At 42.3% G+C, this 144,179-nt stretch overlaps 3 protein-coding genes and 1 pseudogene across 16 annotated transcripts in view; 3 read left to right on the plus strand and 1 right to left on the minus strand.

Annotated features, from left to right (window-relative positions):
• Window positions 1–11,522, plus strand: part of LOC133568406 (zinc finger protein 521) — a 293,495-nt gene extending 281,973 nt beyond the window's left edge. For all 8 annotated transcript variants that reach the window (XM_061920306.1, XM_061920307.1, XM_061920308.1 and 5 more), the window contains one exon: window positions 10,433–11,522. In XM_061920306.1, the coding sequence (XP_061776290.1) occupies window positions 10,433–10,462 (30 nt within the window). In that variant the 3' untranslated portion in view covers window positions 10,463–11,522. The remainder of the gene's footprint in view (window positions 1–10,432) is intronic.
• Window positions 11,523–42,378: 30,856 nt separating this feature from the next.
• Window positions 42,379–103,430, plus strand: LOC133568410 (uncharacterized). 7 transcript variants are annotated; one of them, XM_061920313.1, is made up of 6 exons: window positions 42,379–42,653; window positions 42,770–42,808; window positions 43,888–43,957; window positions 76,195–76,324; window positions 95,368–95,762; window positions 101,148–103,430. In XM_061920313.1, exons 4-6 carry the CDS (start codon window positions 76,296–76,298, stop codon window positions 101,387–101,389), a joined length of 666 nt encoding a protein of 221 aa, XP_061776297.1. In that variant the 5' UTR covers window positions 42,379–42,653; window positions 42,770–42,808; window positions 43,888–43,957; window positions 76,195–76,295; the 3' UTR covers window positions 101,390–103,430. The 7 variants fall into 7 exon arrangements, 6 of the variants coding, with proteins under 6 accessions (XP_061776297.1, XP_061776295.1, XP_061776294.1 ...); XM_061920311.1 differs by lacking the exon at window positions 43,888–43,957 and adding an exon at window positions 75,276–75,330; XR_009809598.1 differs by lacking the exons at window positions 42,770–42,808; window positions 43,888–43,957 and adding an exon at window positions 75,276–75,330.
• On the minus strand, window positions 62,439–77,276 carry LOC133568409 (histamine H3 receptor). The gene is made up of 3 exons (XM_061920309.1): window positions 76,814–77,276; window positions 76,253–76,419; window positions 62,439–63,895 (listed from the first exon to the last, which is right to left on the minus strand). The coding sequence occupies exons 1-3, from the start codon at window positions 77,055–77,057 to the stop codon at window positions 63,137–63,139; spliced, it is 1,170 nt and encodes a 389-aa protein (XP_061776293.1). The 5' UTR covers window positions 77,058–77,276; the 3' UTR covers window positions 62,439–63,136.
• Window positions 103,431–122,204: 18,774 nt separating the features above from the next.
• LOC133568412 (oxysterol-binding protein-related protein 1-like) overlaps window positions 122,205–144,179 on the plus strand; it is a 47,765-nt pseudogene continuing 25,790 nt past the window's right edge.

Genomic DNA, 144,179 nt, shown 5'->3' on the forward strand with positions numbered 1-144,179 from the left:
GACATTTTTTGTGGGATTTATCACATGAGTTAACACTTTATTTTGACACATCTAACACACAGTATGAATATTATCATGATGGCCTGATCTTTCTTATCCTTTCTTGTACTGGAGAATGTCATATAGTAATAATTGGTTTTAGAACAACTTTTCAGCAGGTTAGTGTGGCCAGCAGGTGCTCGAAAGGATGAAGGAGATTAACGTTTCGAGAAAATTGGAGAAAAAAGGCCAGAGTTTCAGTGGGGAATAGGATGCCATCGAAGGCGGGCTAAAAGGCTTAATGGAGGCCATCTAATCCGAAATTTCCGTAATTATGATGACACCATTAGCGAAATCCTGCTCTGCCTTTTTGGTCATTTTCCTGCGTCTTGTGTCTTATTCCGGCTCTCGTCGAGAAGTGACTTTTTAAGTCTCCTTCTTTTTGCAAAAGCGACTATGCGGCATCCGCGGAGATGAAGGTATCGTTTTCTTTCAATCTTTCAACACCACCTTCGCTCCCCTGGCACCCCCATCTCCCTTTAGTCGGCATGCTTGCCACTGAAGTCGTTTAACATCGTCCTTGAGAAAGCCCTCGGTGTGAAAACTAGTGGTGTGTTTAAGGAAAATGTAAGAAGGCAGTGTGTGGGTTTGTGTGTGTGTGTGTGTGCGTGCGTGCGTGCGTGCGTGCGTGCGTGCGTGCGTGCGTGCGTGCGTGCGTGTTCTTGTATTCCTACCCTTGTTGAGACACCAACAAGGAAAAGTAACTTCCATATGAGGACCGGTGATCTAGTTAGGCTATAAATCATGGTCCCATTATGGAAAACCATTGCATCTTATAGAGAATGTCTCATTTGCACCCCTGGTGGTGAAACCTATTATTATTAGGGTGGTCCCAAAATGGAGGAATTTCTCAAATTGACTGTGTGTTGGTTTTAAAAGTGCTCCCCCTCTGGTCAACATATGAAAAAACAAGTGTGTGTAAAATTTTGAAGTGCTCCCCCTCGGGCCAACATGTGTAAGAACAACAAATTGAAATGCGCCCCCTTTGGCCAAAATTCATCAAATAAATATGTATATGGAGACATACTGTAATAAGTTGAAGTAAATAATGAAGATTAATAACCAATTACAAACAAAAAAAAATCCCCAAAAATTGTAATCAATTAAAAGCAGTCTTTTTCTCACAATGTGTCAACCTTTTTCGACACCTTATAAAATTGGGAATAATTTCTCACATTCTTCCTGCTTCTGTAATACTGCAATATTTTCTCGTAAAATTATAATCTTTTATGTAAAATGATTACTTTTTAATGCAAAATTGTGATATTTGTCATTTAAAGTTCTGACTTTTTTCACAATATTGCCAATTGCTTTTTTTTGTTCTTGTAAAACGGTGACATTGTTTGAGTAATATGTGACTTTTGTCATAATTTTGCCAAGCAAAATTCCGATGATTATTATAATATTGCCAAAATGTTTAAGTTTTCTTATAAAACTGTGACTTTTGTCGAGTAAAATTACGACCCTTTTCATAAAATTGCCAACATGTTAAGCTTTTCTTGTAAAATTGTGACTGTCATTGAGTAAAATTCCAACTTTTATCATAATGCACAAATTTTCATTTTTTTTACTTGTGTTGAGTAAAATATACGACTGCTATTATAATACTGCAAAGGTTTTTCTAGTGGAACTGACCTTTTTCTAGGGATTTTCCAACTCATTTTTCACAACAAGTTTCTTTATATTTGCATTGTATGTATATGTTATTAATCTTGTACAAACCCCCTTTCCATATGAGTTGGGAAATTGTGTTAGATGTAAATATAAACGGAATACAATGATTCGCAAATCCTTTTCAACCCATATTCAATTGAATGCACTACAAAGACAAGATATTTGTTGTTCAAACTCTTAAACTTTTTTTTTTTGCTAATAATAATTAACTTAAAATTTCATGGCTGCAACACGTGCCAAAGTAGTTGGGAAAGGGCATGTTCACCACTGTGTTGTATCACCTTTTCTTTTAACAACACTCAATAAACGTTTGGGAACTGAGGAAACTAATTGTTCAACCTTTTAAAGTGGAATTCTTTCCCATTCTTGTTTTATGTAGAGCTTCAGTCGTTCAACAGTCCGGGGTCTTGTTGTCGTATTTTAGGCTTCATAATGTGTCACGCATTTTCGATGGGAGACAGGTGTGGACTGCAGGCGGGCCAGGAAAGTACCCGCACTCTTTTTTTACAAAGCCACGCTGTTGTAACACGTGCTGAATGTGGCTTGGCATTGTCTTGCTGAAATAAGCAGGGGCGTCCATGATAACGCTGCTTGGATGGCAACATACGTTGCTCCAAAACCTGTATGTACCTTTCAGCATTAATGGTGCCTTCACAGATGTGTAAGTTACCCATGCCTTGACCACTAATACACCCCCATACCATTACAGATGCTGGCTTTTGAACTTTGCGCCTATAGCATTCCGTATGGTTATTTTCCTCTTTGTTCCGGAGGACACCACGTCCACAGTTTCAGATTATAATTTGAAATGTGGACTCGTCAGACCACAGAACACTTTTCCACTTTGCATCAGTTCATCTTAGATGAGCTCGGGCCCAGCGAAGCCGGCGGCGTTCCTGGGTGTTGTTGATAAATGGCTTTCGCTTTGCATTGTAGAGTTTTAACTTGCACTCACAGATGTAGCGACCAACTGTAGTTACTGACAGTGGTTTTATGAAGTGTTCCTGAGCCCATTTGGTGATATCCTTTTCACACTGATGTCGGTTTTGATGCAGTACCGCCTGAGGGATCAAAGGTCCGTAATATCATCGCTTACGTGCAGTGATTTCTCCAGATTATCTGAAGTTTTTGAAGATTTTACAGACCGTAGATGGTAAAATCCCTAAATTCCTTGCAATAGCTCGTTGAGAAATGTTGTTCTAAAACTGTTCGACAATTTGCTTACAAATCGGTGACCCTCGCCCCATCCTTGTTTGTGAATTACACAACTTTTCATGGATGCTGCTTTTATACCCAATCATGGCACCCACCTGTTCCCAATTTACCTGCACACCGGTGGGATGTTCCAAATAAGTGTTTGATGAGCATTCCTCAACTTTATCAGTATTTATTTCCACCTTTCCCAACTTGTTGGTCACGTGTTGCTGGCGTGTTTATCAGTTTTCACATCATATATGTTGTCTTTGTAGTATATTCAACTGAATATGGGTTGAAAATGATTTGCAAATCATTGTATTCCGTTTATATTTACATCTAACACAATTTCCCAACTCATATGGTAACGGGGTTTGTAAATACAAATCTTTATATATCTAGAAAGGGTGGTACTAAAGAGACATTTTTCAGAGGTCTCAAGAAAGTAAGAAATACAAAAGAGAGAGAGAGTGCGTGTGTGTGTGTGTGTGTGTGTGTGTGTGTGTGTGTGTGTGTGTGTGTGTGTGTGTGTGTGTGTGTGTGTGTGTGTGTGTGTGTGTGTGTGTGTGTGTGTGTGTGTGTACACGTGTGTGTACGTGTGTGTGTGAGTTAGCTCCAGTAGAGCTGGGACATGCAGTGATGGTAGGGGTAGGAGCCGCTCCCCAGAGGGGTTATTTTCCCCTCTAATAGCTGTTACGAGCCCTACATTATATCCAAGGAGCTACGTTCCTTTGGGGTCCGCACACATACACACAAATTGTGTTTCTCTTTCTCCGCTGTCTCCACACACACACACACACACACGTTCACACACACGTACACACACACACACATACACACGTTCTTGTATTTGTAACCTTCTTGAGACCTCCGAACAATGTCTTCCTCTTTAGGACCACTCTTTCTAGATATATAAAGTTTCTTTACAACATTAATAATATATACATATGATGCAAAAATAAAAAAGCTTTTTGTGAAAAATTTGTTGGAATTTCATAAAAAAACTTAAAATTTTGGCAGTATAATAATAAAAGTCGTAATTTTACTCAATGCAAGAAATTTCACAAGAAAAACTAAACATTCGTGCAATATTATGATAAAAGTTTAAATTAAACTCAATAACAGTCGCAATTTTACAAGAAAAAGCTTAATATGTGGTCAATTTTATGAAAAGAGTCGTAATTTTACCCGAAAAAAGTCAAAAGCTTTTAAGAAAACTTTTACATTTTGGCAATATTATAATAATGATTGGAATTTCACTCGGCAAAATCATGGCAAAAGTCATAATTTTACTCCAAAAGTTTAACTATTTTGCAAGAACAACAAAAACATTGGCAATATTGTGATAAAAATCAGAACTCTATATGACAAATGTCATCATCATCATTTTATGACAAAATATTACAATATTACAGAAACAGAAAGAATATTAAAAATTGTTCGTAATTTTATAAGAAAGAAGCCGACACATTGTGAGGGAAAGACTGCTTTTAGTTTTTGGAGGTATTTGTTTGTAATTGGTTTTCAATCTTTGGTATTTACTTCAAATCATTACAGTACCCCTCTGCTACACAGTGGCAGAGGGGTTAGTGCGTCTGCCTCACAATACAAAGGTCCTGCAGTCCTGGGTTCAAATCCGGGCTCGGGATCTTTCTGTGTGGAGTTTGCATGTTCTCCCCGTGAATGCGTGGGTTCCCTCCGGGTACTCCGGCTTCCTCCCACTTCCAAAGACATGCACCTGGGGATAGGTTGATTGGCAACACTAAAATTGGCCTTAGTGTGTGAATGTGAGTGTGAATGTTGTCTGTCTATCTGTGTTGGCCCTGCGATGAGGTGGCGACTTGTCCAGGGTGTACCCCGCCTTCCGCCCGATTGTAGCTGAGATAGGCGCCAGCGCCCCCCGTGACCCCGAAAGGGAATAAGCGGTAGAAAATGGATGGCATTACAGTATGTCTCTATATTCATATTTGTCTTTATTTTTTTGTTTTAATATTTTTGGCCAAAGGGGGCACATTTACATTTTTTACACACACTTGTTATTTCATATGTTGACCAGAGGGGGTGCACTTTTAAAACCGACACACAGTCAATTTAAAATACCCCTCCTTTTTGGGACCATCCCTAATGTTAATAGATTTCACCACCAGGGCTGCAAATGAGACATTCTCTATTAGATGCAATGGTTTTCTGAATTATGTCCTAACTTTTTCACCGGCCCTCATATGGAAGGTACTTTTCCTTCTTGATGTCTCAAGAAGGATAGCAATACAAGAACACACACACACACACACACACACACACAGTCCCAGCCGCTTTGCTCTCTCCGTGTCAATATCCTGCCATTTGAAGTCACGTACTGCCAGGGCTTCTGGGAGTCAGGCTGACGGGTAATGGGCCGCATTCATTAATAAGGTTGCCGTGCTCGTGTCCCTCCTCGCCAACGCCAACGATGTCTTCACCGTGGGGGTGGAAGCGGAGGGAGCCTCCCGTGGGGACTCTCCTCCCAGACTCACTTAAAGGAGCTTTATTTCTGAGGGAAGGGGGGAGAGAGAAAAAAATACACCAGGCAGGGTGGGGGTCACTCTCCCGTTCCCCGTCAAACTGCTTATTACCCCACCTGTCGGGGAGTAATCGCCGCGGCTGAAAGGAAAGCTGTCGAGGTGTTTAAACGCTTTATCTGGAGGCAGCTGAAAGGGTAAAGAGGGAGGGAAGAAATGCACCGGGGGTTAATAGTCACCCCCGGTGCTGCACAAACACATTCTGATTGAAGGATAGATTTTAAAAACTAAAGCTAATGATGATGTGTTGGGTTTTTCGCAGTTTTATATAGCTGATCCTCAAACTGCAGTACATGTACCCTAAGTTGTTCGCCAACGACTCACTTGTTGAAAGTCCACCCATCCTGGAGCCTATCTCAGCTACAATCTGGCGGAAGGCAGTGTACACCCTGGACAAGTCGCCACCTCATCGCTTAATATTGCTTAAAGTGCAGTGTTTTATTTTCCTATATTCAAACAGTGTTACTGTACAAACTGTGCGTAATGTTACAGTGGCTGAAAATATTAAATACACGTGTTAAATAAAACTTCGGCTTGGTTTTTAATGAATTCTTAGGCCTACTACATTGTTGTTTTTTGCAAATAATCATAAACTTAGAATTTAATGGCAGCAACACATTGCAAAAAAGTTGGCACAGGGGCATTTTTACCACTGTGTTACATGGCCTTTCCTTTTAACAACACTCTGTAAATGTTTCGGAACTGAGGAGACCAATTTTTGAAGCTTTTCTGGTGGAATTCTTTCCCATTCTTTCTTGGTGTACAGTTTAAGTTGTTCAACAACACCCAGAAATGCCTGTCTCCCTTGTGGTATTTTAGGCTTCATAATGCACAAAACATTTTCAATGGGAGACAGGACTACTGGCAGGCCAGTCTACTACCTGCACTCTTTGACTATGAAGCTAAGCTGTTGTAACACGTGGCTTGGCTTTGTCTTGCTGAAATAAGCAGGGGCGTCCATGATTTGTTTTCCAAAACCTGTATGTACCTTTCAGCATTAATGGTGCCTTCACAGATGTGTAAGTTACCCATGCCTTGACCACTAATACACCCCCATACCATTACAGATGCTGGCTTTTGAACTTTGCGCCTATAGCATTCCGTATGGTTATTTTCCTCTTTGTTCCGGAGGACACCACGTCCACAGTTTCAGATTATAATTTGAAATGTGGACTCGTCAGACCACAGAACACTTTTCCACTTTGCATCAGTTCATCTTAGATGAGCTCGGGCCCAGCGAAGCCGGCGGCGTTCCTGGGTGTTGTTGATAAATGGCTTTCGCTTTGCATTGTAGAGTTTTAACTTGCACTCACAGATGTAGCGACCAACTGTAGTTACTGACAGTGGTTTTATGAAGTGTTCCTGAGCCCATTTGGTGATATCCTTTTCACACTGATGTCGGTTTTGATGCAGTTTTGTTTTCCAAAACCTGTATGTACCTTTCAGCATTAATGGTGCCTTCACAGATGTGTAAGTTACCCATGCCTTGGACACTAATACACACCCATACCATCACAGATGCTGGCTTTTGAAATGTACGTTTAGAACAGTCCTGATGGTTATTTTCCTCTTTGGTCAGGAGGACACGGCGTCCACAGTTTCCAAAAACAATTTAATATGTGGACTCGTCAGACCGCAGAACACTTTTCCACTTTGCATCAGTTCATCTTAGATGAACTCGGGCCCAGCGAAGCCGGCGGCATTTCTGGGTGTTGTTGATAAATGGCTTTCACTTTGCTTAGTAGAGTTTTAACTTGCACTTACAGACTGTAGTTAATTGCAGTGGTTTTCTGAAGTGTTCCTGAGCCTGTGTGGTGATATCATTTACACACTGATGTCGCTTGTTGATGCTGTACCACCTGTGGGATCGAAGGTCACGAGCATGCTGCTTATGTGCAGTGATTTCTCCAGATTCTCTGAACCTTTGGATGATATTACGGACCATAGATGGTGAAATCCCCAAATTGTTTGCAATAGCTCGTTGAGAAATGTTGTTCTTAAACTGCCACGGAGTACATTGGCGGACGCACTCAAATTTTCAATACTTATGCAGATCCCAAATACACATCAGCAGGTACCAAAAGGTAAGAAAAGTTGCAAAAAAAACCACGACAGATAATGTCTGCTAATAGGTGCCATGTTGCGGTCCTTACAAACACACCATGATAATACTCATATGTTTAATGCGCCGACAATCCGTCAAACGGTGTAGCTTTAAAGCTTTACTAAAACATTTTGACAGATATTTGAGCACTGTGTGTAATGTTCTGTGTTCTCAATGGAACATTTAAAGTTTTGGTGTTATTTACCGCCGTCATCTTGCAGTTGACACGTATCTTTAATGTATGACTACCATCTACTGGTCACACTTATAATTTCGCCATGTACGAAATAAAATTGCTTAGAGGTAGGTAAGCACCACCAAAATGATTCCGTACATTAGGCGCACCGGGTTAAAAGGCGCATTGTCAAGTTTTGAGAAAAATGAAAGGATTTTAAGTGCGCCTTATAGTCCAAAAAATACTGTATGGCATATTGTGCAAGTGTACCTATTGAAGTGTCCTATGTGTGTGTTCCCGTGACTGTGTGACAGGTGTGTCTAGTCCGTGCCAGTCGACAAAGTCCAAGGCCGTGTTTTAAAGCGAGCGCACCAAGTGGGGCATGTAGTTTGCATTAAAGGGATTAGCAGTCACTTCAAAAGATGACCTGGATTCTGCCCACCAGGGACACCAGTTACACACCCCCCGGTCCACACTCCCTTTAAAGAACCTGGCACAGCTGCCCCGCTGCAACCACTCCACAATCATCTGTGTGCGTGCGTGCGCATGTTTGTGTGCATAAATTAGGGGGAAACAACATAACCGAGCCAGGTTGTCACTTTCTCAGGGTACTGTACCATCTCAGGAAGATATTATGGATTTGTTTTCATGGTCTTTATATTAATATTTCTAAACATAGGGGAGCGGTATTGGGCGGAGCGATGTTATCTGTCAGAGGTGCTGCACTTTTTTCTGTCAGAACTGGACTTTACCGAGCTTAATCCCTCAGACAGGGAGTATCGATCAGCACGTCTGAGTGGAGTGCAACTTAATTGGATTGAGGATAATGACAGCCTGATGGTGAAATGTCAACATGATCGCAACAGACATTTGCCAGGGAGCTGTCTTTCTACCGCATTGATGCAAACATATGCTGATTTATCTCACTTTTTAAGTCATTACCTGTCAGAAAAGTGTAAAAAGAAATTAACCATGGTATAAATGTGATGACAAAGCATTGTACCTTGATAGTATTGCTTTGGATGTGAGTCTTTTTCTCCAAGCAGACCTTGTTGAGACTGCTCTTTCTTCTTAGAATAAGTGTTGCTAGTATATCCTATATATCTATATATATATATATATATATATATATATATATATATATATATATATGTATATATCTTTATATATATATGTATATATATGTATATATATATATATCTTTATATATATATATATATATATATGTATATATATATATTTTTTTTTTTTTTTTTTTTTTTCGATTCGATTCTCGATTCAAAAACGATATTTTTCTGATTAAAAACGATTCTGTATTCATTCAATACATAGGATTTCAGCAGGATCTACCCTAGTCTGCTGACATGCTAGCAGAGTAGTAGATTTAAAAAAAAAAAAAAAGCTTTTATAATTGTAAAGGACAATATTTTATCAACTGATTGCAATAATGTAAATTTGTTTGAACTATTAAACGAACCAAAAATATGACTTGTTTTATCTTTGTGAAAACATTGGACACAGTGTGTTGTCAAGCTTATGAGATGTGATGCAAGTGTAAGCCACTGTGACACTACTGTTCTTTTTTTAAATTTTTATAAATGTCTATTGATGATGTCAATGAGGGATTTTCAATCATTGCTATGCTGAAATTATAACCGATATTGATACTGTGGTTGATAATATTCATTTTTGTTTCACTACTTTTGGTTTGTTCTGTGTCGTGTTTGTGTCTCCTCTCAATTGCTCTGTTTATTGCACTTCTGAGTGTTGCTGGGTCAGGTTTGGTTTTGGAATTGGATTGCATTGTAACATAAACGATTCGATTTGTATTCGAATCGATTTTTTACCACATCCCTAATATATATATATATATATATATATATATATATATATATATATATATATATATATATTTATATATATATATATATATATATATATATATATATATATATATATATATATATATATATATATATATATATATATATATATATATATATATATATATATATATATATTATGTGTATGTGTATATATATATATATATATATATATATATATATATATATATATATATATGGCTTCATAAAAAAAGAGTACGGGAACTTTTCTGGCCCGCCTGCAGTCCAGACCTGTATCCCATCGAAAATGTGTGGCGCATTATGAAGCGTAAAATACGACAGCGGAGACCCTGGACTGTTGAACGACTGAAGCTGTACATCAAGCAAGAATGGTAAAGAATTCCAATTTCAAAGCTTCAACAATTAGTTTCCTCAGTTTCCAAAAGTTTATTGAGTGTTGTTAGAAGAAAAGGTGATGTAACACAGTGGTGAACATGCCCTTTCCCAACTACTTTGGCACGTGTTGCAGCCATGAAATTCTAAGTTAATTAATATTTGCAAAAAAAAAATTTAGTTAATGAGTTTGAACATCAAATATCTTGTCTTTGTAGTGCATTCAATTGAATATGGGTTGAAAAGGATTTGCAAATCATTGTATTCCGTTTATATTGACCCTAATGAGCGAGGACAAGCTCAAAAGAAATCAGATGGCATTTGCATCTAATGTTATTGACAGATGCACAGTCGCAGAGGATAAAAAAAATGGCCCGGTTTCAAGAATGAGGGACAAAAGACAAAAAACACGAAGCGACCATTAACCACGTTTCCTTTTGTGTCCTTGCAGAACCACACGTTGACTCAGCACAGCAGCTAACGTGGCGCGGACCAGCGACACAAAGCGGGGCGTGATGCGGGAAATGCAGCCCGACCGCCAATTACAGATGGCCCCACTCGTGGTCCCGCTTCAAGGATTCAGCTGCAGAAAACATAAAGAAAGCGATGTGAGCATAAAAAAATTTAAAAAAAGAGCGGCAAAAGAGAAACATTGCCCTTGATTTGCTTTAAAAAAACAAATTGTAAATAGACTTCTTCATGCGTTGCTTTACTTCCTGCAGTTATATTGCTTATACGCTATTTGCCAATGTACAGTTGAACATGTCTGACTTTAAAAGAACCGATCATGGGATTTGTGTAAAGATGCGAATGAAACCGGAGGAGTGTTTGCATCAGCAGCGTGTCGCTCCACAGCCTGCGCTTGGTCAATCATGAGGGCGCACCCTGAACGATCCAGTCTCCCGGATCTGGCCCGGGAGCGTAAAGAGGCAAAGCGGGACAGGATGCTGAAATATGCAAACGCAGTGACACTCGCCATCTGACTCCACCTCCACATTTTTACTCTTGATGTTTACTGCTCCTCACAGCCTGGAGATGACTGGAATTGTTTTTCAAAGGTTTTGTTATACATTTGTTCTGAGTGAAATTACATTTCAATCTGAAGGGGGGTTATAATATAAATATATATATATATATTCACAAATACAGCCTGTGTGAGGCGTGTATTTTACTTACTTTCCCGGCTCTCCTGGAGAGTGGCCGAGTGCTGCCCACTTTCTCTCCTCTCTCGCTCTCTCTGCTCAAGCTGGAAGACACTGTGGCATTAAATGTTACAACAACAACAACAACAACAAAAAAGTTTCGCATTCATTAAACCCGAGATGCACTTTTGTATGAACCTTTCATGTTTTGACATTTTGACTTGAGAATCGTTCGTACACAGTTTACGGGAAAATCGCCATCTCCTCCAGCAAGAGAGATGTTATCTCCAGTGTTGACTCCCATGTATTGTACAAATATGGAGCTCTGTATTTGGGCAGACCTCGTTTTTTTTGTGTTGCACATGTGATGGAAATATTAAAAAAGTATGAGGAAAACGCTTCAGTGTTTATGTATCAATTGATTTGTGACTATGTTTTATGATCTGGTTCCAAGTCATTTATTATCAAACATTCTTATAATAATTAAGACACCAGCACAGTATTTAAATTGTTTTAAATATTGTCTTTATTTAACCCTTAACAGAAAAAGGTGAAATAACTGAAAACATGTTATATATTCACACACTAGATGTGAGTGTGAATGTTGTCTGTCTATCTGTGTTGGCCCTGCGATGAGGTGGCGACTTGTCCGGGGTGTACCCCGCCTTCCGCCCGATTGTAGCTGAGATAGGCGCAGCGCCCCCCGCGACCCCAAAAGGGAATAAGCGGTAGAAAATGGATGGATGGATGTTATATATTCTAGTTTCTTCAAAATAGCCGCCCTTTGCTCTGATTACTGCTTTGCACACTCTTGGCATTCTCTCAATGAGCTTCAAGCACACCCATGACCCTTTCAGGTGACTACCTCTTGAAGCTCATCAAGAGAATGCCAAGAGTGTGCAAAGCAGTAATCCGCTCTTTTGAAGAAACTAGAATATAAAACATGTTTTAAGTTGTTTCACCTCCTTTTGTTAAGTACATAACTCCACATGTGTTCATTCGTAGTTTTGATGCCTTCAGTGACAATTTACAATGTAAATAGTCATGAAAATAAAGAAAACGTATTGAATGAGAAGGTGTGTCCAAACATTTGGCCTGTACTGTATATGTGTGTGTGTGTGTGTGTGTGTGTGTGTGTGTGTGTGTGTGTGTGTGTGTGTGTGTGTGTGTGTGTGTGTGTGTGTGTGTGTGTGTGTGTGTGTGTGTCTGTGTGTGTGTGTGTGTGTCTGTGTATGTGTGTGTGTGTGTGTGTCTGTGTGTGTGTGTGTGTGTGTATATAAATATATGTTGTAGCAAGATCCTGCTTGTCTTCTGGGAGCCGGGGAAGGAGCAGCACACTCGAATCAGGTTTACACTTTTTAATTACTGTTTGTTCACACAAATGTCAGTTTTGGCTTTTCAGCCCGTACTTGCAATCCACAATGTTCGTTTTAGTTATTTCTTCACTTCGGCTTTTCAGTCGATCGTCCTCCGCTCCGCGTGTGTCCTCCGCTCCGCCTGTGTCCTCTCCCCCTCAAGTTTCCCGCGCCGCTAATAAAGGAACAGGTGATTAGATAACTCGTTCCAGCTGAGCTCATCTACTCACCTGTCAGCTGCTTCATGGCCGATCGCTGCACATACCCCGCCCGCAGGGAACGCGTGGACCACGCCCCTGCCACATGCCTCCACCGCCAGACTCAGGCCGGACACCCGTCTGGCCGCGCCCACTCCCCCCCCTCTCCTGGGCGAGAGAGGAAGTCGGCCACTGCCATCTGCGTGCCCGGCCTGTGGACCACCCGGAAGTTGTAGGGCTGTAATGCCAGATACCACCGGGTGATCCGCGCATTAGCGTCTTTCATGCGGTGGAGCCATTGTAGCGGTTTGTGGTCTGAGCAGAGACTGAAGGCGCGTCCCAGCAGGTAGCAGCGGAGGGCCCCCACCGCCCACCGGATGGCGAGGCACTCCCTCTCCACTGTGCTGTACCTCGCCTCCCGGTCCGAGAGCTTCCGGCTGATGTACAGTACGGGGCGGTCGGCGCCCTCCATCCACTGTGACAGTACCGCCCCTAGTCCCCGGCTCGACGCGTCCGCCTGCAGACAAAAAGGGATGTTAAAATTTGGCATGTGCAGTACCGGCTCCTCACAGAGTGCTGCTTTTACCTTCTCAAATGCCCGCTGGCACTGCTCCGTCCACTGGACCAGTTCTGGAGCACCCTTTCGGGTGAGGTCAGTCAGTGGGCTGGTCCATTCCGCGAACTGGGGAATGAATCGGCGGTAATAGCCTGCCAATCCCAAAAACTGCCTCACCTCTTTTTTTTGTCTTGGGAGGTGGACAGGCCGCGATGGCCGCCGTTTTGTCCACCTGGGGCCGCACCTGTCCCCCCCCCAAGTGGTACCCCAGATACTGTACCTCCCTCCGGCCAACGGCGCACTTCGCCGGGTTGGCGGTGAGCCCCGGCCGCCTCAGGGACTCGAGCACCGCCCCCACCCGCCGCATGTGCTGTTCCCAGCTGCTACTCTGGATGATTACGTCATCCAGGTAAGCAGCCGCGTATGCCGCATGGGGTCGCAGCACTCGATCCATAGAGCGCCCGAACGTGGCCGGCGCACCGAACAAGCCAAACGGAAGTGTCACGAATTGGTACAAATCTTCCGGAGTAGCAAAGGCCGTTTTTTCTCGGGACTCTGGAGACAAGGGAATCTGCCAGTAGCCCTTCGTCAAATCCAGTGTCGTAAAAAAACGAGCAGTGCCCAGCCGATCTAGGAGCTCGTCGACCCGAGGCATTGGGTACGCGTCAAAACGTGAAATGTCATTCACCCTGCGGTAATCCACACAGAACCGCACAGTCCCATCCTTCTTCCCTACTAAGACAATGGGACTGCACCATGCGCTGTGGGATTCTTCTATCACCCCCAATGCAAGCATAGTTTTTAATTCTTCCCGAACCACTTTACGCTTGTGTTCGGGCAGCCGATATGGCCGAGACCGCACCGTAACCCCCGGGCTGGTCTCTATGTGATGTCGGACAAGATCCGTGCGCCCGGGCCGAGAGGAGAACACATCTGAGTAGCGCCGCTGTAATTCAGCCACCTCCGCTCTCTGCGCCAATGTGAGCTGGTCCTCACAGGGAAGCTGAGGGGTTCCAACTCCTCCTCCTTCCCCCCTCTACTGTAACCATGGCGACAGGCTCGGCCTCTCCCTATGCCTTCAGCAGGTTCAAATGGTATATTTGGGTGTCTCCGCGTCGGTCCGAGCGCCGGACCTCATAATCGACATCCCCCACTTGCCGTGTAACCTCAAAGGGTCCTTGCCACTTTGCAAGTAATTTGGAGCTTGACGTTGGAAGCAACACAAGCACTTTTTCTCCTGGTGAAAATTTACGCAGTTGGGCCCGCTTATTATACGTGCGCTGTTGACGCTCTTGGGCAAGGCGCAAATTCTCACGTGACAAGTGCCCCACCTTGTGGAGTTTTGCCCTCATGTCCAAGACATATTGAATCTCATTTTTGCTGGAGCTTGGACCGTCCTCCCAGCTTTCCTTGATGACGTCCAATACTCCGCGGGGCCTTCGGCCGTACAGCAACTCGAACGGTGCAAAACCGAGGGAGGCCTGAGGTACCTCCCGCATTGCAAACATTAGGGGGTCCAACCATTTATCCCAATTTTGTTTGTCCTCGTGCATAAATTTACGGATCATGGTTTTAAGCGTTTTGTTAAACCTCTCCACCAGCCCGTCCGTTTGTGGATGGTATACACTGGTGCGGATGGCCTTAATCCCCGGTAATCCGTAAAGTTCCTTTATCGTGCGTGACATAAAGGACGTGCCCTGGTCCGTCAAAATCTCTTTCGGGATTCCGACGCGGGAAATGACCGTGAAGAGTGCTTGCGCCACACTCTTGGCGGAGATGGAGCGCAGCGGCACTGCTTCGGGATACCGCGTTGCGTAATCCACCAGAACTAACACAAAGCGGTATCCCCGAGTGCTCAGGTTAAATGGTCCGATGAGGTCCATCTCAATTCTTTCGAACGGGACCTCCATGAGTGGTAATGGGCGTAAAGGCGCCTTTGGGGTGGCTGCGGGGTTCACCCGCTGGCAGTCCGGACAGGCCGCGCACCATCGGCGTATGTCTGCCCGGAGGCGCGGCCAATAGAATCGGACCATGACCCGATTAAGTGTTTTATCATATCCTAAATGGCCAGCCATGGGATTGAAATGTGCCGCCTGGAAAACCATTTCCCGGCGGAATTTTGGCACCAACAATTGAGTGTATTCTTCCCCGGTTTGCGTGTCACGGCCCACTCGATACAGTCTATCCCTAATAATGGAAAAATGGGGGCATACCCAAGCTTTCCCCGGGCGCACCAGCTGACCGTCCACAAAATCGACCTGATCCCAGGCCTCGCGCAAAGTTTCATCACGGGCCTGCTCGAGGGGAAAATCCTCCGTAGGTTGCCATCGAGTGACCGGGGGGGGGCCTCCCGCGAAGCCCCCACCGGTTCCCGCCCGGCATTCCCGGATGAAACCGCGTCGCCGCTGAGAACCGCGCGGATACTCCCCTTGCCTACTGTCCGTGAACGCGCCCCCACACAATGTGTCACCAATTGATTGAATCCCGGCCAATTCGTTCCCAAAATTTTAGGGTGCGTAAGTTACGCGCTTACGGAAACCTTAACTTTCTGCTTTTGGTTTTTATACCGAATTTCCATTGGCACAATCGGATATTCGTGTATATCCCCATGCACGTACCTAATTTTTATACGTGTACAAACCGAACCAGGTTTGGGTGGATCATGGACTGCCTGCAGCCCGAATCCACCATCGCCCGGTATGTACTCCCTTGTATCCTTACCGGTACGCCATACGTCTCTCCTATATCGAGGGCGGATGCTGGACGCCCGGCAACCCGCAACATCTGCCCCGCCTCCATCCCCGAGCACTCCCGGCGCATGTGCCCAGGTTGTCCGCACCCCCAGCACACCGGCCCTGGTATTTGAGGTGCACTCCGTGAGGGAAGCCCCCTCTCAGCAGCGCCGGGACCCTGAAACACACAGGAAGACACCCCATCATTCCCTTGTGGGCCCCCCAGTGATGTGTGTGTCTGTGTGCGTGCGAGTGTGTTCGTGTGGGAACCCTGTCTCTCGGCTGTGATTTTTCCCGGCTCGCCGAATGTCTGGTTCCCCCCTCCCCATATCGGGGCGAGTCGTCGTCGTGGCGGTTTTCTCGGTTCTTGCCGTCGTCGTCTCCCGGTGCACCGCCAGGTGTTCCTCCGCCATTCTCACCGCTGCTTCCACGTCCGGCGGACTGTGGTACCGCACCCACTTGGAGGTTTTCACCGGGATGCCCTCCAGGAATTGCTCCAGCACCATCGCCTCCAACATCTCGGTGTCCCGCCCGTTGGGCGGGAGCCACCGGGTCGCCTCATCCCTTAGCCGGTGCGCGAATACGAAGGGCCGGTCCTCCGACGCCAGCTTCATGGCCCGGAACCTTCGGCAGTGATCTTCTGGGTTGCTGCCGGCCCGGTCGAGGATGGCGTGCCGTTGGTTGGCATAGTGCGTGCGGGCCGACGCTGGGAGACTCAACGCCGCCCACTGCGCCTCCCCCATCAGGAGCGGCAGGAGCCTCGCGCCCCATTCTTCCTCCGGCCATTTGCAAGACCTCGCCGTGGCCTCGAACACGTCCAGGAAGGTCTGTGCGTCCTCCCCCTCCACCCTGTGCTCCATGGAGGCCGAGCCTCCCGCTGTTTATGTGCGGCTCATCCAGGCCAGCAGCACCTGGGTCTGCAGCCGGCTTGCCGCCGACACCTCGGCCAAGGCTTGGCCCAGCGTTTGCAGGGTTGGTGATGACATCTTTCCGTGATTATTTTCGTTGGGCGCCACTGTAGCAAGATCCTGCTTGTCTTCTGGGAGCACAGGGAAGGAGCAGCACACTCGAAGCAGGTTTACACTTTTTAATTACTGTTTGTTCACACAAATTTCAGTTTTGGCTTTTCAGCCCGTACTTGCAATCCACAATGTTCGTTTTAGTTATTTCTTCACTTCGGCTTTTCAGTCGATCGTCCTCCGCTCCGCGTGTGTCCTCCGCTCCGCCTGTGTCCTCTCCCCCTCAAGGTTTCCCGCGCCGCTAATAAAGGAACAGGTGATTAGATAACTCGTTCCAGCTGAGCTCATCTACTCACCTGTCAGCTGCTTCATGGCCGATCGCTGCACACACCCCGCCCGCAGGGAACGCGTGGACCACGCCCCTGCCACATATGTATATATATATATATAAATGTTTATATATTTAAAGATATACACATCACATTTTTTCTCAGTATGAATCATGAATTATTGACCTATTCAAGGCTTCAACCTTAAATATTCCACTCTGTAATTTACATTTATATATATTGCATAGTTTACATTTTCCCGTTTTAAAAACAGTTGTTATATTTGACAAATAAGCTAAAAAACAAAACCTAATATCTATAAACAGATTTAAAGCTGCTAAAAGATTGTTGAAAATAGAAAAATATATACATTTATTGCGGATTTGTGACACTTTAGTGAGCGGGTCCCTTTTGGATCCTAAGAGTAAGGATGTATAATCAACCTTAAAGGGGAACATTATCACCAGACCTATGTAAGCGTCAATATATACCTTGATGTTGCAGAAAAAAGACAACATGTTTTTTTAACCGATTTCCGAACTCTAAAAGGGTGAATTTGGCGATTTTAAAACCTTTCAATTGTTCGCTATCGGAGCGATGACCTTTCAACCGTGACGTTACAACGGGAAGCAATCTGTCATTTTCTCAAACACAGAACACACACAAGTCGAATCAGCCCTGTTATTTTCTGTTTTTTCGACTCTTTTCCGTACCTTGGAGACATCATGCCTCGTCGGTGTGTTGTCGGACGGTGTAACAACACAATCGGGGACAGATTCAAGTTGACTTACATGGAGTGTGCATCGATTAGCACGGCATGCTAATTGATGCTAACATGCTATTTAGACTAGCTGTATGTACATATTGCGTAGTTATGCCTCATTTGTAGCCATATTTGCATCCAGCCTTTCCCTCCACCCACATTTAATGCCAAACAAACACATACCAATCGACGGATTCAAGTTTCACCAGTGTCAAAAGATGCGAAAGTCCCTCGTTTGTTTTGCACATTTTACCGTCGATAGCGATGCTACGACAGAGATATCCTGCGACACTCAAAGCAGATGTATTCCCAACGATAAAGTCAACAAAATCACAAAGGTGAGTTTTGTTGATGTTATTGACTTATGTGCTAATCAGACATATTTGGTCGCGGCATGACTGCCAGCAAATCGATGCTAACATGCTATTTAGGATAGCTGTATGTACATTTGTAGCTATATTTGCATCCAGCCTTTCCTTCCACCCACATTTAATGCCGAACAAACACTTACCAATTGACGGATTTAAGTTGCTCCAGTGGTCAAAAGATGCAATCGTTGGTTAGAAGGTGATCGCCGAATTCGTCCGCGTTGCCTTTGTCTGTCGTGATATGGCTCAATAGCTTCAGTTTCTTCTTCAATTTCGTTTTCGCTATCTGCCTCCATACTCCAACCATCCGTTTCAATACATGCGTAATCTGTTGAATCGCTTAAGCCGCTAAAATCAGAGTCTGAATCCGAGCTAATGTCGCTATATCTTTCAGTGCTACAGTATCTGCAATGTTTGTTTGTATTGGCATCACTGAATGACGTCACAGGAAAATGGACGGGTGGATTTACAGATAGCGAAAATCGGGCACGGGCTTCACGGTGGCAGAGGGGTTAGTGCGTCTGCCTCACAATACGAAGTTCCTGCAGTCCTGGGTTCAAATCCAGGCTTGGGATCTTTCTGTGTGGATTTTGCATGTTCTCCCCGTGAATGCGTGGGTTCCCTCCGGGTACTCCGGCTTCCTCCCACTTCCAAAGACATGCACCTGGGGATAGGTTGATTGGCAACACTAAATTGGCCCTAGTGTGTGAATGTGAGTGTGAATGTTGTCTGTCTATCTGTGTTGGCCCTGCGATGAGGTGGCGACTTGTCCAGGGTGTACCCTGCCTTCCGCCCGATTGTAGCTGAGATAGGCGCCAGCGCCCCCCGCGACCCCGAAAGGGAATAAGCGGTAGAAAATGGATGGATGGATGGAAAATCGGGCACTTTTAAGCCTTTTTTCGGGATATTCCATGATGGGTAAAATTTAGAAAAAAACTTCGAAAAATAAAATAAGCCACTGGGAACTGATTTTATTGGTTTTAACCCTTTTGAAATTGTGATAATGTTCCCCTTTAAAATTGCACAGGTGTTCATTTTAAAAGGTTGATTTTCTAAAGGTCTACATTTAAACTGTACATGTTAAAAAAAAAAAAATTGTGTGTTATTTAAAAAAAAAAAATAGCTCTACTGTCCAATTGTCAGCAAGCATTATGCATTATAGTTTCCCATAGGTTGGCCGAGGGGATACAATACAGTCCTGAGAGAGGGATGGCTGCTTGGTTGTCATGGTTACAGTAATAACAGAACAGCCATCTCTGTTTGCCAGGTCTCATCAGTGCAGCCCACACAAAATGTTTTTGCGTTTGAACTTAGCTTATTGATTATCCTCATTCAAGAACTGTTTTCAATAGTTTTGGGTTCTTCAAGGTTAGTTCCTCTACACCAGTGGTTCTCAATCTTTTTTCAGTGATGTACCCCCTGTGAACATTTTTTTAATTCAAGTACCCCCTAATCAGAGCAAAGCATTTTTGAAAAAAAGAGATAAAGAAGTAAAATACAGCCCTATGTCATCAGTTTCTGATTTATTAATTTGTATAACAGTGCAAAATATTGCTCATTTGTAGTGGTCTTTCTTGAACTATTTGGAAAAAAAAGATATAAAAATAACTAAAAACTTGTTGAAAAATAAACAAGTGATTCAATTATGAATAACGATTTCTACACATAGAAGTAATAATAAACTTAAAGTGCCCTCTTTGGGGATTGTAATAGAGATCCATCTGGATGTATCAACTTAATTCTAAACATTTCTTCACAAAAAAATACATCTTTAACATCAATATTTATGAAACATGTCCACAAAAAATCTAGCTGTCAATACTGAATATTGCATTGTTGCATTTCTTTTCACAGTTTATGAACTTACATTCATATTTTGTTGAAGTAATATTCAATAAATATATTTATAAAGGATTTTTGAATTGTTGCTATTTTTAGAATATTTTTTTTTTAAATCTCACTAAATCCCTTGGTATACCTTCAAGTACCCCCAGGTGTACGCGTACCCCCATTCGAGAACCATTGCTCTACACCATATATGTTTGTATGCATGTATATATGTGTGTTTGTGTGTGTGTGTGTGTGTGTGTGTGTGTGTGTGTGTGTGTGTGTGTGTGTGTGTGTGTGTGTGTGTGTGTGTGCGTGTGTGTGTGTGTGTGTGTGTGTGTGTGTGTATAAGCTCATCAGACAGGATAAACAGCTCTTTTTTAATCATTTTATCATTGTGAAGTGCTTTCTGTTTCTCCCCTGGCTCCCTCGCCGTTCTCGCTAACTAACATCTGAGCTTCTTGAGGGAGGTCTGTGTTATTAATGACTCCATTACCCATCACCCCGTGCGGTCCCATTCCACACACACACTTGCTCGAGGTCTATTTGGGGAGCAACCGGAGCTGCAGGAGACTGAGAAAAAGGATTCTTTGCGTCTTTGTAGGAGGAAAATCGGTGCGACGTAACATCTATCTGGCCTGGTGATTCACTGGTGATGAAGACGCTCGAGTCGTTTTTGAGAGGGCCGGCAATCCATCGCTCTGTGTTGAATATAAAATGAAAAAAGATGACCCTCTGGACACAAAATTGAATGCCAAATACTGTTTACGGTTTTGGACTATTTTCATGATTTGTTGCTGTGGTGTGGAAGTGTGCTGCATCATGCCAAGGTGCTGTTATTACTATTGCTCAGTGACATTTGTGGCGTCTCTTATGGGTTGAGAAGACATGCTGGCATGCAGTACGCCTACAGGAGGATCCTGGAGAGCAGGAACTCCAATGTCTGGGCTTCAGCTTCATACCAAATACCTGTTTTATTTTTTTTAATCCAATCCGGACACCTCTACTAATTGTAAGATACTCTATTTTATATGCTATTTTATTTAATTTTTCATGTACATACGATTATTCCTGTGCTAAAGTAGTCTTTAGGCCATAACTGGCACTGCTATGACGATAAAGTTTATTGAACCCTGGAATACATCCTTCCATCCCATTCCTCCATTTTCTACTGCATGTTTCTTTCGGGGTCATGGGGGATTCTGGAGCCTATCCCAGCTGCATTCGAGCGGAAGGCGGTGTACACCCTGGACAAGTCTCCACCTCATTGCAGGGCCAACACAGATAGACAGACAACATTCACACTCACATTCACACACTAGGGCCAATTTAGTGTTGCCAATCAACCTATCCCCAGGTGCATGTCTTTGGAGGTGGGAGGAAGCCGGAGTAACCGGAGGGAACCCATGCAGTCACGGGGAGAACATGCAAACTCCACCCGGGAATCAAACCCAGGACCTACTTGCTGTGAGGTACTAAAACAATACAATACAAATATAACTTTTTTTAATAATCAGTTCTTAAATGCTCAATGACTTGTGGACAATTAGTTACGTTTTGATTGATAACGACCATTTTTTTCAACTAATACTTATACTAATACTAATACCAACTCGGTGGCCTAGTGGTTAGAGTGTCCGCCCTGAGATCGGTAGGTTCTGAGTTTAAACCCCGGCCGAGTTATAGACTATAAAAATGGGACCCATTACCTCCCTGCTTGGCACTCAGTATCAAGGGTTGGAATTGGGGGTTAAATCACCAAAAATTATTCCCGGTCGTGGCCACCGCTGCTGCTCACTGCTCCCCTCACCTCCCAGGGGGTGATCAGGGTGATGGGTCAAAGGCAGAGAATAATTTCGCCACACTTAGTGTGTGTGTGTGTCACACCCCGCCTCGGGTGAAGGCAGAGGTGGGTAGAGGCGCCAGAAATTGTACTCAAGTAAGAGTACTGTTACTTTCGAGATTTATTACTCAAGTAAAAGTAAGGAGTAGTCACCCAAATATTTACTTGAGTAAAAGTAAAAAGTATGTTGTGAAAAAACTACTCAAGTACTGAGTAACTGATGAGTAACCTGATTACGGCAAAAAATAATGCACAAAAACATAATAATAGCAATGAGCAAATTCAGAGCCAGGAATATCTCTTAAGCAACTAAAACAATAATATATATTAAATAATAGTACATTAATATAAAATTTAAAAAAATGGCACATTGAGCCACAATAACTTAACAGCACCATAGCCTCAGTAGGCATTCATTGATTTGATTGATTGATTGATTAAAACTTGTATTAGTAGATCGCACAGTACAGTACATATTCCCTACAATTGACCACTAAATGGTAACACCCCATTAAGTTTTTCAACGTTTATCAATTACTTAGTAAATGACCAAGTCGAGGTGATCTACCTCATATATACATATACATACACACACACATATCATTTATACACACACATATCATATATACACACACAAATCATATATATATATATATATATATATAAAAAAAAAAAAATATATATATATATATATATATATATATATACATTTATATATACAGTATATCATATTTATTTATTTTGCTGTTTTTGTTCACATGTTGAAGGTGTTTGAATGAATATACATGCATGTTTAACATATAGATTCCTATCTTTCATGAAGACAAGAATATTAGTTGGTGTATTACCTGATTCTGATGACTCGCAATGATTGGACTCAGACGTCCACGTTTTCAAATGGAGGAGAAAAAAGTTCCTCTTTTGTGTCTAATACCACATCAAAGTCGTTGGTTTTTGGCATCTTATCTGTCCAGCTTCCATATTTGTTTTTAAACACTTTACAAGAAATACATTGGCGGCAAACTCCTAGCTTGCTAGCTTGTTTGCGCTGGCTTTCGGAGACTCTTATTTTGTTAGCGCAGGCGCGATGGAGCAGCGGTTTTATTGTGAAGACAGGAACTGTGCGATCAGTCTTTAGGCTTAGGACGGGAAGTACGGTTGAAATAAAAAGTGCCTTTTTTCCTTTACACTTTTTATTGATTGATTGAAACTTTTATTATTAGATTGCACAGTACAGTACATATTCCGTACAATTGACCACTAAATGGTAACACCCTAATACGTTTTTCAACTTGTATAAATCGGGTCATGTGACCGCCTGGCTCTGTTTGATTGGTCCAACGTCACCAGTGACTGCATGTGATTGGTGAAACGCAGGCATGCGTAGATTCTACTTTGAAGCTGTCATTAACCAAAACAAACATTAATAGATCGATAAAAAAAAAGTAGCGAGTAGCGAGCTGAATGTAGATAAATGGAACGGAGTAAAAGTAGCGTTTCTTCTCTATAAATATACTCAAGTAAAAGTAAAAGTATGTTACATGAAAACTACTCGTAAAAGTACAATTTATCCCAAAAGTTACTCAAGTAAATGTAACGGAGTAAATGTAGCGCGTTACTGCCCACCTCTGGGTGAAGGTAATGTAACCTTTGCAAACCAGACTTCAAATCAAGGATGGCAAGTCACACAGTTGGCAACAGTTTACAAACATTTATTTCAAATCCCAAAAAGTGTCAAAAGGTGAGCAAAACGGGAAAAGCACCAACAATTTCAGAAGCTGTTTGATGTATGACGACCGAAACTCTTGGTCAGGACAGAGAACCTCCTCTGGCAGTGACAGGCAGCAGACTGCAGAAAAATGGCATTTTCCCCACTTAAATAACCCATAGCCCCGCCCATTAGCTGGGACCAATTTTACAGGGGAAATTAAGAAAACGCTTATTTTGTAAATTTAACCATAAATAACCATCAGATGTCTAAAAAGTATTCACATAGTACTTTTGCATTTTTAAAGCAGTCACTTTTGTCCACAGTGTATTCAGGTTTAGACAACACAACTTTCAAATGTCCAGTGTCCCTCAGCAACACCCAGCTCCTGACAATCATGGTTTGGCCCAAATTAGGTCTAATTAGTCAAAGCAGGTGTGCTCACCTACATAAAGCCAACAGCCCCACCCTGACTCTTTTAGCCAGACATGCAGAGCTATGGTGAGTGACAGCTTACAATTTGTTTGTTGAGCATGCTTTCCACTGACTAAAAAAAATGTGCATGGTTTGAAAGGAAGCCAAAGTTCAAACAGTGACAGTGTGGGGTCAAACTGTCACAGTGTGTGTGACAATCATTGGCACTTTAACTTGAATATATCTCAAATTTGAGACACTTGTTAGTCCTTTTGCTTGGATTTTACTGACGTCACATCAACCCATCAAATATGCGTGGTGGTCAATCTAGCTCTGTTCTCAGTGGGCTCTAGTTGCCATTTGGCCTTTCTCAAAGAAACATTGCTCTATGCTCGTGTTGTTTTCACCTGAACAAATCATTCAATTCGCTAAAAATGGTTCTTCAGAGTTCCTTGAGAGGTAATCAGGAATGGCGGAAGGCAGCAAGATTTCACAAAACGACGACGAGAGTCGAAGAATGCACAGGTTTGCGGAGATCACTTCTTTAAAGGTTTTTTTTAAAATACTTTTAACGTTTATTATTTACATTTTATTATTGTCAGAATTGTTACTGACAGTTTGGTTATTTTGGGGTTTTCCTGTGTGTTTGTGTTTATTTCCTGTCAGCGCTCTAATTTTAGTTCCACTTCCTGCTCGTTTCCCTCACCTGTCCCCGATTGGCAGCCCGGCACACCTGGTTGCAGTTACCAATCAGGCTGCTGTTTATGCCTGCCTCGCCCTCCAGTCAGGGCTCGATGATTGTTTCCTGTTGCCTGTTTTCCCTGCATGTGCACTTACCAGGTGCACTATTTCTTTTTTGACATGAAAGTCATGTTTTCCTGCGCTACGCCGGCCATTTCTGCATCTCGGGATTCAAGACCAACAGCAGTTCCCGACAATTATCTTGACATTATTTGTATTTCTTAAGACACAAGTGTTTTCGAAAAGCACCAATTCGGCAAGTCTAAATTAAAGAAAGTGAATGTGAGCAAAACCTAAAAGAGTTAAGCTTTTACCAAAAGCAACAAGCATAAATGAATATTTCAGCACATACACAATGTTGAGATTTTTAGTTATATTTTGATAAAGACGGGGGGGGGGGGGGACACGCTTCTCGTAAACGGCACATGCAACAGCAACAAACATAGCGGGATATAGCAACAATGGCGGGTCACGGCAAGAAATAATTATACATGTGGACTGACCGATAAGTAGAGCTACTTTTAAGCATCATTTTGGGGTTGAAAGTTAACAAAACTCAACAAAGTGTTGACTGGGAAACTTACCAGTCCAAGTATGGTGACATTCTTACCCTATTTTGGAGCGGTACGGATTTGGAGGGACATCTGAGGAATTTCTTCACCGGAAAGAGGACATCACAAAAACAACAATGGACACTAAACTGAAAGCGATTCGTGGAAAGTACAGACAAGCAGTGGACGCAGGTGGAAGAAGTGGTTACGGTAGAGTTGTTTTGTTCTACTTCCAACTATGCCAGCAGATCTGGGGCGGTTCTCCATCAACCACATCCATTCAATTTGGAATAGAAACATCAGATATTGACACAAGTTCTCACAGGAGTTGGGATTGTCCATTCACCCTTGACAGCCTGGTCAGACAAAGATATGCTGAAATATGTACAAGAGCAGCAAGTCTCCTATAGGAGCGATCCACAATCTTCTGTGATGAAAGACAGAAGAGCTCTACTTCAGGTAAGTGGGCGCTAACTTCATGGCTAGTAAGTAATATTGTTAAAAGGCAGATAGATGTTGTATATCTGGGGCATCAAAACATTTTATATGAATTGCACTGCAATTACAAATTACAGATGACCACTTTCAACAATGTGGAATCATATTTTGCCCATTTGTTTTAATATTATCATTGTTTGACAACAGTGTGACAAAAATACTTGCTTTGGAATCAGAAGTCAAGATGGCCAGCATATACAGTGGGCAAAAAAGTATTTAGTCAGCCACCGATTGTGCAAGTTCTCCCACTTAAAATGAGGACAGAGGTCTGTAATTTTCATCATAGGTACACTTCAACTGTGAGAGACAGAATGTGAAAAAAAAAACAGGAATTCACATTGTAGGAATTTTAAATAACTTATTTGTAAATTATGGTGCAAAATAAGTATTTGGTCAACCATTCAAAGCTCTCACTGATGGAAGGAGGTTGTGGCTCAAAATCTCACGATGCATGGCCCCATTCATTCTTTTCTTAACACGGATCAATCGTCCTGTCCCCTTAGCAGAAAAACAGCCCCAAAGCATGATGTTTCCACCCCCATGCTTCACAGTAGGTATGGTGTTCTTGGGATGCAACTCAGTATTCTTCTTCCTCGGAACACGACGAGTTGAGTTTATACCAAAAAGTTCTATTTTGGTTTCATCTGACCACATGACATTCTCCCAATCCTCTGCTGTATCATCCATGTATCCATTTTGGTATAAACTCAACTCGTCGTGTTTGGAGGAAGAAGAATAATGAGTTGCATCCCAAGAACACCATAACTACTGAGAAGCATCGGGGTGGAAGCATCATGCTTTGGGGCTGTTTTTCTGCTAAGGGTACAGGACGATTGATCCGTGTTAAGAAAAGAATGAATGGGGCCATGTATCGTGAGATTTTGAGCCAAAACCTCCTTCGATCAGTGAGAGCTTAGAATGGTTGACCAAATACTTATTTTCCACCATAATTTACAAATACATTCTTTAAAATTCCTACAATGTGAATTCCTGGATTTTTTTTTCACATTCTGTCTCCCACAGTTGAAGTGTACCTATGATGAAAATTACAGACCTCTGTCATCATTTTAAGTGGGAGAACTTGCACAATCGGTGGCTGACTAAATACCTTTTTGCCCCACTGTATTTAAGTTCAGCTGTTTCAGATGTATTTAAACAGGTTTGTATAAAAAATGCTTTGAGTAGTTTCTGATTGATTGATTGAACCTTTTAATATTAGACTGCACAGTACAGTACATATTCCGTACAATTGACCACTAAATGGTAACACCCTAATACGTTTTTCAACTTGTATAAATCGGGTCATGTGACCGCCTGGCTCTGTTTGATTGGTCCAACGTCACCAGTGACTGCATGTGATTGGTGAAACGCAGGCATGCGTAGATTCTACTTTGAAGCTGTCATTAACCAAAACAAACATTAATAGATCGATAAAAAAAAAGTAGCGAGCTGAATGTAGATAAATGGAACGGAGTAAAAGTAGCGTTTCTTCTCTATAAATATACTCAAGTAAAAGTAAAAGTATGTTACATGAAAACTACTCGTAAAAGTACAATTTATCCCAAAAGTTACTCAAGTAAATGTAACGGAGTAAATGTAGCGCGTTACTGCCCACCTCTGGGTGAAGGTAATGTAACCTTTGCAAACCAGACTTCAAATCAAGGATGGCAAGTCACACAGTTGGCAACAGTTTACAAACATTTATTTCAAATCCCAAAAAGTGTCAAAAGGTGAGCAAAACGGGAAGACAAAGCACCAACAATTTCAGAAGCTGTTTGATATATGACGACCGAAACTCTTGGTCAGGACAGAGAACCTCCTCTGGCAGTGACAGGCAGCAGACTGCAGAAAAATGGCATTTTCCCCACTTAAATAACCCATAGCCCCGCCCATTAGAGAAGCGATCGTCTGACAATTTAGAAAAACTAACATCAAATTACTAAGTCAAAATATTAACTTATTACGTCATAATAATGACATACTTAGTATCTCAGGTAACAAGGACTGTTTTCTGTTTTGTTTATACGTTACGGAAAAAATATCGAGATATCGCCATTCTGCAAATGTAGCGGAAAACAACCAAAAATGGTAGGCTTCTTTATTCCTCTAATATTTTTATTTATTATAATATAATGTTATTTGGTATTTTTTTTAATAAACAATGTGTTCAATGTAATCAGAGTCTGTAGTCTATTGCCCTCCAGGCTGTGGTGGCAGCGATGCGGTGGAGACGTGATGGTGACAGACCGAGTTACACAGTCCTGGGGGATGCCCCCTTCCCAATGGAGAGACACCATCTTAAAGGGGAACATTATCACAATTTCAGAAGGGTTAAAACCTATAAAAATCAGTTCCCAGTGGCTTATTTTATTTTTCAAAGTTTTTTTCAAAATTTTACCCATCATGGAATATCCCGAAAAAAGGCTTTAAAGTGCCTGATTTTCGCTATCTGTAAATCCATCCATCCATTTTCCTGTGACGTCACCTAGTGACGCCAATACAAACAAACATGGCGGATAGCACAGCAAGATATAGCGACATTAGCTTGGATTCAGACCCGGATTTCAGCGGGTTAAGCGATTCAACAGATTACGCATGTATTGAAACGGATGGTTGGAGTGTGGAGGCAGATAGCAAAAACGAAATTGAAGAAGAAACTGAAGCTATTGAGCGAATAGCTATTGAAGCTATTCGGCGATCGCCTACTAACCAAGGATTGCATCTTTTGACCACTGGAGCAACTTAAATCCGTCGATTGGTAAGTGTTTGTTTGGCCTTAAATATGGGTGAAGGGAAAGGCGCGATGCAAATATAGCTACAAATGTACATACAGCTATCCTAAATAGCATGTTAGCATCGATTTGCTGGCAGTCATGCCGTGACCAAATATGTCTGATTAGCACATAAGTCAATAACATCAACAAAACTCACCTTTGTGATTTCGTTGACTTTATCATTAGAAATGCATCTGCTTTGAGTGTCGCAGGATATCCACACATCTCTGTCGTAGCATCGCTATCGTCGGTAAAATGTGCAGAACAAACGAGGGACTTTCGCATCTTTTGACACTGGTGCAACTTGAATCCGTCGATTGGTATGTGTTTGTTTGGCATTAAATGTGGGTGGAGGGAAAGGCTGGATGCAAATATAGCTACAAATGAGGCATAAATCCACGTAAGTCAACTTGAATCCGTCCCTGATCGTGTTGTTACACCCTCCGACAACACACTGACGAGGCATAATGTCTCCAAAGTACGGAAAACAGTCAAAAAAACGGAAAATAACAGGGCTGATTTGACGTGTGTGTGTACTGTGTTTGAGAAAATGGCGGATTGTTTCCAATTTTGACGTCACGGGTGAAAGGTCATCGCACCGATAGCGAACAATTGAAAGGCGTTTAAATCGCCAATTTCACCCTTTTAGAGTTCGGAAATCGGTTAAAAAAATATATGGTCTTTTTTCTGCAACATTAAGGTAAATTGACACTTACATAGGTCTGGTGATAAGGTTCCCCTTTAACTAACAAATTTTCTGGGGGAAACACTGTAGTTATTAGAGAGTTACGGTCGGACGTTTTTTCACGGTACACATTTCCGGATAAGGAGATGCTGCTCCGTTATTGATTGAAGTAAAGTCTGAATGTCATTAAAACAGTTAGATCCATCTTTTGACACTTCTTCCACTCCCGTCCTTGCACGCTACACCGCTACAACAAAGATGACGGGGAGAAGACGCTATCGAAGGTGAGCCACGTAAATAAGACCGCCGACAAAACAGCGCATCCTGAAGCGACTGACAAAAAGCGGCTTGAAGATGTTCTGTAAAACATAATCAATGCAACATTTTGACCAAAGAACCACCATTACATGTTATGTAGACCACAAGGAAGTGTTTTACATTTAGAAAAAGTTATAATAATATGACTCCTTTAATGTGCCCTATTACGCCTTGAATATAAAAAAAGATCCAAAATAGACCATTCATCGGCAGTGCGCCCTATGGTCTGTAAAATACGGTACAAAAAAAAAGGTACCAATAAATCCGAAAAGTTGGTTTTGCGTAATAGGTCCCCTTTGAGTTACAGTGGGCACGTTGAGCTCGGTGAGAAATCTCAAGACAAAAGCACACCATGTGGCCTATTTGTCATAAAAAAATAATAGCACACCGCCCTTCAATCAAAAGCAAAACTGTTAGAGTCCGGCATGAACTGAAAGCAAGCTGTGCCATCCATTTAACAACTTTGCTCGCATCTCCATGTGCCAAACACTTTTAATAAGCTTCAAGGGCATTCGATGGGGTCCAGAACTTTGCGTTGCCAAAGACGGACTGGCCCATATCATCCATTACATTAAATTGGGTGGCGGCCTCCAGCTCATATTTATGATTTAATTAAATTCACTTGTGAGGCGTATCAGAAGCACTGTGGCCTGCGCCTCTTAATGCCAGCCTAAGCAGGAAGACACACACATACAACAGTCAGGCACGCACTTAATGTTGTGTTTCTGCCCAAGTGTGAGACTTTGGCATGCAGAGTGTTCTCGGGGGCTCGTTTAAAGCAATATAATTACTCAGCCTCCAAGTATTCTTCCATCAGAAAGCGGCAGAATGGATGGCTCGCTCAGAGATAACTCGGAACCTCTGCGGTGTTGTTGCACCGGAACCAGGAAAGAGCCCAGCCAGCCTTTATTGGAACTGGACCCTTTCGAGGAGGCCAGATGTTCCAGAGGAGGGCAAATGTGCAGAAATATTTTTTATTTCACGGTCCTACTGCAGTACGTTGAGACTTTGTTAACAAAAAAAAAAAGTGTTCTGCTTATTGGATTGTCTGGATAATTTTCCATATATTGGTCAGTTTTACATTTTTACTAGACTTTTATGAGAGGGACTTTTTGGGCCCTATGGGTATAAAGCAAGGGTGTCCAAACTTTTTCCAGCAGGGGCTGCATGCATATTAGTGATTAATTTATAATGATCTGTAATGAAACAATGTAATTAATCTCACTTAAAAATATTGAGAAAAGTGCTCCACTTGAGGTTATTTTCAATTAAATTCATTACATTGGAAACGAGTCGGGGCTTCACGGTGGCAGAGGGGTTAGTGCGTCTGCCTCACAATACGAAGGTCCTGCAGTCTTGGGTTCAAATCCAGGCTCGGAATCTTTCTGTGTGGAGTTTGCATGTTCTCCCCGTGAATGCATGGGTTCCCTCCAGGTACTCCGGCTTCCTCCCACCTCCAAAGACATGCACCTGGGGATAGGTTGATTGGCAACACTAAATTGGCCCTAGTGTGTAAATGTGAGTGTGAATGTTGTCTGTCTATCTGTGTTGGCCCTGCGATGAGGTGGCAACTTGTCCACGGTGTACCCCGCCTTCTTCCCGATTGTAGCTGAGATAGGCGCCAGCGCCCCCCGCGACCCCAAAAGGGAATAAGTGGTAGAAAATGGATGGATGGATGGTAACGAGTTGGTTGCATGGTTATGCTGAGGTCGTTCCCCCAGGATGCAGACGGACAACTACGGACGAAGTGTGCAGGTAGGAAATGATTTATTTGTACAACTCATGGAGGGAAAAACAAATGTGTGCCGATAGCAGGGGAGGCAAAGCTAAGGAGGCTAGCGCGGGAGATACCAAAACTATAATTGTCGTTAGCTGTTGCGTGATGCAAACAAAAGCACCCGACCGAGTGACGGGAAAAGTCAGAACTACTGTAAATAGATCTCTGATTAGTGTCAGAGGCAGGTGAAAACTATCGGCACTAAGGACAGCCAAGAAAACACAAAAACAGAACTAAAACCACAAGTGATTCAAAACCCAAAATGAACTATGATCCGGCACCGGATCATGGCAACATTAATATAAAGATATAGAAACAAAATGACTGGCTTTATAAAGTAATTTTTAATTTTTTTAACAGACTTGGTCAGATTATTGTATTTATTCTTTGTAATATTACCATTCTTTACTAATGTTATCTCCTTTTCACTCTGAGCACGAGTGAAGGCGGTCGCACGCCCTTCCCTCTACATATCTGCCCTACTTGTCTCTTTGTCTTGTCCTGTCTTGTTTAACTCTCTTGTTGCCTCTTTTTGAACGTGTTCTCCAAAATCTAATCAATGCAATTGATCAACTGGCCTCTCAACGAAATTGACAAGATCTGTGGTTCGGGAGAACCTGCATGTCCTGACGAAATGGTTGTTGCCGTACACACGATGGACTCTTGGGAGAAGCAGAGTTCCTGCATGCCTGGTGACTCTTTCAGTCAAGGACTATGACGATATCTACCTCTTTGGAATCATGATAACAGGACATCTGCTGATTGGAGTAAACCTTGCTCTGGTGTATCAACAAATTGGAAGATGCTGGAAGCCGTTCAAAGTACCCCAAAGCTGCCACAAATGATTGGAGGATGCGGGCAAAGCATGGACACTCAGACTTTTGTGATTTTGGTCTAAATCGAAAACTGAAAAACACCGTCTGCCCTGCATTATGAATTTGGGGACAAGAAATAGACAATTAAAGTGGTAAGTTTAAATTTGTTTTCGCTTGCTCAAACACAAACATTTGTTTCAGTTTTCCCTGGCTGCAGCCTGACAAAGTCGTTCAAGGCTCTCCAAGAGAATAGTGTGGTAAAGACGCAACAAACCCCTTCCCTGTCAACAATACCTGGGGAGTTGAACTCAGTTCACCGTGCCTGCAGAGCGAATCCATGCCTACACACATAACACACACACAAACCATGGACCATAGATACATATGCACATATCCCCCCACCCTCCACCCCTTATCTTTGCCACCATTTAACTCCCCAGGGGTGACGGACGACTGGAGCAGCATCAGAATGACTGCAACTTTGGCTCCGGAGTCTCCCCGCTCCCCTGTTGCAAGTCTTGTGGTTTCTGTGTCCTAACGTGTATATGTGCTTATTGTGGCTCTCGGGTTTTCACCCTTGCCCCCAGACTGTCCCGCCCTCCTTTTTTTTTTACTTAAAGTACCAGTAGAGTGGGAAAAAAAGTTGACTTTATATGCTTGTGTCATTGTATTCATTAAACCATATCCAATTGTATTAACAATCTGCAAAGTATGTAAAAATACCGTAAAAATTACAAAATGCTATAAATTCAGTGAGCCATTTTGAATATTCCGTATCAACCTGCTGAGGTACTAAGATTGTGTGCTGTGCACACTCTTGGCATTCTCTCGATGAGCTTCAAGCACACTTGTGAAGTGAAAACCATTTCAGGTGACTACCTCTTGAAGCTCATCGAGAGAATGTCAAGAGTGTGCAAAACAGTAATCAGAGTAAAGGGTGGCTATTTTGAAGCAACTGGAATATAAAACATGTTTTCAATTATTTCACCTTCTTTTTTGTTAGGTACATAACTCCACGTGTGTTCATTCATAGTTTTGATGTTTTCAGTGACAATCTACAATGTCAATAGTCATAAAAATAAAGAAAACGCATTAAATGACGTGTGTCCAAACTTTTGGCTTGTACTGTATATATATACTGTATATATATATATATATATATATATATATATATATATATATATATATATATATATATATATCCATCCATCCATCCATCCATTTCTACCGCTTATTCCCTTTTGGGGTTGCGGGGGGCGCTGGCGCCTATCTCAGCTACAATCGGGCGGAAGGCGGGGTATATCCATCCATCCATCTTCTTCCGCTTATCCGAGGTCGGGTCGCGGGGGCAGCAGCCTAAGCAGGGAAGCCCAGACTTCCCTCTGCCCAGCCACTTCGTCCAGCTCTTCCCGGGGTATCCCGAGGCCTTCCAGGGCCATCCCGAGGCATTCCCAGGCCAGCGGGGAGACATAGTCTTCCCAACTTGTCCTGGGTCTTCCCCGTGGCCTCCTACCGTTTGGACGTTGCCTAAACACCTCCCTAGGGAGGCGTTTGGGTGGCATCCTGACCAGATGCCCGAACTACCTCATCTGGCTCCTCTCGATGTGGAGGAGTAGTGGCTTTACTTTGAGTTCCTCCCGGATGACAGAGCTTCTCACCCTATCTCTAAGGGAGAGCCCCGCCACCCGGCGGAGGAAACTAATTTCGGCCGCTTGTACCCGTGATCTTCTCCTTTCGGTCATGACCCAAAGCTCATGACCATAGGTGAGGATGGGAACGTACATCGTCCGGTAAATTGGGAGCTTTGCCTTCCGGCTCAGCTCCTTTTTCACCACAACGGATAGATACAGCGTCCGCATTACTGAAGACGCCGCACCGATCCTCCTGTCGATCTCGCGATCCACTCTTCCCTCACTCGTGAACAAGACTTCAATCAGCTGCCTCGACATTAGAGGTAAGGAACATGGTCCAATCGGACTCAATGTCCAGCACCTCCCTCGTGACATGTTCAAAGTTCTTCCGGAGGTGGGAATTGAAACTCTCTCTGACAGGAGACTCTGCCAGACGTTCCCAGCAGACCCTCACAATGCGTTTGGGCCTGCCAGGTCTGTCCGGCATCCTCCCCCACCATCGCAGGTGGTGATCGTTAGAAAGCCCCCCCCCATTCACCCGAGTGTCCAAAACATGAGGCCGCAAATCCGATGACACAACTACAAAGTCGATCATGGAACTGCGGCCTAGGGTGTCCTGGTGCCAAGTGCACATATGGACACCCTTATGTTTGAACATGGTGTTTGTTATGGACATGGCAGGGTATATATATATATATATATATATATATATATATATATATATATATATATATATAGTCAAGGTTTCTGTGGTTTATCCGTTATACAGTACTCAATACCGGGGTAGAGCGGAATATACGTTAGTTCAGGAAAAAACACAGCGGCTTATTCATCCATACAAGACCGTTTCGGAGGTTCCCCTGCTCTTCAGTGGATTTTTCCTGAAGAAAAGAAATCCCCTGAAGAGCAGGGAAACCTGACTTAACGTATATATATTTCCTGACCTAATGTCTATACATATATATATATATAAGTTACTACTCATAAGCACAGAGAAAAATGTGCTGCAGCATGATGGAACAACGTGTATACATGATGCCCTGTTCACATTTCTGACTGGACCCTCATATAAGTCTGCCGAGAACACCAGCCCTGGTCAAGGCTGCAATAAACATCTGCCAAATATTCCACATTGCACCTTATAGTTGCTAAATATTGCATACTTTGTGTGTCTCCCTTAAAAAAAAATCATATATAAAAAAGGGTATGTTAATAATTCTTTATTTCTTTTCTTAGTTTATTTTGAACATGAATATTTACAACACAATACAATACAAACAATACAATATTACCTCACATTTCATCATGTCCGAAAAGGAGTAGGAAGAAGCAAAGCTTATTTAATCCGACCTCTTTCCCACTTCAGAGCGCCCACAAATACATAAATACATCTACTGACCCTCTTTACAGCAAAATATCAAAATGACATCCGTGAATAAGCAATACAACAGTTCTGTAACATGCAATTAACTAATCCAGTCATTACCAATATACTGAGATGAAGAATATCTTATTTTCAATAAGGTTGAACATGTTTCTCATAATTCTTCTTCTTTGTACTTTGTAAGCACTATTAATTTGAACAGCCTCTTAAACTGGATCATATCAGTACAATGTTTAACTTCTTTACTAATTTAAAACCTTGATATTCATTGTTGGTAAAAAATGGTATAATGCGGTCAAAATGAAAACAAGTATTTAGTATTTACGATTTATGTATGATAGGGACCACTAGTGATCTTATCTCAATCTGTGCAGAATGATACAATGCATGAAATATGAATGATTCTCCCTGCTATGGCGCAATGCTTTGATGCAAAATGTAGTTTGATGCAAAGTCCACATTGTTGGGAAGCACATTCCTCCCACTGAAGGAGACCTCAGAGACCTCTTACGGGATTCAATCCGTGCATCCAAGCGTGAGATCCAGATCCATTTGGCCGGCATATCCACTGGGATCTGGAACCCAATCTCTCCACCGGAGCTGCACCGCCATTGTTTCACCTATGAAATGTGTCAGCAAAATAAACCCCTCGACCAACATGTATGGCAGCACTGTTAAAAAGTATGTTCAAAGTAACTTTTTCTGTGTCTTTATAAATTCCATGATAAAAAAAAAACTTAATGAGGATTTATATTTTATTCTTTCAGGCAGCAGTATAAGTCACAAAAGACTTCTCACACCAATCTTTTGTCACCACAGCGTCATCTGCTGAATCTCAGGGGTCACTTTGGCCCCTATACAAGCAGACGTTACCTTTTGGCACATCTGCACTAAAATTGTATGCCTTTTTTTAACTCAATGACTGACTAATTACAGGATAAATTAAAATGAGTTTGCTTTCATTTGTCATAATATTATTATTATCAGTTTTTCAATACATAGATGCTGGAAAAAATGCACTTTAAAATCTTGAAGTTTGTGTTTTAGTAGTGTTTTTGTAGGATTTTAGGATATATATATATATATATATATATATATATTGTAGCGGCTGCTACAGGGTGTTAGCGAATTGCTTTGGCCGGGGGCCGGGACTTCCGGGAAGATATAGGGAAGTGACATTGTTGATAGGGGGTGTGTGTGTTCGAGTTGCCCGGGAAGTCGGTTGGAAAAAGACACATGAGTGCTGTTGTATGGTTGTTTTGCATCTTGTGCAATAAAGATACGATAAAACGGAGAAGTTGTATGAGCCTGCATTCCTGGGATTATTACACTGGTGTCAGAAGTAAAACGGCGAGTTCGAAGGAGACTTTGTCGCGGTAAGGACGCATTAGCCAGTTAGCTTCAGTCTGTGAGTTAGCTAGGACCGCTAGCCGTTTATCATGTTTAGCTCCGGTGAAATGAAGTATAAAGTGGAGCGGGATGACGCTGTTTTGGAGCGGGTGACTGTCGAACAGCCACGCTACTGCTCGCAGACTAGCGGCTCGTCGACCCGTGAAGATGTAAAGTTGCCGCCGCCGCCGCCGCCGCCGCCAGCAACTTCCCCGCACGGCGCGGCCCCCCCACCGTCTGCTGCATCAGTGAAGACGCCAAAATTTGCCGGTGGATCGGATTGGGAGGCGTTCCACGCTCAATTTGAACTGTTGGCAGACGCTAGAAGGTGGGAAGCAAAGGACAAAGCATTGCAATTGGCTTTGTGTCTAGAGGGAGAGGCTCTTTCGTGCCTCCTGCTGCTGGATCCCGAACAGCAGCGATGCTACGCAGCCCTGGTGGGGGCGCTCAAGAGGAGGTTTGGGAGATGGTCTCAGCCAGCACTTCTAAAAACTGAACTGAGAGGGAGGTGCAGGAAGCCTGGCGAGCCACTCCGGGGGCTTGCTAATGACATTGAGGGCCAGGTGCGCCGTGCATATGGTCACCTGCCTGCTGAGGCACGAAACGAACTCGCAACTGATCTGTTTGTTGGAGCCATTACTCCTCCTGACCTGCGCGTGCAAGTGCAGCTTCAGCACCCGAGGTCCCTGCAGGAGGCACTGGAAGCTGCTGTTGAGAGGGAGATGCTGGGAAGTGCTGCTGCAGCTGGGGAACTGGAAATGAAACCCCATCCAGTGAGGGCGGTGTCGTCACACCCGTCTGGTGACATGGCGCCGGCTTGGGCGACAGAAATTACCGAACTACTGAGGGCGGTGACTCTGCAAAATTAACGTGGCCCGCGCCCCATGCAGGTCTGCTGGGGATGTGGCCAACCTGGACACTTTCGCAGGGAGTGCCCTGCCACTCGTCGTGAGCCGGGAAACGGCGCCGGGCCCGCATAGTCGGGGGTATGCGGGCCCCTACAGCCACCACGAACCCTGACTCGCCAGCACACGCTCGTCAGGCAGGGGAGGGAGCCCGTCAGCACAGCCAGGGGGGAGGGGCTCCATCCCCCCCAGAAGCAGACGACGACTCCCCTTCTTCTACTCCTCGCTTTCTGGCAACCGGAGGAGCCCAGCGGCACAGCCAGGGGGGAGGGGCTCCGTCCCCCCCAGAAGCAGACGACAGCAGTGTGCCACCAATGGCGGTGGGCTGGACTCGAGGGGGCCCCAAGGGAGGGGGCTCCTGCCACATTGCTGTCTCTGTCCAGGGGGTGCCTACCGCGGGCCTGGTGGACACGGGGTCATCAGTAACGCTGGTAAGACCAGATGTTCTGCCCAGCAGTACACCACTTGAGCCTACAGCAGTACAGCTCCGCACAGTCACTGGCCAGCTTGCTCCTATGGTGGGGAAGGGGTTCCTGTGGTTGTGCGTGGGGGGGAAAAAAAGTCCGCCATCTAGTTTGGGTGGCAGACGTGCAAGACTGCTGCATCTTATGGCTGGACTTCCTCCGAGTCACTGGGTGCCTGCTAGACATGGGGAGGGGTACACTTAACTTCCCGGGCGGCCCAACAGTTGCCATGGGTACCCTAGTTCCCGGGCCCCTTCCCGTTTCACCGCATGCCTCTGCATTCTGGTTGCCCCACACCGCACCAAATTACTACTCCTGCCCTCACCCTGTCTCCCTTCAGCCAATGAGGGGGGAGACCGAGCAGTTTACTACCCGGGGATGCCAGCCCCGGGCAGCCCCGGCCACATCCCCTCGCCCACCGCCGGGCCCCTCGGTCGTGGGAGAAGGGGTGTGGAGAGAGGAGTACGGAGACCTGGAAAAACAGCAACAAGAACAGCTGAAACAGCTGCTGATGGAATTTTAGGGCAGCTTTGCAACGAATGAGAATGAAGTGGGAAGAACCCACTTGGCAGAGCATGTAATAGACACTGGCTTGGCGCGGCCCATCAAGTGTCACGCGCGCCGCATCCCCCTCGCTCGGCAGCAGGTATGCGACAAGGCCGTGGATGACCTGCTGCGGGCCGACTTTATTGAGCCGTCTGAGAGCCCCTGGGTGGCACCTGTGGTCATGGTCGCGAAGAAGAAGGCTGATGATTAGCGATTCTGTGTAGATTACAGACGGTTGAACGAAGTGACCACAAAGGACTCTTACCCCCTACCCCGTATTGATGAGTCCCTGGACCTAGTTTCCGGCTCTTCGTGGTTCACCACTCTGGACCTTAAGAGCGGATATTACCAAGTACCCCTTTCTCCCGAATCTCGCCCTAAATCCGCCTTCTGTACTGGCCGGGGCTTGTGGCAATTCAAAGTCCTTAGTTTTGGGCTCTGTAATGCACCCGCCACTTTTGCCCGGCTTATGGACAAAGTACTGGCTGGTATTCCACGCCAAGAGTGCCTGGTATACCTGGACGACATCCTGGTACACGGGCGTTCTTTCGAAGCAGCTTTGGGGTCCTTGAGGAGAGTCCTGGAGAGGATTCGAGCAGCGGGCCTTAAACTGCACCCTGAGAAATGCAGTTTCATGCGACGAGAAGTAACCTTCTTGGGACATGAGCTGGGTGCCAATGGCATTGGCGCCATGGGTGAGAAAGTGCGGGCCGTGAGAGACTGGCCCGCCCCTCGAGACCAAGGACAGCTGAAGAGCTTCATTGGGCTTGCCTCTTACTACCGGAGGCACGTGCGGGGTTTTGCTACAATCGCCGCGCCCCTATACCATTTGCTGGAAAGAGGCAAAGACTTTGTGTGGTCCGAAGGGTGCCAGGAGGCATTCTGGGGGTTGAAACGGGCCCTGTGTGAGGCCCCGGTACTCGCCCCACCTGACCTCGCCCTACCCTTCTTACTGGACACTGATGCCAGCGGGGTGGGGGTGGGGGGTGTACTTGCACAGCCGTGGCAGGAAGGGGAGAGGGTTGTGGCATACTTCAGTCAGAAACTCACAAAGTCGGAGCGTAATTACTGCGTCACCCGCCGAGAACTGCTGGCCGTGGTGCTCTCTATCAGACACTTTAAATACTACCTGTGTGGCCTCCCCTTTGTGATTAGGACTGACCACTCTGCCCTCCAGTGGCTAATGACTTTCCGGGAGCCGGAGGGGCAGGTCGCCAGGTGGTTGGAAGAGCTACAAGGATACGACTTTAAAATAGAACATGGGCCGGGCGCTCGCCACTCCAACGCGGACGCACTCTCTCGCCGGCCGTGTGCAGCAGACGGATGTCGTTACTGCGAGCGCAGGGAAGCTCGGGAACAAGAGCGGCGGGCGGAAGGCGCTGAGGGTGTGGCCGTCAGTCAGGCTGATAACGTTGCCTGCAGGGAACTACAGACTGTGACGAACACTGATTGGAGGCACGCACAGGAGGGTGACACAGACCTCCATCCTGTCTTGCAGTGGGTAGAGGCTGGGCAGCGCCCGCCTTGGGAGGCGGTGGCACCATTCTCCAAGGCTACCAAGGGACTTTGGGCCATGTTTGACTCACTGCGGGTGTCCCAAGGCGTGCTGCAGCGGGCATTTAAGGCCGCGGCCACGGGTGAAGACCAGTGGCAGGTGGTGGTGCCAAAGGGACTGCAAGGGGCGGTGCTTAGGGCACTGCATGGGGAAGGTGGGTCTGGACATTTCGGGGTCGCCAAAACACTTAAGCGGCTGCGACAGGGGTTCTATTGGGGTCGGCAGAAGAGAGATGTGGATGATTTCTGCCGCCGCTGCGACCCCTGCGTTGCCCGCAAAGGCCCCACTGGGCGCTCACAGGCGCCGCTCCAACAGTTCCCAGTGGGGTGCCCCATGGACAGGGTGGGGATTGACATTACGGGGCCCTACCCACGGTCGGACAAGGGGAACCGCTATGTCCTTTCCGCCATTGACTATTTTACAAAATGGCCAGAGGCATACGCCATTCCCAACCAGGAGGCAGAGACCATTGCTGATGCCCTGGTGGGGGGCATGATAAGTCGGTTTGGCGTTATGGCGTCTCTGCACAGTGACCGGGGCACAAACTTTGAGTCCCGGGTGTTTTCCGCCTTGTGCGAGCGCCTGGGTATCCACAAAACCCGCACTACCCCATTGCACCCTCAGAGTGATGGGTTGGTGGAGCGTTTCCACCGCAACCTGGGAGACCAGCTCGCCATTGTCACCTCCCGCCACCAGCGTGACTGGGACGAACACCTACCGCTGGTGCTGATGGCGTGTCGCTCTGCTGTCCAGGAATCCACGGAGTGCACACCGGCGCTTCTCATGCTAGGGAGAGAGATGCGCACACCAGCAGAGCTGGCCTTTGGCCGCCCTCCTGATGCCCCGGCCTTCGCTGCAGGACCAGAGTACGCCAGGAAATTACAGGACCGGCTGGACTCAGCCCACAGTTTTGCTCGGGAGCGGCTGCAGGAAGCTGGTGTGAAACAAAAACGCTACTATGACATGACGACCCGAGGGAGGGACTTCGTGCCAGGCGAGTTGGTCTGGGTTTACAACCCGATTCGGAAGAAGGGCCGCAGTCCCAAGCTGGACAGCAAATGGACAGGGCCCTGTAGGATACTCCAGAAGCTGGGAGAGGTTGTGTATCGTGTCCAGCTGCCCCCCCGGGGAAGGAAAGTGGCCCTCCACAGAGACAGACTAGCCCCCTACCGGGGGGGTCCCCCTTCCCTTGCCTCGGATACACAGGTGACCTCTCCCTTGCCCACCCAGCCCGTTCCCAATACCCCGTTTACCCTCCAGGAAGAATCAATTTCCCCTCCCCTTGTGTCCCCCGCCCCTTCCAGCTCCCTCCCGAGGACTGGCACACCTGACCCAGTTGTCCCATTCCTGGGGACTGGAAGGGAGCAGCCGAGGCGGGAAAAGAGGCCTCCGGACCGCTTGCAAGACTTTGTGGTGTCCTTAGACTAGGGAAAATTGGGTGTGGGTGTTGTAAACCTGTTTTGTGTGATGTAAAGGTTACGTTGTCTACATTGTTTTGTTTGCACTAATGTGTTGCTCTGATTTACATGCTGTTGTGATGTCACCAAATGTTGCCTTACGGGTCAGTCCTCGAGGGCGAGGACTTTTTGTAAGGGGGGGGCGGTGTAGCGGCTGCTACAGGGTGTTAGCGAATGGCTTTGGCCGGGGGGCGGGACTTCCGGGAAGATATAGGGAAGTGACATTGTTGATAGGGGGTGTGTGTGTTCGAGTTGCCCGGGAAGTCGGTTGGAAAAAGACACATGAGTCCTGTTGTATGGTTGTTTTGCATCTTGTGCAATAAAGATACGATAAAACGGAGAAGTTGTATGAGCCTGCATTCCTGGGATTATTACAATATATATATATATATATAAACAGTAAATATAGTACATATAAATATTTAATACCTTTTGGCACATCTACACTAAAATTTATGTATTTTTTAACTGAATGACTGATTAATTACAGGATGAATTGAAATAAGATTGCATTTCATTTGTCATGATATATTATTATTATCAGTTTTTCATTACATTTAATGCTGGGAAAATGTACTTTAAAATATTGACGTTTGTGTTTGTTTTTGTAGGATTGTAAGATTGCCCATGCTAAATGTAAGCTTTGAACGCCTCATGCCTGCCTTAGATTTGCATTGGATCAACAGTTGTCAATCTTCCCCATTGACCAATTAATGACAGATGGCAATTATTTGAGGGCGGGGCTTAAACCTCGGCGGAAATGAGCGTTTTAATGCGTCTACATTTAAAGTTAATGTTTTGATTCCTGTGTTAAGTAAGTTGTATTATACTGCATCTTACTAAGCTGTTTTAATAAGCTGTCTTTTATGTTATTGAAGAAGTAAACGTTTATTCAGCAGTAAGTTATTTTCTAATGAGCACAACTGCAAATTGTTGGTTTAGTTGTTACATAGCTAGCGAACATCGCTGCAGAGAACCTACACTAACAAGTGAGTATGGGTTCTGTTGTCATGGGCATTGACAAATAACATTAAATTATTTAATGTAAGCACACTATTACATTAATATCCCATATGCTGCTGCGCCTGTGTCTTTCCACACCAAGCTGCTAGCTACACAAGGACCTCTGACTCTTTAATAGCCGGTGAGTAATAACAAACACTGCAACTACACACATCGGTATGCTTCCCACTAGGGCTGGGCAATATTGGCTTTTATTAATATCGCGATATTTTCATGCCATATTGCGATATACGATATATATTACGATATTTTGCCTTGCCTCGAATGAACACCCACCTTTCAGGGTCGCGGGGGGCGCTGGCGCCTATCTCAGCTACAATCGGGCGGAAGGCGGGGTACAAGTCGCCACCTCATCGCAGGGCCAACACAGATAGACAGACAACATTCACACTCACATTCACACACTAAGGCCAATTTAGTGTTGCCAATCAACCTAAATTGGCCCTAAATTGGGAGGAAGCCGGAGTACCCGGAGGGAACCCACGCATTCACGGGGAGGACATGCAAACTCCACACAGAAAGATCCCAAGCCTGGATTTGAACCCAGGACTGCAGGACCTTCGTATTGTGAGGCAGATGCACTAACCCCTCTGCCACCGTGAAGCCTTGATGCATATAATCACAGCAGTATGATGATTCTATGTGTCTACATTAAAACATTCTTGTTCATACTGCATTAAAGGCCTACTGAAACCCACTACTACCAACCACACAGTCTGATAGTTTATATATCAATGATGAAATATTAACATTGCAACACATGCCAATACGGCCTTTTTAGTTTACTAAATTTCAATTTTAAATTTACTGGAAGTTTCGTGTTCAAAACATCGCGGAATGATGACGTATACGCGTGACGTCACGGACCGTAAGGAAATATTAGCGCTGTGCACACACACACAGCTAAAAGTCGTCTGCTTTAACCGCATAATTATACAGTATTTTGGACATCTGTGTTGCTGAATCTTTTGCAATTTGTTAATTTAATAATGGAGACTATAAAGAACAATGCTGTTGGTGGAAAGCAGTGGATTGTAGCTGTCTTTAGCACCGAGACCCAGCCAGCGTTTCTTTGTTTGTTGTGAAAGCATAGTGGTCAAGCGAACATGTTTTCTCTACGTCAACAAGCATGTTTTTTTATGGGTAAATTGTGATATATATCTTACCGAAGACATCCGTGGATTATTTGTCGCTCTGCAGCAGCTGTGAGCTTGGCTCCTCGGCTTCTCTCTGAGACACAGTGTGTTCAACGCAGCCATCCGACCTCGAGGTATGTCTTTACAATCTTTACTTTACAATCTTTAAAATCTCACTAAAACACTATTAAAACAATAAGTAGATAAGGGATCTTCCAGAATTATCCTAGTATATGAGTCTAATTACATCTGAAACGCTCACACTGCCGCCGCCCGGAGCTGTCGCTTTTTTTTTTTTTCTAGTCCGTCGCTATCAATATCCTCAAACGCAAATCTTTCATCCTCGCTTCAATTAATGGGGAAATTGTCGCTTTCTCGGTCAGAATCGCTCGGTCAGAATCGCTCGCGCTGCTGGCGTCCATGATTGTCATCTATGGGTGGATGTGAGGAGTCCAACAATCTGTGACGTCACGCGCACTACTTCCGGGAAAGACAGGGCTTTTTTAAGAAAGACCAAAAGTAGCGAACTTTATCGTCGTTTTTCTCTACTAAATCCTTTCAGCAAAAATATGGTAATATCGCGAAATGATCAAGTATGACACATAGAATGGACCTGCTATCCTCGTTTGAATAAGAAAATCTAATTTCAGTAGGCCTTAAATATATGCTACTTTTAAACTTTCATGCAGAGAGGGAAATCACAACTGAGTCAATTGACCAAAAGTGTACTTATTAAATACTCTTCATTCTCTCGCAGGTGACTTTTTAAATGAAAGAACAAATTAGTAGTGCTGCTACCTTTTTGTAGTAACACTTCTGCTGCATACTTTGTATATTGCTGTTGTCTGCTGAATATCCTCCCACTTGAAGCCAAACCACCGGCAGATGATGGACACCCTGTTCTTTATTTTGGGCATTTATTGTTCTTCCTCCATTTGTGATCAGTTTCACACCATCTCTCTCTTGTAATGTCACAAGCTCCGCTCCGCTCGGCCTGCCTCAGCTAACGTTAGCCATGCTGCTACCTCTCTGGTTGGTGTTGTAAGCACAATTTGCAAAATGCGCGACTGCATTTTGCAAATTTAATGTCAAATCAAATCTAATCAAATGTTTATTGGATTCATCACTATACAGTGTACATCCACGACAGAACTACTGACTAAACTACTACCACAACTTGGTTTACTATTTATAAAATATAATAATGTAGGGTTACCTGGAACTTGAAATAGGCCACCCGACCTGAATCCACACTTGGTAGTAGTTTAGTCAGTAGTTTGGTTTGATTTGATTTGATTTGATTTGACATTAAATTTGCAAAATGCGGTTGCGCATTTTGCAAATTGGTATTGTGCTTACAACATCGGCAAGCGCGTATGACGCTACACTCGCGAGAGTATGTGACGTATGTTTTATGTCTCTGTGAGAAGAAGACGAGAAGGAGTGAGAAACGCCAGTAATGTAATGCACGCAGCTAAAACTAACTGTGGGAGAACATATAATCGAATATTACGATATAGTCATTTTCTATATCGCACAGAGACAAACCTGCGATATCACGTTTATATCGATATATCGCCCAGCCCTACTTCCCACTAAGTAATTAAACTCTCCCCATGTTTTATTAGTACCTTGATCCTGTCACTAGATACCTTAAATAGTAAAGACACCAGATTATGTTGTTTTCATGGTTGTGTAGGATTTCAAATATGCATTAAACACCAAGCAATAAAATATGAACCAGGCTAAGATGAAAACCTTATCTGACTTTGCTTTGATGAGTCTGTTAAGAAGAGAGGACATGTGGACTGGTGTATCAACAATGCAGAGTGGACTGCATACCAGGCCTGGGCAATTATTTTGACTAGAAGGCCCAAATTTAGAGAAAAAATGTGTCTATTTTTAGGAACACTAATACAAAAGCTCACAATAATGTCTGATTGAATGCTAAAAATGTTTTGACAGACCGTCTTAAACGGAATGGAATTTTACATTTTTTTACTGAGTGAGACACCCAAAATGTACATGAAAATAAAGAATGTGGGATTTACAATATTAGCTATGAACGATAAAACACTGAATATTGACAACATATGAACGTCACACCCCCTCTCAATCTACATATTTTACAATCAAGCAAAACGGAACAAAAATTCAACAAACACAGCGAAATATGAACGCAAAGGGTAAAAAAACCACCTAGAATCTGATACATCTGATATATCACTAAGCTTTACAACTTTGTTGTAAAAATTTCTTTCCGCGTCAGTCCCTGACACCCACATTTCAGGCTGAAAATCTGTGGAAACGCTGCCCCCTCACACTGCTTGGTGCCTCCTCTGAGCTGCTGTGAAGTAGATAACCATAGTAACTACTTAGATGACCATAGTAACTAGTATATCAAGCAAAAGCACAGATTCCAGCCATTGAAATACTTTGTATAGTTCAAGACTTACGGTAATTTGAAAACATCACTCATATCATGGTGGCACATAGTGTTTCCGTCTTTAAGATCTAAAAAAAATATTTGGGAATGTCCGGCGGGTCAGATTGAAAAGCTTAACAGGCCGCATGCGGCCCCTGGGCCTTAATTTGCCCAGGCCTACCGTATTCAGACTAGGCCACCTCATGATCCGATTATGATTCAGACGCTACGATTCGTCTGATGCAATTTTACATTTATTTTCGTTTCACTAAATAAGTATTTATCACTTGCAACTTAAAAAAAACAACAGTGCATTTGTAACAAGAAACAGTTAATTTAATTCCGACTTGTATTAAATTCATGGAAATGTGTGTAAAACTGGAATGTAAGTGCCCTATAATAAAAGAGCTGATCGGATCTTTCAGTGAGGTGGCTCACTGCAGTCAACCAAATTTTAGGACTGTGTGCATTAATTTTTAAACAATAAATAAATTGATTATCGATTATTGATGTTTACCAATTGATTTGTAATTGTCCATGTCTGAATTGCAATGCATCTAAAAATCGATTATTTCTCCCTCCTGTCTAGTACAAACAGTAGTTAAAATGGTGCCTGCCAGGGAGGAGGCTGTGTTTAGTTCCAGCACATTGTTTCATGATGCTTCCTCTGATATTCCTGTGATATGTGTGTGTGGTCATGCCAAAACAGTATGTATTGCCAGACAACAATTTGATGTACAGTACATGGATAGGAATCAATTAAAGGGTCATATCATGATTGTTTTCTACATTTAAAACACTGCCTTGTGGTCTAGATAACATGTTATGATGGTTCTTTAATTTAAACAAAAGTGTAGATTTTATTTTGCTAACTTTTTTTCAGCCCAATATTTTGCTCCCTCTTAAAACGGTTTATTTTGAGAGTCGGAGTTGTTAAATGCATTCTAACGAAGCTTATGATAGAATGCTGTTCGGAGACTTTAGCTCAGCATTCAACACCATCGTATCTCAACAACGAATAAGGAAAGTCGACCGACTGGGCCTCAAATATGGCTGTATGATTATGGCCAAATTAATAATCACGATTATCCATCCATCCATCCATTTCCTACCGCTTATTCCCTTTGAAGTCGCGGGGGGCGCTGGTGCCTATCTCAGCTACAATCGGGCGTAAGGCGGGGTACACCCTGGACAAGTTATTTGTATCAAAATTGAAATCACGATTATAAATCACAATTATTTACTATGTTATGTCAAACATATTTTATTGCCCTTTCTCTTTTAAACAAACAGTATGTAAACTGGGCTTTCATTTCCAAAATTAAACTTAACAAAACATAATTCATTAGTTAGAAAATTACATTTACAAAGGACAAAGCCACCGTATTTTACGGACTATAACATTGCGCCTTATAACCCGGTGCGCCTAATGTAAGGAATAAGTTTGGTTGACGCACCTGAAGCTATTTTATTTGGTACATGGTGTAATGATAAGTGTGACCAGCAGATGGCAGTCAAACATAAGAGATAAGTGTAGACACCCCAATGATTGCAATCAGGGTTGGGCGATATATTGAATATACTCGATATATCGCGGGTTTGTCTCTGTTCAAATATAGAAAATGACTATATCGGGATATTCGAGTATACGTTTTAAGGCAGTTGCTTTTAGCTGCGGGCATTACATTTCAGGCTCTTCTCACTCTTTCTTGTGTGTCTTTTGCACAGAGAGATAAAACAAGCGCACTTTCTTACATACGTCACATACTGTCACAGGTGCAACGTCATACGCCCTCGCGGAGCAGAGAGGTAGCGGCATGGTAACGTTTGCTGTGATGCTAACGGAGTTGTGAGAGTGGAAATACGAGAGAAAGAAGGTGCGAATCTGGTAAAAAATGAAGGAAGAATTAATTCCCAAAAAACAGCACATGGTCCATTGTCTGCCGGTGGCTTGGCTTCAAGCGGCAAGATGTCAAACAAGTATGCGGCAAAAGCGCATGAAAAGTCACCTGCTAGAGAGTGAAGAGTGGTTGAAACTCTGCATGTTCACATCTCTGTTCGGTGCCACACTCACAAATTGCCCAAGCAACCATTTCCAGATCAACACCGTATGAAAAAAAATAGTCAACAGAAGGAGATAACGTCCGCAGTAACCTATCACACAGCGAAGGACATACACTATTTGATTTCCTATTATGCAGCTTGTTTTTATTTGACTGTTATTTAAATATCTTGTGTAACATCATGCACAAAAGTGCACTTTATTTGTTTTAAACTACTGTAGTGGCGTTCTGTACAAAAAGTGCACTTTAATCTAGTGTTGTTTTGATATGTCATCTTAGTGACATCATGCCCAAAAGTGCACTAATAGCTTGTTTTAATGTCTCTGACAATCTTGCACTTTCTGTTTTGAAATTACATTGTTTGTGCCACTGCTTAATACATGTTTAATAAATACACTTTTGGTAAATTGACTTACTTGTGGTTTCCCTCTCTGCATGAAAGTTTAAAATGAGCATATATTAATGCAGTATGAACAGAACAAGAATGTTCAATGTTGACACATAGAATCATACTGGTGTAATTATATGCATAATGTGTTAAGGCAAAATATCGAGATGTATATTGTGTATCGTGACATGGCCTAAAAATATCGCCATATCGCCCAGCCCTAATTGCAATATGGCTCTAGTAAACAACACCAACATTTTATATGTTCCATTGAAAATATAGAATATTACACACAGTGCTCAAAAATATATCGAAATGTTTTAGTACAACTTTGGTAAGCTATGAAGCAACTTTTCTTACCTTCTGGTCTGATCTGCATTTGGGATCTGTAGAAGTCATGAAAAATTGTGCACGTCCGCGCCAACACCGTAGTCGTTAAGCTTCTTCTTTTTCCTCTTTTCTTCTTGTTATTGGACATTCATCCTCCACTGTTGCAATTTGTAATGTAAAGTTCTTACTTATATCTGTCAGTAAACTCCCCATAAAAGCGCTAAAACATACCAGTCTAGTGAGATTACATTATTCACCCAAGGAACTTTAGTTATTAGAATTTCGGTCGAACGGTTTTCATGGGACACGTTTCCTGTGTTGTTGTTTCCAAATGAGGAGATGCTGCTCCGTTATTAATTTAAAGCTGTCGTGCGCTTGCTTCTGATTACGTCAATTAAGCACAAAGTCGTTGTCCATACATTCTTAGTTATAACATGAGTGGCAGCACTTTGATAAATAAGGCAAAAATCACTATAGAGTTCAAGAAAGAAGTCGTAGCAAAGTACAGAGGTGGCGCTTGTGGGACTCTCTCACCATCATCACGCTTACAAAAGTATTTAAAAGAGATACAAGTTATATTAAATGTTAATTTATCCAATTCATTTGTAATTTTTATGGATTTTACATAATTTTTGCATGTAAAACTATATTTGTTCTCTGTAAAAAGTGTTTTTTGATGTCCACAATCTTTTACGAACAGAAGTGTTTGATCATCAAAACTTCAGATTTATTTAATTAAAATGTTTAAATTATAAAAAAATATTCTGTTACATGATCAAACTGTCACTGTACATACATGTTTCAAGCAGCATGTCACAGCCTTTTGACTTCATCAACAGCCATACAAATAAAGTAACCAGTCAATATTAAAACATACCATACAGTAATAAAACATTGAGTTAAAGTGGTCATATTGTATTTTTTTTTTGTACATTTAAAAAACTTCCTTGTGGTCTACATAAAATGTGATGGTGGTGCTAGGGTTAAACTTTTTAATGGCCGAGCCCGCTTCGACTGCGTCTCGTAGCGTTTTGTGCTTCCATATGGAATCTACTGACAGATTTAAGTTAGAACTATACGCTACTTTGTATTAGAACTTACAACAGCAGAGGGTGCATGTATGATGACTACTGCTCTGTATGTGGATTTTGATAAAAACTGCTGCACTTTGTATACTCCTGTACCTGTAAGTTGACAAATTTGTAACTCACATACCTTCTATGTATTGTACTTGTATTTCAAATTGATTATCATTATGTAATTTCAATATTGTTGTGTATTTTCAATCCTGTGTAGTTTTAATTGTGGATGTTAGATGTGCCATATAAGGACTACAGATGGAAATTAGCATGGTGCTAAATCTGTGATGAGGTGGCGACTTGTCCAGGGTGTAAATGGTAAATGGGTTGTACTTGTATAGCGCTTTTCTACAAACCCCGTTTCCATATGAGTTGGGAAATTGTGTTAGATGTAAATATAAACGAAATACATAATTTTCAAATCATTTTCAACCCATACTCAGTTGAATATGCTACAAAGACAACATATTTGATGTTCAAACTGATAAACTTTTTTTTTTGCAAATAATCTTTAACTTTACAATTTGATGCCAGCAACACGTGACAAAGAAGTTGGGAAAGAGGGCAATAAAAACGGATAAAGTTGAGAAATTCTCATCAAACACTTATTTGGAACATCCCACAGGTGTGCAAGCTAATTGGGAACAGGTGGGTGCCATGATTGGGAATAAAAGCAGATTCCATTAAATGCTAAGTAATTCACAAACAAGGATGGGGCGAGCTGTCGTATTTTAGGCTTCATAATGCGCCACACATTTTCGATGGGAGACAAGTCTGGACTGCAGGCGGGCCAGGAAAGTACCTGCAGTCTTTTACTAAGAAACCATGCTGTTGTAACACGTGGCTTGGTATTGTCTTGCTGAAATAACCAGGGGCGTCCATGATAACGTTGCTTGGATGACAACATATGTTGTTCCAAAACCTGTATGGACCTTTCAGCATTAATGGTGCCTTCACAGATGTGTAAGTTACCTATGCCTTGACCACTAATACACCCCCATACTATCACAGATGCTGGCTTTTAAACTTTGCACCTATATCAATCCGAATGGTTATTTTCCTCTTTGTTCTGGAGGACACCACGTCCTCCTTTGCAAATATAATTTGAAATGTGGACTCGTCAGACCACAGAACACCTTTCCACTTTGCATCAGTCTCTTAGGTGAGCTCGGGCCCAGCGAAGCCGGCGGCATTCCTTGGTGTTATTGATAAATGGTTTTGGCTTTGCATAGTAGAGTTTAACTTGCACTTACAGATGTAGTAACTGACGGTGGTTTTATGAAGTGTTCCTGAGCCCATGTGGTGATATCCTTTACACACTGATGTCTGTATTTGATGCAGTACCGCCTGAGGGATCAAAAGTCCGTAATATCATTGCTTACGTGCAGTAATTTCTCCGGATTCTCTGAACTTTTTGATGATTTTACGGACCATAGATGTTAAAATCCCTAAATTCCTTGCAAAAGCTCGTTGAGAAATGTTGTTCTAAAACTGTTCGACAATTTGCTTACAAAGTGGTGACCCTCGCCCCATCCTTGTTTGTGAATTACTTAGCATTTCATGGAAGCTGCTTTTATACCCAATCATGGCACCCAACTGTTCCCAGTTAGCCTGCACACCTGTGGGATGTTCCATACAAGTGTTTGATGAGCATTCCTCAACTTTATCAGTATTTATTGCCACCTTTCCCAACTGGCATCAAATTCTAAAGTTAATGATTATTTGAAAAAAAAAAAAAAAAAAGTTTATCAGTTTGAACATCAAATATGTTGTCTTTGTAGCATATTCAACTGAATATGGGTTGAAAATTATTTGCAAATCATTGTATTCCGTTTATATTTACATCTAACACAATTTCCCAACTCATATGGAAACGGGGTTTGTAAAAGACAAGTTGTCTTGTATGTTCACTATTTTATTTAAGGACAAACTTGCAATTAGAAACATATGTTTAATGTACCCTAATACTTTTGCTAAAATAAAGCCAATAATGTCATTTTTGTGGTCCCCTTTATTTAGAAAAGTACCAAAAAGTATCTAAATAATTTTTGTACCGGTACCAAAATATTGGTATCGGAACAACACTAGTTGCAATACACCATTATGTTCCGTAGAAGACCCTCCTTCACACCACCTCTCGCTTCTTCTGTTTTAATTTTTAAACCTCTCCTTTTTCAATTCTAAGACCCCCTCCTTGTCTCTCAGCCTTTACCTCCTTTCTCTCCCCAGTTCCCCGTCCCATCCCTTGCATCCCTTGTATTGTAAACAGCTCACAAAAGCATGACAAGGTCTCTGCTCATGTTCCCCCAGCCTCCCTCTGTTCTCCCAGCTATTTGTTATTGTCTCCCCGCTATCTCACGCCTGTGTGTTTTTGCCTCGTCGCGCTTTATTTTCTCTGTTGTTTTTCCCCCTCTCTTCCTCTTCGTAAGAAAAAGCAAAAGTTAATTAAATATGGAACGAGACGGAGCAGGCATCTCTTTAAACCATCATGTCATTAAAATGGTGTCCCAAGGAGATCGGCTTAAAAGGAGACATAGAACAATGTCGTCTCAGTCTGATATTTATGGGCCTGGTTATGTAAACATGCTCCCTTTTATTCTCTATGTATATATCATGTAATTATCACTTTTTGTTGCGCTTTCCCCATGAGAGTTCTGCCAAGGCAAGGAGTTACTACTACGGGAATGTCATTAGATTGGTTCAGTGCTGCTATGAGGCCACATTTCAGGAGGAAAACAAGTCTACGTTCTCATCTTGGTTCAGGATTTTATCTATATTTGACTTCCCCATATAAAATCATCAGTATCTTTACTCTGCTGACTGAAACTCATGAGCAATCTTGGTCCTTTGTAGGTTACAAAAATAAACTCCAAATACATGAAGTATAGCTAATAATGCCCATTGTCTACATTGGTTAAATCAGTACTTTTTAAACGGTGCCGGTGCTTAAACAGTCGCTTAAGATGGTAGAACTGTCGTCTAAAAACTTAAGAGTTCCTGGTACAAATACAGCTTCTGCCATCCGAGTTAGTGCCGTTGTGTCCTTGGGCAATACGCACCCACTTTTCTCCTGTGCCGCCCATAATAGTGTTTTCTTTTTGCCTTGGAAAAGACATTCTTAATCTCAATAAGATTTTTTTGAATAAATAAACGTAAAAAAAAAACTACAATATAAAACTAAATCCGCAGCAAATTATCAATTTTATGGCAGCAATACAGAACAAAGGAAATGTGCAAAAAAAGAACAAGACTCACTTGTGTTCTCATGTTAATTCTTAGAAATCTGGGATTTGCAAATGACTTCAAAGTGCTTTGAGTAACCTGAAGGTTGAAAAGGTTTAAAGGTGAAAGGCTATTCACCATGTTGGTGGTGCAAGGGTCTCCTGCTTTAGATATATTAGAAATATTTTCTTTCTTTTATTGCACAAATGGCTGCTATTTTTCCTTTTCGGGGCAAAGTATATATATTCTTTCAAATGTAATCGAAATATAGTTGAATAATTAATCAACTGAATTGATGTATTACAAATTGATATTAGTGCTGTCTGATAAAAAAAATAAATGAAACTGCCCCGCCTTTCAGGTAACCCTCCCCAGTTAAACTACCCGTATAATGGAAAAACATTTTCACTTTATATTGAAGCAATTATAATATGTCTGATTCATGACACCGAAAGACTTACAATGTTTGCGAGTAAATAGATAGGATCAAAATGATGTAAATCTCACAGAGATTCCCGAGGGATAATTAACATGAGCAGTTACTTGATCCGTGACGTGCATGTGGACAAAACAGTTTTATTCAACAACAACAAACCTACTACTCACAGCGTGAGCGACAACAGATACTACTTTGGGACAAATTATGATCTAGAGCCTTATATTTTTGAGCTTGAATATTTGAAAGATGAGCAACAAATTTTAGAAGCTGTGTGCTAAACAGATATAGCTTTCGTGAAACACAGAAGCAACATCCAGCAGTATTGCTAAGTGCTCAACAAGATATACAAAATTAACATAATAAAACACTTATTATACAATGTCTGCTTTTACTGGGATGCCGACTGATAGAATGTTCATATCATCCTGTTTAGATGAGGAATTACTCATAATAATGTTTTTTTTTCTCGACATCTCCGGGTCTAATTTGGATGTCAAAGATCACCAAATCTTTGGTCTATAGCTCTACTATCCAAGTGAGTAGCATAATTTACAACCTAGAAAAACTTTCACCAGCTCAGAAGCGATTCGGCAGCAGCAGCAGGACACGGCCAGCTCAGTATGTCAAAATAGCAGCATTAACTTGTTAGCGCTCCGTGATCATTGCACCACTGGAAATAGCGCTTTTATTTATAATATCGCTAATTCTTTGTAACTATTCAGGTCCCGAGATGTAAATTAAGTATTGTTGGTGGTTTTTTGGATGGTTATTTTGAGTGCGGAATAGAGGTGCCCCCCATTGAGTCCGTTTTTAGCTGAGTTTTGTTAACGTTTATTCACAATTTAGAATGCACAAAAAAAGAAAAATGTGTTCTATCTCAAATAGAGATTGCGAATGGTAAACATCACATCTCTTTACCATTTTGCGTATTTCCAAAATGATTGATCAACTGACTATGGGCAGAGTGTAAATTTGTGTACAAATAATGGGGTCTTTTCTTAAGGAATTGAGTAATCATGATAAATTCAAATTCCAAAATGTGGTTAAAATGAATAAATAAATTAATCATTTGACATTTCTAATAAAAGTTTTATCCTGTAACGGGGTCATATTATGCAAAACACACTTATTGCCTGTTTGCACCTGTTTTTGTGTATTTCAGATCACCATAAGTGTCGATGATTTGAAACCATAGGGGTGTTACGAAGATATAAAATAAATAAATAAATAAATGGGTTGTACTTGTATAGCGCTTTTCTACCTTCAAGGTACTCAAAGCGCTTTGACACTACTTCCACATTTACCCATTCACACACACATTCACACACTGATGTAGCGAGCTGCCATGCAAGGCGCCAACCAGCACCCATCAGGAGCAAGGGTGAAGTGTCTTGCTCAGGACACAACGGACGTGACGAGGTTGGTACTAGATGGGATTTGAACCAGTGACCCTCGGGTTGCGCACGGTCACTCTCCCACTGCGCCACGCCGTCCCTAATATATATATAAAACAATTTTTTGCTTGTTCCATAAAAGACATTTGAGATTTACCAACAATTGTGACAGGTTAATTTGTTACGGCAGCGGATATCTTCATACATGGTAAATATTTTCCGGTTAACGCAATTGAATTTCTTGTCGTGTGTTTGTGGTCCAACAAAAACATGTCAATTTTGTACACGGTGCGACCCGAAAACCTAAAATGCTCCGTAAGAAGTAAAAAGTGACCGTTTAATTTATGTGATTTGCGACAATGTTCCTATAACTGTGACAAAATGTCTCTGTGCGTCCAAACCACTTTGAAGACAGCTGTTTTACCATCGACTTCTAACAGAAGGATTATCCCAAATACTACATCAACTACTATTTATGGCAATGGAAGAGAGAATTTACCAGGAGATAGACTTTTTGTAATATTACGTTGGAAATGTAGCTCTACATGTCTTACCTAGTCTATTGTTTAAGTACAGAGATAAAAAGGCTACATATGACACTATATTCTTGCGTGGATGTACACAACCACTTCAAATAAGGCTGTTGACATTATACAGTACCAAGTAGTATACTAGGGATGTTGTAATTAGTGTTTTATGCTGCCAATTCTGATACCGCTCATCCATGAGTGATGCCAATACCGATACCGTATTACCTGTAAATTTTGTATTTATTTACAGTGAGTGCTCTTGAGAGTTTACATGATCTAAACTAGTTATTTTTTCTCTCCCTTTGTGAGTAACATGTTAGCCCTGTCCTACAGCTAATAGAGTACTTGCTAATGATACTTAAGATACAAAGAAATGCAGTTAATTTGCCGTAATGGAAGTAATTATTATTTACTTATGGGTGCGGCTTCACACTGTGTATGGAGACACATATTTAGCTGCAAGCTACTTGTCAGCCGGAGAACTAAAAATAAATTCAGTGTCAGCCAGAGGAGATCGGCCTTTGTCATCCGCAATAAATTGCATTAATCGGCATTAGCGATCGCGTACTGTACTTTTTCACAAAAATCTGCATACCGGTATACTGATCGGTGGTCGATCATTGGGCACATCTCTATTTGGCACTGAAAGGCGCTGAGGAGCTCCAGATCAGACACTGGCTCGTACACCTACGGTTCGATGCTAAAATCCTCAGCTGTTGCCATTTATAATAAAAAATATATATTTTTTGATATTCTTCGGTTCCTCGCGAGAAGCGTCCCTTGTAAACTAGCGGAGGCTGGAGGGGGCAAGGCGTGGAAGGGTTCATTTGCATCTAAAAAGACAGCCTCCTAAATGCCTTATTTTCATGAGACAGTCAGAAAGTAGCTAAAAAATGGGTCTATTAAGCAAAATTTGGACAAAATGCACCACCATGGTTACCAGGTAATGCAGACCACAAGGATGCATGTAAATGTAGATTCAAATTATAACATGACCCCTTTAAAGGCCTACTGAAACCCATTACTACCGACCACGCAGTCTGATAGTTTATATATCAATGATGAAATATTAACATTGCAACACATGCCAATACGGCCTTTTTAGTTTACTAAATTGCAATTTTAAATTTCCCGCGAAATGTCCTGTTGAAAACGTCGCAGAATGCTGATGTGTACGCGTGACGACACGGACTGTTAGGAAATATTAGCGCTGCGCACACACAAAGCTAAAAGTCGTCTGCTTTAACCGCATAATTACACAGTATTTTGGACATTTGTGTTGCTGAATCTTTTGCAATTTGTTCAATTAATAATGGAGAAGTCAAAGTAGAAAGATGGAGTTGGGAAGCTTTAGCCTTTAGCCACACAAACACACGGTGATTCCTTGTTTCAAATTCCAGGAAGTGAAACTTTACTATGTCTCAGAGCGGTCAAGTGAACATGTCAACCAGCAGTTTTCGGTGAGAAAATTGTGGTAAAAAGTCAGCTGAGCTTGTGCCGTCCGTACAGCTGCCGTCGACTTCCATCAGACACTGGCGTCAACACACCAGTGGATACACCCTTCCGACTATCAGGTAATATTCAACTCTCTAAAACACTAGCAACACAATAGAAAGATAAGGGATTTCCCAGAATTATCCTAGTAAATGTGTCTAAAAACATCTGAATCCGTCCCAATGCAATCGCGTTTTTTTTTTTTAACTTGATTTTTTTTTTTTTTTTCTAGTCCATCGCTATCAATATCCTCAAACACAAATCTTTCATCCTCGCTCAAATTAATGGGGAAATTGTCTTTTTCTCGGTCCGAATAGCTCTTTTTGTTGGAGGCTCCCATTAAAAACAATGTGAGCAGCCATCAACGGGTGACGTCATTGTCTGCGACTTCCGGTAAAGGCAGGGCTTTTCTGTTGGCGACCAAAAGTTGCAAATTTTATTGTCGATGTTCTCTACTAAATCCTTCCAGCAAAAATATGGCAATATCGTGAAATGATCAAGTATGACACACAGAATGGACCTGCTATCCGCGTTTAAATAAGAAAATCTCATTTCGGTAGGCCTTTAAAAGAGAATGTTCAATTTAGATTTACACGTCACAGAAGTATTTATTTATAATTGGCTAACAGTTTTATCCCGCGTGTATCCAATCCCCAAAAGGTGATCCTCTTAGGAGGCAAAGACTGGTGATTTATAAGTTCTGGGTGCTGCCAGCTAATGAAAGTTTGTTTTTAAGTGAAGCCACTTGCAGTGTTAATGCAGATGCAAGTAGACCTAATAAAAACAATGAGAAATGAATGGGCAGCTACCTGCATTGTCTCCTTTATATTCTTCTATTGTAGGCATAGTGCAAGTTGAAAAGGTCTCCAAGTAATCTAACTACTTAAGCGACAGTAGAAGGTCTGCCATTACCGCTTTACCCACCAGAGGCAGATCCGGCTCCTCAGTACCGCGAAGCTGCCATATTGCTATCCGGCCTGACCCCCGCATACAGGCGGCACAAACCTGAGCCGAGATTCGAGCATCGACGGCCATAACCACTGAAGAATTGCTTTTAATCAACGTCTGAAATGAGGGTGACTTGAAGCGTCGCCCCATGCTGATTAAATGTAATTGTTTAATTGCCAAGTGCTGGGAACCCATCCTAAGAGGATTCCGAAGGAATTATTTAATCTCTAGTCAGGAAGTACACCACAGGAAAAAAAAGCAGAGAGAAAGAGGACAAAAATCAAGCAGAAATTGTCTTGTTTTTATTTTTGGGTATTCATGAAATATGAAAGGCGGTTTGCATTAAGCGAATGCCACACACTACTGTACCTTAAGCGATGCTCCCACCTCAAAAGGAGGTCTTAAGTGCAGCCCTGTGTGAGTGTTTCAGTCTGTTTGTTTTACTGCAACATACCACAACACGTCGGTCATGGCCTTTTTGTGTGCAATGCTCGAAGCATGTTGTGTCATGCTGAACATCACACACGTTTTATGTTAGGCACACTTTGAAGGCCAGTAGTGTTTACGATATTAGACAAGAGATGGTTTCAGCGTTAGATCATTTTAACTAATAGGAAGAGTGAGTTTTCCCAAACTCAAATATATGGGGCTGGTACGAGTGAAATTATATGTTTATTGATCATCAAGCCAGAACAAAATTTCTTGGAAAAAGGCTCTTTGATTCATGTTTATATTACATTCTTATTTAAGTATGTGCAGGTGTATTAAAATGTTATGGTGTATCTAAGGAATATTAAACTGCACTGGTCTAAATAGATCTATTTATTGACCCAGGTCCATATTAGCGCTGCGACTATTTTTATAGTCAAGTAATCATCAACTATCTTAACGATTAGTCGAGTATAATTGATTGTAGTCAACGGCTCTAATTTAGCGATCGGCTTTTAAATTCAGCTTTAGACATTTATAGGAATGTGCAAATGAACAATAAAGACAACAAAGATGACTACTTCGTTTAACTGTAACTGTGCTCCTCATTAGGCGGCTATAGAAGTCATTTGTGTCTTTGATGTGTTTAGCGTGAAATGTTCCCATACATTCCATGTTCTCACTCGGGGTGTTAATTAAAAAGTTAAAGTACCAATGATTGTCACACTCTTGGTGTGGCGAAATTATTCTCTGCATTTGACCCATCACCCTTGATCACCCCCTGGGAATTGAGGGGAGCAGTGGGCAGCAGCGGTGCCGCGCCCGGGAATCATTTTTGGTGATTTAACCCCCATTTCCAACCCTTGATGCTGAGTGCCAAGCAAGAAAGGAATGCTAGTGCCTGCTGCTATTTTGCATTTCCCGTTGTTGTTTTAACGCTGACTTTCACATGTTAGTTTTTGTCCATAAAAAGCTCAGTGTTAACCACAGTGACTTTTATCGACAAAGGAATTGTAGGTGACACATTTTTTTTCATCTTTTATTAATTACAAATAATACTTCTATAGAAGGACGCACTCTGGATCCAGATCCGGCACGTGGTCCGTCAGTTATTAATCCCTGGTGTATTGTATTGTACCGAATATAAGACGACCCTAAATGTATGGCCACCTATCTTTTCTAGGACCAGTTAATACCCAAGAATGTGTGTTTTTTTATCAATCATATTTTAAGTATCACGTGTTCAATCTTGAAAAAAATCATTGTATCCTTAATCCATGCACAATTGATGAACTGTATTTGAAAATTAACCTCACAACACTGCTGTTTGAGCAACCTGAGACATTTTTTTGTGTGTGATAGGAAGAAAAGTATGGCGTCACATTAGTGCCAAAAATCCAAGCGCATAAAAACTGTTATCGGGCGTTGATTCTCCACTTCGTGCGCGCGCGCGACACCCTTTTGCACGCGTGTGGTGCCTTTGTGAGCGCGCGCGGTGCCTTTTTGCGTTTGCGCGGGGCCTATGTGCGCGCGTGCCGTCTTCGTTTTGGCACTTTGGGGGCGGGTATGCTCAGACGGCCCCTCCTTTCTGATAGGTCAGGTGAAAAAAGCTCATGGCCAATCAGAAGTATAGCAGGGCGGGTCATCGCCAATATGTATCAAGATGATACAGCTCCTGTCGACAAACAAATTATAAAAAGTCTAAATTTAGTGGAGTTGTGGAAAATGCCAATTTAATTTTATCTAAAAGTCTTTGAAGAAGGTAATGTCTCATCTGTTGAGAGAACATCACATAGTTAATGAAGTGTCAAGATCAATATCTCTCTTTTCATACACATACAACCAGTCGACAAGATGTCAGTCAATGATGGAAATTATATTTTCAAATATGTTTTCTTTCCTCACTTGTCTGTTTTAAAAAACATTTTTTTTTATTTAATATTTGTATATGTAGATATTGAATGTATGCCACAATGTGGGACTATTTAGATAAAATTCAATTGGCATTTTCCACAACTCCAGTAAATTTGGGCTTGATACATATTGACGATGACCCGCCCTGCTATACTTCTGATTGGCCCTGAGCTTTTTTCGCCTGACCAATCAGAAAAGAGGGGCTGTCTAAGCATACCCGCCCCCAAAGTGCCAAAACAAAGACAGCGCGCGCGCACATAGGCACCACACGCGCGCAAAAGGGTGTCGCGTGCCCACACGAAGTGGAGAATCAGCGCGCGATAACAGTTTTTATGCGCTTGGATTTTTGGCACTAATGTGACGCCATAGAAAAGCTCTGACTCACTTGTGTGAGTGGTTTGGTGCCACGTCTTGGTTTGCATGTATGTATAATCCTCCACACCATAAAAAGATTTTTCAAACTTTTTGCCAATGAAAAACATTGTTTTATATTACATCGCACCTGGGTCAGTACAGTAATTTAATAAAAGTACATATTCCAAGAGGTTCTCTAGACTCTCTTCTAATACAGCTCTATAAACGTGGACACATGTGCTGCCATTAGGGGTCTTACCTGTCAGATACAAACATCCAAATCTCCAAACAAAGTCATCAACACACACACGCTTGCAGACATGCATGATTACCAGATTACCACATTACATCTGTGTTTTCATCCGTGCCCGCACGAAGTGGAGAATCAGTGCGCGATAACAGTTTTTATGCGCTTGGATTTTTGGCACTAATGTGACGCCATAGAAAAGCTCTGACTCACTTGGGTGAGTGGTTTGGCGCCACGTCTTGGTTTGCATGTATGTATAATCCTCCACACCATAAAAAGATTTTTCAAACTTTTTGCCAATGAAAAACATTGTTTTATATTACATCGCACCTGGGTCAGTACAGTAATTTAATAAAAGTACATATACCAAGAGGTTCTCTAGACTCTTCTAATACAGCTCTATAAACGTGGACACATGTGCTCGCCATTAGGGGTCTTACCTGTCAGATACAAACATCCAAATCTCCAAACAAAGTCATCAACACACACACACGCTTGCAGACATGCATGATTACCAGATTACCACATTACATCTGTGTTTTCCTCCACGTTCTGGTATGATCCCTGCAATGGTTCCCAAATGCTGCCTAGTGTTGTGGCGCACACATACCATGCCATGACATTTCAATCTATCATCAAAATCAATAGCAGCTCTCCTGCTGATATTACTGTACACAGTGCAAGGGCCCCTCACCATCACATAGTTGCACACGCACAGGGAATAAACCCCAGTTCTCCATTCTGCTGATAAATACAGGACTGTCACCTCTAGGGAAAAGGGTCTAAAACTCACCCCCGCATAGTCAGAAGTGTGGGTCGGTGCACACCCCCAAGACTGGGAAAGGGGTTGGGGTCCATGCAGCTGTGCCTGTCCTCCACGCACCTGACCACGGGCCCAGATGTCCTCACAGGCAGCAGCGACATTTAGAACAATGGGAGTCCCCCGTGGGACCCTGGCACCTGCATAGCCCCCCTATCTACCAATATGGCGTAATTACCACTCCAATGAGTTGAACAAAACTCCTGGAATTCATCAAACCAAATGATGAATAACCTGCAGTCTGGAGGTAAAAAAAAATCAACAAAAGCATTTACAACTCGCAATGTTGTTTGTTGTGCAGAACTCAGTTCAAGTCATTTATTGTAATTCATGCATAATGGGCTACATTTGTCACAAAAAGAATCATATTTTCGCAATTGTCAAACATTTTTCTTTAAAATTATATTGCTTTTTACAAGCGTGAAAACACTTAAAATTCTCTAACAGTATTTATGAGTTCTACATGTAAAAAAAAAACACGATAGCAAAAGCGCATGTACAATCTTCTCTTTTTTTTTTTTTCCTCAAAAATTATTAGGTTATATATCTCTGCCTGGAGCTAAAATCACTCACAAAGTTGGTGCAGAGACGTCAGTGCTTTGCATTTAAGTGTTAATTCACACACTCTCACTGCAGTCAGAGCAATTTGGGTCAATGAGGAAACTTTGAAGTTGTGGTACTTTGCACACAGCAGAACCCTCGAAGATGAATGGCGACATCTAGTGGCACAGGTCCGAACACACACCCTGATATCACAGTTAAGTGGTACAGTACAGCAGTTGTAAACATGTTTTGATCTTTTTATGCAGTTTACCATTAGAATTTGCACTATATAACAGTTGTGTATTGCATTAATCAGTCGTCTTTTGTATTGTTTTATTCAGTCACTTTGTATTGTGTAATATATAGTCCTTTATAAGATGGCAAAAAAAAAAAAAATTTTAGGATGATGATGATAGTATCATATAACGTTAAATTACGGAATGTATTTTTGATTAACATCACAGTGAAATGACAGTCAACATTGGTCATCTATGCAAATACATATATAACCAAAAAAATCTACATTGTGTTTGGAACAAAACATTTTAAGCAATTATTGTGTGTGAAAGTATCATTATGAAAAGCATTATTTTGAATGGCAATATATGATGACTTTCACACAATAGTATGTGAGCTTTATGTTGGATCACAGTTGATAGTTAATACACCACAGTTTTTTTGGAATATCTGGTGGTCACTGGTCAGCTCGAAGGACAGCTAAAGGGGGAGTAGTTGAACTACGGAATTTTGGGCATAGAATCTTAGCAAAGGCCCTCCGGAAGCTGCTGTGACACAGTGGGTAAAGGAAAGGGTTAATGGCAGAGTTGAGCCACAGGAGCCAGAAGGTGACCTCATACCAGTGATGCGGGATGCATCGCCCTCTGCAGGCAGCACGGATGATCATCAGTAGGGTGTACGGTGCCCAACAGATGCCAAACACACACACAATGATTGCCAGAGACTTTGCAATTTTCTTATCTCTGGACAGACGGTTTGGCTGGGCAGCCCTACTGCTCGATGGATCCAGTTTGCCCAAATTTGGAGAGGAAGTTGGGGAGTGGACGGCGCCCCTTGCGGCCAGTTTCGCCCCCAATCCCCAGGTGTGGGACAAGGGGATACCTTCCCCCTGAGTGGACACGGTTTCAGCCAGTTGAAGGTTGAGCTGAGCCTCTCGACAGCGGAGCCTCCTCCGGCGTATGTTAATATAAATGCTGAGGTTGAAGAAAGCCACCGAGATAAAAGGGGAAAAAAACTCCAGCATCGAGGCGCACAGCAGGAAGTACCAGGAATGATAGAACTCTGCAAAGCACTCGTCCTCTGGCACCCAACTTCGGCCCACCACTACCTCCCACAGGATGATGGCTGGGCTATAGAGGACGAAGGCCAGGACCCACACAGCAGTCATCTTGATGATGGCTGGATGAGACACTCTCTGTCTGGCCCGGTAACTCACCTGCAGGAAATAAGAGCAGAGCTCAGTCTACAACTGCTGCTACATATTGCCATTGTTGTAGATATGAATTACCTCTTTCATTGTTTGAAAGACTTTGAAATGATGCCATTAGTAAGAAACATATATTTTTGGGATGATCAGCACAATGTGGTATGTCTATTGCATCCATTCAAAATCTTCACTGCCTGTGCTGCTTATTTAGCCTGTAACCCTACTCGAGGTGCTGATAATCAGTTGCCTGATTGAACACTCGAGCAAGGCTGCCCCAAACGTGGATCGATGAAGAAGATTGGGAGAATGCTATGCTGATTGATGCACTGATAGAGTAGCACCCTTTGGTGGGGTTGTTTTGAAGCTGCGGGGCAGCATCTCCATCATGGAAGGCAATGTTAATGTTGAGTGTAAAATTAGATTCTGAAGCTGCCGGCAATCCCATAACTCCACAATTTTGGACTGAACTAAATCCAAGATGACAACACTGGCATAGCATGTGGCTCCTCACAGCCATGTTTATCACAGACTGTACCAGCACAAATTGACAATAGAAGGAATGTAGTGGCAGGGTCCTGACTTTACCCTAACTCAGGGGTAGGGAGCCTATGGCTCGCGAGCCAGATGTGGCTCTTATGAGGACCGCATCTGGCTCTCAGATTAATTTTAGCTGACATTGCATAACGCGATTAGTAATGAATAATGCACCTGTTCGAGGTTACGGGTGGCTCAGCCAATCCCAGCTGCCTTTCGGGGTACAGGAAGGTTGCATTACTGGTAAGCTTTAGAATAACAATGTTATTAAAAAGAATAAGAGTGTGACGCTTGGTGGGCATAGCGATGCCGGATTTGTTCTTCCAGGGATGCGTCGGGCAAGAACACAGCGTGAGGTAAGAAATTAAGATTTATTAAACTCGAAAACGGGCTAGGAACAGAAACATTGTTGCTAAGCAGAAAAGGCAAACAAATGGCGCTAGCATGGGAGCTAGGGAAACAAACAGAAACACTATACTTGGCACAAAGGCACAAAAAGGGAAAACAAAAACAACTAGCATGAAAGCTAAGGAAAAATACAACGTAGCGCGAAAGCTAGTGAGTAAAGAATGGAAAGCAGTCGTAATCTGTTGCGTGAAAGCAAATTAGGATCCGAGACAGAAAGAACAAAAGGGCAGTAATCAATAGTAACAGGTGTGCGTAAACTGAGAGTAGCAGGTGGAAACAATATGCAACCATGGTGACAGTGCAAAACAGTAACTAAGGAGGTCAAACGACAAAATGTGATATAGAAGGGAACAAAGCAACAATATGGTATGATCCGGGCATCGGATCATAACAAAGAGACTTAATATACCCTAAAAATGTTGTTCTTACTTAAAAATGCACGCATTTTGTTGTATTTACTGTTAAAAAACTCTTCTCTGAGATGCTACCTTACCGTGGTAGAGGAGTTTGCGTGTCCCAATGATCCTAGGAGCTATGTTGTCTGGGGGCTTTCATACCCCCTGGTAGGGTCTCCCAAGACAAACAGGTCCTAGGTGAGTGATCAGACAAAGGGCAGCTCAAAGACTTCTATGGAATTACAACAAAATGAACTCAGATTTCCCTCGCCCGGACGCGGGTCACTGGGTCCCCGCTCTGGAGCCAGGCCCGGAGTTGGGGCACGATGGCGAGCGCCTGGTGGCCGGGCCTGTCCCCATGGGGCCCGGCCGGGCACAGCCCGAAGAGGCAACGTGGGTCATCCCTCCAATGGGTTCACCACTCATAGGAGGGGCCATAGAGGTCGGGTGCATTGTGAGCTGGGCGGCAGCCGAAGGCAGGGCACTTGGCGGTCCGATCCTCGGCTACAGAAGCTAGCTCTTGGGACGTGGAACGTCACCTCACTAGGGGGGAAGGAGCCTGAGCTAGTCCGCGAGGTAGAAAAGTTCCGTCTGGATATAGTCGGACTCACTTCGACGCACAGCAAGGGCTCTGGAACCAGTTCTCTCGAGAGGGACTGGACCCTCTTCCACTCTGGCGTTGCCGGCAGTGAGAGGCGGCGGGCTGGGGTGGCAATTCTCGTTGCCCCCGGGCTCAAAGCCTGCACGTTTGAGTTCAACCCAGTGGATGAGAGGGTAGCTTCCCTTCACCTTCGGGTGGGGGGACGGGTCCTGACTGTTGTTTGTGCTTACGCACCAAACAGCAGTTCAGAATACCCACCCTTTTTGGGTACACTCGAGGGAGTACTGGAAAGTGCTCCCCCGGGTGATTCCCTTGTCCTACTGGGGGACTTCAACGCTCATGTTGGCAACGACAGTGAAACCTGGAGAGGCGTGATTGGGAAAAATGGTTGCCCGGATCTAAACCCGAGTGGTGTTTTGTTATTGGACTTTTGTGCTCGTCACGGATTGTCCATAACAAACACCATGTTCAAACATAAGGGTGTCCATATGTGCACTTGGCACCAGGACACCCTAGGCCGCAGTTCCATGATCGACTTTGTAGTTGTGTCATCGGATTTGCGGCCTCATGTTCTGGACACTCGGGTGAAGAGAGGGGCGGAGCTTTTTACCGATCACCACTTGGTGGTGAGTTGGCTGCGATGGTGGGGGAGGATGCCGGACAGACCTGGCAGGCCCAAGCGCATTGTGAGGGTCTGCTGGGAACGTCTGGCAGAGTCTCCTGTCAGAGAGAGTTTCAATTCACACCTCCGGGAGAACTTTGAACATGTCACGAGGGAGGTGCGGGACATTGAGTCCGAGTGGACCATGTTCCGAACCTCTTTTGTCGAGGCGGCTGATTGGAGCTGTGGCCGCAAGGTTGTTGGTGCCTGTCGTGGCGGTAATCCCAGAACCCGTTGGTGGACACCAGCAATGAGGGATGCCGTCAAGCTGAAGAAGGAGTCCTATCGGGTCCTTTTGGCTCATAGGACTCCGGAGGCAGTGGACGGGTACCGTCGGGCCAAGCGGTGTGCAGCTTTAGCGGTCGCGGAGGCAAAAACTCGGACATGGGAAGAGTTCGGGGAAGCCATGGAAAACGACCTCCGGACGGCTTCGAAGCGATTCTGGACCACCATACGCCGCCTCAGGAAGGGGAAGCAGTGCACTATCAACACCGTGTATGGTGCGGATGGTGTTCTGCTGACTTCGACTGCGGATGTTGTGGATCGGTGGAGGGAATACTTCGAAGACCTCCTCAATCCCACCAACACGTCTTCCTTTGAGGAAGCATTGCCCGGGGAATCTGTGGCGGACTCTCCTATTTCTGGGGCTGAGGTCGCTGAGGTAGTTAAAAAGCTCCTCGGCGGAAAGGCCCCGGGGGTGGATGAGACCCGCCCGGAGTTCCTTTAGGCTCTGGATGCTGTGGGGCTGTCTTGGTTGACAAGACTCTGCAGCATCGCGTGGACATCGAGGGCGGTACCTCCTGGATTGGCAGACCGGGGTGGTGGTCCCTCTCTTTAAGAAGGGGGACCGGAGGGTGTGTTCCAACTATCGTGGGATCACACTCCTCAGCCTTCCCGGTAAGGTTTATTCAGGTGTACTGGAGAGGAGGCTTCGCCAGATAGTCGAACCTCGGATTCAGGAGGAACAGTGTGGTTTTCGTCCTGGTTGTGGAACTGTGGACCAGCTCTATACTCTCGGCAGGGTTCTTGAGGGTGCATGGGAGTTTGCCCAACCAGTCTACATGTGCTTTGTGGACTTGGAGAAGGAATTCGACCGTGTCCCTCGGGAAGTCCTGTGGGGAGTGCTCAGAGAGTATGGGGTACCGGACTGTCTTATTGTGGCAGTCCGCTCCCTGTATGATCAGTGTCAGAGCTTGGTCCGCATTGCTGGCAGTAAGTCGGACACGTTTCCAGTGAGGGTTGGACTCCGCCAAGGCTTTCCTTTGTCACCGGTTCTGTTCATAACTTTTATGGACAGAATTTCTAGGCGCAGCCAAGGCGTTGAGGGGATCCGGTCTGGTGGCCACGGGATTAGGTCTCTGCTTTTTGCAGATGATGTAGTCCTGATGGCTTCATCTGGCCGGGATCTTCAGCTGTCACTGGATTGATTCGCAGCCGAGTGTGAAGCGACCGGAATGAGAATCAGCACCTCCAAATCCGAGTCCATGGTTCTCGCCCGGAAAAGGGTGGAGTGCCGTCTCCGGGTTGGAGAGGAGACCCTGCCCCAAGTGGAGGAGTTCAAGTACCTAGGAGTCTTGTTCACGAGTGGGGGAAGAGCGGATCGTGAGATCGACAGACGGATCGGTGCAGCGTCTTCAGTAATGCGGACGTTGTATCGATCCGTTGTGGTGAAGAAGGAGCTGAGCCGGAAGGCAAAGCTCTCAATTTACCGGTCGATCTACGTTCCCATCCTCACCTATGGTCATGAGCTTTGGGTCATGACCGAAAGGATAAGATCACGGGTACAAGCGGCCGAAATGAGTTTCCCCCGCCGAGTGGCGGGGCTCTCCCTTAGAGATAGGGTGAGAAGCTCTGCCATTCGGGAGGAGCTCAACGTAAAGCCGCTGCTCCTCCACATCGAGAGGAGCCAAATGAGGTGGTTCGGGAATCTGGTCAGGATGCCACCCGAACGCCTCCTTAGGGAGGTGTTTAGGGCACGTCCAGCTGGTAGGAGGCCACGGGGAAGACCTAGGACATGTTGGGAAGACTATGTCTCCCGGCTGGCCTGGGAACGCCTCGGGATCCCCCGGGAAGAGCTAGACGAAGTGGCTGGAGAGAGGAAAGTCTGGGCTTTCCTGCTTAGGCTGCTGCCCCCGCGACCCGACCTCGGATAAGCGGAAGATGATGGATGGATGAATGGATGGATACTGTTAAAAAATATTATATGGCTCTCACACAAATTTTTAAATATTTGGCTTTCATGGCTCTCTCAGCCAAAAAGTTTCCTGACCCCTGCCCTAACTGATCTCTTTGGGATAATCTTAACTGTGCTTTTTGTGCTCTAGTGACTGTCTGTCCGACAACAACATGTTTGTTGTGATTTGCAACAACTCCTGGTTAAAGGTTCAGTTTGCACCGGGTTCCAAATTACAGTTTTTAAGCCAACAAAATTTAAGAACACCACTAACAACTAGCATGTTACAGATAATGGTTTAAGACAACAACTAATACATAGATATGAACAAATATAATAAAAAAATATATATATATAAATATATATATATATTTTTTTTTTCTTGTGACAATTGGAAATTTAACTTTTTAAGAAATGCCCTTTCACTTCAAATGAAAAGATTGACGTTCATGGCTGCCTTTCACCGACGTGCATGTCCGTCACGCATGCTTATTCACAGGAGAGAACTAAAACATTTTAAAACAAATGCTGTGGTTGCTTTGTTGCTGTTGGATCAATGAGTAAGATCATATGGTTTTGTAACGCGGCCTTGTCCTATGCTCCATGTTTATGGTTTAACCAGAAAGAGGGCGAGATATAATGATTTTGTCTTGTTCAAAAGCAAGTGCCCTGTAGGCAGTCACCTAACCGCTGCAAACAGCAAGCTTAGGGCCATCCCACAGCAATGTTTAACCAGGATGTTATGGCTGTGTATGGTTCATACATTATTTTTCCCTACTTGTTGCTGATGTCGAATCCACAAATCTAGACAAAAAAGTCTGTAGTGACAGCAGAATAAGTAATGAAAAATAGTGTAAATAAATACAGTCGTGGTAAAAAGTTTACATACACTTGTAGAGTTTATAAGGTCATGGCTGTCTTGAGTTTCCAATAATTTCTACAACTCTTATTTTTTTGTGATAGAGTGAATGGACCACATACTTGTTGGTTACTGAAAATGCGACCGAATCTGATGGGTCAAAAGTGTACATACAGCAAAGTTAATATTTGGTTACATGTCCCTTGGCAAGTTTCACTGCAATAAGGCGCTTTTGGTAGCCATTCACAAGCTTCAGGCAAGCTTCTGGTTGAATTTTTGACCACTCCTCTTGACAAAATTAGTGCAGTTCAGCTAAATTTGTTGGTTTTCTAACATGGACTTGTTTCTTCAGCATTGTCCACTTGTTCTCAATGGGTTTTAAGTCAGGACTTCGAGAAGGCCATGCTAAAACCTTAATTGTAGCCTGATTTAGCCATTCCTTTACCACTTTTGACGTGTGTTTCGGGTCATTGTCCTATTGGAATACCCAACTGCGACCAAGATCTAACCTCCGGGCTGATGATTTTAGGTTGTCCTGAAGAATTTGGAGGTAATCCTCCTTTTTCATTGTCCCATGCACTCTCTGTAAAGCACCAGTTCCATTGACAGCAAAACAGGCCCAGCGCATAATACTAATACCACCATGCTTGACGGTGGGGATGGTGTTCCTGGGTTCAAAGGCCTTACCTTTTCTCCTCCAAAAATATTGCTGGGTATTGTGGCCAAACAGCTCAATTTTTGTTTCATCTGACCACTGAACATTCCTCCAGAAGGCCTTATCTTTGTCCATGTGATCAGCAGCAAACTTTAGACAAGCCTTAAGGTGTCGCTTCTGGAGCAAGTGCTTCCTTATTTAATGGTAGCCTCTCAGTTCATGGCGATGCAAAACACACTTGACTGTGGACACTGACACCTGTGTTCCAGCAGCTTCCAATTCTTTGCAGACCTGCTTTTTGGTGGTTCTCGGTTGACTCTTGATCATCCTGACCAATTTTCTATCAGCAGCAGGTGATAGCTTGCGTTTTATTCCTGATCGTGGCAGTGGCAAAACTGTACCATGCACTTTATACTTACGAACAATTGTCTGCACAGTTGCTCTTGGGACCTTAAATTGCTTTGAAATGGATCCAAGTGACTGTCCTGACTTGTTCTAGTCAATTATTATTTTTTTCAGATCTATGCTGAGTTCTTTTGACTTTCCCATTGTCGCTTTTGTAACCTAGTCTAATGACTGCATCACATGAGCCCTATCTAAATGGGCTCAGAGAAGTCAACAGGTGTCGTCAATCATAACCACTCACATGAAGTTAAGAGGCCATGCCATGAAGCTAATTTGATTTGACCGTAACTTTTCTACTTCACCAAAATTGATAATGTATGTTGCTGTATGTATACTTTTGACCCAGGAGATTTGGTCACATTTTCAGTAGACCCATAATAAATTCATAAAAGAACCAAAATTCATGAATGTTTTTTGTGACAAACAAGTATGTGCTCCAATCCCTCTATCACAAAAAAATTTGAGTTGTAGAAATTATTGGAAACTCCAGACAGCCATGAAATTATGTCCTTCACAAGTGTATGCAAACTTTTGACCATGACTGTATACAGCCATATAAAGGTACTACATTTTACAAAGAAAATGTCACATAGAGGTAAGAAAATTATCCATTTCAATAACAGAATGAAAGTCGAAAAAATCTCTGACGGTGGTTATATTTCAAAATTGATAGTTTGCTTATTTTACTGTCACTCAAAAAGGTATTCAACTTCAGACAGGTCATTCAATCATTATGTTGAAGCTCAGCGTCCAGGCCAGCGGAGGCCAAGCCCACTTTCGATGGGCGGTACATGTATCCAATGACTGTCTAGTTTGGCTGCAGTGAAACCCACCCACTTTATGTTCCCTCATTGAAGTCAAAGTCAGCTTCAACACTGTTTAATGCAATGTGGCGCCACTACGATGAATGAGAAGAAAGTTGTGTCAGCTGTCGAGGTAGGTAAATCGGAACAAAAGTTGAGTTGAGTTTTAGTTTATTTTAAACATGCAAGCATACAACATGATACATCACAATTTCCAGTTTCTCTTTTCAACATGTTCGAAAAAGTAGAATGCATTCTACCAAGCATTTTAGTCAATTAACTAACACAGAAGTACATATTTGACCACTTATCTTTTGACATTTTTAGCACTCTTGGAGCAATCGCCCCTGATAAACTGTCAAATATGAATCAAACTCTTCCCTTGTAGCAATGTGCTAACCCATGTCCCCACCCTCTGCATCTAATTTGACTTCCATCTTTTCCTTTCAAAGACTTCTGTTGTGTCACCACTGACAACCATTTGTCCGTCAGTGTTCAGAGGGAAAGGCTTTTAAGAAAAATGCTGTTTGGCCCGCCAGTTCTCTGCTTCTGCCACGATTGATCTCGATGTTGGCAGGCTGATGGCGGCGTCAAGAGGAGGACATCAGTGATCAAAGCTGGCTAATTAAAGAAGAGCCTCTCGCACTGTTTTTCTGGTGTTATTTGTATTCATCGCTCTGATGTAAAGTGTTTGCTTGTGAAAGGAGAACGCAGTCTTTGTCTACCACGCCGACCCCTCATCCCACTTTTAGGTCGGCAACACATGTGCAGGATGAGCGTTTCAATGGAGATATGGAGAGTTTTAGAAAGAACATTTAGCACAGTGTTGTTTTTTCTGTTTTCCAAAGCCAATTTTGTTCTTTGTCACTGGGCAAAGAGCATCAGTAGTAGGTAGCACAGGGCTGAACTGGGTCAGCCATGATTAACCTGTGCAGATGGGCACATGTGGGAGAATGCGGCGGTACTGACATCCTAACTAGTGACCTGACACACACTAGTTAGGAACGAAGCCACAAGTCAACAGTGTGAATCTGCCAGCCCAGAAAGCCATATATTGAATGCAGTCAAACCTAAAGGGTGATCATAACCATTTATGATTTGTTTACTTTAAAACACCCATAAAAAAATTGTATAGACTAAGGAATTGATTTACCTGGATAGACATTGTGTATAAAAAAAAAAAAAATGTGTACCATGAGTGAGCTTGTTGCATGGGATCTACTAACACTGCGTGTGCATTTGAAAAATGGTGCAGGCAGCCTTATTTAAAAGATTTTGCTTGCATACGGGGCTTTTACTACAGGGACAATTTCATTTATAGTAAATTCATGTTATCATGCTATGTGTTTAACCGGCGGCACTTGTATAATCTGTAACATCTTTTCGGAATTGCAATCTAGACAACAAAAACATGCACACTGAAACTTAATTCTGTGCGCGAGGTTATGGATTGCATCGCCAGCGCATTTGTGCGTCTGTAATATCTTCAAGGCAAGAAAATGGACACAATAAAAAGCGTATTTTCATTATGGATATATATTATGGCAATACATTTCCTACATGAAAAAAAAAAAAACATTTAAAAAATGCCAGCAGACACCAAAACACATCAGATAAATTTTGTTTTAATCAGCCCCTAAAGTCATCCACCACCTGTAAAATTATTAAAGGAAATTGTTGAAAAGACAATATGTTGACATGTCAATATGTTGCACGTTTTAAACATTGTCTGTCCGTCGTCTGTCTGTGTGTGAAACTATTTGCATGTCCCTCTGACAGGTGCTAAATAAGACTCCAAATCATGCTCGCAAAACAGTGATGAGTGTTGATAAATCACATTGTGCGTGCTAAATAGTTAGTATTTTCTCCTCCAAATGTGGGAGTTTGATGATTTTTATTAAGGAAGACCGACGCAAAATGGATTGCACGCCATATTGTGCTCATTTAACAGACACAATCTGTTGTAGGTCAAAGTTGTAGTCACTGTGGAGTTCCCCAGGGTTCGGTCCTTGGCCCTGTACTCTTCAGCATCTACATGCTGCCGCTAGGTGACGTCATACGCAAATACGGTATTAGCTTTCACTGTTATGCTGATGACACCCAACTTTACATGCCCCTAAAGCTGACCAACACGCCGGACTGTAGTCAGTTGGAAGCGTGTCTTAATGAAATTAAACAATGGATGTCCGCTAACTTTTTGGAACTTAATGCCCAAAAAACGGAAATGCTGATTATCGGTCCTGCTAGACACCGACCTCTATTTAATAATACAACTTTAACATTTGACAACCAAATAATAAAACAAGGTGACTCTGTAAAAAATCTGGGTATTATCTTCGACCCAACTCTCTCCTTTGAGTCACACATTAAAAGCGTTACTAAAACGGCCTTCTTTCATCTCCGTAATATCGCTAAAATTCGCTCCATTTTGTCCACTAAAGACGCCGAGATCATTATCCATGCGTTTGTTACGTCTCGTCTCGATTACTGTAACGTATTATTTTCGGGTCTCCCCATGTCTAGCATTAAAAGATTACAGTTGGTACAAAATGCGGCTGCTAGACTTTTGACAAGAACAAGAAAGTTTGATCATATTACGCCTGTACTGGCTCACCTGCACTGGCTTCCTGTGCACTTAAGATGTGACTTTAAGGTTTTACTACTTACGTATAAAATACTACACGGTCTAGCTCCAGCCTATCTTGCCGATTGTATTGTACCGTATGTCCCGGCAAGAAATCTGCGTTCAAAAGACTCCGGCTTATTAGTGATTCCTAGAGCTCAAAAAAAGTCTGCGGGCTGTAGAGCGTTTTCCGTTCGGGCTCCAGTACTCTGGAATGCCCTCCCGGTAACAGTTCGAGATGCTACCTCAGTAGAAGCATTTAAGTCTCATCTTAAAACTCATCTGTATACTCTAGCCTTTAAATAGACCTCCTTTTTAGACCAGTTGATCTGCCGCTTCTTTTCTTTCTCCTATGTCCCCCCCTCCCTTGTGGAGGGGGTCCGGTCCGATGACCATGGATGAAGTACTGACTGTCCAGAGTCGAGACCCAGGATGGACCGCTCGTCGGGACCCAGGATGGACCGCTCGCCTGTATCGGTTGGGGACATCTCTACGCTGCTGATCCGCTTGAGATGGTTTCCTGTGGACGGGACTCTCACTGCTGTCTTGGAGCCACTATGGATTGAACTTTCACAGTATCATGTTAGACCCGCTCGACATCCATTGCTTTCGGTCCCCTAGAGGGGGGGGGTTGCCCACATCTGAGGTCCTCTCCAAGGTTTCTCATAGTCAGCATTGTCACTGGCGTCCCACTGAATGTGAATTCTCCCTGCCCACTGGGTGTGAGTTTTCCTTGCCCTTTTGTGGGTTCTTCCGAGGATGTTGTAGTCGTAATGATTTGTGCAGTCCTTTGAGACATTTGTGATTTGGGGCTATATAAATAAACATTGATTGATTGATTGATTGATTATATTCCTTCTCTTACTTACTTTCTTGCTGTGCATATATACGTAATACGTTAGCAGCCAAGAGGTGCTTTTGTAATCTGCTTTGAAAATGTTTTACTCTAATTTTCATATCAAATAATATATTACAAGAATTGGTTTGAATCTTGAATCATGTTGAATCAGGAATCTAATTGTCACCCCAAGAATCGAATTGAATCGTGAGTTATTGTAAGATTACCATCCAAATAACTTAGTAATTATGAACATGGTAGAGCAGTCGTGGGTTTTCAATCCGTCTCGCCGGATTTTGTACATAATTTTTTTTAGACCTTTAACATCAAAACTAGCCGCCATTATGATGTGCAGTGCTGTTTTTGAATGACCGTAAGTCTTGAACTATAGAAAATATTTCAATGGTTGAAATCTGCGCTTTTGTGTGTTATAGGAGTTATTAAGGTAATCACAGCAACTCAGAAGAGGAACAAAGCAGAGTAGACGGGGTATGTTTTCAGAGCAGCCAGCCCAAAATGCATGTGTCAGGAACAGATGCAAAAGCAAATTTGTACAACAAATGTCTGTATTAAAGTGATAATATATCATATTGTAGGTGTTTATTACACTTTGAATTCATATTTTGATGTTTGTTAAAATGTTTTTGTGTTTTGCTTTATTATAAAAGATGTCTATCAAAGAGCTGGTCTGAGAAGTAAAAGAGGAGCGATGTTCAAATGTTGATATTCAGTTTTATTGTTCATAGTTAATATAAGTCCCACTTTCTTTATTTTCATGTACATTTTGGGTGTCCCACTCAGCAAAAAACTGCAAAATTATAACCTGTTTTTTTTTTAGGTGGTCTGTCATAACTTTTGTAGAATTCCATCGGACATTGTGACTTTTGGTATTAGTCTTCCTGAAAAAAGGGACCCCAACACACTTACTGTACAGCAGATTTTTACAGCTAAATGCGTACATATAATTTATACACACATACACAATGGCCCCCCCAGACACATTTTTTCTCTCAATGTGGCCCCCCGAGTCAAAATGTTTGCCCAGATTACAGCGTGTACCTGGGAGGTGAGAATCTTCACTCTTTAGCCATATTGTGCTGAGGAGCCAGGGCGGTGTTTGACAGTTGTCATTACACTTCACTGTTACCGTGATAGCATAAAAAAAAAAAATCTATAAATAAAACATAGATTAATGGAATATTTAGGTTGTTTTTCAAACTGTTTACAGCCATAAGGGAATTTCATTATAGAGGTATTACTGTATCTCTTTTTTTTCATGCAGATGTAAATCCAATGAATTCAGTTTCTTTTTGCCTTTGTGTATGACATATTAATATTCTATGTCTCCCAAAGGTCACCGGCAACTGAAGTACCACTAAAGGGGAAATAAAGGGAGGAGTTCAGCACTCACTGCGCTGGTGACTGACAGGAAGCGGTCATAGCTGATCAGGACGATGCTGAAGACTGACGCGGAGCAAAGCAGGTAGTCCATTACCAGCCACAGCTTACACAGTCCTCTGCCCAGTGTCCACCTTCCAGTCAGAATGTAGGGGATGTATACCGGGATGCAGAATGCTCCTGAATGCAGGAGTGCTTTTTTGTTAGAACAGTCTGTTAACATGCGTGCAAAAGTAACACAATACTTAAGTTCAAATAAAGGTACTTCTAGGTACAGCACCAATGTGATCCTTTACCAACTGTTGCAAAATGTGTGCCTTTTGCATTAAAAAATATTGTATTAAAATGTTTTGAGATTAAATGAATCCTACACAAAACAAAACAGATTAATTGAATAACCTGTTTGTTAATCAAACTTCAAATCAAAACTGTTAGAATGTACATACAATATTTTACTGTTTTAACTATTGTTGTAACGGTTGCAGTGCAACTCTGTCAGGAATTTTTAAAATGGCATTAATTTTGTAATATACTGTACACGCTATTTGTTGACGCCATATAAATGTTTACTTACCGACAAGAAAGTCCGATATTGCCAAATTTAGGAAGTAGTAATTACATTGTCTCCGCAGACTCTTGTCCACTTTAAAGGCAAACATGACCAGCGCGTTCCCCAAAACTGTCACCACCACCAAAGTCACCATCATCACCATTAGAAGGACAAAAACTGGTCCCGAGAACACCACACTGCTTTGTAGTCTTGCCGGGCTGTCGTCAAGGTGATGCCCGCTGAAATTGGCCTCAGTGTGCTCCTCCATGTGGTCCACGCTGGAGTGATGCTCGTTGTTCCGTCCTCACTACTGATGAGACGGGTGAGGCGGCAACAGGTGCTGGATGCTGTATCCACACATCCCTAGAAGAACCTCAAAGTCTGTCCCAACTGAGACACACTCATGTAGCAAAATAGGTTTTACCTTGCTTTTTTTTGTCCGGATGGGCTCATCAAGTGCAGCGAGCGGGAGTTGCAACCTCACCCTATGTGGTCTGCCAGAGAAGAGTTAACCAGGCTCCCAGCTCAAACCATCAGGCGTTTTAGTTAGGGAGCATCAACAAATTACTCTGACAGAAAAAGTATATTGTTCCAAATAACTGAGTTTTCTTTTCAACTTTTACATTTTCCACTTGAAAGATATTGGAGTATTTTTATGTTGTGCATTTTATATTTGATTTTATTTATTCAGATGAAGCAAGTTTCACACATGTCTTTGGACAGACATTATCAGGGACTCCCTACTGCAATTTTCATGTCTTAATGCCACTGTGCATGGTTTATTTGTTTTTATAAGAGTAAAAAATAAAATAAAATAAGAATAGGAATCACTTCTAATATTTTTCGTTCATTATTTGAGCATGCTGATTCATTTGTGAAGTTATTTTGAATTATTTCGCTGGCCCTTGATATATTTAATAACAGGAGTGATTTTACTGCTTGGGGCTGTTTTATTTACAGTAGATAACTTGAAACTTATCCTAATTTATTAAGTACCTATGGTACTCACACTACAATTGTTTTGTGTGTGTGTGTGTGTGTGTGTGTGTGTGTGTGTGTGTGTGTGTGTGTGTGTGTGTGTGTGTGTGTGTGTGTGTGTGCATGTTCTAAAAAATAATCACAATTTACAGTCACTTTTGGTGTTATAACAGGGATAATGTTAGTGTGGGCACAGCCGAATCAAAAAAAAAAACATCTACAACTTACTGTAACATGTTTACTGTAGTTGGGCGTAATACTAGTAGTAGTTTATATAGAGAAAGCCAATAATGTTACATCAAAATCAATTTTTTTTACAATTTACAGTTCAACATGTCCTTAAAGGAGTAGGCAAAAAGCAAATATTATTTAATCACACCCTTTCTTTATAGCTCATCACAGCAATCATTATAATGTTTGTTTACTTCCTATGCTCAAAATGCACTGCACTAACAAAAAAGCTAGAGACCTGAGGACCCCACAGTAACCTCAAAAAGAAGCCAAAATGCACCATGACCTCCGAGGAGGAACCCAACCTGGCACCTCCTAAAACCCAAGTCCTGTTTCCAATGCTCCAGCACCCCCGTGTAGAAAAGAGAAATAAACTGTCAAGGGTGTGATGCATAGGTGGACCAAGGATCTGCCAGTTCAGTCAGAATGGTTAGCCTAACAATCCTTTTCCTCACTCCATCTTGGCATGACAACACCCATCACTGACCATTAGCACTGTGACCTTTTAAGGCTCCGGTCATGGAAGGGAAGCAATCTCTGAAACCAGCGTACAACACAGCGATGAATGTAGGATTTATTGTTGTCAAAACATTGTTCTGTTGTAGGTGGAAAGTTTCAGATATTACCCTCATGCCCATGAAGGAGGGACAAATAATTGTACAGTAGTGTGTTGATTTCTGCCTTAATTTAATAATACATTATTCCTCCTCACACATTGTAAACACTATGTGCTTCTACAGTTTTTTTAACAGCCACATGTTAGTATACTCTGAGCTATTTGCTCAGTCTCTTCCATCATTTGCTTTCACATATTGATGTACTAAAGCAGGGGTCGGCAACCCGTGGCTCTTTGGCAACTCTGATGCGGCTCAGCTGCACAATCGCCGACCCCCCAGATTATTGCGGGGAGATTCCGGAATTCAATGCCTCTCCCGGACATCACCCCTGCCTGCGTGGTTTGGGTGGGCGGGGTATGGTGCTCGCGGGGTGTATAACATAGTCAGGAATTATCATGGATGCAAAGGATTCTGGGTATTTGTTGTGTTGCAAAAACAAATACCCAGTGTTACTGGGGTCGCCCAGTAACACTGGGTATTTCCTCACAGTAACACACCGTGTTACTGTGAGGATTTTCTCCCGAAATGTGTTTGGCATTCTTCTTTTGTGTGGGTTCACAATGTGGCGCATATTAGGAGGAGTGTTAAAGTAGTTTATATCACAACAATCAGTGTACTCTGTCACCCAGTATGCCTTCCAGTCGTGTGCGTGCATCTGCGGAAGCCCCTCACAACATGTTGCTGGACTGGCAAGCAGTTTGTACATGTTGTAGAAGGTGTTTAAGGCAATGGCTTCATAGCATGCCCTTATTCTTGTCATCTGGGTGACCACCAGCAGATATTGGCGGAAATAGTTGCGGCTCCCATTGTCTTCCTCATTTTGTGAAACGGGTCGAAATGGCTCTTTGAGTGGTAAAGTTTGCCGACCCCTGTACTAAAGATATTCAGTGTTACATGTGCAAGTCTTGCATACAAGTGCTTTAAGTTTAGGATTTCCCTAAGTTTAATCTTTTTCTCTCTCAAGGTTTACTATGTTCTCCATAATCAACATTGTGGATTATTCTGACTTTTTTTGTAATACAGTAAGTGAATAAAGCGTATTCTGCAGTTATATCCCCATATTTCTACACAATAATTTATAGAATGTGTGCAGTGATTTCTGGTCCAGAACATAAATTGCTTAATTTAGTATTGAGATATTTATTGCTACTTTACGTTGTATATCTTTAACACGAGGCTTGCAGCTCATTCTTTCTTCTGATACACCGAGAAAACTATTTTCATTTGTCTATCTACACCAGTGGTCCCCAGAAGAATTTTTTATAATTTTATTTTTTTTAATTACATTTATTTATTTATTTTTTTATTTTTTTAGATCAAATCAACATAAAAAACACAAGATACACTTACAATTAGTGCACCAACCCAAAAAACTTCCCTTTTCAATGACAAAAAACTCCCTTTTTCATGACAAAGAAAAAAAAAAAAGAATAAGGTTGTAAAACAGATCCGCAATATGAAAAAATATTTGGAAAAATATAAATAAACTACTAAGGCAAAGTAGAAATACACATTTAAGAGACTTACAGCTTCAAGTAAAATGTACACTAACTGGAAATGTGGCTATCTTTAATGATAGTTTTAATATATATTTTTTTATCAATTCCATTTAAAAACAGCCCACTTACGCTGCCCAGACATTACATATAAGCCGCTGGATGATACGATGTCAATATTTAATATAAAAATATAACTATCTCTGAGGTTTTAAAAATAATTCCATCCATCCATCCATCCATTTCCGACCGCTTATTCCCTTTTGGGGTCGCGGGGTTGCTGGCGCCTATCTCAGCTACAATCGAGCGGAAGGCGGTGTACACCCTGGACAAGTCGCCACCTCATCGCAGGCCCTACACAGATAGACAGACAACATTCACACACTAGGGCCAATTTAGTGTTGCCAATCAACCTAATTGCATCTCTAAAATCTTCAAAAGCTAGAGACACATTTGATTTCACAAACAATTTCCTAAAGATTCAGAAAGATGTGCTTGCAAGTCCTATTGCACATTTAATTAATGTATCTATAAATCAGGGTAAAGTGCCATTGAAATGAAAGTCTGCAATAGTTAACCTAGTTTCTAAGGCTGGAGATAAGACCAAGCCAGAAAACTATCAGCCAATAAGTATTTTACCAATCGTATCAAAAATAGCATAGAAATGTGTTGCCACCCGGATAACCGAACACCTATGCGGTGGACATACCCCTATTCATCCAATGCAATTTGGTTTTCGTAAATATCACTCTCCAGAAATAGCTACCTGTAACTTTCTTGATAATGTAAAAAGCCTGGCAATCCTTTCTGGGGCCATGGTACCAGTGTCCCATTGGCTCCAAAATTCCTGTCTACATTTTAATTTTTAAAAAAAAGTTTTAATGGCAAGTATTTAAAGACCCACAACTGTCTGTTTTAGACAGAAATACTCATCACTATCATTAGAGTAATATTCTTAGCAAGTATAGTATTTTAGATTTGGATAACTATCAGACATTTTTGGATGCATGTTTTGTTTTTAGGGTTTTTATTGAGCTTGCCCCTCCACCACTACAAGTTTTTATTAAGAAAAAAACCTGCAATCGAGTCAACAGAAGAGTACTAACCAGGGGTAAGGACTGAATCGAATCAAATGGTTTTCTCAATTAGAGGAACACACTACCAACTCATATTAGGAACTGTGTCAACTATTCAACTTTAACAAAAAACGTAAAACAGTGATTAAAGACTAATCAGTCTTGTACCCATGTGTAATGTGCATGCTCAACATTTGATGTTGTTTTATTGTCAATATCTATTGTAAGTCATATTTGAATGTATGTTTGATATTGTTTGTAAATGTGTGTCTGTTTTTATGGTACCTGTTAAATACAGGTGAATAAACACGACGTCTATTCCGGTTCACAACTTTTTAATCAACTGCTTAACAGAGGAAAAAACGGAAACACTTTTTCCTTTCTGCCCATCAACCCTCCGCATGCGTTAACCCAGTATCCTGCCCATAAAGACTGCGCATGCGTTAATCCAGTATATGGAGAAACATGTTAACAATCTCCCTATCTTTTATAAAAAAATAATAAATAAATAGCACATGTTTCTCGGGAACAAATACATGTCTTTTTAAACAACAGAAACAATACAATCATCTTAGGTAAGAACCCATTTTCCTTCACTCAATGCTTTCAAAAGCATCAAGGGTGATGCCCCCTTTTGTACCTCCCATCAGGAGGATTTCCTAATGAAGCATCGCTGAATACAGTTAGGTTTAAAGCATTATAGTTTCCCAAATATTGAAATTTTAAAGTCACTTTTTCAGGTTTCAGTTTACGAACTAACTTTTTAGCATTGTGAATTGATTGCACAGTCGCATTCTCTAGACTAGATGCCAGACCACAATAATCAAACTACATTAGGTCTTGTCTGTTTTGCAACCCAGAGTATCTGTCCTATTTTTGATCTGAGTTATTTTTCTGTTTCATTAAGAGGAGCATCTCTATTTAGAGCACGGACTGGCTGTAAGTGAATGGGGTGCAGACTTTCAATGTAGCTGTGCTGATGCAACTGTATAGAATCAGTAACAGTTTCAATATCCATTCCCATATAGCAGAAATTGTCATGTTCCTCACGTCCCTCTTGGAACCCAGACTTCAGTTTAGGGATCACATTTTCTGAAAAGTTTGATGAGCCTACCCACATAAAATCATCTACATGACATGCAAGTACACCCGTCAATGTGTTTTCATCATCTAGCCCATAAAATACTGCTGGGGCTACCTGTGACACTTTACAACCTGTGCTCAGCATGATTTCCTTCACCTTGTTGTACCAATAGAGAGATGCATCAGCAAGCCCATCACACACTTCTTTAATTTCCAAATAAACCCCTTACAGTCAGCTTCTGGAGGAGGGTTGAGGTAAATGTCTCTCGACAACTCCATACCCTGTAAAAAGGCAGACTTTATGTCCACGGAATGTACTTTCCAATTATTTTGACAAATTACACTTAGCAATAGCCTTAGAGATTCAGAAGCACAGGTTAGGTGAATCTTTTTGTAGATGTTTTTAATTAAGTTATTCAAACCCCCATGCTACAAGTCTGGCTTTGGGTTCAATACCACTGTCACTTTCTTTGAGACTACAGACCCACCTAGTTGAGATACATTTTTGTCCTGTATTTTCAGTTTCTTCAAAAAGATTATTGCTTTCCCAGCTTTTTATCTCTGCCTGTTTGGCTGCATCAAATGATATGTCTTTTGTTATGAGTACATCAGCCTCCCTGACAGCTGACTCAGTGTTAAGATGCTGTACACATGACATGTCAACAGCCTCTTTTAGTCCAGTACTGCCATCAGGCTCAATATGCTGCACATTATACCAGTTTTTATAGGTTCCCGTTGCTTTATCTGCTCTACTGAGTACTTTAGCCTTACATGTTACACTTGTATCTCTTTTCATGAAAGTTACAATCTGTCCTGTTTTTAACTTCACATTAGAAGCTGGGACCAGATTATCACAGGCACTGTGATTCATTTGAGGTGCATCTCTTTGAATTGCACCTTCACTTGTGTTTCCCTCTCCATCACTGTCATGTTCACTTTCACCGTCTGTGTTTTTTTCATTAACTGAGCAACATGATGGTCTGTGTAAAGCATCTGTGTCACTATCAACAGTTATGTTCTCGTCATGCTTTTCACATCCTGTTTCAGTGTGAACATTACTTTGTGTAATTTCCCTGGCTTTATTCTGTGTATTCACCTTATTAAGTCGTGAGTGATGAACTCTAACTAGAATACCTCCATGTCTTACAAACACAACAGCTCCATCTTGACCAATCACCACTCCTGGTCCCTTCCACTCCGCACTATCTCCTTGTTTATAGTAAACCTTTTCTCCTGTCTCATATTCTTCATCTGTGTATCTAAGCTGTTTTCTGAATGCCCTTCTTATCCTCTCTGAACATTCAACTTCAGTGAAAGCCTTCCTTTAGGCATGCGAAGCTGATATGTGTTCTCCTACTCTTGTGCTCACTGTAGTGTCCTCTAGTGCAGGTAGCTCATTTACCAATACATTGGGAAGGTTAGGATTTTGACCAAATACCAGTTAATGTGGACTATAACCATGTACACTGTGCATGCAGTTCTTAGCCATTAAGGCCCAGTCCAAGGCAGTGTTCCAGTCACAATCTTTTTCCTGTTTAACTTTCTGGACGATGTTTGTGAGTGTCTGATTATGACGTTCCAACAGCCCGTTGCTCTTTGGGTTGTATCCTGCGGCTGTCTTGATCTCGATATCGAAGTTTTCTGCCATGTCCCCGAACTCTTCATTGTTAAATTCTCCTCCGTTGTCACTGAAGAGCTCTTGGGAGGACCTTTGACACTTATCCATGTGTGGATGAAAGAGTTGACAATTACAGAGGATTTCTTGGTTTTCACAATATTTCCAGCGTTGAAACGTGTGAAATGGTCCATTATATGTAAATACCAAATGCCTGACTCAAGCTCGTGCAGGTCCACCGCCACAGTTTCATTGTATTCCGAAGCAAGAGGCAAACCAACAGCTGGCTTTGGCTTTTTCTTGCTATATCTTTGGCACGTGTCACATGCATCCACTATTTGTTGCAAAATATTTAGACAGTCCCTGTCTTTGTTCCCTGAACTTTGAATTAGCCTATGCAGGCGATCTGCTGATGCATGGCCAAATTGTTTGTGAAGTTTGAGGAGGACCTTGTTCTTCTCGATTGTGGACATATTTTCTGTTACAATCAGGACTTCATCTTCAGCAAATGAATCTTGTATCCGACATTCCATGTCATCTTTGTCTCTTATGTCAACACAGTAGTGTCCTGAGCTGGTAAACTGAAGAGGTATCTGCTGCTTAACATCACTGCCCTGTCGTCTTCTATGTCTAACGTAGTTCCTGCCATTTTAAATGATGTTTTACTCAGCAGGAGTGGAATATCGACTTTGACAACTTCTGTCTCAATGTTACACTTTGTCCATCCTATATTAGCAGGTAGATGCACTTTTCTGGTGGAATGAATCACATTTCCATCTCCAAAATGAAACGGTCTATTGCTAGACCTTTCTGTACTTCTGAGCTTATTTACCTGCTTTTCATTGAGATTATCTACAAAACTTTCAAGCCACTTTTCTCCACACACTGTGCGAGTGCAGGCGGTGTTTTGGCAAACTCTACACAAGGCCAAAGCCTTCACCCACACAGAAGGCCTCATGTCCAAATATGAGTTTGGCTCCCATTTCCCCCAGAGGACACAAATGGAATTACAGACACAAAATCCCAACAGCTGAAAACCATCACTAATCAGGAAGGCTCTCACCTGAAGCAATCAAAACCACTCCTTTTAAGTCTGCAGCACCAGCTCAAACTTGAAGCCAACAAAAACTGCTCGAGGACAAATTACCAAATACAGAAGAGGCCAACAAACACTGCTCCCGGAGAATTTACCAAATACAGAAGTGACAACTGTTTACAGAGACCAGGATGGCTGACGGTGAGATAACTTTATATTATTTTGATGTTTGGATTCGATATGTTGAATTTATTTTAATTGCCTAGTGGTTGGTTGTTAAATGTTTAAATGTCAAATCCAAGCTGTTAAGGGTCACTATATGTACTTTTGGTAAAACTTTTACTTTAAAAATGGTTTATTGTAATTTGTTTATATTGGTCTCTAATTGCTTTTGTATTTGTCAACCTTTTCCAAAGGTTTTTCACCTTACAGTTATTCAATGAAAAAAAGAGACAATCAAGTCCAAAATAAAAGGAGAAACAAAGATTTGTCTCATCATTGGATTGAAACAAGGAGTGAAGTCCCAGTGAAACCCCTGGTCAAAATATCAAAACCCTTTTCAAGTTAGGGGAGAACAAAAACAAACGAACATAACTTGACAGGCGGTGTCTATGATTGCTGAGCCTGCTGCTTCAGTCATAAAAATCTCAGCTTTAGACAAGGGATAATTTGTTAACAGCGTGATATTAACTTCATCCAAATTGTAATTTTCAGTCAATCTTACTTGTTTGTGATTTTTGTACAGGGAGTCCTTTGCCCAGTGGCATGTGCTTTGACACACGGCACATCGTGGTCGTTTACCGTACTTATCCAGTGGGTTTGTATCCGGTAACGGTGTCACCGATCTTTGTTGTCCACAATGAAACAGTGTGTTCCGTCTTCCTCTCCATTGTGGCTGTTCTGTGAGGAAAGCTGCGTCCTGGTTCAGTTGTATCTCTCTTGACGTGCCTGTTGTTTTAACTCCGAATACCAGTTTGAGAGCTGACTTTATTAACGAGTAGCTTAGCTCCGTGTTAGCCGTCAGTGTTAGCTGCCTGTCTTTCTCATTGAGGCAGGCTGTGTCAAGATGTTTGAAGGCTAACACCCCATCAGGGAGTGTCATATTGTACATTTTCATCCAGTTGTAGCGCTGTTCAAAGTCAATAATATAGTCCACCATTGAAACAGAGCTATTTTTGGTGATGCGGTCGAAGTACGTGTACGCTTCATATGCGCGATCCTTTTCCTCTTTCAGTAAAACGTTATCCAGTTTTACAAATAATGGCATCATACCGTTGTCATTGTCCAACTCCTCCGCAGATATCTCCATTACGATTTTTCTGGCTCTCCCTTCAAGTCCCAAAGCCACAGCCAGTGCTTGCTTTTTCTTATTGAGTTCTGTAAGCCGCATCCAAATGTTAACTTTATTTTTCCAGCACTCGTATGGCTTAGACTCGTCACACATCGGCAGTATTTTACAGCTTGCAGCCATCCTCAACCATCCTCTGCTACCAATGTTAAATACAGGTGAATAAACACAACGTCTATTCCGGTTCACAACTTTTTAATCAACTGCTTCACAGAGGAAAAACCGGAAACACTTTTTCCTTCCCGCCCATAAACACTGCGCATGCGTTAACCCAGTATATGGAGAAACATGTTAACAGTACCTGCCTTAGGACAACAGATTAAATTTTGGTTTTTTAGCTAATTCTGGCATATATTACTATGATGCTATTCTCATATATTGATCAACATGCATTGTCCTAATCAAATTAATTAATTCAATGAATTTTTCAATAATGCTAATATACTATGATCAGAAAGCTAGTCCGTCACTGTAACTTGCTTCGCGGTCACTTCCGTCGTGTCCGTTGCGTCCTTTGTGGCGTAAAGTTCCGTCACGGATTTGTATTTGTTGTGGCTTTTGCAATCCTGCTGTAGCTGAAAGATGGAATTCATGGTATTGTCTTGTTGCGTTTTCATTTGTTGTCACTTTTCTCAGCCACCGTAGCTATCTGGCATTCTTGTTTTGCCGAATGATAGCGCTGACGCCACAGACAGGTAGACAGACTTGAATAAAGTCTTTATTATTAAAAGTGTTAAACTTCAAATAAAGTCTGATGTTCTGAAATTCACAGATTTCATTTTTCTAGTATGGATAAAATATACTATAGCCCCGTCAGAAATCTGTTTAAACCCAGTTGATCATACCCAGCGTGTATGATCGCTCACCTATCAAATTCATTGCAGCGTGTCCTTTTTGCCATTAGTTTTGTCTTTGCTGTCTCTCTGCCTTTGCTTGGCGATAGCTCGCTAGTTATTAGCCCAGTTTTCAGCTATTAAGATTTGAAATAAAAACCTTTTACAGTAGTGCCATTTTTTCCCGAAGAAAGGAGAAATTGGGAAGTTAGGAGATATTTTTTTTCAGATAAGGAAGCAACATATCGGCAAGGTACAGTATGTGCTTTTTTTTATCAACTCTGCTGTCTTGTTGTCATAATGATAATGTCTTGCCCTCAAAACACTAGTTGTGTATCTAAGTTGTTAAACATAAACTTGGTGTTTCCAGCTATATGACACTTTATGATAGTGACACTAAAGGGGTCTTCAACACTCCAACATTCCGCCAACATTATTCTGTTAATTTTGCACCAATAAATATTGTTTTCTCCATGTATTCACATTGCTGCAAAACCCATGCGTCTAGTTAAATTCTACTTGAGTCAAATAAAAAAATGTCTGTAGATTGTCAGTCATCATGTCATATAATTCACAAAGGTTAAATAGATGCAATTCTGAAACACATTCAACTAAAAGAGTACAGTTGCTTCCATTCAACCTTCATATATAGTGAAATACTCCTCTCTCCATGTAATAAGTTACTATTTAACAAATGCACAGCAAGACACGTCATGTATTTTTGTTTACGTTGAAATATAATCCCCAAGATTGAGATGAGAGTTCTTTTAAGTGTGTGCCCAATTGGCACAGGGTGTTTGCACTTCACGGTGAAGATAGGCAGACACAGATGGCACTACGGACTCTGCCTCCAATGATAGGAATATGAGAGGTTGGAATCATAGGCTGCGTGAAATGGGAAACTCCTGTAGCTGAGCTGACGAGTGTGTTGTGCGCATACTCTATCCATGGTAAATTCAAAAACCAGGAGGCCGGTGGTTTGTGCCAAACACAGCGAATCGTTGCCTCCACATCCTGGTTAGCTTGCTCTGTCTGGTCGTTGGTCTATGGGTGATACCCAGAGGACAGTCAGGCAGATGTACCCAACGGTTTACAAAATTCCTTCCAGACAGCTGAGAAGAATTGAGGACCCTTGTCAGAAACCACTTCCACCGGAATGCAATGCAGCCGGAATACATGTTGGGCCAGGAGGTCGGTGGTCTCTTAGGCGGAAGGAAGCTTAGACAGAGTGACACAATGTACCATTTTAGAGAAATGGTCTACTAAGGTGAGAACGACATAGTTACCATTAGATGGCGGAAGTTTATTGATAAATTCCAATCCCACATTAGACCACGGTCGGAAAGGAATGGAGAGAGGTCGTAATAGTTACGCTTGAGCCTATTGGGATGACGTGTAGCAGGCACAGACAGAGCAGGCATCGACAAATTGCTTGACATCTGTTCTCATTGAATGGTACAGAATTTGTTAACAGGAAAAATGTTCGGTTGATACCTGGATGGCAGGCCTTTTTGGAGCAATGAGCCTAAGATAAGGCCTTGGATCATAGTTCGTAGCCCACAAATAGTCGACCCGTGGGGCAAGCAGCACAAACAGGTGAGGCTCTGTGTGTCTCTTCCCCCTGCTTTACAACGTCCCATCGAATGCCACGAAGGAGGCATAATTGCTTCCAGGGTTTTGTCCTCCACCACTGAGGTATGTAACCTCGACAGGGCATCTGGCTTGCCGCTCAAGGTCCCTGGGCAAAACGTGACAGAGTAATTAAAACCTGAGAGGACTAGAGCCCACCTGTCCTGCCTTGGATTAAGTCTTTTTGAAGAGCACAGTTATGCAAAGTTCTTGTGATCCGTAAAAATGTGAAAGGTGTGTTGTGAGCCCTCCAAGAGATACCTCCACTCCTGCAAAGCTAATACCACGGCCAGGAGTTCCTGATTACCCATGGTGTAGTTTATTTCTGCTGGGGTCAGGCGACAAGAGAAGAAGGCGCAGTGCCGCAGTTTCCCACTGGAGGGGTGGCGCTGGCGCTGGCTGAGGACATCTCCTATGTCGGTATCAGAGGCGTCGACCTAAACACAAAAAGGAGCAGAGAGATTAGGATTAGCCAAAACAGGAGCAGAATTTAACAGTTCCTTAAAACAGTGGTTCTCAAATGGGGGTACGTGTACCCCTGGGGGTACTTGAAGGAATGCCAAGGGGTATGTGATATATTTTTTTTAAATATTCTAAAAATAGTTGCTATTTTATAGATATATTTATTGAATAGTATGAATATGAATGTAATATGAATGTAAATTCATAAACTGTGAAAAGAAATGCAACAATGCAATATTCATTTTTGTGGACATGTTCCATAAATATTGATATTGAAGATTTCTTTTTTGTGAAGAAATGTTTAGAATCAAGTTCATGAATCCAGATAGATCTTTATTACAATCCTCAAAGAGGGCACTTTAAGTTGATGATTACTTTTATGTGTAGAAATCTTTATTTATAATAGAATCACTTGTTTGACCTACTCAGTGGCTTAGTGGTTAGAGTGTCCGCCCTGAGATCGGTAGGTCGTGAGTTCAAATCCCGGCCGAGTCATACCAAAGACTTACTAACACAAATTTTCAAGGTGTGGGGACTTATTTTATTTTGTAGTCTTAGCGACTTTCTTCCTATCAACTTCCTTTGATTTAACTCTATCGCACTGCTGTCACGCCTGTAAGTTATGTTTTGGTTTTGGTCATGCTATGTTTAGTTTTTGGACATTCAGTCACGTTTTGCACTCCCTGGTTTTGTTTGTTTCCATGTCAACTCATTACTTTTCACCTGTCATGTCACGTCCCTGTTCTCAGCCTCACCTGATTTCACTAATCATCACAGCTATTCAAGTCACTCTTTTTCTGGTCTTCGTCCTGGGATCTTCACACTCGAACGCACCCTACCCATGCTGCACCCAACCTTCACACCCTCGTCCACAGTTCCATGCCGTGTAAGTTCATGTATTTATGCCACAGTGCTAGTTTTGTTTTGTTTGTATATAGTCATGCCATCGTGCTGTTTCTGTTCATAGTTCATTAATGCCAATCGAGCAAGTGTTTTTGTTTCACGTTTGTACTGTTTAGCCAAGTTTCTTCCTCCATTGTGAGCGCCTTTTGTTGTTTATTTGTTTATTAAATAAACAACCATGTACTCACGTCCACGCCGCACTCGTGCTGATTGTCATCTGCATCGAAGAAACAATCCACGTCCAAGCCGTGTTGTGACAACTGCGTTATGTACGTGATGTCCAAGCCACATTGGGGCCACATGCGTGTTTACACTGGAGCCTGATGAAAATCACATTTTGTTTGCAGTGTAAACAGTCAGCTGGAAAAAATCGGGTTTAAAAAAAATATCTGATTTGGGCCACTTAAGCCTGCATTGTAAACTTAGTTGGACTCCTCAAGAATGTTATGTTACATATTATAGAGCCGAGTGGCAGGAAGTGTGACTTTCGGAAAGATGTTCTTAGGCAAGGACAAGACACGCTCCTTCTTAAACACTTTGTGGAGATTATGATATACGGAGGGCACGCTAGACAGATCATCCTCCTTGGAAATTATATCAACAGGAAGGGCTATACAAGGGTTGGCTGATCTGAGGCAGTTTGAATGACTAAATAAACTCAAGTTAGCAATACTAAACCTCTCCCAGTTATTTTGTGGATTATGTTTGTCCAGCCATGTAAGTCCCAGTACCACCGGCGTTGCTCGGAAACGCATGATGAAAAATCCCGAAGTCGATTTTCTTTTTGTTCGTCCAATCTCTTCTCAATGTAGATGGCCAAAGTGATGAGGTTGCTGAGATCCTTTGGGCTGTCGAACGAGGCCATGGGTCATCAAATGCGGTCATCAAATGCGGTCGTCAAGTTGTGCGGCAGGGTTCCAATCGCTTCCTCTGGGGACCATGGCAACTGAAAAAAACAAAACAGAAACGGTACAGGGGAGACAAACGCCAGCAGTAGGCACCAGCTCACAGATATGTAACAAAAGTTGAGTTAATTCAACCCTCAAACATTTCAATACTTGATTTGGGTGTTCTATATATACAGCTGACTAATAAATGTTTGCCTTTTTATTGACATATTTAATTTCTCATTTCATGTTTTTCACCACTTTGTAGTCCAGGGGTGTATCCACATAGAGTTACTACTCCTCCACTCGTTAGTTCTGTTAGTAAAGTTCAGTTCCTATTCCTCTGGTCCCCTTAATCCAGGTTTCACGGATATACTTTAAAAGGTTCTTTAAATTGTCTCAGATATTGCTGAATGTTGTTGAAGTTTGCTGACATACCTCTGCTATCGATGTGAGTAATAGATAGGTTTTTATTGGATGTAATGACCCTATTACATTTTATAGTGTAGAATTATTCTATTATATAATTTTGTTACATTATATATACTGTCATATAGCCTAAAATAAAATGAACTTTAATACAATTATACATCCATTCAGATATAATCCTACCATAATTTATATTATATGCTGATATAACTAACTATTCAACAATTATTTACTTATTTCTCAACTAATTTGACTTTCTTGTCATATTGTAACACCAGATTGTAACTGAATTATATCACAATATTACATTTTATCTGAACATACAGGAGATGGTGAAAATCTGCACTCCTCCTAAGATTGCTTACTGTACTTGATTTATTATGTTGTGTAGCTATGTGAGGCGACACATTAGGTATTGTTTCACAGAATGCAAGAAAATAATGGCCGTCTTTTTTTGGTCACACATTAACCTTTATATGGGCTGGCCACCTGTGCACAAACAATGTCATGGAAACATGAGTTAATTACAGATGATTTTGCCCTGCACCTGGTTGCGAAGACAGAGATTTTACAGCAGCAATGCATATTATTAGATGGGTTTTGTATTCCGAGATAGGGACTTGCAATTTCCTACCCTGCTTGCCTTATGAATACCATAGATGCTCCACCCATTGAGAAGCCTATTACTCCTTTTCACTGCTGAAACTCATTCACAAAGACTTAATATTTGATTCCCAGGCACAATCTCCCTCAGAAACACACACATACAGCTGAAAAGGTATTCCATCACCGGAACACACACATTAGCTGTCTCGCTTTTGTATACTAATCATATTACACAGGCTGACGTCAAAATAATCACTGTAGTAGCCTTTTTTTCAGCCACACATTAACGGATCTCTTTATATTACACAACCAGAAGCCGAGAACATGTTCCATGTTCTTCTGCAAGAAGCAGTTTGGCCTTATTTGCATTCAGACTCTATGCTGCATGCCCAGCTGAGGTCCGAAGCAAATGAAAAACACTACAGAGTGCAGTGTGGGCGGCTGAAGGAGCACAGCAAGAATTACTGTTGTTTTCTCCAAAATAGGACACACCAACATCATTTCAGAGTTGCTTACATTGCAGTTGCAATAACACAAAAATGAAATCTGTTTTTAAGATTTATTCAGCTTCTTAAATATTCATATCACAGAGAGTTTTTGGTATTTGCGGGCGGCTGATATACTTTGCAAAGATTCATCAAAGATGTTCCTGTGAAAGAAAAGCTCTTACATCAGGTGAATAGAAGGGCATAATACTATCATAATAACAAGCCAGTTGCATACAGGTTAATAATGAAATAGCCCATAGTTACATTCAAACGTATAACAAAGACGCTGAAAGTAATGGAAATTGTGACGGCTATCCTCACGTGTCTATATCCAGTGTCAGACTCTAAACTGACTGGACATGAGCTGATAATGTAAATACAACATACTGAACAGCCAATTAGAAGTCATGTCTACAGTATTTATAGACATGTAATCCTGCATAAGACATGAGTCAAAAGTGCATGTTGAACACGTGCTTTTAATATGGTAAAAAGGATCAAACAAGAGGCAGAAGCAGAAGTGACTTATTTGAATATGGAGGGCACTCAGAGACAAAGCCAACAGCGGGTCAACACACACACACACACACACACACACAGATACTGTCGTGTTGTCGATTATACTGAGCCCTGGTGTGGCTCTCCATTATTCTGCTACTCAAGTGTTTGCATGCGGATGCTGCTGTGGATTAGTGAAGATGGCAGAGTGTAACAGCATGCTCAACCCTCCTTTTTTTTTTTTTTGTCCCGTCCAGCTACTCGGGCAAATCATATGGTTGATGTAGATGCACATATTTGCTGTAAATATTTAGTTTACAAAAGAGAAGTGTGGGATATTTTTCACTTGTTGCCTTATTTGTATTTGACTTTGTTAAATGAATTTATATTATTATTTGGCGCAGCCGGACCGGAGCAGGTTGGGATAGAAAGAGGAAAAAAAGGAATACAGAGGGAGAAATTGCAGGGACAAGGGGGTGAAAGGACGGAGACACAACAAAAACAAACACAACAAGAACAACAGTAGAACAGCATAAGCAAATACGATATGTACAAATATGATACGAAATGTGATAGCATAGAAGCAGTTACTGAACTAAATATTAATAACACAGAAATGACAATGAGCATGATTATACTACAAAATAAGCAATAGAAATAGCACTATTGATAATGAATGATAACAATAATTACCTCTATTATCAGTAATACAATTGTTTCAAATGCAACAGTACATATGTGTAATGATAACTTGAAATACAAAAGAAAGCAAACAAAGGGAAGCGAACTGTATTAACCTTGGAGATTGGTAGGTTGGGAGTTCCAGCCCCGGCAGAGTCATACCAAAGACTACAAAAATGGGACCCATTACCTCCCTGCTTGGCATTCAGCATCAAGGTTGGAATGGGGGGTAAATCACCACAAATGATTCCCGGGCGTGGCACCGCTGCTGCCCACTGCTCCCTTCAACTCCCAGGGGGTGAACAAGGGGATGGGTCAAATGCAGAGGACAAATTTTGCCACACCTAGTGTGTGTGACAATCATTGGTACTTTAACTTAACTTTAACTTATATTGTCAATAGGTTAAGCTTTGTCAGGGTTATCCAGTTTCCCCGAGGGGAACAACGTTAATATATGATGAAACATGATTAAATGCATGAGTGTAAGGATGTATATTGGCTTGTATATGTACATTATGTGTATATGTATGTTTGTACAGTTAATGTGCTTGTGAATGTATGTACCGTGAGTGTGTACGTATTTGTGTATGTATGTGGGAGCGTAGGTACCTATGTATGTGCTTGAGTACCTTTGTGTGCTCCTTTGTATGTATTAATGAATGAATATACGTATGTGTGTATTAGGGCTTGGCGATATTGCCATTTTTTAATATCACAATATTTTTAGGCTATATCGCAATACACGATATATATTATATTTTACCTTGGCCTTGAATGAACACTTGATGCATTTAATCACAGCAGTATGATGATTATATGTGTATACATTAAAACATTCTTCTTCATACTGCATTCATATATGCTACTTTTAAACTTTCATGCAGAGAGGGAAATCACAACTAAGTCAATTGACCAAAAGTGTATTTATTAAAGTTATTAAGCAATGGGACAAACATTAAAGTCATTTCCGAAACATAAAGTGCAAGATTGTCTGAGACATTTTAAGTGTCAAAGAAAAATTAGCTGTTTAATAGGAAATCAAATAGTATTCGTCCTTCACTATGTGGTATGTTACTAAGGTTATGAAATTCTCTTCGTTCTCTAGTGAGTGACTTTTCAAATGGTGCTACATATTAGCAGTAATGCTACTTTTTATAGCAACGCTTTTTCCCCCCACACTTGACAAATTACGGTTGTCTGTTCGACATATTCCCACTTGAAGCCGAACCACCGCCAGACGATGGAGACCCTGCTGTTTTTAATGGGATTTAAGTATTCCTTCATTTGTTACCAGATCCGCACCTTCTTTCTCTCGTACGGCTACGTTAGCAGCTAACGTAGCCCAGTATGCTACCTCTCTGCTCTGCGAGGGCGGACACGTATGTGACGTATGACATGACAGTATGTGACGTATGAAAGAATGTGCGCCTGCTTGTCTGTGGAGAAGAAAAGACAGGAAAGAGTGAGAAGAGCCTGAAGTGTACGCCCGCAGCTAAAAGCAACTGCGTGAGAACGTATACTCGAATATTACGATATAGTCGTTTTCTATATCGCACAGACAAACCCGCAATATATTGTATATATCGATATATCGCCCAGCTCTAGTGTGTATGTATGTATGTATAATTGTGTGTATGTGAGTAGGTATGCACATTTTTACGTACAATATATTTGTTTCGCAGTGTGTGCGGGAGCCTAAGCACAGCCCCAGCCACCCATAAAGCTCAACCCAAAACAGCAAGTGCGGCACCCATGGAACACGGGACCACCGGCCCCACGCAGCCAGGCCAGCCAGCGACAGGAACCCCAGAGCCTGGTCTACAATGCCACCCGGCAGGGCCAGCAGTAGGCTATAGACAGACGCGCCCAGCAGAGGACAAGGCACGGGAGAAGCAGGGGACACCTAGGACCCTAGCCAACAAGAGACCACACCCCACGTGGGCAAAAAGGCGGGACGCCCCACCCCGAGGGGCCCAGAGACTCCCTGCAGCCGGACGGGAAGACAACCCCCACCCCACCAGCAACCGGGCCAGACACGCTGACACAGAAGGTCACTACTCCAGTAACCGGCCGACTTGTAAGACTCAGAGCGTTTGTCTACCTCATGCTCTTAAACTAAAAACAACTGATAAAAACTATACAGTGTAAATTTATAGTGTAATGTAATCATAATCCATCCATCCATTTTCTACCGCTTATTCCCTTTGGGGGTCGCGGGGGGCGCTGGCGCCTATCTCAGCTACAATCATAATATACAATAATAATACGAGTGACCGTTTATAAAAGGATATACACTTTTGTTTCTCATAACGGTAAAAAATTGTTTACCATTGTACTGTGATTGGAAGGTAAATAACTTTGATATCCTAAATAATGAAACAACAAAATAAAGGGACTCATTTCTTTAAGCAAACATTTAATTACAAAAATGTTAGTACCGTATTATCCGCACTATACGGCGCACCAGATATGATAGAAAAATTACTTGTACTCGTTTAATTGAAGATGTTCTTTGAACGGGTCGCCAAAAGTTGTTTATTGGGCTCAGGAATGTGACACTTAGCAAGAGATCTATTATCTGATCAAGCTCTGTCTCCAGTGTCTTTGATGTAACATGTAGTTGACGTGGGCATGTGTTTTCCCTCTTCCTTACCCCCAACAGAGCTAAATTGTTCCCCTTTCCTGAGTTACCCCCCTCCCCTGGGTAAACGACACCCTCTACCCTTCATGGGACTTTGGGTAGTCATTCCAATGGTGTACTGCATGGAGGGTGGGACTTCTGAGAATGTATAATTGTCATGTCAAATTCTAAAGGAGTGAGAACAAGCTGGAACGAACGGATGTCTCGTTCTGGTTTGGTCTCGCTTTGCAAAGCTTGTTATTTGTTTGTTAATTTAATAAATCATTTTAAAGCTATTTGTCACTAAAGGATCGTCTTTAAGAAATTTCCACGACAAGTTGGTGTCAGAAGTGGGATCCCAAGAAGATCGCTGTTCCCGTTCGCGGAGGCCGCTGAAATGGACTGATCAACCTGGCAGCACAAAAAAAAGATGACGTCTCCTTCCCAGAAATTTGAAAGGACGGGAGAGTTTTGGAGGCCCCTGCGAATCGGACAGCCGTCTCTTCGGGATCACGTTTAACCCGTTGCAACATCGTAACGGTAAATTATTTTAATCATCCTGACTGAAATTTTAAGACAAATCTGTGACATTTGAATTTTAAACAAAAGACGAATCCATGAAAGTTTTTTTTGTGTGACAAAGCTTGAGTGATTTATATGTTTCATACAATTAGCCGTTCTTTTTCCGTCTCGCGACGATTGTTAATGCTGGATTAGAGTCCCAAAATATAGCGCTGGGTTAGAGTCCCAATTGTAGCGCTAGGTTAGAGTCCCAAAATATAGCACTGGGTTAGAGTCCCAATTGTAGCGCTGGGTTAGAGTCCCTGGGTTAAAGTCCCAAAATATAGCGCTGGGTTAGAGTCCCTGAGTTAGGGTCCCAATTGTAGCGCTGGATTAGAGTCCCTGGGTTAGAGTCCCAATTGTAGCGCTGGGTTAGAGTCCCTGGGTTAGAGTCCCAATTGTAGCGCTGGGTTAGAGTCCCTGGGTTAGAGTCCCTATTGTAGCGCTGGGTTAGAGTCCCTGGGTTAGAGTCCCAATTGTAGCGCTGGGTTAGAGTCCCTGGGTTAGAGTCCCAATTGTAGCGCAGGGTTAGAGTCCCAATTGTAGCGCTGGGTTAGAGTCCTGATGATTAACAGTGTCTATAAGGCTGTGAGTGTATGCCCGGTTAGAGGCCGGAAGAAACAACACAAATTTTAGCCTGTTAAATTTAAACGAGAAGAGCGGAAAATTAAAACGAGCTTGAATATGTGGTCCAGGAAAGTTAAGCCTGAGGTATTCGATTATGATTTCCCATGTATGTGCACAATGAAAGAAAAAATGTAGAGGGATCCCTAATGTGTGTGAAAGTATGGGTGAATGAATTGAGATTTCCCAAGACTGGTTCATTTAGTATGAATGAACTGAGTAAAATAAAATAAAAAAGGTTAGCGCTACAAGAGGTCAACATGCGAAAGGGAAAGATTGTGCGTGTGAAAGATTTGAATTGTTTCGAACAACATAAAGAGTGTTTGAAACTTAGGATGAGTGAAGCTGAAAATAAAGAAAAGATAGATCTTGCAACTGATACTTTTCCCAGTACTCTGTTTTCGAGCCATTCTCAGGGCCTGAGTCGCAGTCGAAGGGTTTCTGAGGACTGGACACCACTCTACTCCACTCTGCCCCCGCACTACGACCAGCAACTGCCAGCGGGCCCTTTTGTGGACGTCCCAGCGCCGCACCAACAACAGCAGCAGCAGCAGCACCTGCCGATGGCACCCCTCCAGCTCCAGCTTCAGCAGCTCCCAACTCTTCCCCTCGCAACGCCGTTTCCGCCCACTAACTACCAGCGGACTCACATCAGGATGACAATCAAGGAGCATTGGGTTCATCAATTCAACATGTGACCGATAAAGTGAACAAAATGTCTCTGAGTGAGGACAGTGCTGGCAGGACTCTGTGAAGTGGCAGAACCTTCCAGGCTCCGATGATGGAATATCCAGGACCGCAAGGGACTCCCGCTTTGGTCTTACGCCAGATGGACTAGGAAATGCGTGAAGGGATCAGAGACTGGCCGTCACCACACAGAGGTGGAGACGCGCTTGCAGCCGCATTCCAGGCTTTCTGTCGGGCATGGCGTCCCACAGGAACAGAAATACAAAAACTTCTGCTGTTGCATCTGGGACCGGAGCAGTTCGCAAAGATAGCAGCAGAGGTGCACGCGAGACATTTTGCCCCCTCCAAAGTTCCTCTCTTTGTTTAAAATGCCAATTTTCTTCTGGATTTGCTCTCAATGAACTCCAAGGAAAAGATACCTTGCCGGCGGCAATTTTTGAAATTGGTCTCCAAACTACGGCACGCGGGCCGAAAGCGGCACGCTGGGGTCCAAAATTCGGCCTTTGGATTTTTATTAATTTTTTTTGCATTTTTGGGACATGGGGGACTTGTGGGACTCCACCACGGACTGATTTTTGAATACTTTGAGGACTGCCGCTGTGAAATGAACGCGGGATGGAGCCGAGGAAGAGGCAAAAAGAAAGAAGGATGTGGCCGTAACTATTGTTTCACATGCAGAAAGGAAGGTCACTGGAGGCACGACTGTCCTGAGAATAAACGGGATGGACAGCCGGACTATTAGGGCAGAGCGGATGGAGGCCAACTCAGAAACAATTCAGATTGACTGACCGGCTCGGGACCTGAGACAACGAAACAGATAAGTGTTGCACCCACACCCTCTCACGACAACACCATACTAACCGCTAACCGCAATGAAGACGCGCTTGCTTTTACTGATACATTGCTGTTTGCTAAGGTGCAGGATAGAATTAAGAAATTAGAAGAACGTGAACAGCCAATGATTGGGACGTATTCTTTTTGTGAGGACTTAGCATACAAGAAAATGCCGATGATTGTGTGTGATGTGGGTGGAAGGTCATTGACGTTTCTTGTCGATTCTGGAGCGACAAACAGCGTAATTCAAACGAGTGAATTCTCTACAAAATTGAGTGGTAGAACTATGCTTTCCACTAGTGCGAGTGGGCAAACTGTCTAGAAAAGTTTTCAATACCAATTCGTTGTACATGGGTGACAGCTGATTGTACAATGACAACGAAACATTCGTTCTTAATGTCTGATCTTTGTCCAATCAATCTGTTGGGTCGTGATTTAATGTTAAAATGGGGTATCAGAATCACACCGATGCCAGAAGGCCTCAAAGTTGAGAGGAATGCAAATGGGTCGAATTTTGGAGGTGAATTGTCCGCTCTATATCTATCAGTCAGTGGTGGGTAACGACCACTGCCTTGCAGGATCTAGAGAGCACAATATCACCCTGTATAAATCCAGTATCTGACAGAATTGAATCTGAAAGCATGTATTGTGTGTCACATGTTCATGAAGGTCCGGACCAAGAATATGAAGCTTCATTCTATCATGATTTGAATGACAGTTTGTTTATTAATGACGTCTATTTTGATGGATGCAAATGCTCAGTTGCAGTAAAATTAACTCCATCACAAGAAATATTGGATCAAGTTGAAAATTCCAGTCCGCACATTCCGATAGCAAAGGCTAAATCTGATAATTGGCAGGATTTAAATCCTTTTATGCATGACTGTTTATTGGCAAAGGATTGGCAACCGTGTCCACGCGGGAAAAAATGTATTCTATTCGCAAGCAGTCGATGCATATTGAATTATTTATGCGGCAACAATTCATGTGCTACGTTCGGTGCAATTAGCATCCCCAACTGACGAAAAGTATGACGCAGACCTGACTTTGACTGCGGTGACTTCTCCGACTGAGATTTCATCCTTGTTGGCCCAAGTGCCGTGTTGTTTGTGGGCGAGGAACGACAGGCATGGGCTAATTCTGGTGCTGTTTTCCAGGATGGAGCCTGGTTTGGCCCTGACGGGAAGCTTTGTGTGAATGTTGTCTGTGTATCTGTGTTGGCCCTGCGATGAGTTGGCGACTTGTCCAGGGTGTACCCTGCCTTCCGCCCGATTGTAGCTGGGATAAGCACCAGCGACCCCAAAGGGAATAAGCGGCAGAAAATGGATGGATGGATGGGAAGCCTTGTCTTCCTAAACGCTTGTTTGATTGTTATGCGAAATTGACTCATGGGTTGGACCATGTTTCAAAGGGAGGGATGTGTCAAGCAGTACAGCAATTCTAGTTTACTAAGGGCTTTTACGCTTTCGCAGAGGATTTCTGTAAAAGTTGTTAGATTTGTGCTCAAAATAATCCAGGTAAATTTAGACAATTACCACAAGCAGCACACCCACTGCCAAGTAGGGCTTTTGAGCATGTCATGATGGATTTCATTGAACTTACACCCAGTGAAGGGAACAAATATTGTCTAGTGATGGTTGATATGTTTTCAAAATGGGTAGAAGCCTTCCCAGCGAAACATGCTTCTTCCGCTGCAGTGACAAAAGCACTTTTAACTGAAATTGTGGCAAGGTGTGGCATTCCGAAGAAGTTATCGAGTGACAATGGTTCACATTTTGTAAATGAGGTGATACAGCAAGTATCTGATTATTTGCAAATTGATTTGAGAAGTCATTGTAACTTTAATCCACAATCAGGAGGTGCTGTTGAAAGAGAAAACGGAACAATTAAATTAAAACTTGCCAAATGTTGTGAAGAGACTAAGCTCAGCTGGCCTAAATGTTTGCCGATAGTTCTCATGTGCATGCGTATGCGGGTGCGCGCGCACCATAACCTGTCATCTTTTGAGATTCTGTTTGCAGTCCCACTTAATGTGGGGATAGGACCATTAGGACCGCCAATTGAGACGACCCTGTGTGAAGACGGACTGGTAAGATATTGCATATCTTTAACAAAGTGTTTTGCTAATATTCGAAGGCAAGTCTTTTCGGCGCTTCCGGGGCGAGCGGATCATCCTCTACACCATTGTGCCGGGCGACTTTGTGCTTATCAAGAACTTCAGACGGAAGAGCTGGAAACAACGACGCTGGCTCGGCCCGTTCCAAGTTCTCCTCGTCACCCACACTGCAGTGAAAGTGGAAGAACGGCCGACGTGGGTCCACGCTTCGCATTGCAAGGCGATTTCGGGCCCTGTAGCGGTGGCCGCAGCAGAGGAGTGAGGAGTTGCAAAATCGCTTTTGGCTCCTACGGCAGGATCCGCGGCTGCAGAGACGACGGTTACACACACACACCTCCCTCGCATCACACCTTTAGAGAAACACTACTAGAATGGAGACACAGGTGAAGGCGCTGATGGCCAAAATCACCAGGACAAACAGAAGAAAAGAGGTTAGGGAACACAAGAAGATTTGCGCTAAGGACAAGCGACAGAATAAAGTTTTCCCCCTGGTGCGCATACAGGGGATCAGGATCGAATACAATGATAAGTTCATTGTGTGTTGCGTTATGGCCAATGACACTTTTTGCGTTACCATGGTTTTGGATGCACGCAGGAGGCGGAGGACAAATTGACAGGAACGTGACAGCGCCACTTTCAAATTCAGGCAATCCTCCGCTCTCGCAACGTGTGAAAAGAGAGGATGGGTCTATTTTGGATGATATGTGGCTGCATGAGCTTGCAAAGTCAATAAATCATACCAGTGTGTATACGCTTAATTATTGGTACCAATATGCAAAATATGTAGCGGATTCGCATAATCGCTCAAACTGCTATGTCTGTACATATATGCCTATAGCGACGTCCAGTCCACACGTCACACCTAAGCCTGTAATGGAGGGTTATAGATATTTTCCGAGGATGTGTTATTCATACCTATTTGCAGCAAATCTGAGTGATACGGTTTAAGCGCGTACGGGGACACCTTTGTCTTCACTTAAAGATCCGAAGTTAGATTTTTATGATCTGTGGTCCGATAATGATACAAATGTGCTTTTTAGTCCAGTTTATATTAGGCCGGGTACGAAATTTGTGTGTTATGCGGTATCTTGTAGCCTTGAGAGCCGCCAGTGCAGATGGGACAAATTCCACTGATGTATTGTTTAAACGTGACTAGTCCATGCACTGCATATCACGGTAACACTAATTTGAACATTTCACAGGCTGCGCAAGGAAGGGGCTGTTCTCCCCATTTTACAGTTCCAGTTCAAACTGGCACGCGGCCTCAGGAGGATGTTCTGTGGCTTTGTGGCTTTAATGTTTATGTTAGATTGCCATATAATTGGGTGGGCCGTTGTGCTATGATAACAGCTACTGACCACTCTTACATTGTGTCAGCTGTTTTGAGCCATAGGGGTAAGCGTGAGTATACCCCCCATGATGTGGTTTGGGGCACAAATGTGCCTGCAGATCATAAACTTTGGACAGCAGGAGAAAAGGTGGCATTGGCATTGTTTCCACAGCTGGGCGTGGGGAAACTCATGCTTAGAATGGAGACGCTGAATTATCGGTTTTCAGGTTTTGTAAATTCAAAAGTTACTATTATGGAGGCGAGCAGAGTCGAAATGAAGGCGTTACGGGCTGTGACTTTGCAAAATCGTATAGTATTAGACCATTTGGTAGCGAGCGTCGGAGGAGTTTGTGCTATGCTGAATTCATCGTGTTGTAGGTTGTATTACTTTCTAAGGTTTATTTGGTGTGTGTTTTTTTTGCGAGTTAGTAATTTCATTGTTTGTAGTTTATTAAAGGTACTAAAAGGGAGGATGTGATAGCAAAATTACTTGTACTCGTTTCATTGAAGATGTTCTTTGAACGGGTCGCCAAAAGTTGTTTATTGGGCTCAGGAATGTGACACTTAGCAAGAGATCTATTATCTGATCAAGCTCTGTCTTCAGTGTCTTTGATGTAACATGTAGTTGACGTGGGCATGTGTTTTCCCTCTTCCTTACCCCCAACAGAGCTAAATTGTTCCCCTTTCCTGAGTGACCCCCCTCCCCTGGGTAAACGACACCCTCTACCCTTCACGGGCCTTTGGGTAGTCATTCCAATGGTGTACTGTATGTAAATGACCATGGAGGGTGGGACTTCTGAGAATGTATAATTGTCATGTCAAATTCTAAAGGAGTGAGAACAAGCTGGAACGAACGGATTTGTCGTTCTGGTTTGGTCTCGCTTTGCAAAGCTTGTTATTATTTGTTTGTTACTTTAATAAATCATTTTAAAGCTATTTGTCACTAAAGGATCGTCTTTAAGAAATTTCCACGACACGGATTATAAGGCGCATAGAATAGATGCTACAGTAGAAGCTGGGGTTACATTATGCATCCATTAGATGTGCTAAAGGGAATGTCAACAAAACAGTCATAGGTCAGTCAAACTTTATTAATAGATTACAAACCAGCGTTCTGACAACTCCGTTCACTCCCAAAATGAATAAACAGCTTTTTTATTATTTACCCCGATTCAATAAACACGTAAAAAACTGTCTGATACTGTTACGGTAAATCAAACGTTAGTGTAATCACAATATATTAACACTCAAAATAGTGCAAAGCAATAATATATCAATAACTCAACGTTGCTCAAACGATAACGTCACACAACGCAACACACAAAATAAACATGTAAAGCTCACTTTATTAAGTTAATCCTCATCTACGAATCCCTCAAATTCTTCTTCTTCAGTGTTCGAATCGAACAGTTGGGCGAATACGGCATCCAAAATGCCCGGCTCCATCTCGTCGAAGTCATTAAACAAGTCAGTGTCTCTGCTGTTAATGTTAAATTATTTTGCTGCTGCTCTATTCCCGTCTTATACTGTGTGACTGATCGCCTTGAGTTAAAACTCGGCACGCCTCCCACAGTCATATATCCCAGCATGCACCGCGCTTTCTTCTTTTACGAGGGAAAATAAGGTAGGAGGCTGCTTACCGTAGAAGAAGAAGCGGGGGGAAAATAAGGCAGACGGCTGATTACCTTAGTTGCGAGACCTCTTGTGGCATGTTTAAGTCGGACACTGAAGAAGATTTCGAGGGATTTGTGGATGAGGAATAATTTAATAAAGTGAGCTTTACATGTTTATTTTGCGTGTTGTGTTGTGTGACATTAACGTTTGAGCAACGTTGAGTTATTGATATATTGTTATTGCTTTGCACTATTTTGAGACGTCGTTAATGGAGTCAGTGTCACTGCTGTTGTCTAGCAGTTCAGTGACCATTCCTGCTTTCCCGAAATCATGTCTCTCAATAGGAGCCATTTTTGGGTCTTTACATTTAAACACACAAATGGAAATGAAACGGCACAGCCTGGCGCAGTCATATATCCCAGCATGCACCGCGCACGCTTCTCCTACGGGGGAAAATGAAACCGGCGGCTGCTTACCGTTGTTGTGAGACCTGTTGTGACTTAATATTGGTCCATATATAAGGCGCCCCGGATTATAAGGCGCACTGTCAGCTTTTGAGAAAATTTTAGGTTTTTAAGTGCGCCTTATGGTGCGGAAAATACGGTACTTTTTTTTTCCAGTTGAAAAAAGAGGTCGGACGCTGTCTTTCTCTTTTTTTGCCATCATGTGATCACGGGATTCTCGCTCGTTCGTCCGTGTTGATGGGCTCATATCCCCCATCCAAATTGCAGCTAAAATATTACCACAACGGAAAATGTTGCTTTTGTAATTATATTGTTTTCCTCTTAACTGTTGTTACTTTGCGGCACTGAGTCAAGTCAAGTCAGTTTTTGGTGCTGGTGAGGAGACGGGCAGCCACGTTTTGCACAAACTGCAAACAGCAGAGTGATGCCTGATCAATGCCAACGTACAGTGAATTGTTGTAGTCTAGCCGGTGTGTGATGAAGGCGTGGGTAGCAGTCTCCAGGTCGCTCTGGAGAGATAGGCCTTGGTCTTTGCTAGGGTTCTGAGATGGTAAAACCTGGTACTAACTACTAAGCTGACCTGCTTGGTGAATTTGAAGGCACTATCGAAGATCACTCCGAGATTTCTCACAGAGGACCGGATGTTTACACCCAGAGGACTGAGAGCACTGACAAACGAGACTGGAGATGTTTCGACGAAGATGATGATCTTGGTCTTGCTCTCATTAAGGTTGAGGATGTTAGCACTCATCCATACTTTAATGTCAATCAGACAGTCAAGCAGTGGCTGAAGTGCAACCTGTCCTGTTGCCTTAAGAGGTAAGTAGATCTGAACATCATCGGCATAACAATGGAATGAGACATTGTGCTTGACCAGGATTTCACCTAAAGGAAGTATGTACAGTAGGAAGAATATAGGACCTAGGATTGACCCTTGAGGAACACCACAGATAAAAGGGGCCACCGAGGAGAGAAAGTCTCCTAGCTGCACAGAGAAACTGGTCAGTTAGGTAGAACAGAAAGCTTAGGGCTACACATGAGATGCCCACGTATTGCTTCAGTCGTGACAGTAGGATCCTGTGATCCACCGTGTCGAAGGCAGCTGTGAGGTCCAGGAGTATCAGGATCACAGGACTACCAGAGTCAGCGGCCAGAAGCAGATCATTTTGCACTCTCAGGAGTGCCGTTTCAGTGCTGTGAGATGTTTTGAAACCAGATTGGAATTTCTTGTGGATGTTATTTATAAATAAATAAATGGGTTGTACTTGTATAGCGCTTTTCTACCTTCAAGGTACTCTTTGACACTACCTTCAAGGTACTCTTTGACACTACTTCCACATTTACCCATTCACACACTGATGGAGGGAGCTGCCATGCAAGGCGCCAACCAGCACCCATCAGGAGCAAGGGTGAAGTGTCTTGCTCAGGACACAACGGACGTGACGAGGTTGGTACTAGGTGGGATTTGAACCAGGGACCCTCGGGTTGCGCACAGCCGCTCTCCCACTGCGCCACGCCATTCCCCAGAAAAGATTGTAACTGGACATACTCTACTCACTCAAGGATTTTGGACAGAAAGGGTAACTGAGAAATGGTTCTGAAGTAACAAAGAACAGAGGAGTCAAGATTTTTCTTTTCGACGAAGATGATGATCTTGGTCTTGCTCTCATTAAGGTTGAGGATGTTAGCACTCATCCATACTTTAATGTCAATCAGACAGTCAAGTAGTGGCTGAAGTGCAACCTGTCCTGTGGCCTTAAGAGGTAAGTAGATCTGAACATCATCGGCATAACAATGGAATGAGACATTGTGCTTGACCAGGATTTCACCTAAAGGAAGTATGTACAGCAGGAAGAATATGGGACCTAGGATTGACCCTTGAGGAACACCACAGATAAAAGGGGCCACCGAGGAGAGAAAGTCTCCTAGCTGCACAGAGAAACTCTGGTCAGTTAGGTAGAACAGAAAGCTTAGGGCTACACCTGAGATGCCCACGTATTGCTTCAGTCGTGACAGTAGGATCCTGTGATCCACCGTGTCGAAGGCAGCTGTGAGGTCCAGGAGTATCAGGATCAGAGGACTACCAGAGTCAGCGGCCAGAAGCAGATCATTTTGCACTCTCAGGAGTGCCGTTTCAGTGCTGTGAGATGTTTTGAAACCAGATTGGAATTTCTTGTGGATGTTATTTATAAATAAATAAATGGCTTGTACTTGTATAGCGCTTTTCTACCTTCAAGGTACTCTTTGACACTACCTTCAAGGTACTCTTTGACACTACTTCCACATTTACCCATTCACACACACATTCACACACTGATGGAGGGAGCTGCCACGCAAGGCGCCAACCAGCACCCATCAGGAGCAAGGGTGAAGTGTCTTGCTCAGGACACAACGGACATGACGAGGTTGGTACTAGGTGGGATTTGAACCAGGGATCCTCGGGTTGCGCACAGCCGCTCTCCCACTGCGCCACGCCATTCCCCAGAAAAGATTTTAACTGGACATACTCTACTCACTCAAGGATTTTGGACAGAAAGGGTAACTGAGAAATGGTTCTGAAGTAACAAAGAACAGAGGAGTCAAGATTTTTCTTTTTAGTTAAAGGCTGCACCACAGCATGCTTAAAAGCAGCCGGGACATACCCGGAGGAGAGGCTGGTTTTAATAAACCATAAAATAGGCCAAAAGAATCAAGGACTTCATTGAGAAGGCGGGAGGGAAGGCTATCTGATGGGCAATATGTGGGCCACTGGTGTTTGACTGCGTCCGAGAGGGAGGAGAGGGAGATGGGCTCAAACTGCTCGAAAACAGCAAGCGGGAGGGCTCAAACTGCTCGAAAACAGCAAGCGGGGGGGGGGTATAGGAGGAGCAGAGGTGTCAGATGGTTTGAGTGCAGAGATTTTGTCGATGAAGTTTAAAGAATGTTCACAGAGGACAGGTGAGGGGACAACAGGTGACACGTCGCGGGGGTTGATGAGAGAATTTAAAACTTTAAAAAGTACTTGGGGTTTATGACTGTTACTGGAGACCAAGGTAGAAATATAGTTTGTTTTCGATGCTTTTACATATCGTTGGTATTCAGACAGGGAGTGCCGCAGGATTTGGAGGGAGACATGAAGCCTATCCTTCACCCACTTTCGCTCCCCGCCCCTACAAGCGCGTCTGAGGGTGCGCGTAGAGTTATTTAGCCATGGTGTTAGAAGGGTTTTTCCACGTTTGGATCTAAGGGGCGCAACAGAGTCTAAAATATCAGTACAAGCAGAGGTAAACATAGAAAAAATTTCGTCAGCAGTGAAATCACAGTTTATACCCAGTGTGCAGATTGAATGACTATTGAAGGAAACAAAGAACATTGCAGCAGTTGAAGGGTTGATCATGCTTGAGCGGCGCTCGGGGACGTGGGAATTATTACCAAAGCACGGGATTACCGTTGTAAACACAATTGTTGAATGGTCGGAGAGAGACATAGCACATATTTCATTAACAGACACAGATAAACCATAGGATACCACAAGATCTATAGTTTGTCGCTTTTCGTATGTCGGGCCAATGACAGATTACTTAAGGTCAAATGAATCCAGGAGATTCAGAAAATCTCAGGCCAGAGGTTTTTTGAATGGCAACAAATATGAACATTAAAATCGCCACAGATTACAATTTGGTCGTAATTCACCAAAATCCCTGATAGAAAATCTGCAAAGTGATGTAAAAAGTCTTTGTTGGACGGTACACCACTGCGCACAGAACAGGGGGAGACAGAACTAATTCAAAGAGTTGCAGTTCAAAACTAGCATAGGCAATGTGTGGAATCTGCCGGCAAGTAAACAAAGATTTGTAAACAGAGGCTAAACCTCCTCCGCACCTGCCTGTAGTCCTGGGAGAGTTGAGGAAATCACAGTCTGGTGGAAACAATCCACAGAACGCCGCATTATCTCCAACACTCAACCAGGTCTCGGTGAGGAACATAAAATCCAACTCACGGGTGATAAAAAAGTCGTTGAGCCAGAACGTTTTGTTCGCCAAGGACCGGACATTTAACCGGGAGGAGAAGCAGCAGCGAAAAGCCGCAAGCTGGTTGAATCCAGTGCGCTATGCGCCGGGCATCGGAGGTACTCCGGCAGCGTCCACCAGGAAGGAGGCGATGATCGAACGTGCGAGAGGATGACAGCAGGATCTTCAGTTCCACCAAAATACCTGCCCTCATCCCCCGCCTCTTGGAGCGCTTTTTCTGTAAAGGAGCCGCCGTTGTGCGACGCAGGTAAGCGTGGATACCTGACAGCACGGGAGGGGGGTTTGTCCAATATCCCGGGTCGAGCCTGGGTACCCATGTCGCGCTAAAGATTTTAGCTCGGATATTAAACAGTGCTTGGCGATCATAGCACAGCAGAGCAGAGACATCCCATTAAGCGCAAAAAAATGAGGCTACAGCAAACAAAAAACAGGCTTCGAGACAGACGACTCGCCGAACAAGCTGGCGCCATTTTGTCAGCAATAGGGATGATGTCTGTGCTTCCTGTTTTATGTAAAGCTGGCGCCCAGCTCTCCGCTCACTGAGACAAAGATTGTGAATGACTGAAAAGAGGACTCACTATGTCAATTGTACTCTTTGATAAAAGTGCTCAGGTGCTGAAGGAGATGCGTATTTTCTTCCAGTATGAAGCGAGTGATGAACAATTGCAACGCTCAGCAATCTGATTGGCGGTAACAGCGGAGAAATGAAAACACAGCCTTTTGCGGTTATTCATTGCTCTAACTACAACCTAGATGTCGATTCAAAGTCGTTTAATCGTGTAGCCCTATCAAACGATTTGCCTCTCGAGTGAATAGTCGAATCAGACTCTTGAGAATCCAATCGTCGATTAATAGACTATTTGAAGACACAATAAAAAATATGTGTTTTTCATAACTAGGATTGTTCTCTTTGTTTTAGTCCCTGCAGTGGTTATCATATTTTCCGGACCATGGGGTGCACCAGATTATAAGACGCACTGCCGATGAGCGGGTCTAGTCAGGTCTATTTTCATACAAAAGGCGCACCGGATTATAGGGCGCATTAAAAGGATAATATTTATTTTTTTTTTTTTCTAAATTGAACACCCTTCCTTGTGGTAAACATAACATGTTGGTGGTTCTTTGGTCAAAATGTTGCATAGATTATGTTTTACAGATCATCTTCAAGCCGCTTTTTGTCAGTCGCTTCAGGATGCGCCATTTTGTGGATGGTCTTATTTACGTGGCTCACCTTCAACAGCATCTTTTCTCGGTCATCTTTGTTGTAGGGGTGTAGGGTGCAATGACGGGAATGGAAGAAGTGTCAAAAGATGAAGCTAACTGTTTTATTGACATTCAGACTTTATTTAAATCAATAACGGAGCAGCATCTCATCATCATTGGACCTTTGAATTTTTGCATTATTTCTATTGTACAATATACATTTTGTCTTTGCATGTTGGAATTTGTTTGAAGACAATGACAATTTGATCAGCTTATTGTGTCAGATAACATGATAAACAGGAGACTCTTCCACATAAACAAACAGGCACTGAGCGTTTTGCTATGAGAGATGGTCACTGCTCTAGGGGCAAGTCGATTTCCTCCAGTTCACATGTTCATTGTTCATGGCAAAGGAAGACTGTGGGATGACTTCCCTGGCATTTAGCTGGCTTAAGACATGCTGTGGTTGTTACATGATCTCAGCTGTTGTTAAATTTTTCATTAAGCCATGATTAACCGTACTTCATCCTCATTTGTGGATGGAGTGAGGCCGAGACAATGAGGAAAATCAGAGACAAAGTCTACATATTTGTGTAGTTCTACCTTCTGGTTGAACAGTATAGATCAGGAGTGTCAAACTAATTTTAGCCCAGGGGCTGCATGGAGGAAAATATATTCCCACACGGGCCAGACTGGTAAAATCATTTAGTTAAAAAAACAACTTCAAAATTGTTTTCTTTGTTATAACTTCGGCCTAAAAAATAGAGCAGGCTCACATTCTGAAAATGTTCATATTACAAATAATCTTCTTGCCGAAACACTTCAAGTTAGTTGAAAATTCTGAGGAAAAAATTGGTGCAGTTTCAAAATCACCATGAAGAACACAATAAACTTAGACTTTGTCTGAGAGCATCTAGAAAGCCATTAAACTTTAAGTACTTCCTGTTCAGCATTAATTTTCCCCCAGGGATTAATAAAGTATTTCTGATTCTGATTGTCATGTCGGCAGTTCACCATTAAATCAACTGAGTGTTTCCTCAAACCGCCGCATTTGTGATATCCACAACACATTAATTTTTCATAATTTAAATACAATTATAATTTTATACAAACAATTATCAAAATGACAAATAAAATTAAAGATAAAATAACCACAAACGTCACCAATGTGAACATGTAGGTTTAAGCATAGAATAAAATAGAACAAATAACCATTGTAGCAACATATTTCTACAACACATTTCTACAACGGAGTTCATTCACATCGTGCCGTCAACAAATTGCGAGCACTGCACGGAATTCTAACTACTTCAAAGATGATGGTCAAGTTGACTTAAGTCTTTGCAGCTTACCGTTTGTTATTTCATCTGTTGAGGGGCAAATTTTTCCAGAACACAGGCTTTAAATGTGATCAATTCATATAAGAAGAACAACATTTTGTCTCATTTATAATTTTTTCATCATGATCTATTTTCTTCTCAAACAACTTCCATAAGAATCATCAGACTTCATAGTGATAAAGAGGGATGGACTTTGTTTTGACAGTGACAAACGACTGTTGACGCGATAGTGCGACAACACACTTATCACAGCTCTCCTCTGACCATCAAAATTCATCACACAGACTTACATGTCACACTTTGCGGCGCCTTTATCATCTTCTGAGCGATTGAAACCACCTGGGCCATTATATCCCAAATGTATGTACGCACCTTTGCAAGCTGATGAGAGCCAGTATAGTACTGTCACTTCTTTACTACCTCTGAAAAATATTGTCTTTATGAAGACAACGTTGCAGAATGTGTAGGTGTACCTAATGAAGTGTCCCGTAATCCCATTTTGTAAGAAAAAAAAATCCTATTTAGTGTTGAAAGACAACTTTCAGACCCATTTCCTTTTCCTCCAGGGCCAATCACTTTCCCAAGCAGTCAAATAAATCTCACCCACTCTAGTTGTGAAGGGAATACATGTCTACTTCCTATCTTTACCTATCCCAGGCTTGCACTCTCTCTCCTTGTCCGTCCCTAAAATGTCCCTGCAGGGGATTCTATCTGCTGGTTCCTTTTTGGAAATGGCACCCTCTCTTTGCCTCCATTATCTTGTCATTTGTGAGGGATTACGCTCCGGAGCACTCACAGTCCACCCCCTTGCCTAAGAACTGTGACAGCTTACAATAATTGCCAGGCTAATTAGCCAGAACTCGTCCAGTGAGCTGCTTCCCCCTTGCCAGACCTGATTTGATTAATATGCTTTGATCAATTTCTTTGGAAAAATTCTGCACCATTGAAATTGCTGTTGCAATGTCCGTAGGCTTTGATAGGCCTACGTTGAGTTACTTACTGAGTTATTTGTGGTACGGTGCAATAATAGACTCAGAGCCACATGTGTTCACTGACTGACATTTAAAAAGGAAAGTGTTTTTTTTTTTTTTGCACCCCATCTGACCTCATCTGTGCAAACAGTACGAAAATAGAGCGCATCTGCAAAGTATTTACAATTGCTCTCTGTAAAATAGGAAGAGCGATTATCTGAACTAAATGGTGTATGACAGTTTGTGTGTCTGTAGCTTTAATGCTAATGAGCTGTGTTTGTCCATACCTGTCTCCTAGTGTGTGGCTCCAAGAAGTGCTATCATGCTCTTTATCCACTGTCCCTCTTCATGATGCCATATATTACTGGTACATACAAAAACATAAGGGGTGGGATGAAGGGACACGCACGTAGCATAGCTATGTAAGTTAAAGTGCTAACATTAAAGTCAAATTCTAACAGTAGTATAATGAATGGTTAGTTTCCATCCATCCATCCATTTTCTACCACTTATTCCCTTTTGGGGTCGCGGGGGGCGCTGGCGCCTATCTCAGCTACAATCGGGCGGAAGGCAGGGTACACCCTGGACAAGTCGCCACCTCATCGCAGGGCCAACACAGATAGACAGACAACATTCACACTTAGTGTTGCCAATCAACCTATCCCCAGGTGCATGTCTTGGTTAGTTTATTCACCAAAAAAACTAAGGTCTTGATTTAGTAAGATTTAAATAAGATGTACTAAATAGCATGTGTAAACTATAAAATTAGACATATTACTAGTGGGCATGTTGCGGGTGATCTACCAAGACTGTGTGTACAACTGATAACAAGTGCAACTGGGGTGTGTGCCACCCTATTTGAATGAGGTTTTTGTAACGAGCTGGTCGCATGGTTATGCGCGGTTCGTTCTCCCAAGATGCAGCAGGAAACTCAGGAGGCAACGTGCAGGTGAGACAATGATTTTTTTTTCTCGCATAAATCATTCAGGCAAAGCAGAAAAACAGAACAATCGTGCCGATAGCATGGGAGACACAGCTAAGGAAAATTCTAGCGCGAAAATCTTAGCAAACACACAGGCATAGGAATCGAAAATAGACGTTGTTAAATGTTACGTAATGCAAACAACGAAGCCAGACTGATTGTGGCGAAGAACAGGAATAAGTAGCTCTCTGATTAGTGCCCAGGAGCAGGTAAGCGTCCCGGACACTAATCAGACTCAGGTGAAACTAATCTGTAGTCATGGCTACTAAAACACAAAACCAGAGGTGCTGAAAACAGAACTGAGGTAGTCAAACTAACAGAACAAAACATGATCCGGGCAACAGATCATAACAGTTTTTGCTTGTATACCGGCTGTCACCATGGAGGTACTCATTTCCCCCCACATTTATAGCATTACTATGGTTCAACCTGTGGCGTTTTGTCATGTTGTTGACGTGCAGCATACAAAATATAACACGTACCACCGTTTCTATATTGAAGTGTGATCTAAACAACAGAACCTGATTTTAGCGGGCTGAAGCTGCAGTGTTTTGATGCGTCTGGATCATTCAGGATGCAACAAAAATGTATATTGCAAGACATTTTTTTAATGTAGAAGATGTCATTATAGGCCCTGAGATGAAGTGGCGACTTGTCCAGGGTGTACGCCGCCTTCTGCCCGATTGTAGCTGAGATAGGCACCAGCAACCCCAAAGGGAATAAGCGGTAGAAAATGGATGGATGGATGGATATTATTATAATAATGTATGCCCACGTTTGAATAAACAAACAGCAGACACCAAAACAAATCAATTGAGTTTGTTTTAATCAGGCCCTTAAGTCATCCAGCAGCTATAAAATTATAAAATGATATTGCTGGCTAGACAGTAAGTCTAATATTTCTATTTTTGACAGTCTAAATATGTTGACACAAACGGAATATTCTCTCTTTTTCTTTATTTATCGTCTGTCTTTGCAGCACAATTGCCTCAATTTTTGCAGTCATTTTGTAATTATTCCGGTTCGCACAAATATTTTAGACGTGTTAGGTCGGTAGGTCTTTATTGTCATTGCAACTAGTACAACGAAACTTTGTTTTCAGCACAAACCTGTTCAAGATTAGACAAACGAACAGTGTACAGGGTTCCAGAACAAGAACGCTGATGGGTAGCCATAAGGCGCTCCGTAAAAGATGGGAAAAAGGTAAACGCTGGGTAAGGATGAGTAAAAATATACAATCCAGACTGGGCTCCTAAGGGGGCCCAGTTCAGAGTGAGAAAAAAAAACTCCATAGCAAAGCACATATACATATTACAACATAGATCTCGAGATATCTAGCAACAGAGGGAAGGTAGTTCAAGGTCATGGTGGTAGGTCGCAGCTCTCAGGCGCTGACCATCCATTCATCACCCCTACGGGATTTGCGTCGAGGGCGTTGGATTGGGAGACGGGGGGGTGTATGTGTGGCGTATATTTTTTGTGGATGTCTGTCTGTGTGTGTATAAGCCCGTAGTGTGTCTCTGTTCCGCGGCCTTGATGTATTTGCCGTCGCTAGTCCAAAGTTCACAACAACAGGTGTGTGTCCATGAGAGACAAAAAAGGGAGTTTGTTGTGTCTTCGCTTGCAGTGATCTTCGGGAGAGTCTCGAAGCCAGGGAAACAATCCAAGTTAAAAAGATTCGTATGCAAGTGAAAATAAAATTTGCTTTTCACTCTAAAATTGTCTATGACTGGTCCTCAAAAACTGCGGGGTAGACAGTCCGATGTAATCCACAGTTCTTCCCGCATCTTCCAATCATTTGTGGCAGCTTTGGGGTACTTTGAAGACTGCCAGCGACTTCCAATTTGTCGACAAACCAGAGCAACGCTTACTCCAATCAGTAGATGTCCTGTTGTCATAATTCCGAATAGGTGGATATCTTCACGTCTTCGATAGAAATGGGTCGCCAGGCACGTGGCACTCCTTCTTTTCCCAAGAGTCCGTCGTGTGTCCAGCAATACCGCTTCGTCACGACAGTAGGTTCCCCCAAACCCAAGCTCTTGTCAGTTTGGTTGAGGCCAGTTAAATAGTTCCACTGTTTAGATTTGGAGAGCAGTGCAAAAAGAGGCAACAAGAAAATTAAGACAAGACAAAACAAAGAAGCAAGCAGGAGAGAAAAGGGAGACGAAAGGGGAGCGTCCACCCTCGATGAGTGCCAGAGTGTTAAATATAGACCAGGGCTTTTCAACTACATAATGAAGAGAGCCACATTTTCAATCGCCAAAGAGCTGAGGGGCCGAATACTGAAATTTGAATGTTTCGTCAGAGAGTGCCTCACAGGTCCTTTGAGACTGTTTAGTTAATTATGAGGTAAACACTCAACCCACTGCTGCTTCATTGTGAGACATATGCCTTGCTGTTGCCACATGTGGAGTGGCAGGAGTACTGTATGCATGAGCAAGTCTAGTTTGAATATTCATCATGCCTATTTGGGTGTTGTTCTGCAGACCAAATGAAAAGCGTTAGTGGGCTGGATGTGGCCTGCCGCCCGCCATTAGAATAGGACTGATATAGACAGTTTGAGTCTTGATAAATCTGAGAGTGCTAAATGATTATATTTGCATCTTCTCCTCACAATATTGTGGGGGTTCAAATAATCAGCGTATCTACTACATATATGAAGACAGACACATTACATGGAGTGCACTCTGTTTTTAGTTCTTTGTTTTGCTCATTTGAGAAACTCAATCCTTTGCGCTCAAGCTTAGTGGATCCGTTTTGCGTACTCTGCCAAGTTTTAATACACCCAAACCTTTAGCAGATTAGCCCCCACATTTATAACTGAATTATGCACAATTTGCAACGCTCCAGGCTTTAAATTAGGATGTGTAGCGAAGCACATATGTCATGCATAAAGTGGTGGGTGTATACAATATGTCAGTGTTTCTGCCCCCTAGAAGGCCGACAAAAAATATATTTATCTCAGCTGTGGACAGTATGGGCTGCAGTGGTACTCGGTTGTATTACACTTTTCCACCACTTGTGGCAGTAAAGACATTTTCAAACAAACAGAAGCCTGTCCCTAAAGTTTTATGTGTTGCCCTTTTTATCTTATGGGCAAAAAATATAACTAAAGTGGTGAAACTCTATTTCATTTGCACTTACGTTATATTGACATTTTATTAAGAAACATATATATTATTATCATCATAAAAAATTATTTGTTTTAGTATTGCGTAGTAGTATGGAAATGTAGTTTTTATGAGTCCCTTCTTTTGCAGTATATTTGATTAGTGTTTATTTTGTAATCAGCCTGATTGAAGCCCTAAAGGGGTAACTGCATCCATCCATCCATTTTCTACCGCTTATTCCCTTTTGGGGTCACGGGGGGCGCTGGCGCCTATCTCAGCTACAATCGGCAATTTTTTTAAAATTATTTTTGTCTATCGTTCACAATCCTTATAAGAAGCAAGAAGACAAAAGGTTTTAGGTTTTTTTTTTCGCTTTCTAACATAAAATTGGCTTGTTCTTGGTGGCTAGCAATGCAGCTAATGGGTGCAATCAATTCTAACACTAAATCACTTCAAAAATGCTTTTAAAAACCGTCCCCAATACTTAATTTACATTCTGTAACCTATGTAATAACCAAACTATGGCGACATTGTTATTGTAAGAGCAAACTTTGAGGAACTATTTTTCTACCGTAGTAACACATCGGCGTGCTACGGTATTAGCCGTAGAAGCTCACTACTGCAAGAGATAAGTTAGCTTCTATGTCAGCACAAAATGCGTTTGAGTTTTTAATACACAACATAATGCGATTAGACACCAATCTGTACTGACTGAAAAACATGAACAATCATATTACAGTATCTGTATAGTATTAGCCCACATTTCATGTTTTGTTTGTACACAGCTAATCAGACAGTGTATCTACTGTAGTGTACGGTTATGTCCTGCATGTATCTTGATCAATATAAAGTTTGATTCATTCAATGTTTGGTCCAGCTGGTCAGGGACGTATTTTCAGGTTTATTATGGGTAAGTACTAACCTGACTCTCACCAGATCCTTATAGATCGCAGAGCTCCACACAAGGATCTGGGACTTCTAAATAGTAGATGTATTTCAGAAGGTGGGGCTTTCCATCCATCCATCTTCTACCGCTTAGGTGGGGCTTTGTAAAAAAAAAATCATTGTATATGAGTGGATAAACCACTTATCTTGAATGACATACTACTTCAACCACTCACATCGAAATCAACCCATGATGCTGATAAGAGCGATACTGGGAAATCCAAAACAGAACAGCTGACATATTGGATAACGACAGGGCAATAAGTTAGACAACTTTTACTGAAACAACGCAGCAATGTCAGTAGACGATTGATGTCGTTTTTGCAAAGAAAATATGTCAGCACACTACTCCTCGCTGCATGCCGCCATTGTTGTTTGAATCAAACAGTCGCTTCGGCGCTACGTCACATCTATGAAATCCCACCTGGCGATCCTGATTGGTTCATTATTTTTTGCTCTCTTGAAGGAGTTTACATTGCCTTCGAACCCAGATCCTTGTGTGGAGCTCAGCGAACTACAAGGATCTGGCGAGAGTCAGGTTAGGTAAGCACTCCATTTATGTCGAAATAGCTTGGCTTTAAGTTCCACATTTTGCAGCTTCGAATCACTTTCACCTCACTTCCGTCTGCTCCAACGTCTCGCTCTTGTTTCGTACTCGCTTCTACAAACAGTAGTTCATCCTCCATACATTCATATTCAAAAATATAAGGTTGTGAATCCTCATTTATCCAAAAATAGCCATCTTTGTTGTTTGTTACCGAATCTGCCATGATTACAACACACTCGCGTGTTTGTATCCGGAAGCGGTTGCTGCCAGAAGTCAGACGTGCGCTGCCATGGAAACGGAAATAAATGCGCAGAAGAATTAGTTCCGGAATCGATTAAAATGATCAAAATACGGCAAATTTTGTACATATTACATATTGTTATGAACGTGTCTGTTATTGAATTTTATATAGACTTGCAATGTGTATATAAAACTTTGATGGAGGCTTTTGAAGTTGTTTTAGAGGTCTTTGAAGGCTACAACGCTGACTCCCATTAAAGGCCTACTGAAACCCACTACTACCGACCACGCAGTCTGATAGTTTATATATCATTGATGAAATATTAACATTGCAACACATGCCAATAATATTTCTATTTTTGTTCTATTTAGTTTACCAAATTGCAATTTTGAATTTCCCACGAAGTGTCCTGTTTAAAACGCTTATGTTGACGCGTGCTTGTGACATTATTGGTTGGAGCGGACATTTTATCCCAGCACCACTCACAGCTAAAAGTCGTCTGATTTAATCGCATAATACACAGTATTCTGAACATCTGTGTTGCTGAATCTTTTGCAATTTTTTCAATCAACTCAATGGAGACTATAAAGAACAATGCTGTTGGTGGAAAGCGGTGGATTGCAGCTGCCTTTAGCAACCGAAACACGGTTCTTTGTTTTTTGTGAAGCTTTAATATAGAACCACATGTCAACCGGCAGATTTCGGTGAGAACATTGTGGTAATAAGTCGGCTCTTACCAGAGAAATGAGCGGAGCGTGCGTCCTCCTGCAGCTGTCATAGAGGCAGCTGCGACCTTCCTGGCTCTTCCATGACTTCCATCAGAGACACTAGCGGTCACCACACCCCTCCGACTTTCAGGTATGACTTTATAATCTCACTAAAACACTAGTAACACAATAAGCGGATAAGGGATTTTCCAGAATTATCCTAGTAAATTTGTCTAATATCTGAATCGCTCCCACTGTAAAGTATTTTTTTTTCTTCTATTCCTTCACTTTCACTTTCCTCATCCACGAATCTTTCATCCTTGCTCAAATTAATGGGGAAATCGTTGCTTTCTCAGTCCAAATCGCTCTTGCTGCTGGTGGCTATGATTATAAACAATGTGAGGATGTGAGGAGCTCCGCAACCCGTGACGTCACGCACACATCGTCTGCTACTTCCGGTACAGGCAAGGCTTTTTTATTAGCGACCAAAAGTTGCGAACTTTATCGTCGATGTTCTCTACTAAGTCCTTTCAGCAAAAATATGGCAATATCGCGAAATGATCAAGTATGACACATAGAATGGACCTGCTATACCCGTTTAAATAAGAAAATCTAGTTTCAGTAGGCCTTTAACCGCATCTTCCAAGCGTTTTTCATCATCTGTGTGTGTTTTTGTCTCTCATGAATGTGGATAGGAAAAAATCCCACCAAAATGCAGTTCCCCTTCAATAATACCAGTTGTGATTGATTCATATAATTTGACAAGGTGTATCCTGTTAAACCAGGGGTTGGCACCTAAAATGTTGAAAGCCATATTGGACCAAAAATTAAAAAAAAAAAATCTGTCTGGAGCCGCAAAAAATTAAAAGCCTGAAGGCAACACGTGATGTAAGTGTCTATATTAGCCTACTATCACAGGCTGACGCAAATCTTTGCTGACAGAAATGTTGTATTTACATTTTTATTCTACACATTTTGGCAACATTGGAAATCATTAATAAAATGGAGGCTTCTCGCAGGATGAAATAAGTTCTGGAAATTACTGGCACAGAATGGTCAGAGGTATAGATGTGTGAGTCCAAGTTAAAGGAAATGGCAGGCTGTCTTCTACTGGATTTATCACAATCTTTGCGAGCTAGGTAACGTTTGCTGTGGTCTGGAACAACATGGCACACAAACAACCCAGAAATACAGCCAATATTAGATACAGATAATGTGTCATGAGACGAATTAAATACACAGAGGACATAAGTAAAGGAAATTAAATGGGCTCAAATATACCTACAAATGAGGCACAATGATGCAATATGTACATAGCATCATTATGTTAGCATCAAGCTTGCAGTCATGCATTGTTCAAATATGCCTGATAAGCACTGCAGCAAATCAATAACATCAATAAAGCTGACCTTTTGGTGGGCAAAATGAGACAAAGAAGGAGTGGCATGAAACACGTCTTTCTGTGGCAGCATCTGAGAAAGTTATACAAGCTACGGTGAGTTCAAGGATAGCTGAAATTAGTAGGACAAAATACTCACTCGCCAAATCATCAGTGAAGCACGTATAACATAAACAGTAGGATTTCCAACAATTAGGAAGTTTTTTGTCATGTTTGTTCTACCACAGAAAATATATTAAAAAAAAAAAAAAATGTCCTTCATCTTTTTCCATTTTACACATCTCTGAAAGGGTCCAGGAAGCCACTAGGGTGGTGCTAAAGAGCCGCGGGTTGCTGACCCCTGTGTTAAACTGTAAGTAGGTTGGATATAATTATTGAATATGATTAAAATCAAAGAGTAAGATCACTCATTTGGTGTCTATGGTGGAAAAGTTGGGCACTGAGGTGAAAAAGTACCCCTGCAGCACATGACACTAGGGGCAGGTCAGAGCACTTCTCTCAAAAGTGGCTCAAACCGGTGAGGGGGATTTAGTTTTATTACATTTGGTGCTAGTAAATAGGCTTTAGGGCAGGGGTCGGGAACCTTTTTGGCTGAGAGAGCCATGAAAGCCAAATATTTTAAAATGTATTTCTGTGAGAGCCATATAATATATTTTTTTTAACACCGAATACAACTAAATGTGTGCATTTTTAAGTAAGACCAACATTTTTAGCGTATAATAAGTCTCTTATTCTTTTTAATAACCTTGCTTTTCTGAAATTAACCAACAATAAATAAAATACTTCTTACGAATAATGCGACTTCTTAAACAGGATGGATAAATTAAAATGGCTGAGAATGTTTTACATTTTGGGGCGGCATGGCATTGCAGGCTTGCATGTTCGCTTCCCACCTATTGACATCCAAATCACTGCAGTTGTGTCCTTGGGCAGGACACTTCACCCTTGCCCCCGGTGCCGCTCACACTGGTGAAAGAATGATGAATGGATAATGGCTGGTGGTCGGAGGGGCCGTAGGCGCAAACTGGCAGCCACGCTTCCGTCAGTCTACCCGAGGGCAGCTGTGGCTACTGATGTAGCTTACCACCACCAGGTGTGAATGAATGATGGATTTCCACTTCTCTGTGAGCGCTTTGAGTATCTAACAATAGAAAAGCGCGATATAAATCTAATACATTATTATTATTATTATTATTACATTTTGAACATTATTTTTAACACTGTGATTACCAGCGTAATTATTCATTACTTTTCATGTTAAGCAATGTCAGCTAAGAATGAGAGCCAGATGCAGTCATCAAAAGAGCCACATTTGGCTTGAGAGCCATAGGTTCCCTACCCCTGCTTTAGGGACACATGATAATACTATATGGCAGTGGTTCTCAACCTTTTTTCAGTGATGTCCCCCTCCCCCCCTGTGAATATTTCTTTAATTCAAGTAACCCCCTAATCAGAGCAAAGCATTTTTGATTGAAAGAAAGAGATAAATAAGTAAAATACAGCATTATGTCATCAGTTTCAGTGCAAAATATTGCTCATTTGTAGTGGTCTTTCTTGAACTATGTGGAAAAAAAGATATAAAAATAACTAAAAACTCGTTGAAAAATAAACAAGTGATTCGATTATAAATAAAGATTTCTACACATAGAAGCAATCATCAACTTAAAGTGCCCTCTTTGCGGATTGTATCAGAGATCCATCTGGATTCATCAACTTAATTCTAAACATTTCTTCACAAAAAAATGAAATCTTTAACATCAGTATTTATGGAACATGTCCGCAGAAAATCTAGCTGTCAACACTGAATATTGCATTGTTGCATTTCTTTTCACAGTTTATGAACTTACATTCATATTTTGTTGAAGTATTTTTCAAAAAATATATTTATAAAGGATTTTTGAATTGCTGCTGATTTTAGAATATTTAAAAAAAATCTCACGTACCTCTTGGCACACCTTCAAGTGCCCCCAGGGGTACACGTAACCCCATTTGAGAACCACTGCTATATGGCATGTAAAAAAACATGTTGCATGTTAAATATGCCAAAAGAAAAAAAGGAAAAGTCAAAGGTTGCCAAATGTTAGAATTGTGAAGCATGTAAAAATGTGTTCACAAACAAAATATTGATTGTACTATATTTATTAATGTAATGTATTTGTGTGGTTATTGGCGCCCCGGTCCTTTCTTCGGGCTCGCAAACCCTGCGGGTCCGCCCCTGCAGAGTGTCACGTGACTGCTGCCAACAGCTGTCATCAGATTGCAGCGTTTATGTTTGGCTTCCTCCTCTAAACTTAGAAAATCTCTTTAAAGGGGGAAGACGTCAATAGAATTTGTTCACTACTTTCACTTGTGAGTCCTAATGTTGTGATTTTTATTCGTACAGTGGTTTGCTATTGCTAGTTTGCGAACACACACCTGCTAATAATTGCTGAGCATGTCGCTTCACGAGGCTCCCGCCCTCCTCTTTTTTAAAGTTTGTGCTCCTTTTGTTCTCTTGCTGTTTTTTTATTTCGTTTGTATAACCGTTGGTTGAATTGAATTATTTGACGCCTGCAGTCCTCTCACTAACTGCGGGGCATGGAGGAGCAGCGGCAGCTCCTCGAATGGGCGAAAGACGGTAGTCTCTCCTCTGTCCGTAGGCTTCTTCAGTCGAGGGTCGAACAAAACACTTCTGTCAACCTAAACTGTCGATGTAAGATGAACACTCTGAAATCATTACAACTCGTCCCGGATGCTTGCTTGTAAAGTGACCGAACAACGTTCATTTGTGTGGCTCCAAGCAAAGTCCAAAAACTACGCGGGATGGACTCCTCTCCACGTGGCGTGTTACCATGGAAACACGGTTGTTGTGGAGGAATTTTTAAAGGTGAGTCAACCTCCCTTTTTATTTATATTTTTGGTTCATTATATTTGATACCGCTGTGTATTTGCAGGCAGGTGCTGATGTGAATGTGCAGGACAACATGGGTGATACACCTCTACATAAAGCATCCCACACAGGAAGAAAGGTAAACAAAAAGACATTGCTGCTGTCATTTTACTTCTTTGTTACCTTGACCATATTACGTGATGTCCGAATATACAGTACAGGCCAAAAATGTGGACACACCTCTTTTCTATATTTTTGTGACCATTTACTTTGTAGATTGCCACTGAAGGTTTCAATGCTATAATTGAACACATGGAGTAATGGACTTAACAAAAAAAAAGGTGAAATAGCTGAGAAAATGTATATTCTAGTTTCTTCAAAATAGCCACCCTTTGTTCTGATTGCTGCATTGCACATACTTTGCATTCTCTTGATGAGCTTCAAGAGGGAGTCTCACCGGAAATGGTTTTCACTTCACAGGTGTGCTTGAAGCTAATCGAGAGAATACCAAGAGAGTGCAAAGCAGTAATCCTTGCAAAAGGTGGCTTTTTTGAAGAAACTAAAATTTAGAACATTTGTAGAGTTATTTCACCTTTTTTTTGTTAAGTACATAACTCCACATGTGTTCATTCATAGTTTTGTTTTGGTGCCTTCAGTGACAATCTACAATGTAAATTGGCATGGAAATAAAGAAAACGCATTGAATGAGAAGGTGTCCACATTTTTTACCTGTACTGTGTACTTACAAACCCTGTTTCCATGAGTTGGGAAATTGTGTAAGATGTAAATATAAACGGAACACAATGATTTGCAAATAATTTTCCATCCATATTCGGTTGAATATGCTTCAAAGACAACATATTTAATGTTCAAACTGATTAAATTTTTTTTTTTTGTTGCAAATAATCATTAACATTAGAATTTGATCCCAGCAACACGTGACAAAGAAGTTGGGAAAGGTGGCAAAAAATACTGATTAAGTTGAGAAATGCTCATCAAACACTTATTTGGAACATCCCACAGGTGTGCAGGCTAATTGGGAACAGGTGGGTTCCATGATTGGGTATAAAAACAGCTTCCCAAAAAATGCTCTGTCTTTCACAAGATAGAATGGGGTGAGGTACACCCCTTTGTCCACAACTGCGTGAGCAAATAGTCAAACAGTTTAAGAACAACGTTTCTCAAAGTGCAATTGCAAGAAATTTAGGGATTTCAACATCCACGGTCCATAATATCATCAAAAGGTTCAAAGAATCTGGAGAAATCACTCCACGTAAGCGGCATGGCCGGAAACCAACATTGAATGACCGTGACCTTCGATCCCTCAGACAGCACTGTATCAAAAACCGACATCAATCTCTAAAGGATATCACCACATGGGCTCAGGAACACTTCAGAAAACCATTGTCACTAAATACAGTTTTTTGTCGCTACATCTGTAAGTGCAAGTTAAAGCTCTACTATGCAAAGCGAAAGCCATTTATCAACAACATCCAGAAACGCTGCCAGCTTTTTTGGGCTCGAGATCATCTAAGATGGACTGATGCAAAGTGGAAAAGTGTTCTGTGGTCTGACGAGTCCATATTTCTAATTGTTTTTGGAAATATTCGACATCGTGTCATCCGGACCAAAGGGGAAGCTAACTATCCAGACTGTCATCGACGCAAATTTCAAAAGCCAGCATTTGTGATAGTATGGGGGTGCATTATTGCTCAAGGCACAGGTAACTTACACATCTGTGAAGGCACCATTAATGCTGAAAGGTACACAGTTTTTGGAACAACATATGCTGCCATCTAAGCGCTGTCTTTTTCATGGACGCCCCTGCTTATTTCAGCAAAACAATGCCAAGCCACATTCAACACGTGCGGGTACTTTCCTTGCCCGCCTGCAGTCCAGACCTGTCTCCCATCGAAAATGTGTGGCGCATTATGAAGCGTAAAATACGACCCCGGACTGTTGAACGACTGAAGCTCTACATCAAACAAGAATGGGAAAGAATTCCACTTTCAAAGCTTCAACAATTAGTTTCCTCAGTTCCCAAACGTTTATTGAGTGTTGTTAAAAGAAAAGGTGATGTAACACAGTGGTGAACATGCCCTTTCCCAACTACTTTGGCATGTGTTGCCGCCATGAAATTCTAAGTTAATTATTATTTTCCCCAAAAAATAAAGTTTATGAGTTTGAACATCAAATATGTTGTCTTTGTAGTGCATTCAACTGAATATTCGTTGAAAAAGATTTGCAAATCATTGTATTCCGTTTATATTTTCATCTAAAACAATTTCCCAACTCATATGGAAACGAGGTTTGGAAATGCTTCTACTGAGGTAGCATCTCGAACTGTTACCGGTTGGTCATTCCAGAGTACTTGAGCCCAAATAGAAAACGCTCTATAGCCCGCAGACTTTTTTTGGGCTCTAGGAATCACTAATAAGCCGGAGTTCTTAAATGCAGGTTTCTTGCCGGGACTTATGGTACAATACAGTCGACTAGACCCTGAACTGTTTTATACGTAAGTAGTAAAACCTTAAAGTCACATCTTAAGTGCACAGGAAGCCAGTGCAGGTGAGCCAGTATAGGCATAATCTGATAAAATTTTCTTGTTCTTGTCAAAAGTCTAGCAGCCGCATTTTGAACCAACTGTAATCGTTTAATGCTAGACATAGGGACAGCCGAAAATAATACGTTACAGTAATCGAGGCGAGACGTAACTAACGCATGGATAATGATCTCAGCGTCACTAGTGGACAAAATGGAGCGAATTTATGTGATATTATGGAGATGAAAGAAGGCTGTTTTAATGTGTGACTCAAACAAGAGAGTTGGGTCCAAGAAAATACCCAGATTCTTTACAGAGTCCCCTTGTGTAATTGTTTCGTTGTCAAATGTTAAAATGATATTATTAAACAGATGTCGGTGTCTAGCAGGACCGATAATCAGTTTCCGTTTCCTTGGTGTTGACTTGCAAAAATTTAGCGGACATTCATTGTTTAATTTTATTAAAACACGCCTCCAGCTGACTACAATCTGGTGTGTTGGTCAGCTTTAAGGACATGTAGAGTTGGCTGTCATCAGCATGACAGTGAAAGCTAACACCGTATTTGCGTATAATGTCACCTAGCGGCAGCATGTAAATGCTGAAGAGTGCAGGGCCAAGAACAAAACCCTGAGGAACTCCACACGTTACCTTAACATAGTCCGATGTCACATTGTTATGGGAGACTCTCTGCATCCTATCAGTAAGATAAGAGTTAAACCAAGACAAGGCTAAGTCTGACTTACCAATTCGTGTTTTGATACGCTTTAATAAAATATTATGATCGACTGTATCGAAAGCAGCGCTAAGATCAAGGAGCAGCTACATAGATGATGCATCAGAATCCATCGTTGGCAATATATCATTATTCATTTTTGCAAGGGCTGTCCCCGTAGAGTGATTTGCCCTGAAACCGGATTGAAAGGTTTGACAGTGATTGTTAGACACTAAGTGTTCATTTAGCTGCTGTACAACAATTTTTGGAAAATTTTCGAAATAAAGGGAAGGTGAGACAACGGTCGGTGGTTTACCATGAGGTCAGGATCGAGGTTAGGTCTCTTAAGGAGAGAATGAATAACCGCTTTTTTGATTCATAGGGGAACAGTGCCAGAGGATAGTGATAAGTTTATAATATTTTGCACTGACGGACCTAATAATACAAAAAGCTCCTTGATAAGTTTCCCAGGAAGTGGTTCAAATAAACATGTTGTTTTATTCCATTTACACGTAACAATTCTTCTGTTGTTTAATCAAAAAGAGAGAGACTATTTTGGAGGGCAATATCCGTCGAATATACAGTCGTATCTGTGTAAGTAGAACCCAGTTGTAGCTGGATGGCATTGTCTTTAATCTCCTTTCTAGTGAGTTCAATTTTCTTATTGAAGAAGTTCATAGTCATCTGCCGAGTGGGTGGAGCTACTGGGAGGAGTCCCTTGTTGGGTTAGCGATGTTACTGTAGTAAACACAAATTTAGGATCGTTTTTATTGAGGCAGATGAGATTTGAGTAATATTTAGCTTTAGCTAAGGTAAGCATGCGTTTATAAGTTATTAAACCTCAAGTTTAGTTTCGCACTATTTGCGTTCCAGCTTTCTACATGATAATGTATGAGCTCTAGTTTCTTCTGTAAACCATGGGGTACGCCTTTTATGGGCCCTTTTTAACTTCAGCGGTGCTACTGTATACTATCAATGGTTTCGTGCAGGGCGTCGTTAAAGTTGTTACTGAGGTTATCAATAGAGCCCACATCATTTGGGAATGATGCCATTACCGAAGGCAGTAGGCCAGCAAGAGTCATTGTTGTGGCAGCATTAATGTTGCGGCTGCTATAGCAGTTATTATTATTATTATTATTATAATTATAATTACTGGCTTGTTGACACTGAGTCAGTACTTTGCATTTTATAAAGTTATGATCGGACAGTACTTTAGTACAGTATACGGGAGTATCATAACTTTGGAAATGGTGATACCCCTGACATGCACTAGATCTATCGTATTACCGTTGCTATGGTTGGGTTCATTTATTATTTGTGTAAGACCACAGCTATCAATTATAGTCTGGAGCGCCACGCACAGTGGGTCCGATGGGGTATTCATATGGATATTAAAGTCCCACATTGTAATTATATTGTTGGCGTGCGTCACTACATCAGCAACAAACTGAGAATTCACTGATAAAGTCCAGATAAGGCCCTGGAGGGCGGTAGATAACAGCCAGGTATAGAGGCAGCGGTGTGACAGACCTCATAGTAAGCCCCTCAAATGATTTATATTTATTATTTAGGTTAGCGGTAAGGTTAAAGTTTTCATTGTATATTAGTGCGACCCCCCCACCCCTTTTAAGTGGACGGGCAATATGCGCATGTGTAAAGTTAGGAGGACATGCCTCATTTAGCGCAAAAAAGTCGTTTGGTTTAAGCCAGGTTTCGCTGAGACCGATGACGTTAAGATTGTTGTCTCTGATAATATCATTAACTAATAACGTTTTGGGAGACAATGATCTTATGTTTAAAAAACCTATATTATAGGTAGTGGGCTTTTTTGAGGAGTTTTTGACAAAATTATCCGTACTAGCAATATTAATATTGTTGCGTTTATTATAGGTAGTGCACTTAAAATAATTACGACCATATCTAGGAATTGATATGACGGGAATTTACAGATTGTTTGTTTGGTGCTGCGATAAACTGAACGCATCATAATTTGCCACCTCAGTAGAACAACTGTCCAACTCTGACACAGTCACAACAGAAAAAACATTATGTGAGTTGTGTATTCTTCTAAGAGAATTATGTGTGCAGGGATTATCTAGCCTGGCGCCATAACATGTTATGTACACCACAAAGAAGTGTTAAAATGTATTTAAAAAATCATAATATGACCCTTATAATGCGCCTTATAATCCGGTTCACCTTTTGTGTGAAAAAAGACCTGACTAGACACACTCATCGGCAGTGGGCCCCATAGTCCAGAAAATATGGTAATATGTTTAAAATTGTATAATAATAACATAATATATTGGCAATATAATCATGTAAAATATTAGAATTAAAGATGTAAAAATAACCAGTTTATAATTGAATCGTAGCCCCTGAGTGGTATAGTAAATTTAAATGGTGAAGTGTCATGCTTGTGTAGCACTTTTCTACCTTCAAGGTACTCAAGCCTACTCAGTGGCCTTGTTTCCGCCCTGAGATTGGTACGTTGTGAGTTCAAACAGCGGCCGAGTCATACCAAAGACTATAAAAATGGGACCCATTACCTCCCTGCTTGGCACTCAGAATCAGGGGTTGTATATGGGGGTTTAATCACTAAAAATGATTCCCACTTCTGCTGCCCACTACTCCCCTTACCTCCCAGGGGGTGACCAAGGATATGGGTCAAATGCAGAGGACACATTTCACCACACCTAGTTTGTGTCTGACAATCATTGGTATTTTGACTTATAACTTAACTAACTTTAAGTGCTTTGACACTATTTCCACATTGACACACACATTCACACACTGATGGCGAGAGCTGCCATGCAAGGCCTTAACCACGACCCATCAGGAGGAAAGGTGAAGTGCTCACGTCCATTGTGCTCAAGGGCACAATGGACGTGACTAAGATTGTGGAAGCCGGGGATCGAACTCGGAACCCTCAGGTTGGTGGTACGTCTGCTCTATCAACCTCGCCGCGCCATCTAAAATTAATGGTGAGGTCCTCAAAGATTCCCACCTTTAGTGCCCTGTACTGAATTGATAGCTGTTTAAGTTAACTTGACAAAAAATTAAATTATTTACAATTTAATATAGAGAGAAGAAGCTAATATGCTAGGGTGCGAATTCCAAACCTAATTTGTTGCAAAAAACCCAGAGAAAAATTGAATTGCAAAAAAGTAATCCATTCACGCTTGCTAAATTTAAACTGTCACGGGGTATGCAAAGGTGGGACCTCCCATTCATCCATCTTCCTCCACTTATCCGAGGTCGGGTCGCGGGGGCAGCAGCTTAAGCAGGGAAGCCCAGACTTCCTACTCCCCAGCCACTTCGTCCAGCTCTTCCCGGGGCATACCGTGGCGTTACAAGGCTAGCTGGGAAACAATGGTCTTCCCAACGTGTCCTGGGTCTTCTCCGTGGCCCCCTTTCGGTCTGATGTGTCCTAAACACCTCCCTAGGGAGGCGGTCGGGTGGCATCCTGACCAGATGCCCGAACCACCTCATCTGGCTCCTTTCGATGTGGAGGAGCAGCGGCTTTACTTTGAGCTCCTCCCCGTGGCAGAGCTTCTCACCATATCTCTAAGGGAGAGCCCTGCCACCAAGTGGAGGAAACAAATGTTGGCAGCTTGTACCCGTGATCTTGTCCTTTTGGTCATAACTCAAAGCTCATGACCACAGGCGAGGATGGGAACGTAGATCGACCGGTAAATTGAGAGTTTTGCCTTCCGGTCCAGCTCCTTCTTCACCACAACGGATCGATCCAGCATCCGCATTACTGATGACGTCGCACCGATCCGCCTGTTGATCTCACGATTCACTCTTCCCTCACTCTTGAACAAGACTCTGAGGTACTTGAACTCCACCCTTTTCCGGGCGAAAACCATGGATTCTGATTTGGCGGTGCTGATTCTCATCCAAGCCGCTTCACACTCTGCTGCAAACCGATCCAGTGAGAACTGAAGATCCTGGCCGGATGAAGCCATCAGGACCACATCATCTGCAAAAAGCAGAGACCTAATCCTGCAGCCACCAAACCGGATGCCCTCAACGCCCTGACTGCGCCTAGAAATTCTGTCCATAAAAGTTATGAACAGAATCGGTGACAAAGGGCAGCCTTGGCGGAGTCCGACCCTCACTGGAAACGTGTCTGACTTACTGCTGGCGATGCGGACCAAGCTCTGACACTGATCGTACAGGAAGCGGACCGCCACAATCAGACAGCCCGATACTCCATACTCTCTGAGCACTCTCCACAAGACTTCAAGAGGGACGCGGTTGAATGCCTTCTCCATGTCCACAAAGAAAATGTCCAAACCCAGTTTCCATATGAGTTGGGAAAATGTGTTAGATGTAAATATAAACGGAATACAATGATTTGCAGATCATTTTCAACCCATATTCAGTTGAATATGCTACAAAGACAACATATTTGTTCAAACTGATAAATATTTTTTTTGTGTAAAAAATCTTTAACTTTAGAATTTGATGCCAGCAACACGTGACAAAAAAGTTGGGAAAGGTGGCAATAAATATTGATAAAGTTGGAGAATGCTCATCAAACACTTATTTGGAACATCCCTAAGGTGTGCAGGCTAATTGGGAACAGGTGGGTGCCATGATTGGGTATAAAAGCAGATTCCATGAAATGCTAAGTAATTCACAAACAAGGATGGGGCGAGGGTCACCACTTTGTAAGCAAATTGTCGAACAGTTTTACAACTTTTCTCAACAAGCTATTGCAAGGAATTTAGGGATTTTACCATCTACGGTCCGTAAAATCATCAAAAGGTTCAGAGAATCTGGAGAAATCCCTGCACGTAAGGGATGATATTACGGACCGTTGATCCCTCAGGCGGTACTGCATCAAAAACAGACATCAGTGTGTAAAGGATATCACCACATGGGCTCAGGAACACTTCATAAAACCACTGTCAGTAACTAATGTTTGTTGCTCCATCTGTAAGTGCAAGTTAAAACTCTACTATGCAAAACCCATTTATCAACAACAGCAAGGAACGCCGCTGGCTTCGCTGGGCCCGAGTTCATCTAAGATGGACTGATGCAAAGTGGAAAGGTGGTCTGACGAGTCCACATTTCAAATTATATTTGGAAACTGTGGACGTGGTGTCCTCCAGAACAAAGAGGAAAATAACCATCCGGATTGTTATGGGCGCAAAGTTCAAAAGCCAGCATCTGTGATGGTATGGGGGTGCATTATTGCCCAAGGCATGGGTAACTTACACATCTGTGAAGGCACCATTAATGCTGAATGGTCTATACAGGTTTTGGAACAACATATGTTGTCATTCAAGCAATGTTATCATGGACGCCGCTGCTTATTTCAGCAAGACAATGCCAAGCCACGTGTTACAACAGCGTGGTTTAGTAGTACAAGAGTAAGGGTACTTTCCTGGCCCGCCTACAGTCCAGACCTGTCTCCTATCGAAAATGTGTGGCGTTTATGAAGCGTAAAATTTCAAAAGCCAGCATTTGTGATAGTATGGGGGTGCATTATTGCTCAAGGCATAGGTAACTTACACATCTGTGAAGGCACCATTAATGCTGAAAGGTACACAGTTTTTGGAACAACATATGCTGCCATCTAAGCGCTGTCTTTTTCATGGACGCCCCTGCTTATTTCAGCAAAACAATGCCAAGCCACATTCAACACGTGCGGGTACTTTCCTTGCCCGCCTGCAGTCCAGACCTGTCTCCCATCGAAAATGTGTGGCGCATTATGAAGCGTAAAATACGACCCCGGACTGTTGAACGACTGAAGCTCTACATCAAACAAGAATGTGAAAGAATTCCACTTTCAAAGCTTCAACAATTAGTTTCCTCAGTTCCCAAACGTTTATTGAGTGTTGTTAAAAGAAAAGGTGATGTAACACAGTGGTGAACATGCCCTTTCCCAACTACTTTGGCATGTGTTGCTGGCATCAAATTCTAAAGTTAATGATTATTTGCAAAAAAAAAATGTTTATCAGTTTGAACATCAAATATGTTCTCTTTGTAGCATATTCAACTGAATATGAGTTGAAAATGATTTGCAAATCATTGTATTCCGTTTATATTTCAATCTAACACAATTTCCCAACTCATATGGAAACGGGGTTTGTAGACTGGTTGAGCAAACTCCCATGCGCCCTCAAGAACCCTGCCGAGAGTATAGAGCTGGTCCACAGTTCCATGACCAGGTCGAAAACCGCACTGTTATTCCTGAATCCAAGGTTGGACTATCCAGCGTGGCCTCCTCTCCAGTACACCTGAATAGACCTTACTGGGAAGGCTGAGGAGTGTGATCCCACAATAGTTGCAACACACCCTCCGGTTCTCCTCCTTAAAGAGAGGAACCACCATCCCGGTCAGCCAATCCATAGGTACTGCCCGCGATGTCCACGCAATGTTGCGGAGCATGTCAACCAAGACATCCCCACAGTATCCAGAGCCTTAAGGAACTCCGGGCGGGTCTCATCCATCCCTGGGGCCTTGCCACTGAGGAGCTTATTAACTACCTCAGCAACCTCAGCCCCAGAAATAGGTTTGACCACCACAGATTCCCGAGAAACTGCTTCTTCATTGAAAGACTTGTTGGTGTGATTAAGGAGGTTTTTGAAGTATTCACTCCACTGATCCACAACATCCGCAGTCAAGGTCAGCAGAACACCGTCCTCACCATACACAGTATTGACAGTGCACTGCTTCCTCTTCCCGGGGCGGCGGATTGTGGTCCAGCATGGCTTCGAAGCCGTCTGGAAGTCGTTTTCCATGAATTCCCCGAAGTCCTCCGATGTCCAAGTTTTTTTGCCGTTGCGACCGCTGAAGCCGCACACCGCTCCGTCTGTCGGTACCTGTCCGCTGCCTCCGGAGTCCTATGAGCCAAAAGAATCCGATAGGACTCTTTGTTCAGCTTGACGTACACCAGCAGGTTCTTGGATTACCGCCACGGCAGGCACCAACTACCTTGCGGCCACAGCTCCAATCAGCCGCCTCGACAATAGAGATGCGGAACATGGTCCACTCTGACTCAATGTCCAGCACCTCACTCGTGACATGTTCAGAGTTCTTCCGGAGGTGGGAATTAAAACTCTCTCTGACCGGCATCTTCCCCCACCATCGCAACCAAGTCACCACCAGGTGGTGATCGGTAGGAAGCTCCGCCCCTCTCTTCACCCGAGTTTCCAAAACATGAGGCCGCAAATCCGATGAGACAACTAAAAAGTTGATCATGGAACTGCGGCCTATGGTGTCCTGGTGCCAAGTGCATATATGGACACCCTTATGTTTGTTCATAACAAACACCATGTTCAATCTGTGACGAGCACAAAAGTCCAATAACAAAACACCACTCGGGTTTGGATCCAGGCGGCCATTCTTAAAACACAACTCTGGTTCAGATCTGGGTGGCCATTCTTCCCAATCACGCCTCTCCAGGTGTCACTGTCTTTGCCAACATGAGCGTTGGAAGTCCCCCAGTAGGGCAAGGGAATCACCCGGGGGAGCACTTTCCAGTATTCCCTCCGGTGTATCCAAACAGGGTTGGTACTCTGAACCGCTGTTTGGTGCGTAAGCACAAACACCAATCAAGACCCGTCCCCCCACCCGAAGGCAGAGGGAAGTTACCCTCTTTTTCACTGGGTTGAACTCCAACGTGCAGGCTTTGAGCCGGTGGACAACAAGAATTGCTACCCCAGCCCGACGCCTCTCACTGCGTGCTACGCCAGTGTGGAAGATTGTCCATCCTCTCGAGAGAACTGGTTTCAGAGCCCGTACTGTGCGTCGAAGTGAGTCCGACTTCTCCACCTCGCGCGCTAGCTCAGGATCCTTCTCCCCTGGCGAGGTGACATTCCACGTACCAAGAGCTAGTTTATGGAGCCAAGGATCGGACCCCCAAGTGCCCTGCCTTCGGCTGCCGCCCAGCTCAAATTGCACTCAACCTCTATGGCCCCTCCCATGAGTGATGAGCCCATTGGCGGGGGGACCCATGTTGCCTCTTCGGGCTGTGCCTGGCCGGGCCCAATGGGGACAGGCCCGGCCACCAGGCGCTCACCATCGTTCCCTATCTACGGGCCTGGCTCCAGCGGGGGGCTCGGGTGACCGGGCGAGGGAAAACTGAGTCTCGGTTGTTGTATTTCCATAGAAGTCTTCGAGCTTCTATTAGTCTGATCCCTCACGTAGGACCTGTTTGTCTTTGGAGACCCTACCAGGGGTCATAGAAGAACCCGGACAACATGGCTCCTAGGATCATTGCTAACTCCTCTACCACGATAAGGTAGCAACTCAGAGAGGAGTGGGATAGAGTACAGTAGGAGCAGAGTGGGACCCGGTGGACCTTATTCATAAAAAAAAAAAATCTTAATTATCCATTTATGCATGCTAAACTGAGGTTATGGGTGATTTTTTTTTTTTCTGCATGACGGTGGTTTGAATTTGGAAGTTTTGAAAGAGTAATTTTGGACTTTATTTTGCCATGTTGTCACTTTCCCAGGAGATTGTTTTGTTGCTGCTGCGATATGACGCCTTTGCCAGCATAATCAATGGAACTGCACAGATCCCAAAGGATGTCACAGAGGATGATGAAATCATTACCATGCTGGAGGGTATGCTTATACCATAGAGCATGTGAAATAACTTTCTCTTAGACACTTGTTCTAATTCTAAAATGTCTGTTGTTTGATTACACTGCAGCTGCGGAGAGGAGAGAGGCGAGGCGTCGAGAAGAGAGACTTCTGGAGGCTGCCAGAGAGGGAGATGTGTCCGTTCTGTCCAAGCTGGTCAGAGTCAAACTGATTCTGTCCAATTAGGCAGCTGAAATATATATATTTTTCTCTTTGAAGTGATGTTAACAAATATCATGGAGTCAGACTCACTGAATTGAGAAATAATATTGGCAGCTAGAGTGCCAAACATCTGATGCGAATGGTGGATTGTTCCATGAAATATAAGGTAAAGAACTTGAAATTAGTTATTACTCTACGTTAGGTGACAGTAGAGGATCACTGGCCGCAAAATTAGGTACACATAAACAATCTCATGATCTCGAAGAGCTGCTGAATAATCAGTTTGATTGACATGTTCAGAGAGGTAATTGTAATTATGTTTATTAGTATGCAGTCGTATAGAGATATAATTATTACTTTCTTTAGCTTCATGAAAGCAATACATTTGAAATTTACAGTCGTGGTCAAAAGTAGGGGTGTAACGGTACGTGTATTTGTATTGAACCGTTTCGGTACGGGGGTTCCGGTTCGGTGCGGAGGAGTACCGAACGAGTTCCACACGAACATATGAAGTAGCCGCCCATGCTAAAGTCTTAACAAACTGCTCCACTCCGTTCTGCCTCTGTCTCTGTTTGTACACAGCACCCTGCATTGTCTCTCCCACACAACCATCTGATTGGTTACAACCGTAGCGGTAACAAGCCAATCAGCAGTGCGTATTCAGAGCGCATGTCGTCAGGGCTTCAGCGTCGAGCAGATAGGTCTTTAGCAGGGGAGCAACGGATTCTCCCCAAATTATACTAAACACTTCCAAGTCAACTACTTTCTAAACATCACTATGAGCCCGTTGACCTTCTAGAAACAAACTGCAGCTCAGCTCACTAGCAGTCCTGGTTATAGGTGAAGGCTAGTTAGCTTTTATCGTAACGTTAGCTCATTTTGCGGTGCGCGTGCGTGTGTGTATGTGTGTGTGTTATGGACAGTGTTGATTGAGGTGTGTTGGAGCAGCAAAAAAGGACATTATATTAAATGAAGAGTTTCTGTCTGATAGTGTATATAATGTAAGTGCATCATAAAGCCTACATGAACTCCATGGTGTTCAGGATGAATAGTCTCCTATTGCTATTGTGCTATTTTTTTCAGCAAGTTACATTAATCATTAGTAATGTAGCAGCCTGATTTTGAATGGCAGGGTCCCTGCTATCACATGTTGATACAAATATAACATTTACATAATAAAAATCAACTACAGGCTTCCCCAATGCTGTAATAAATTAAGCGTGATGAGTTGACTTGAAACTGTTTAATCTTGCACTTTTTATATGTAGAAGAAAAGTTGTCATTTAATCGAAGCAACAACTTGAGGCAGTTTAATGTGAATTAACGTGGGCAGAATTATTATAGTGTTCCCAATGTTAAAAGGATCAAGCCATTGTTTACAAAATTGGTAAATAAATAACCAAAAAATGTATATTTTGTTGTTTTCTTACTGTACCGAAAATGAACTGAACCGTGACCTCTAAACCGAGGTACATACTGAACCGAAATTTTTGTGTAACGTTACACCCCTCGTCAAAACTTTACATACACTTGTGAAGGACATAATGTAATGGCTGTCTTGAGTTTCCAATAATTTCTACAACTCTATTTTTTTGTGACAGAGTGATTGGAGCACATCTGATTCCCAAAAAACATTTATAAAGTTAGGTTCTTTAATGAATTTATTATGGGTCTACTGAAAATGTGTCCAAATCTGCTGGGTCAAAAGTATACATACAGCAACATACATTATAAATTTTGGTGATGTAGAAAAGTTACAATCTAATCAAATTAGCTTCATGGCATGGCCTCTTAAATTCATGTGAATGATTATGATTGACGACTCCTGTTGACTTCTCTGAGCCCATTCAAATAGGGCTCATGTGTTTCAGTCATCAGTCTAGGTTACAAACGCAACAATAGGAAAGTCAGAAAAACTCAGCACTCATCTGAAAAAGCTAATCATTGACTTGAACATGTCAGGAAAGTCACTTGGAGCTATTTCAAAGCAACTAAAGGTCCGAGGAGCAACTGTGCAGACAATTGTTCGTAAGTATAAAGTGCATGGCACAGTTTTGTCACTGCCCGATCAGGAAGAAAACGCAAGCTGTCACTTGCTGCTGAGAGAAAATTTGTCAGGATGATCAAGAGTTAAACGAGAACCATCAAAAAGCAAGTCTGCAATGAATTGGAAGCTGTTGGAACACAGGTGTCAGTGTCCAGTCAAGCGTGTTTTGAATCACCATGGACAGAGAGGCTACCATGCAGGAAGGAAGCCCTTGCTCCAGAAGCGACACCTTAAGGCTTGTCTAAAGTTTGCTGCTCATAACATGGACAACGATAAGATCTTCTGGAGGAAAGTTCTTTGGTCAGATGAAACAAAAATTAAGCTGTTTGGCCACAATACCCAGCAATATGTTTGGAGGAGAGAGGTTGAGACTTTTAATCCCAGTAACACCAATCCTATCGTCAAGCGTGGTGGTAATATTATGCTCTGGGCCTGTTTTGTTGCCAACGGAACTGGTGCTTTACAGAGAGTAAATTGGAAACAATGAAAAAGGAGGATTACCTCCAAATTCTTCAGGACAACCTAAAATCATCACCCCGGAGGTTGGGTCTTGGGCACAGTTGGGTGTTCCAACAAAACAATGACCCCCCAAACATGTCAAAAGTAGTCAAGGAATGGCTAAATCAGGCTAGAATTAAGGTTTTAGAATGGCTGTCCCAAAGTCCTGACTTAAACCCCATTGAGAACACGGGACAATGCTGAAGAAACAAGTCCATGTCAGAACACCAACAAATTTAGCAGAACTGCAGCAATTTTTTCAAGAGTGGTTAAAAATTCAACCAGAAGCGTGTGGATGGCTACCAAAAGCGCCTTATTGCAGTGAAACTTGCCAAGGGACATGTAACCATTTATTAACATTGCTCTATGTATACTTTTGACCCAACTGATTTGGTCACATTTTCAGTAGACCCATAATAAATTCATAAAAGAACCAAACTTCATGAATGTTTTTTGTGACAAACAAGTATGTTCTCCAATCACTCTATCACAAAAAATAAGAGTTGTAGAAATTATGGGAAACTCAAGACAGCCATGACATTATGTTCCTTTACAAGTGTATGTAAACTTTTGACCACGACTACGTTGTTAATATTCTCACATTCTTTTTTTTAAAGGGAATGTTTGCCACAGGTCAGTAACTAAGGAAATGTGCCCTGACTAATACTTAGTGTGATAAATATGCTTCATGTCCCCCTTAGCTCAGTGGAAAGGAGGCTGTGGATGTTCACTGCAAGGATTCGGTGGGAAACACACCATTACACTGTGCTGCCTACAGAGGGCACAAGCAGTGCATAATAAAACTGCTCAGATGTGGCGCCTGCCCCGCTGTCAGAAATAACAAAGGTACTTACTGTATGCATGGTTGAATTTATAATTGTTTTATTTTGCTATAGTCCTGAAGTACAATGATATTATGCTTTGTCACAGAGCAAACATCGTTGGACTTGGTACGTGATGATGATCTAAAGGGGGTTCTAAAAGCACATCAAGAAAAGGTGACTGAACAGTGATTGACATTTGTGTGTAATTTCTGGCACATTTAAACTTCTGGCACCCAATGGTGCCGTTGTTTCTTTTTTCACACCATTTGTGACCAACACCTGCTCCCTTGTTCAGACAAAACCAACACTTTGACTAGCCCCACTGAGTCCTCAGTTAAAATACTACAAATAACAATGCTGCTTGCCTGTCTGCTCGTCTGACGAATGTTTGTTTTCCCCTTTCGAACAAAGGATGGGAGCAGCCGGGTGAAGAAGATTGAAGGCCCTCTCTGGAAGGTACCCAGATGTCAAAGTGTGTTTCTTACCTCTCAGCATGTAGAGCGATGTTCCTGCTCAGTCCGCGGAAGATATGTTATATAATGTGCCTAAATAAAACTGATTGTGTGCAGTGTACAAAGGTTCATTAAGGTGATACACTTTTCTATTCATTTTATATAATACAATTTCACAGGAAAAAATATATCTTATTCATTGCTATGTATATTTCTGCCTCAGAGTTCACGCTTTCTTGGGTGGCGTCTCAACTGGGTGGTAATTGAGGACGGAACTGTCTCCTGGTACCACAGACAGTGAGATAATTTTCCAAATGCGTTGTTTATTATTTTGGTTTATTGAATTTAACTGTTGTATCTGATTAGATGTTGCAAAATGTACCTACTGTAATAAAGCATGCTGGGAGTGTAATGATTGCTATAGTATGTGGAACAAGTTTCCAATTAACGTACACTAGAATGCTAAAATTGGATTGCAGTAAGTGGTAAACTGTACAGTTATATTAACATATTGCACCTTCATTGTGTTTCTTTCCAGGGCTGAGTCAGTGGCTGGTGTAAGAAAACAGGGCTGCAAATCTTTAGCACAAGCTTATTGCATGGTACGCAGTGGAGCTTACGTATATCCTCCTGTATTCCTAGTACACATACGGTACAGGCCAAAAGTTTGCACACACCTCCTCAGTTAAATGCATTTTCTTTATTTTCATGACTGTTCAAAACTGACACCTGTGAAGTGAAAACCATTTCAGGTGACTACCTCTTGAAGCTCATCGAGAGAATGCCAAGAGTAATCAGAGCTAAGGGTGACTATTTTGAATAAACTAGAATATTAAACATGCTTTCAGTTATTTTACCTTTTTTTGTTAAGTACATAACTCCACATGTGTTCATTTATAGTTTTGATGCCGTCAGTGACAATCCACAATGTAAATAGTCATGAAAATAAAACTCATTGAATGAGAAGGTGTGTCCAAACTTTTGGCCTGTACTGTATGTGCATATCCATTTGTGTCCCTCCTGTTACAGATCTGTGCAAGTTTTTTCTTTGATGATGAAATATATTTCTGTTATTCCAGATTAAACCATGGGATAATTGCTTCTTCATGCTCAGGTGTGCTGATGGTTCTTCACTCTGTTTTAAGGTGCCCTCACAGATTGATTCTGTAGCAATACGAAAAGTGAGCCACCATTCCTTTTTTTGTCAAGTTGGCTCATTTTGATCCACCGATAGAATATGAGTGTCAATGTGACAACGAATTCTAATCCTAGAGATAGTTGGATGCTTTTGAGGCACATTCCTCTTACAGCACTCACCACTGCACCCAGCAAGAACTCATAGAAGATGCGGTCACAGACCGCGGCATTACAACGATCAACATAACTCAAGCTCTGCAAGTATGATTGAAACTAATAGGCTGATGGAGCGCCGGCCATTCTGTTTAGTCCTCAATCTGCGCCTCGTACTCATGCTGTAGGCCGCCAGTGCTTGCCAGGACAAACTGGAGAGTGAGGTGTCCGTTTTCCTATCTATGGTGAAGAATGAGGAGAATTGTGGTGAGTGTCCAGAATCTTGAAACTGTGAATTAAAGAATGAGACATTTAAACTTCTTTGATATTTTTCCCTTTTGTCAGCATTGGCTGCACCACTTCTACTGAAAGCAAAAGACACCAGCAAGCTTTCCAGTGAAACTAGTGCTGCTCTCCAGCTCTGCCTTCAGTTATTGTCCTGTCAAGAAGAGGTAATACTCTAGCCTTTTTTGTTGCGTTTTTCTTTTCCCTAGACCAATGCTCTCCAACTGTTGTCACTAAGAGTGCTACTTTGTCCAAAAAAAAAGGCTAGTTGAGCTTTTTGAGCTATGCTGTATATTGTATTTATATGACGAGCAAAATATTTGTACTTTATTTACAAAGCAGACCTCTAATCAGTGTGGTCGCTGTCACTTATGCACTATTTTTGTAGTACTTTTTCATTCAATAGAAGCATGTCTGAATTGAACAGTTAAAAATAGAAAATACTCAGTTAAAACAAGTATTATTTGGCTATTTTGGTTGAGCTACCCAAACTCCGCTACTGTTGAGTAAATCTACTCCAGACCGTGTCCGCTGTGGCAATAGGAACCAAAAATTAAGTTGTTTTTAACATGACTGCAGTTAGCTTAGCAGGTTCAAAAAAGCAAGTCCTTCCTCACTTTGACTCATTCGTGCATTGAGTTATTGGTTACCAAAACCCGGTTCCATAGAAGCACCGGTGCCAAGGTAAACAGTAGTTACTAGAACAAAAAAGCAGTAGATATCGGTGCTCAATTTCCATGCTAAATGAATGCAGACTCACCAACCTGCAACAAGTGCTTGGCGGTGATATTGTAAGGCAAGGCAATTTTTTTTTATAGAATACAACTCATACGCAAGACAAATCAAACTGCTCTACACATGAATAGAATTACTAGGTGAATACAATCTTGCATACAAATACAATCATAAGAATAATCCTTAATTCAATTACATACAAAGTGTATATAAAATACTTTGTTTAAAAATATATATATGTTTTTAGCATGGATCTGAACAACATTAAGGCCCGTTTCACATCTTCTGGAAGACTTTTCCAGATTGTTGGAATATAAAACTGAAACGGTCTCACCATGTTTAGTCCAAACTCTGGGCATCAGCAGGAGACCACTCCCTGAGGTCCTCAGAGCCTGAGATGTTTCATATGATTAACTTGTCACAGACGTACTTTGAAAGGATTCACACACAAGTACAGCTGTTCGAAAATTTAAATTTAAGTAATCCAAGCACTGCACTAATTTGGTTGCATTTGCTGGTTCTAGTCAGGACTCGGGCAGCAGCATTCTGGCTGTACAAGTAAGAAGAAGCGCACAGTCTGACGCTCTTTTTAAATGTTATTGCAGACTTGAACATGCCAATATTTTAAAAACATTTTTAAAATATTGGTTAGGGCGCCATACAACCAGTACCATTTCTAAGTACTAATTGGTACCAATATCTGTTAAAATGTAAGTAATACCCATCCTTAACCATTAGCTCTATAGGATCAGTTGAGTCTTGCACAGCTTTTCTGTTGAGTTATTACAGGTTTTACTTTAACTGGTTATAAAAATCATTGAGCCCTTCCTCTTTGCATTAGCTTGTTCATACAGCAATCAGGGTGGAACGTGGCACACACACTTGGTCTGATCCACTTGTCCCAATGACCGGGATGTTCCCTTGTGGAGGGTGGAAGGAGGGTAGTTGTAGCAGTTGTGCAGTGTGGGTAATCATTGGGAAAGATCTCCTTTTCTGCTTAGGTCTGCATTTAGCCTGTGGATCAGTGCAGACTCGCACACATGAACGCACTCCTACTCTGGGAATAAGCTGTGTTTTAAGTAGGAAGGATCTGAACGATGTGTGTGTGTGTGTGTGTGTGTGTGTGTAGTGTATATTCATGTGTTCAGTCGTAGGTGTGTGCGCACACTGTCGCACGCTGAGAAGAGTGAATGAAAAGGAGGCACTCCCAACCAGCATTTGCACAGGTACATATTCTATTTTTCAGCCAAATCCAGTTCTGGTCAATCCCATTTTAGTTTAAATGTATGATGATGTGCTTTTGTAAAGAGTTTGTCTTAATTGCTGCAAAACTTTGAGCTAATCTTTTTTTGGATTTAATGTCCTTAATTCAAAGTGTGAAATTGAGCTTCCCCTAATGAATTTAGCACTGCCTGTAGTAATGCCTGTCTCCTATTTTTAATGAAACTAGCCTTTGTTGTATTTGGTCAAACTGCTATGTGACAAGCGGTAGGAAATGGATGGATGGATGCTATGTACATTAAGTTGCAGAACTTTTTTCAAGTTTGAGATAGTGTATGTATCCACTGTGAAAACTTGTCTCAGTGTTCTAGAGAAGTATAATGTTCAAATGGGCAACAGCACGACAAGAATGTCTAAAGCTGCATGTTTTTGCAGGGACGTGTGCACTGCCCGTCCAAATTATAAATGCATGAATTGTCAGCAGCTGCTTTCCTGTCAGAGGGGTAAACTGGCCTGGTTATCACAGGAAGGTTATAAAGTGTTTCATCTGGCATGAATAATGTCAGAGTAATGCTCGCTAAATTTCTGTATTAAAAACTGTATTATGTAATCGCAAAGGAAAATGTCTTCACAAGCCCTTTTCTTTTGCTAAGCTGCCGCGACTTTATATATCATAAGTGGATTATATATTCCACAATGCTGAGATTGGCTGTCATATGGCATTAACGCTAATTCTGCCATTCCATTATCCTGCAACTTCTTTGGATGCCATGCCGTCTGTTATACTTTAATAATAGTATTGGTGTGTTATTGCAGTTTTACTTGAATGTCTCTGCATTTACAGTGCAAAGAGGACAGGTCTGATTCCTCTGAGGGTTTAAATACGCAAATAAGATGTCGCCGAGAACGCCTGGTCTGACCCACATCAGCTACATCCGCAGAACGAGTCCAATCCTTTGCGTGTTTTAGTGAGGAGACTACACTTATGGCTTGATCACTGGTAGTTTAATTCTCCATTTCTGCACGAGAAACCCTAAGGGCCTGATCTACTTAAGGTTTGCATGTATTATAACACCTGCAAAATTGATGGCACATGCCAAGCTGATCTTCTAAGATCATGCTCAGAGGATTGTGCCTCTTAAATGAGCAAAATAGAGAGCGTTTTCCATTAACCGTGTTGTCATATTTATGCAGAGTATGTGCTGATTTTCAAAACGCCGGAAGAGTTGGATAAGATGCGAGTATAATTATTTACCAAACGCAATGTGATTTTATCAGGACTAAAACTGTTTTTGATGTATTGACTATGTCTGCAATGTACGTGCAAACTCACACAGTTATCAATTGAACTTCAAATCAAACTTAATTTACATCACACTTTTTGTATACAGGCAAGTGGCAAAGTAAATTGCCGTACAAAAATAATACAAGAGAAGAAAACATACACATGCATTCTCACACATCACTATTGACAAAAACACAAACAAAACATTGCATGTCACAGGCAAAACGCCAGTTTTGACGGCGTGGCGCAGTGGTAGAGTGGCCTTGCGCAACCAGAGGGTCCCTGGTTCAATCCCCACCTAGTACCAACTTCGTCACGTCCGTTGGGTCCTGAGCAAGACACTTCACCCTTGCTCCTGATGGGTGCTGGTTAGCGCCTTGCATGGCAGCTCCCTCCATCAGTGTGTGAATGTGTGTGTGAATGGGTAAATGTGGAAGTAGTGTCAAAGCAATTTGAGTACCTTGAAGGTAGAAAAAGCGCTATACAAGTACAACCCATTTATCATTTATTTAATATTTGAGGGCATCCCTACTGTAGAAAGACTACAGTTATCTATTCATCCATCTTCTTCCGCTTATCCAAGGTCGGGTTGCGGTGGCAGCAGCCTAAGTAGAGAAGCCCAAACTTCACCCCCTTTTCCCAGCAGCTACTTTCAGCTCCT

This window comes from Nerophis ophidion, linkage group LG14 (genome assembly GCF_033978795.1).
Source record: "Nerophis ophidion isolate RoL-2023_Sa linkage group LG14, RoL_Noph_v1.0, whole genome shotgun sequence".
Taxonomy (NCBI): domain Eukaryota; kingdom Metazoa; phylum Chordata; class Actinopteri; order Syngnathiformes; family Syngnathidae; genus Nerophis; species Nerophis ophidion.

Bases quoted from the DNA above. Each gene is read 5' to 3' on its own strand.
- LOC133568410 (XM_061920313.1), top strand. From the start codon at position 76,296: ATGCTGAAGACTGACGCGGAGCAAAGCAG. The intron at 76,325-95,367 runs GTAGTCCATTAC...TTTGTTTCGCAG, and splicing joins ACTGACGCGGAGCAAAGCAG to TGTGTGCGGGAGCCTAAGCA. The intron at 95,763-101,147 runs GTAAGACTCAGA...TAATATTCGAAG, and splicing joins CTCCAGTAACCGGCCGACTT to GCAAGTCTTTTCGGCGCTTC.
- LOC133568409 (XM_061920309.1), bottom strand. From the start codon at position 77,057: ATGGAGGAGCACACTGAGGCCAATTTCAGCGGGCATCACCTTGACGAC. The intron at 76,420-76,813 runs GTAAGTAAACAT...TCCTGCATTCAG, and splicing joins AATATCGGACTTTCTTGTCG to GAGCATTCTGCATCCCGGTA. The intron at 63,896-76,252 runs GTGAGTGCTGAA...TATTTCCTGCAG, and splicing joins TCCTGTCAGTCACCAGCGCA to GTGAGTTACCGGGCCAGACA.